This window comes from Panthera leo, chromosome E2 (assembly GCF_018350215.1).
Source record: "Panthera leo isolate Ple1 chromosome E2, P.leo_Ple1_pat1.1, whole genome shotgun sequence".
NCBI lineage: Eukaryota > Metazoa > Chordata > Mammalia > Carnivora > Felidae > Panthera > Panthera leo.
The window spans coordinates 7998577-8120472 of record NC_056693.1 but is presented as its reverse complement, the minus strand read 5'-3'; the positions used below and the strand labels follow the sequence as shown (position 1 = coordinate 8120472).

At 51.0% G+C, this 121896-nt stretch overlaps 3 protein-coding genes and 1 pseudogene across 12 annotated transcripts; 2 read left to right on the top strand and 2 right to left on the bottom strand.

The window, feature by feature from the left end:
* The first annotated feature begins 435 nt into the window (after positions 1-435).
* SIGLEC11 (sialic acid binding Ig like lectin 11) lies at positions 436-9951 on the top strand. Of its 4 annotated transcripts, none has more exons than XM_042920489.1 (9): positions 436-668; positions 755-1135; positions 1533-1817; positions 2017-2064; positions 5586-5843; positions 5934-6221; positions 6477-6558; positions 6845-6926; positions 8674-9951. In XM_042920489.1, exons 1-9 carry the CDS (start codon positions 632-634, stop codon positions 8863-8865), a joined length of 1653 nt encoding a protein of 550 aa, XP_042776423.1. In that variant the 5' UTR covers positions 436-631; the 3' UTR covers positions 8866-9951. The 4 variants fall into 4 exon arrangements, with proteins under 4 accessions (XP_042776423.1, XP_042776420.1, XP_042776421.1 ...); XM_042920486.1 differs by having other exon boundaries at positions 572-668; positions 1533-1778; XM_042920487.1 differs by having other exon boundaries at positions 572-668; positions 6482-6558; positions 8674-8778.
* Positions 9952-14432: 4481 nt separating this feature from the next.
* VRK3 (VRK serine/threonine kinase 3) lies at positions 14433-50456 on the bottom strand. 3 transcript variants are annotated; one of them, XM_042920558.1, is made up of 15 exons: positions 50264-50456; positions 49312-49374; positions 44723-44862; positions 44000-44149; positions 42621-42815; positions 36671-36735; positions 35027-35093; positions 34034-34118; positions 33652-33757; positions 32117-32209; positions 30491-30623; positions 29272-29392; positions 21664-21722; positions 17219-17367; positions 14433-14795 (listed from the first exon to the last, which is right to left on the bottom strand). In XM_042920558.1, exons 3-14 carry the CDS (start codon positions 44859-44861, stop codon positions 17219-17221), a joined length of 1362 nt encoding a protein of 453 aa, XP_042776492.1. In that variant the 5' UTR covers position 44862; positions 49312-49374; positions 50264-50456; the 3' UTR covers positions 14433-14795. The 3 variants fall into 3 exon arrangements, with proteins under 3 accessions (XP_042776492.1, XP_042776493.1, XP_042776494.1); XM_042920559.1 differs by having other exon boundaries at positions 50343-50456; XM_042920560.1 differs by lacking the exon at positions 50264-50456 and adding an exon at positions 50063-50178.
* A 9-nt stretch (positions 50457-50465) lies between these two features.
* On the top strand, positions 50466-65102 carry ZNF473 (zinc finger protein 473). Of its 5 annotated transcripts, XM_042920553.1 has the most exons (6): positions 50466-50556; positions 50810-51045; positions 54872-55079; positions 58231-58340; positions 60377-60466; positions 61742-65102. In XM_042920553.1, exons 4-6 carry the CDS (start codon positions 58241-58243, stop codon positions 64195-64197), a joined length of 2646 nt encoding a protein of 881 aa, XP_042776487.1. In that variant the 5' UTR covers positions 50466-50556; positions 50810-51045; positions 54872-55079; positions 58231-58240; the 3' UTR covers positions 64198-65102. The 5 variants fall into 5 exon arrangements, with proteins under 5 accessions (XP_042776487.1, XP_042776490.1, XP_042776486.1 ...); XM_042920556.1 differs by lacking the exon at positions 50810-51045 and having other exon boundaries at positions 50486-50556; XM_042920552.1 differs by having other exon boundaries at positions 50486-51045.
* Positions 65103-75010: 9908 nt separating this feature from the next.
* On the bottom strand, positions 75011-106183 carry LOC122209030 (annotated as a pseudogene).
* Positions 106184-121896: the final 15713 nt, after the last annotated feature.

Genomic DNA, 121896 nt, shown 5'->3' with positions numbered 1-121896 from the left:
GGAAAGAAAAGGAGAAAGAAAGAAAGAAAGAAAGAGGAAGGAAAGTGAGAAAGAAAGAAAAAGAAGGAAAGAAAGAGGAAAGAAAAGGAGAAAGAAAGAAAGAGGAAGGAAAGTGAGAAAGAAAGAAAAAGAAGGAAAGAAAGAGGAAAGAAAAGGAGAAAGAAAGAAGGAAAGAAAGAAAGAAAGAAAGAGGAAGGAAAGTGAGAAAGAAAGAAAAAGAAGGAAAGAAAGAGGAAAGAAAAGGAGAAAGAAAGAAGGAAAGAAAGAAAGAAAGGATGAATTCTGCCTCCAGTACCTCACCTGGAGCCCTTACTCACTGACTCCCCCGAGAGCCCCCACTGCCAGGACTGCCCTTCCCCCCTCCCCCGAGGCTGGAACAGGGCTCCTTCCCTGTTGAAGCCCAGCCTTGAACCCTTTCTGCCCTGTTGCTGCCTTCTGTGAAAGGAGAAGTTGCAAGAAGGGATTCTCCGGGACATTGCGGTTCCCTTCCTGCGGTTCCCCTTCTGTGGATGGTCACTATCCACTTCTTCCCCCACAAGAAGCTTCCTGTCGGAGCTTCCTTCCAGGACAGACAGGCACGCCTAGAAGCCAGACCGTTCGGTGGCGGGCCAGGCCCCCGGGGACCCCAGAGATGCTGCTGCCGTTGCTGCTGCCGCTGCTGTGGGCAGGTGAGTGGGTTGAGGGCCGGGGTGGGGGGGGGGGGGCGGGCAGGGGCTTCGCCTGTCACTGTCGCTGAGCCTCAGTGTGCCCCCAGGGTCCCTGCAGGAGAATCCCGGGTACAAGCTGCAGGTGCAGAAGTCCGTGACGGTGCAGGAGGGCCTGTGTGTCCGCGTTCCCTGCACCGTCTCCTACCCCGGGGTTCGCAGGAGCCCCTCTGCACCTGTTTACGGCTCCTGGTTCCGGAAAACCTATAACCCCAAAGGGGATGTTCTCATGGCCACAAACAAGCCTGCCAAGGGCGCAAAGAGGAAGAACAGATTTTCATTTCACCTCGCCGGAGACCCTGGGGACAGGGACTGCTCCCTGAACATCACAGACGCCCAGAAGGGAGACAGTGGAAAGTATTATTTTCAACTGGACACAGGTTCCATGAGACGCAGTTACCAAAGTGACCTGCTCACTGTGACTGTAAGAGGTATGGAGGGGCCCCGAGAGTCCATGACAGGGATGGGGGAGCACGTCTTCGAGGGCAGACACGGACCTCCTGCTGCTCACCTTTTTTTTTTTTTTTTTTTTTTTTAAGTTTATTTATTTATTTTTGAGAGAGAGAGAGAGAGAATCCCTAGCAGGCTCCGCACTGTCAGCGTGGAGCCCTGCCCAATGTGGGGCTCGAACCCACAAACCGAACCGTGAGATCACGACCTGAGCTGAAGTCAGATGCTTAACCGACTGAGCCCCCCCCCCCCCACCCAGGCGCCCCCGGTGCTCACCTTTAAGGGGGGAGCAGTGGAGCGTGGTCAATTTAGGGTTGGGGTGCCTCTTTCAGAGGCACACACAGAGGGGTCCCCTCTGGTCTCGTGTCTCCTCTCCAGCGCTGACACAGACCCCGGATATCCGTATCGAGGAGCCCCTGGCGTCTGGCTCTCCCAGCCACCTCACATGCTCTGTGCCCGGGGTCTGTGATGGGGTGACCCCCCTCACCCTCTCCTGGACGGGAGCTGCGCTCGGACCTCTGGGACTGGACCTGGAGGCCTATAACTCCTCGGAGCTCCTGCTCACCCCCCGTCCGCAGGACCACGGCACCAACCTCACCTGTCATGTGACCTTCCCCAGGGCTGGTGTGAGCACGCAAAGCACCATTACGCTCAACGTCTCCTGTGAGAGTGGGGGAGGGGGGAGGGGGGCAGGGGCAGGACTCAGTTGTCTGCAGATGCCTGCGGGGCAGGGGGCTCCGAGGGGCTGCAGGGAGGACACGGGACTTGTCTGTTTCTATTTCCATTTCTGCGTCTCCTGGGGGCGGGCGGCGGGGGAAGGGCCAGCTTTGACTCTACTCCTCTCCGTGTCTCTCTGTCCTAGATGCTCCACAGAACTTGACCATCGGCATCTCCCGAGGGAATTGCACAGGTGGGTCCAAGGGCCTCGAAGCCAACCCGGGAGGGCCAGGGCGATGCACAGCGAGAGCAGAGTCAGGAGGCTTCCCTTTCGCTGTGTGACGGATTGTTTTCGCTTACTATTCATTAGCCGCCAAGACAACTTGTCAAATACGTGCACGTTATCACGACAAAATGAACACCTCGGTGGTCAGTGACGAGGTTAAGAACTAGAACAGGGGCGCCTGGCTGGCTCAGTCGGTGGAGTGTGCAACTCTCGATCTCAGGGTCGTGAGTTCGAGCTGCACATTGGGCATAGAGGTACTTAAAAAAAAAAAAAAAAAGAACAGCAACCCCACTTTTGGAACACCCTAAATGCTCCTTCCTAATTTCAGCCCCTTTCATCCGGCCTCAGAGAAAGCCATCACACGGGATGCTGTGTTATCATTCTTTCTACTTAATTTTACTTTAAAGTTTATTTATTACAAATGTTTTATGTTTATTTATTTTTTGAGGGAGAGAGAGAGACTGAGGTTGAGCAGGGGAGGGGCAGAGAGGGAGACACAGAACCCGAAGCAGGCTCCAGGCTCTAAGCTGTCAGCACAGAGCCCAACATGGGGCTTGAACCCACCAACTGTGAGATCACGACCTGAGGCAAAGTCGGGCACGTAACTGACTGAGCCACCCAGGCGCCCCTATTTATTTATTTTGAGAGAGAGAGAGAGAGCACGAGTGAGCCAGAGTGGGGGGAGGAGCAGAGAGAGAGGGAGAGAGAGAGAATTCCAAGCAGGATCCACGAGGGGCTCGATCTCCTAAACTGTGAGATCGTGACGTAAGCCAAAATCAAGAGTCAGATGCTTAACCACTTGAGTCACCCAAATGCCTCTATTTTACTTTGTTTTTGACGAAGGTATAATTGATGAATAAATTGTATATATTTCAAGTGTACAACGTGATGATTTGATATAGGTAGATTCGATATGTGTAGGTTTGATATACGTTTACTCTGCTAAAGGATTCACACAATCTAGTTAATTAACACATCCACGTATCTTCTTTTTTTTCTTACCATTTTACCAAATATGTTGGAATCTCTACACGATGTTTGCTTGCCAGTGTTTTTGAAAGCTTATGTGACACAGGACTGAAACATACGTGTTCCTCTCTGACGTCTGAGTTATCTTTTTAAGTTGAAATTCAGCTCCCGTCCCATAAAATCAGCCCTTTCAAAGTGAGCAAGTTCGGTGACATTTAGGACATTTGCGATGTTGTGAAACCACCGCTGTATGTAGCTGCAAGGCATTCTCGTCACCCCCCCTAAAAAGCCCTGTACCCATTAGCAATAACTCCCTATTTCCCGCTCCCTGCAGCCCCTGGCCACTAATCAACTTTCTTTGGCCGTGAACTTGCCTCTTCCGGATATTTTATATAAATGGAATCTTACAGCATGTGGTCTTTTGGTCTGGCTTCTTCCACTTAGCGTGATGTTTTCTTTTATATATCCGTCTATCTCTATCTCTATCTCTATATACAGTTTATCTCACAGTTTATTTTTGAGGGGGAGGGCAGAGAGAGAGAGAGAGAGAGAGGATCCCAAGCAGGCTCCACACCATCAATTTGTGGAGCTGGACTCAGGGCTTAAACCCACGAACCATGAGATCATGACCTGAGCTGAAGTCGGACGTTCAACCGACTGAGCCCCCCAGGCGCCCCTCACGTTCCATTTCCAACAGGCACTTGAGTTGTCCACGGTTTTCAGTTTTCATGATAATGCCGCTTGGAACATTCCCCTTGTCAGCAGAAGAGCCTTTCTTTAAGGCACGTAGATTTCTCAGGGATCTTGCGACGATGCAGATGTGACTCAGGAGGCGTGTGTGGCCTCTGGTTCTGCATTCTTTTTTTTGTTTTTTATGTTTACTTTTGAGAGAGAGAACACTCAGGTAGGTGCGCATGAGCGTGAGCAGGGGAGGAGCAGAGAGAGAGGAGGAAAGAGGATCTGAAGCCGGTTCTGTGCTGACAGCAGGGAGCCTGACAGGGGGCCTGAACTCATGACCATGAGATCATAACTTGAGCCGAAGTTGGAGGCTTAAGCGACAGAGCCATCCAGGCGCCCCATGGTTCTGCCTTTCTAACCAGCTCCTGGAGGGTGCCAGGGTACCCCGGGGGGATGGGACTGTGAATTTCATGCCCAGGAACAAAACTGTGGGATTTTAGGGACGTGTATTTCAATGTTACTAGATAAGGCTACTATGGAATAGCTCTGGAAGGCCACACAAGAAACTGGCAATAAGTGTTGCCTTTGACGAGAGGAATTTGTTGCCTGCAGCGTTAGTTACCATGGAAGGGAGACTTCTCTCAGAACACCCCTTCCTCCTTTGTGACTTTTAGAATGCAAAATGTGGACATCCCACTCATCCTGAGACATCGGGGGGGGGGGGGGGGGGGTGAAAGGAGGTGAAGAGGTAGAGGTCAAGTCCTGAAGAGCCTTGAAGGGTTTGGTATTCGAAGTTTGGGCACTTGAGCCAGGGGTGTTCAGCAGCTGGGGAAAGAGAGAGAAGTGTAGCGAAGGGCGTGTGCCTTGAAGAAGCCAGTGTCCATCGGTGGATGGACAGATAGACACAACGTGGCCCATCCATGCAATGAACATGATTCTGCCATAGAAATGAGTCCAGCACTGGGGCGCCTGGGTGGCTCAGTCAGTTAAGCATCCAACTGTAGATTTCTGTTCAGCTCATGACCTCACAGTTCGTGGGACCGAGCCCTGCGACGGGTTCTGTGCCGACAGCACGGGGATTGGGATTCTCTCTCTCCTTCTCTCTCCGCTCCTTGCCCGCTCTCACATGGTTGCTGGATTGCGCGTGCTCATTCTCTCTCAAAATAAATAAATTTTTAAAAAAGAAGGAAAGAAAGAAAGGGAGTGTAGCGCTGACAGGTGCTACAAGGCGGTGAACCTTGGAAACATCATACCGCAAGGCACACAAAAGCCCACAGTGGTATATGATTCTATTTGGATACAATGTCCAGAATAGACAGATCTGTGGAGACAGAAAGTAGGTTAGGGGTTGCCAGGGGCTGGGGGACGGGAGCAACGGAGGAGGCAGCCGAGGGGTGCCTTTTTTGGGGGTGATGAAAAAGTTCTGAAACTGATTGTGGTAATGGTCACCGCAGGACTCCTTTTTAAGTGGTATATACACGGAATTGCATGGTATGTGAATTATATCACAATAAAGCTGCTTAAAAACTACTTGTGGTTGGCGCGCCTGGGTGGTTCAGGTCATGAGCACGCGGTTCGTGAGTTCGAGACCCGCGTCGGGCTCTGTGCTGACAGCTCAGAGGCTGCTTTGGATTCTGTCTCCCTCTCTCTCTGCCCTCCCCTACTTGCACTCTCTCTCTCTCTCTCAAAAATAAATAAACATTAAAAAAAAACCACACACACACAAAAAACCCACCCGTGGAGATCCCTTCCCAACTTATGGAAAATGGAGAGGAGAGAGAAATAGGCCTCGGCCCTGGGCTGGGGGTGCTCACCCTCGCTCTTTCTCTCTCTTCCTCCAGAACTGAAATACCCGGGGAATGGCTCATCTCTTCCAGTCCTGGAAGGGGAATCTGTGCTCCTGGTCTGTGTCGCCGACAGCAACCCTCCGGCCACACTGAGCTGGGCCCAGGGGAGCCAGACTCTGAGCCCGTCCCAGCCTTGGAAGCCCGGGGTCCTGGAGCTGCCCCGAGTGGAGTTGGGCCACGAAGGCGAATTCACCTGCCGAGCTCAGCACGCTCTGGGCTCGCAGCACGTCTCCCTGCGTCTCTCTGTGGTCTGTGAGTGTGGGGACCCCCGGGGGGGGGGCGGGACGCCCGGGGCCTGGGGAGCAGAGGCGTCGCTGACCCTGCCCCTCCCACCCCCTGCAGGCCCCCCGCGGCTGCTCGGCCCCTCCTGCTCCTGGGAGGGCGAGGGGCTGGGCTGCACCTGCTCCGCCCGTGCCCGGCCGGCCCCCACCCTGCGCTGGAGGCTGGGGGAGGGGCTGTTGGAGGGGAACCACAGCGACGCCTCCTGGACCGTCACCTCCAGCTCCGAGGGGCCCTGGGCCAACAGCTCCCTGAGCCTCAGGGGGCCGCTGCGCTCTGACCTCAGACTCGCCTGCGAGGCCCGGAATGAGCACGGGGCCCAGAGCACCGCCGTCCTGGTGTTGCTGCCAGGTCTGGGGGCTGTGGGGGAAGGGTGGGCAGAGACGGGGGAGAAAGGAGTCTGCATCCTAGAGAAGACGGTCTGGGTGGGCGTGGGGCCGTGGTCTGGATGGGAAGGGGTGAGAGAGAGGAGGAAGGAGGGGGGCAGAGTCCGGGTTTTCTGCAGGTTGGGGGATGAAGAGCATGAGAGCCCAAGTTTGCGGGAGGCAGGGGCACAAGCGGCCTGGGGCTTGGAGGGGACTCACCGGAAACCTCACTCCTCTGCAGCGCAGCCTCTGCTTGGGAGAGGATTCGTTCTGGGGGCTGCCGGGGGCCTGCTCTGTCTCTGTCCTTGCCTCATCTTCTTCATGTGAGTGTTGTCCCTGGGAGAGAGGGCGGGTGCGCGGGTTGGAAGGGGTCCGCGTCCTACGGTCCCAGGCGGCCCCAGCGGGAGGAGCCCTGGTGGTGCCGAGGCTTCGAGATTGGGGCACTGGGGCAGAGAATCAAAGGAGGGCTGATGCCGCCCTGATCACTCCTGTTTGCGCGGGCCGGCGGGCTCCGTGCGTCCCCTCCTCCGGCCGCGCTCAGCCTTGCCAGCCTCTTAAGCAGGGGGCAGTGGCTCACTCCAGGCTGACAGGTCCCGGCCTCCCCCGCAGAGTGAAGACCCGCAGGAAGCAGGCCCCAGAGACAGCAGCTGGTGGCAAGGAAGCCGCCTGCATGTTGGGTCCCATCTCCTGGGTGAGTGCTGAGCCCTCTGTCCGTCGGGGTCCCATGTGGCCACCACCCTGGGATGGCCACGGCCACACCCTAGAAGACTTAGATGGTCATCGCGCTCGGACAGGCTTTTGGTCTGGGGTCCCCATCAACTCAGTCACCCAATCCAGCCACATGGGAGTCGCTTGCCCCTCTGCTCTCCGACTCACCTTGTGGAGCCTGTCCACCTTGCACAGCCTGTCCAGCTTCCTGTGGACCCTGCACCCTCCCCACCCCCACCTCCTCAGGTCTCTCTGGACCCCGGACCCACTTTCCCTTCCTTCCCCTCTCTCCTCCCTAACACAGGATGCCAGGGAGATCCCACCCCGCAAATAATTATTGCCAACTACAAAGTTCAGGGGTCCCCAAGACGCTCTCAGCTTCAATAGTTCACCAGAAGGACTCCGAACTCACTGAAATCTGTTAGATGCCCACCAGGGAAGCTCACCCTGGCCACGTGTCCAGGTTTCTATCGGAGGGTTGGTGACATAGGCATGGAGCCCCTGTATGGCTCATCTTTGTTGTTGGTGTCCAGCCCCTCTAGAGGTCAAGCCGATACTGTGTGGCCCGAGGCCTCACCAGAAATCACGTTATTAACATAAGCTGTTTGGGGCGTGGTGAGCGCTTGACCGCACAATATCCTTTGATTGAAAAAATATATATATTTATTTTGAGAGAGAGAGAGACAAGAGTGCAAGCGGGGGAGGGGCAGAGAGAGAGAGAGAGAGAGAGAGAGAATATGCCAAGCAGGTTCTGCACGGTCAGTGCAGAACCAGACGCAGGGTCGATCCCACAAACCGTGAGATCATCATGACCTGAGCCGAAATCAAGAGTCAGATGCTGGGTGGCTCAGTCAGTTAAGCATGTGACTTCGGCTCAGGTCATGATCTCCCTGTCCATGAGTTCGAGTCCTGCATCGGGCTCTGTGCTGACAGCCTGGAGCCTGCTTCGGATTCTGTGCCTCCCTCTCGGTGCCCCCCCCCTCTCAAAAACGAATAAACATTAAAAAAAAAAAAAAAGAGTCGGACACTAAACTGACTGAGCCACTCAGGTGCCCCAACATTGGTTTTAATTGATTTTAATGTCTGTGCTACAATTTTGTTATAGAGTTTGCCTAAATTTCTGAGATGTGGAGTGGTCCCTGAGGGCAGTTCGGTTCTTCGCAAATCCCTGTCCTTTTCCCACCACCCGCCCCATTTCTGTGCATCCTATCTCAATTTGCTATTAGATAGTAGTATAATTGACTACTACCTTAATGTCAGTGCCCCCGACTGCAAGCTAGTGGGAGGTAATGGATGAGGTCTACTTTGTTCCCCATTGAGTAGCCAGGGTCTGACACGGGACAGCTCTTCCATAAGGGGGCAGGAACTGGGGCCAGAGAGACCTGGGCATTGGTCTTGGCCCTACCAACAACTGAATGTGTGATTTGGGAATATTTACCTAGACTCGGTTTCTTCACCTGATGAATGGGGCTAATAGTGCCTCCCTGATGGCTTGTGGTGAGGCATCTAGGAGCCTGGCAATTGATTGCCAAGGACGAGACATTCTTACTCTCACGTATTTATTGAATGAGTGAGTGAGTGAATGAATGAATGGGGGCTCAGCCAATGCTTGTGGAATGAATGATGAAAGACTAAGTGGTTTCCAGCTTCCAGGTTTGCTCGTGGGTCCCCCTCGCTATCTGCCAGCTCCTGTTATCCTAATTTGACCCCCTTCTTTCCCCTCCATTCAGGGTTACCAGCATGAGGATCGGTCAAGCACCCCCCTAGACCACCCGCCCCCAGCCATGGCCGCTCCCTCCTCGGAGGAGGAAAAGGAGCCCTACTACGCTTCTCTCACCTTCCATGGGCTGAAGCCCTGGAACCTTCCGGACCCGGAGGCCACCAGCACCACCGAGTATTCAGAGATCAAGATCTGCAAGTGACGCCTCCAGCCAGCTCCTGCAACCGCTGGCTAGAGGGCTCAGGGCTTCTCAGGAAGGGACACCTCCGGGACAATTCCTGAGTGAATAGTTTTCCACAGAAACGGGTCGCCAACCGGTGTGGTGTGTTGGCATCCACCTGTGTGGGGATGGGCACAGCTGGGCTCACATTTCAGCCAGTCACCGATAAATTACAAGCCGGTGCAGAGAGAGCATTTTGCCCGAGGTCACGGGCTCTTCCCAGGGTAACTGACCTGGTCAGGAGGATTCCTGACCCGCCCCCCGCCCCGCCCCACTCTGAGCCTGCTTTCTGGAAACCCAACTTGTGTATTGTCACCACACGGAAAACCATTCCCGGATTTTCTGCAATAAATGACAGGTTATCTAAATTATATACCCTCCTTCTTTGTACGTCCCGGATGTTTTTGGTTCTCCTTAACAGTTGTTTCTTCTTCTTGTAGAATTCGCTTATGGGATTCCTTGCGGTTAGGATCTGTGTTTCATTTACATTGTAAAATGTGTTAACCTTAAAAGAAAAACTGCCAGCTTCGTTACCAGCAAAAATGGGTTCGTTGGGGAAGAAAAGAGAATTGCAGTTGTGGGCACACAACTTGCAACAAAACCGTAGGCAAGTCTAGGGAAGGGAGAGGAACACGTTTAATGGAGAAAAGGGGCCAATGGGGGAAGGCTTGGAAGTATGCTGGCTTCCCATTGGCTGAACTTTGGGGGCAGGGGTGGGGATAAGAAAAGCCTCTCCGCTTCCCGCTGGGTTCGTAGAGCAGTAGCCCCACGCAAGGCCCACCCCGCGCAAGGTCAAGTCGGCCTCTTCCGGTTGGGTCTGCAATTGATTATGCGTGGCAGTGCGTTAGCGCTCTCGCGGCCAAATCCTCCCGACTGCACTGTAGCGCAGTTTCTTGCTATTAATTTTCACTATAGTTTTTACAGTGGTCACATCCAATTTATTTTTTTCCATTGAATGTCCGTTTAATTTCTTCTACTGTGTCCATTAATGAGAAAACGCGCTCAATCTTAGCATTAGACTTCGGCTCAGGTCATGATGTCGCGGTTCGTGAGTTCGAGCCCCGCGTCGGGCTCTGTGCTGACAGCTCAGAGCCTGGAGCCTGCTTCGGATTCTGCATCTCCCTCTCTCTCTCCCCTCCCCCGTTCATGCTCTGTCTCTGTCTAAAAAAATAAACATTAAAGAAAAAATTAAAAAAATTTTTTTGATGTGTCAATGGGCACCTGGCCGGTTCAGTCAGTGGAGCATGTGACTCTTGATCTCAGAGTCGTGGGTTCGAGCCCCATGGTGTAGAGATTACTTAAAAATAAAAATCTAAAAAAAAAAAAAAAAAGAAAGTGCTGTGTCGAATTGTATCTTTCACAGCACAATTTGCTTAGCTGCATCTCTTGATCAATAACTTTTAAAAATGGTGTCTCCTGAGAAAATAAGTGCATTTATTCTCATGTCATACCCCTTCTTCAACACTATATAGGAGGATTCCATTTGTCCTCATGCTGGGGGTTAGTGACATTAATGTAAAAGAATAAAATCCTTCAGGGATAAAATCGTTTTGAAAAGGGCATCGTGGAAATGCAGGAACTATCCACTTCAAGTCAGAAATTCTCTTCCTGTTCTAAGTAGTATCTCCTTTAAGAATAGCATTGACACAGGGTGCCTGGGTGGCTCAGTCGGTTAAGTGACCGACTTTGGATCAAGTCATGATGTCAAGGTTCCTGAGTTTGAGCCCCGTGTGGGGCTCTGTGCTGACAGCTCAGAGCCTGAAGCCTGCTTCGGATTCTGTGTCCCCTCTCTCTTGGCACCTCCCCTGCTTGCACTCTGTCTCTGTCTCTCTCAAAAACAAACATTAAACAAAAAATTTAAAAAAAAAAAGTGTTGGCACGTAAAGAGATAAATTTTTCATCAATTCTTTCAACACATTCAAGATATTCTTGTAAACATGGAAAAAACACTTGGGACACGTGGGTGAGTCAGTTGGTTAAGTGTCAGACTCCTGATTTTGGCTCAGGTTCATGAGTTTCAGCCCTGCACTGGGCTCCTTGATGACAGCATGGATCCTGCTTGGGATTCATCGCCCCCCCACCCCAGCCCCACCTTGTGCTGCCCCTCCCCCACTGGCTCTCCCTGTCTCAAAATAAATAAATAAACTTAAGGAAAAAAAAAAACCCACAGAGAACTTAACATCATTTTCTGTTCTTTCAATTGGCATAATCCTATTGCTAACCAGATATCGGGTATAATTCTTTTAAAAAATATTTTTTCAATGTCTGTTTTTGAGAGAGAGACAGAGCATGAGCAGGGGAGGGGCAGAGAGAGAGGGAGACACAGAATCCGAAGCAGGCTCCAGGCTCCGAGCTGTCAGCACAGAGCCGGACGCGGGGCTCGAACTCACAAACTGTGAGATCACCACCTGAGTTGAAGTCGGACGTTTAACCGACTGAGCCACCCAGGCACCTCAAGAAAAATATTTAAGCAAAGAGAAATGATTTGTCGTCAGATGCCTACTGGGGCCGTTCTTATAGACATACTACATACCTGCGTGTATTGAAGGCTCAGAGGTGTCCTGCAGTAAAAGTGATTTTAAAAAAAACCCCACCACCAACACCTGTACCACAAACATCTAACTCTGGGCCAGGGTCTAGTTTGGGGGCAGAGGCGAGGCATAGAGGACAAAGGGTGGGCTTCAGCCACCATCAACCACATGGTGGCATGTGATTTCTACTCCCCTGGGCCATGTGATTCTCATCTAATGCCGATGACAGCACCCTCCTCTTTCAGAGGTTGGGGGACAAGCTGCCAAAACACACAAGGTCAAGGACAGGGCTCTGCAGACAGACAAAGGCAGGATCAGAGACAATGTGGACAGTATCCTAGATGAGAAATCCTCTCGCTGCCTGAGCAGCACCGGGTCCTGGCTGGCTTTTCTCGCTCAGATACGAGGGCAGAGGACAGAGGGGCTGCCGGAACTGGGCAAGTGCGCTGAGTGGCCAGAGGATGGGAGGGTCAGGTGCTGACATTGAGACCGTCCTGTTACCTGATTTGGGGCCCTGAAGGGCAGCTGATGTCCCTGTAATGTTGCGGACTCATGAACAAAGAGAGGTTTTGAGCAGGAGATTTTCAGACGAGTTTTCTTTCTCGTTGAGGAACATCCCCTTCTGGAAAGTGCTACACACGCCTGCTTTCACCCAGGAAGTGATCATCAGTCTGCCAATCTCCCCTGCCTGCCTTGGTCAGGCAAGAATCAGGGTGAATTAGAGCAGGCTCCTCCCCGACCCAGCCTCTGACCTCCCCATTCCAAAGTAATGGTGGACGATTCCAGATCTTTAAGACTGAGTCTGGGAGGTGAGCGTACCCTCCCTGTTCTGAATCCCTTCCAGTCTACCCACTGGCCGGGCTGCCTCTGAAATCTCTCCCCAGGCCCTCTCTTCCTCCAGCTACAGCCATTGCCTGGGCCTCACCGTCCCAGGGGGGCGGCTGCGCCAGCCTCCTCCACGCTCTCTGTCCGGACTCTCTGTAAAGGTACCCCTGTCCCTGGTCCCCTTGGTCTCCATCACAGCACCATGCCTTTTCTCCAGCATGTGGAGCACAACTCAGTCATCTCATTCAATGCCTTCCCCTTCCACTGGCCTGGAGGTTCCACCAACTCAAAGACCTCGGTGTGTCTTGTTCATCAGGATCCTCTGTGCAGCATGATGTGTGTCACACAGCACAAATTCAAGAAATACCTGCTGAATATTTGTTGAATAAGAGGAAGGATCAATGTATGGATGGGAGAATGAGGGGATGGAGGAATGGATGAAAGGTGGGTGGGAGGGTGGATGATGGAACAGTATATGGAAGGATGGATGGAGAGATGGAAGAATGACTGGGTGCATCAACAGATGGAGGGATTGGCAGGTGGATGGCTGGATGGCTGGATGAATAAATGGACAGGTGGATGGCTGATTACATGGAAGGATGGATGGATAAGTGGATGGATGAATAAATGGATAGGTGGATGGCTTGATTCAATGGATGGATGGATAGATGGATGGATGGATGGATGGATGGATGGATGGATGGATGGATAAATGGATGGATGAATAAATGGATAGGTGGATGGTTGGTTAAATGGATGGATGGATGGATGGATAAGCGGATGGATGAATAGATGGATAGGTGGATGGCTGATTAAATGGATGGATGGATGGATGGATGGATGAATAGATGGATAGGTGGATGGTTGGTTAAATGGGTGGATGGATGGATAAGCGGATGGATGAATAGATGGATAGGTGGATGGCTGATTACATGGAAGGATGGATGGATAAGTGGATGGATGAATAAATGGATAGGTGGATGGCTGATTCAATGGATGGATGGATAGATGGATGGATGGATGGATGGATGGATGGATGGATGGATAAATGGATGGATGAATAAATGGATAGGTGGATGGCTGGCTAAATGGCTGAATAAGTGGATGGATGAATAGATGGATAGGTGGATGGCTGATTACATGGATGGATGGATGGATGGATGGATGGATGGATGGATAAATGGATGGATGAATAAATGGATAGGTGGATGGTTGGTTAAATGGACGGATGGATGGATAAGCGGATGGATGAATAGATGGATAGGTGGATGGCTGATTAAATGGATGGATGGATGGATGGATGGATGATGGATGGATGAATAGATGGATAGGTGGATGGTTGGCTAAATGGATGGCTGGATAAGTGGATGGATGAATAAATGGATAGGTGGATGGCTGATTAAATGGATGGATGGATAGATGGATGGATGGATGGATGGATGGATGGATGGATGGATGGATAAATGGATGGATGAATAGATGGATAGGTGGATGGCTGATTAAATGGATGGATGGATGGATGGATGGATAAATGGATGGATGGATGGATGAATAAATGGATAGGTGGATGGTTGGCTAAATGGATGGATGGATAGATGAATGGATGGATGGATGAATAAATGGATAGGTGGATGGTTGGCTAAATGGATGGATGGATGGATGAATAAATGGATAGGTGGATGGTTGGCTAAATGGATGGATGGATAGATGAATGGATGGACGGATGAATAAATGGATAGGTGGATGGTTGGCTAAATGGATGGATGGATGGATGAATAAATGGATAGGTGGATGGTTGGCTAAATGGATGGATGGATGGATGGGTGGATGGATGGATTGATGGATAAATGGATGGATGAATAAATGGATAGCAGGATGGTTATAAATGGGTGGGTGGGTGGGTGGATGGATGTAAGAATGGTTGGCTGGCTAAATGGATGGGTGGATGGATGGATGGATGGATGGATGGATGGATGGATGGAAGAATGGGTGGCTGGCTAAATGGATGGATGAATAAATGGCTGTGTGAATGGGTGGATGGGTGGATGGATGGATGGGCATCTACATGAAACTTTGGACAGATGGATAGAAGCGTGGATAGATGGATGAAAGATGAAAGGGATGGATAGATGGAGAAAAAAGAAGCCAACTTTTCCAAAAGGAGCTTCTTTTGTAGACACTTATTATCCAAGCTCCAGTGAAACAATTTATTACCAAATCATAGCAGTGCCAATAGTAGCGGGAAGGGTGCCGACTGAGGGGGCTGGCTCACCCCCGACCATGAGCTGGGGGTCTTCTCTGTCCACAACCCCAGAGGCTGGTAGGTGACGATGGCTGAAAGGATGAGACAATCGAAAGGAGGAATTCACATTATCTGGAGTCTAACTGCTGGGTTCCCTGATGCTAATCAAGACTGATTCATAGTGATGCTTAAAGAAGCAGCAGGCATGCACATTCAAGGGATCTTTCTAGAAGCGTATCTGTGATACTACAGCAGGCCTTGAGTCACATTTCTTGTTTGGGTTTTTTTCTATTTCAAACCATGAGTTGAAAGATCTGGAAGACAATAAAAATGGCTTGTTAGTGTCCTAGTCATTTAAGGAGCACCCATTAAGCCCCTACGGGCACTTTCTAGAGACTGGAAATACTACCATGAACAAGACCTTTGTTGGACTTATGATTTGAGAGAGTGGGTAAAGATGTTACAAATTAACTTCCCTCAAGAAGGGGACAGCGCTGTGCAGAAAACAGGTGAGGTGGTGACAGCGGGTGGGGAAGTGCCTCACTGGGGCAGTGAGGGAAGGCCCAGGTCTGAGCTCCTAGGATGAGAAGGAACCAGTCATTGAAAAATGAAGCGGGGTGGAGAACACCTGGGTGGCTCAATCGGCTAAGTGTCCGACTTCGGCTCAGGCCATGATCTCATGGTTTGTGAGTTCAAGCCCCATGTTGGGCTTTGCACTGATAGTGCAGAGCCTGCTTCGGATTCTCTGTCTCCCTGCCCCTCTGCCCCCCAAAGTAAACATTAAAGACGAAGGGAAAGTGTGTTCCAGACTGTGAGAATGGCAAGTACAAAGGTCCTGAGGTGGGATCAAGCTTGGCCTGGTTTAGAATCTGAGGGGAGGACAGTGGGGCTGGCACAGAGTGGACTTGGGGTGTCAGCCATGCAGGCCAAGGCAAGGAGCTGTCATAAAGCAAGAGGTGAGATGATCTTCAAATTATTCCAAGGTCACCAGGCTCTTTGATTAGCATCCCCTTATTAAGTCCCTAAGTAAGGGACAAACCTGCTACTTACTCAGTTTCAGACCCAAAACATGATGACCCCGAAAGGGGCTGTTGGGTTTCCAGTTTTTGTGGGTTTTTTTTGATGTTTCATTTATTTTTGAGAGACAGAGAGAGAGAGAGGGAGAGAGAGAGAGAGAGAGACAGAGTGCAAGTGGGGGAGGGGCAGAGAGAGAGGGAGACCCAGAATCCGAAGCGGGCTCCAGGCTCTGAGCTGCGAGCACACAGCCCAACGCCGGAGACCGGCAACCGCCTGGAGGGACAGGGTGGGTGGGCGAGGGGTGCGGGGGGGTAGAGGGGCCACGGGGACAGCTAGGGGTATGGCGCATCTGTGTAATGAGCTGGAGTGACAGGCAGCGGGCAAGCTCCGTGGGTGGTCAAGGTCATGCCTTTGCTTTCGCAGGGACTCTGTGGTGGGGGCCGGCTGTGCCTCGTGGGGTGCTGCGTGGTACCCCCAGCCTCTACCCACTCGATGCTGGGGGTACCCTTTCCCCAGTTGTGACAACCAAAAGTGTCCCCAGATACCCCCTACGGGCAACATGGCCTCCCTCTGAGGACCGCTGACTTAGACACACACTGAACTTTGATTTCGGGCAGCCACGAAGACAGACGTTACAGCTCCACGGACAGACCACGGCCTCGGGGAAGCCTCTCTTCAGAACACGTCCATACGGCCTTGCCAGAATTAACTGTCGGGTGAACTTAGTTTCATTTTGACCTTCCCCGAAGTTCTGTGCACTCCCGCCCAGGGCTAATGGGAGTGTAGACAGGTACAGCCCCGCTAGAGAGGATCCAGTTCTCGCAAAAGAAGAACCCCATGCACAGACACGCGTGCACACCCCAGCGAGGCCTGTGCACGCAGGTGTTCAAGGCAACGTGGCTTGTAAAACAGAAACCAAGCAAATGCCAGCCACTGGTCATAAAGAGTATCCTTCTGGGGCGCCTGGGTGACTCGGTTGGTTGAGCGTCTGACTCTTGATTTCGGCTCAGGTCATGATCTCACGGTTCATGAGTTTGAGCCCCAAGTTGGGCTCTGCGCTGACAGCACGGAACCTGCCTGGGATTCTTTCTCTCTCTCCCTGCCCCTCCCCCACTTATTCTCTCTCTTTCTCTCAAAATAAATAAATAAGCTTAAAAAAAAAAAAGAGCATCCTTGCAATCCACAACGGAATATGGTGGCTCCATAAACAAGGTCATGGGTGTTCTGTGCTGACAGAGAAGGGCCGTGAGACAGACCGAGAAGCACAGGGCAAAGTGCATCACTGGGAACAGAACCAGCGAGGTTTGTGATGGGGGCGGGGGGGGGGGACAGGTGGCGCCGACCCACAGGACAGCAGAGGCTACAGGTGGATGGAGAGAGGGATAGAGAAACAGAGGGATGAAGAGACAGAAAGATGGAGAGATGAGGACGTGTTGACTCTGTTTTCCCGGCCTTGAATCCAGTCATGCCTACGGCTTCCCCCTTGGAACTTTCTAGCCACAAGCGCCAATCAATTGGCCCTTTTCCTTCGAGCCAATTTGAGCCAGGTTTCTGCTATGTGCGATTCCCCGAGGGCTGGATGGTTCAAGAACCCTGTGGAAAAATCCAGCATTTAACTGGGAGGTCGGCCCTGATGGAAACCTTAAATGGCATCTGGGGAGCAGGGCTGGCGGAGGTGAGGGAGGGGGAAGACTCACAAACTGCTCCTACCGGAACCCACCTATGGTACCATCTGGAGGTCCAGGGGGTCGTAGGCTGACAGCCGCAGATCCCGCAGCAGGGCTTCTAGATTGTTCCTCAGCATGGTGTAGGGCGGCTTCTCGTCGTACTTCAGGGCCATCACCACCTTCAGGTACTCCTGCAGGGTCTCTGCGGTCAAGACACCCCCCCACCATAGGAGAGACCTGAGAGGGGCCTCCAACTCAGAGCCGGGGGGGCTGTGCCCAGTCTCCACCACGGTGCCCATTTGCTCAGTGCTTCCTCTGTGCCTGCAACCGCCTTAGGCACTTAGATTAAAAAAGATTTTTTTGGGGGGGGAAGAGCGCCTGGGTGGCTCAGTCAGTTGGGCATCCACTTCGGCTCAGGTCATGATCTCGCAGATCATGAGTTCGAGCCCCGCGTTGGAGGCTGCTTCCCATTCTATGTCTCCCTCTCTCTCTGCCCTTCCCTTGTTCATGCTCTGTCTCTCTCTCAAAAATGAACATTAAAAAAAAAATTTTTTTTTAAGATTTTATTATTGGGGCGCCTGGGTGGCTCAGTCGGTTAAGCGGCCGACTTCGGCTCAGGTCATGATCTCACAGTCTGTGAGTTCAAGCCCCGCGTCGGGCTCTGTGCTGACAGCTCAGAGCCTGGAGCCTGTTTCAGATTCTGTGTCTCCCTCTCTCTGACCCTCCCCTGTTTATGCTCTGTCTCTCCCTGTCTCAAAAATAAAAATAAAATGTAAAAAAAAAAAAGTAAAGATTTTATTTTATTTTTTTTGGTAAAACATCAAATGTATGCAACGGGAGAATGGCATCCCCAACACCAGCCTACCCAGTTTGAATGATCAGCTCACAGCCGACCTGGTTCATCAAGACCCCTACCACTTCCTTCCGGTATTTTTTTTTTTTTTTTTATATTTATTTTTGAGATCGAGAGACAGAGTGTGAGCAGGGGACGGGCAGAGAGAGAGGGGCAGAGCTGTCAGCACAGAGCCCGACGCGGGGCTCGAACCCACAAACCGCGAGGTCATGGCCTGAGTCGAAGTCAGGGGCTTAACCGATGGAGCCACCCCGGCGCCCCGCCCCAGTAATGTTTGAAAGCAAATCCCAGCTAACGATATCATTTTACCTCTAAATGTTTAGTGTGTATCTCTAAAACAAGGGTGGGCAAGCTTTTGCCAGGATAAACAGGTGCAGCCTTGTAGGTGGGGCGGGGGTCTATGCAACATGACATGTAAGCCGGTAGGCACGGCGATGAGCCAAGACAGGTTTGCTACCGGGCGCGGCAGCCTGAATTTTAGATAAGTTTCACGTACCATGAAATGTTCTTTTGATTTTTTTCCCCAGCTGTTTCCTAAGAGGATTTTTAAAAAGAGTTTCATTCATTTCTTTATTTTTTGAGAGAAGGAGAGAGAGAATTCTAAATAGACTCTGCACCGTCAGTGTGGAGCCCGATGCGGGGCTTGAAGTCATGAACTGTTGAGATCATGACCTGAGCTGAAATCAAGAGTCAGTCGCTCAATGGACTGAGCCACCCAGGGGCCCTGAGGATTTTTTTCTAATGTTTGTTCATTTTTGAGAAAGAAAGCGTGAGTGGGGGAGGGGCAGAGAGATTGGGGTCAGAGGATCCAAAACAGGCTCTGTGCTGACAGCGGAGAGCCCGACGTGGGGCCTGAACTCACGAACTGTGAGATCATGACCTGAGCCGAAGTCAGAGGCTCAACCGAGATGAGCCACCCGGGTGCACCCACAGCTATTTCAAAACGTGAAACAATTCTTAGTTCACTGGTTTACAGAAAACAGGCAGCGAAGGGGGGCCAGGTCTGGCTCGGGCAGTCGGTGGAGCATGTGGGCTCTCGATCTCGGGGTCCACGTGGTTAGTTCAAGCCCCACGAGTGGCACAGAGTTTACATAAAATAAAAAAACAACAAGCCCCCCGACAGGTAGCGGGCCCAGGGACGCAGTTTAAAAGGGCTACTTTGGGGGCGCCTGGGTAGCCCAGTCGGTTGAGTGGCTGACTTCGGCTCAGGTCATGATCTCACGGTTCACGAGTTTGAGCCCCACATTGGGCTCTGTGCTGACAGCTCGGAGCCTGAGGCCTGCTTCGGATTCTGTGTCTCTCTCTCTCTCTGCCCCTCCCCTGCTTCAGTTCTCTCTTCTCTCTCTCAAAAATAAATAAACAAAAAAAGTGCCAATCATGATATCAATAATAACATTCATAATAGCCCCCGCTTGGGGACCGCCCATAGCAGGCTGCGCTCTGAGCTGAAGTGCATGCACATTTAATTAGGGTTGCAGCAGAAGTTGAGGCAGCGCCTGAGCCTCCGGACAGAGGGTTCTGCATGGAGTGCTCGGGGCAACTTGGGAGGTGGGGGGCTATTATTAACCTTATTTTACTCAATGCGGAGGCTGAGGCTTAGAGGGGCACATTTACCCTCTGCTGGTCCCCTGGCTGGTAGCACAGGTCTGCCTGAATGCAGGACTGGGTGGCGGGGTGGCGAAATTCCTTCTCCAGCAGGGCCGCCCCGCCCCAAATGGCGTCTCTCAAGCCCCTCCCAGCTGCACCCCAGGGGGACAGGCTCAGGGAGGCTGAGCTGCAGTGAACTAACGGGGTGGGGGGGCCTTATTCTTCCTGGGGCGAGAACTCAAGGCTGGAGGGGAAAGTGACTTGAGCAGCACAGCCATGTGATCCCAGGATTTCAGGTAATTAACAAATGAGCCCTGGGCACGTGGGGGGCTCCCTCTGTTGAACGTCCGACTTTGGCTCAGGTCATGACAGGGTTCGTGGGTTCCAGACCCGGGTCGGGCTCTGTGCTGACAGCTCAGAGCCTGCAGCCTGCGTCGGATTCTGTGTCTCTCTCTGTCTCTTCCCCTCCCCTGCTTGTGCTCTGTCTCTCTCCCTCAAAAATAAATAAAAACATAAAAAAAAAAAATTTTTTTTTAAATGAGCCCTTACAGAGCTGGAGGGGACAAGTTATCCATTTCTTTCAGCCTCATGTTTAAATTTTTTTTTTTTTTAACGTGTATTTATTTTTGAGACAGAGAGAGACAGAGCATGAACGGGGGAGGGTCAGAGATAGAGGGAGACACAGAATCTGAAACAGGCCCCAGGCTCTGGGCTGTCAGCACAGAGCCCAACGCGGGGCTCGAACCCACGAACCATGAGATCATGACCTGAGCTGAAGTCAGTGCTTAACCGACTGAGCCACCCAGGCGCCCCTCGGCCTCATGTTCAGAGAGCAATGCAGAAGTTCTACAGAGGCAACACTAGGAAAAAAAAGAAAAACAAAGACACAGCCTAAAACTCCAGTAATGGGGACTGGCCATGAAAATGATGGTGTAGGGGCGACTGGCTGGCTCAGTGGGTTGAGAGTCAGACTCTGGATTTTGGCTCAGGTCATGATCCCAGCCAGAGTCTTGGGATTGAGCTCTGTGTTGGGCTTTGCGCTGGGCACGGAGTCTACTTAAGGTTCTCTCTCCCTGTCCCTCTGCCCCTCTCCCCTACTGGCGTGCTCTCTCTCTCTCAAAATAAAAAAATAAATAAAAATAAAAAACAAAAAACAAAACGAGGTTGTAGTGGATCTAGGAATAAGAACACAAAAGCCAATGTTAATTAATGAAAAAAACAAGATGTTGGGGACGTGGGAGGCTTGGTTCATTAAGCTTCTGACTCTTGGTTTTGGCTCAGGTCACGATCTCATCGTTCGTGCGATCGAGCCCCATGTCGTGCTCTGCACTGACAGCCTGCTTGGGATTTTTCTCTCTCTCTTTCTCTCTCAAAACAAATAAATAAACTTAAAAAAAAATGCAAATTGACCAAAATGTACGTAAGGCAAGCTTATTTTCATTTTGTACGTGTCCCTCTGCCATGTCCGCTGCCTCTCCCATCCTGAAGTGGAGATACCTGGCCACCCACTGAGTCTGGGTTGGCCTCGGGATTTGCTTGAATGTGGCCGAGTGCCGTCCAGGGACCCCCATGCTTTGTAGCTTCCGTCCCTGCCCTCTTGGAAAGCTGCCTGAACAGTGCCTCGGGAAGCAGCCCGGAGCTGAGGCCTCCCAGCGTCAGCGCCAATCGCCAGACAGGAGAGAGGTGCACTTGAACGAGCCCGCCCCAGTCGAGCCGCCGGCTGGCAGCAGCAACGTGAATTCCCCTCCCCCACTCCCCCATAAGACCGGGAGAAGGTTCACCCGGCTGAACCCGGCCCCCACTCCAATCCTTAACAAATTTTCAGAGAAATACAATACTGTGTGTGTGGTTGTGTATGTGAGTGTGTGTTATTCTTATTCGGAGATGCTTCTGAATTTTGGGGGGAAGGTTTTTTGTTTTTCTAGAACAGGCATGTATGCACATGCAGCTTGGAAAACTCAAAGAAAGAAAGGTGTGTGAGGGGACAACAGCCGGATGGACCCAGGCCACCTGGTCCCGCTATGGCCCCCAACTGTTCCTTCCCTCTTCAGGACATACCTGAGGGACTGATCCGGCGACTGCACTGTCCCACGAGGGCCTCCGGGTTGTCAAGAAACCTGACAGGACAGAGGTGTATGCAAGAGGTCTTTTAGGGAGGCGAGAGCAAACTTTTTTTTTTCTTTAAGTTTATTTATTTTGAGAGAGAGAGAGAGAGAGAGAGAGAGAGAGAAGAAGAAGTGGGGGAGGGGCAGAAAGAGGGAGAGAGAATCCCAGGCAGGCTCTGTGATGTCAGCGCAGAGGCCCGATGCGGGCCTCGAACTCACAGACCACGACATCATGATCTGAGCTGAGATCGAGAGTCGGATGCTCCACTGACTGAGCCACCGGGGCTCCCCAGGAGAGCCAATTTTTAAAACAGAAAGTCTAGGGGCACCTGGGTGGCTCAGTCGGTTAAGCGTCCAACCCCAGATTTTGGCTCAGGTCATGATCTTGTGGTTTATGAGTTCAAGCCCCACACCGGGCTCCACGCTGGCATCATGGAGCCTGCTTGGGATTCTCTCTCTCTCTCTCTCTCTCTCTCTCTCTCTGCCCCTCCCCAGCTCACTCTCTAAGTAAATAAACTTTAAAAAAATAAAAAATAAGTAAAACAGAATGTCTACCAGATGTACAGTAGACTCTTGTTAATTGTGGTAGTTATGCCCTGTAGCGTGGTCTCAAATACGTAATTAGTGAATTCTAAACCATGCTTCTAGGGGAAACGTAGCATCACGTTCCTGCAAGGTTCTGGTTACAATGTTTTTATAAACTGATCACTACTTAATTTTGTCTTAGGTGTGTCTGTGCTTAAAGATACTGTGTTTGGGGCACCTGGGTGGCTCAGTCGGTTAAGCGACCAACTTCAGCTCAGGTCACGATCTCACAGTTGGTGGGTTCGAGCCCCGCGTCGGGCTCTGTGCTGACAGCTCAGAGCTTGGAGCCTGCTTGGGATTCTGTGTCTCCCTCTCTCTCTGCCCCTCCCCTGCTCGTGCTCTGTCTCTCTCTCTCTCTCAAAAGTAAATAAACATTAAAAAACCTTTTTTTAAAAAAAGATAGCATGTTTACTATAATGTTTACTTAATCACATTGAGCTCACAGCCAACTATTTTCTCTGTAAGGCACATCCCAGCCTTCTTGCACCTAGGAACACTAGACAGCTCTTTAGCACCATGCATGGGGCTATTTTTTTTTTTTTTTTTTTTTTTTTGAGAGAGAAACAAGAGTACAAACAGGGGAGGGACAGAGAGAGAGGGAGACACAGAATTCAAAGAAAGCTCCAGGCTTTGGGCTGTCAGCACAGAGCCCGATGCAGGGCTCGAACTCATGAACTGCAAGATCATGACCCGAACAGAAGTCAGACGCTTAGCCATCATTTTAAACCGCAAAATCGTAGGGGGCGCCTGGGTGGCTCAGTCTGTTGAGCATCCAACTTCGGCTCAGGTCATGATCTCACAGTTTGTGAGTTCAAGCCCCGCATCAGGCTGGCTGCTATCAGCACAGAGCCTGCTTTGGATCCTCTGTCCCTCTCTCTCTCTGCCCCTCCCCCAGCTTGCACTCTCTCTCAAAAATGATTAAACCTTAAAAAAAGTAATAGCAAAATCATCAACAAGAACATCTGGAAAATGGGCATTAAACAGACTCCATGAAGGACCCCTGTTTATCCTGAGATCTGAAATGAGAAGGCAGAGCATCACCTCGTTTGAGCTCAGCTGGGCCTGTGTGCATTAGACAACTCAAAATTGTCTCCACTCTGTGTGTCTGAGGAGGCCTGGGAAGCACTGCGAGTGCTGATTCTGGGGTGACACATGCATTTTAGTGAGCAGGTGAATTCACAAATATGGAATCTGTGACTAACGAGGACTACCTTTCTTTCTATAAACGCACACGTGTACTTGCAAACACACACACACACACACACACACACACACACACACACACCCTCTTGGACTACTCCAGGAAAACAAATTCATCCAATTCCAGGGTGCCTGGGTGGCTTAGTCGGTTAAGCATCTGACTCCTGGTTTAGGTTCAGGTCAGGATCTCACAGTTTGTGAGATCGAGCCCCGTGTCGGGCTCTGTTTGGTTCTCTCTCTGCCCCTCTCCTGCTTGTGTGCGCATGCACTCCTGCTCTCCCAAAACAAGTAAATACGCATTAAAAAAAAAAAAAAAAAAAAGAAAGAAAGAAATTCATCTACCTTCTTTGCTCCATTCTCACTTGGAATCTCCACTATCCACCCAGTGCCTGGGGGTGCTGTCTTTGCCTCCCCCAACTGCAGGCCGAAGTCCCCAAGCTCCACCCTCTTGCTCCCCAACCCTCTCTGTCCCATCCCCTTTCTGGTCCAGTTCAGGCCTTATCCTACCTCCTTGGACCTCAACTTCCTCCCCAGCTTCCTGCACATTCCCCACATGGCCCTGCAGAGTTTCTCTGCCCAGAACGGACTCTGTCCCTTCCTACTCACAGCCCTCAGGGGACTCCCCGGGGCCCTGGGGGAAAACCCCTGGCACACAAGGCTGCCAGCCCCTGTGGCCTTGTCTCTCTGGCTTCCTTCCTCCCTCCCATCTCACACTCCAGCAGCACCAAACGCCTTCTAGTCCCCTAACTAGGTCAAGCATCCGTGCCCATCTCCTGGCCTCAGCATGTTGCTTCCTCTGCCCTGGACAGCTTTCTCCTAGTTTGACCCCTGGCCGTGGCTGCTCTCCCTTCAGGACACTGCTTGAGGGCTGGTCTCTGGAAGTCTCCCATGACCCCTCCAGGCAGAGAAAACAGATCCCGCCCGATGGCCTGTGTGCTCTGTGCATAGTCCACGGACACCCCAAGGCACTGTCAGGACACAGGAAGGGCTGGGTCTGACCTTCGTGTCTCCTGGCATCCTCAGGACGTGTGCGGCGAATGGCTGAGTGATGGCACCAAAGTCTGTACCCCTAGGATGTTGTAAATTGTATAAGCGACTCTACCACTGGCTGTCGGTGTCCGTAGGACGTCCTTGCCCAGACAGAACCCTTAAGAGCAGGGAACGAATTCGACCAGCACCTGTGCTTTCCCAGAAAGGGACTTGAACACCAGAAAGCCTTGAGGAATTAAAACGTCTCTTTTTCTTTCCCTCATTCATTCCATCCTGAACTTGAATGTACAAAAACTGAATAAATGTTGAACGAACGGAAAAAGGCCATGCACACCAGTAGGGCGCCCTAGAGGCCGTTAGGTTCCAAAAATGTGCATGTGGCAATACCGCCCCCTCGCGGTCCTTTTTGTCACTGCCTCGAATCACGGGACAGGGGCTGGGTGGAGCGTCTATAATGAGCACATCACCACCATCACCACCCCCTGCTGAGATTCTTGATGTTTCAGACCTTCCCTCTGTGGTTGTGGTCAGGCTCCGGGGCTCGGGAATGAACTCATACTTAAATCACGGGATGTTAAAATTATTACTAGGACCTATTTTATTTAAAAATGTTTATTTATTTTGAGAACAAGAGAGAGTGTGCACGAGCACACGAGCAGGGGAGGAGCAGAGAGAGATACGGAGAGAGAGAATCCCAAGTTTGCAGAGCCCGACACGGGGCTCGCTCCCATGAACTGTGAGATTGTGACCCGAGCCGAAATCAAGAGTCAGATGCTCAACCAACTGAGCCATCCAGGTGCCCCTCGGGCCTATTTTCTTTACTCTGGACCAATTTGGCAAGTGTACAGCCTTCTAGAGAAGCATATCCCGTTCACTGATTATCTCTTGTGAAGGGGAAGGTGGCAGAGATGTGAAAAGGGGGATAGGGCTGTTCTGGGGAGTTAGAGGAAGTAGTGGCCGGAGCCTCAATGGGTGATTTCACTGGCGACAAGCAGTGCCCTCAGCTGATTCACATCTGGGTCTCCAGCATTTCCCTGGCACAAAAATGCCGCCAGGAGACAAGTTCTGAATGAATGAATAGGTCATGTATGAGCTCTCCTATCTGTCGAGAAATCTCGCCTCCCCTTGCCTGCCTGGGAAAGCCCTCTGCTCTATACAGACTGGGTCATGAATCTCTTGGGTAAAGGCAGCCAGTGGCCTGAGGCCGGGTAACGTGCCTCCCCTCTGCTCCCACAATGCTCCTGGGGCTGCCTCCACCTCCTTCCTGCCCGTGTCTCCTCCCAGCCTGGGAATCCCCCCACGGCTGGGGCCGCGTCTGCCTGACATGTCTGTCCACGCTGAAGCCCAGGCCTGTGAATGAAGGCTCATGTGTTCTTTCCTTATTCATTCATTCCACAACTATTTCATGAGCGCCCACGATGTGTCAGGGGCCATTCTGTGAGCAACACAGTGACAGAGAGCTGGTGTGGCCCCTGCCCTCACAGAAACGGGACTAAAGGTGGCACCGTGGAGGAGTCTCCGGCTGCCGTCCACTGTCCCTTCTCCCTTCAAGGGCAGGACCCCAAGGGTCAGCAGCCCTAGGCTACAGACGTTTTCCAGCCCCCACTGCAGCTTGGGTGGCTATGCGACCAAGGGATGCATGCCACTCCCAGGCCTGCCCTGTAAGAGCAGCGAGAGACAGTGACCAGCAGAGTTAGCGCCAGAAAAGGATATGTGGACGTTGAAGGGCGCCAAGGTGCCGTTACTGAGAGGGAAGTAATTTTCCTCGTCCGAACCATCGTGTTTTGGGATCTCCTGGTAAGAGCAGCTCAGCCTTGTCTTTAACACGACAGAAACGCGCAAAGGAGCTGTTCACAGGCCTCAGGCACACGTAACGCCTTGGCAGTTGGGCCGTATGCTCCTCTAGCCGTGTTCCTAAATTCTGCGACTCGTTTCCCCTGGCTTCATTTCAAGAATGGAAAGCTACTAGAAAACTAGAGAGTAAGGGCAAAAATACACTCCAAGAAAATAGGGCAAGGGGCTCATGTTCTGGAGGGTTCTGAGGCTGCCTTCTGATGCAGAGATTGCCTGTGAAAGCCTGGGAGCCAGGGGCCTCTCTTTCCCTGTCTCTCCCTCCTCCTGCAGAGACGTCAAGGGCACATAAGCGCCCTTATATGCCAAAATGAGACATCCTCCTTGCCTCACTACCCTTCCAGAGGCGACTCACCTGTCACCACTGTCATGAGACCTGCCTGGACATTAAATCTAAAGGAGCAGTGAGTGCCCACAGCCACACTCAGGGCTCCAACCTGATGGCCCCAACCAGTCTGGCCTGTGACATGCTCTGTGCTTTACTCATTTATCTCTTTACTGTTTTGTCTCCCCCACTAGGGTGTGAGTTCCCTGAAGGCAGGGACGTTTGGCTCAGTTATTCCTGTATCCCCAGGGACTAGAGCAGAGTGTGGTGCGTAGACGGTGCTCAGTAAGTCTCTGTTGAGGGGCACCTGGGTGACTCAATCGGTTAAGTGTCCAACTTCAGCTCAGGTCATGATCTCACAGTTCGTGGGTTCAAGCTCTGCATCGGGTTCTGTGCTCTCAGTGCGGAGCCTGCTTCGGTTCCTGTCTCCCTCTCTCTCTGCCCCTCCCTCACTTGCTCTCTCTCTCAAAAAGAAATAGACATTAAAACAAATTATAATAAATATCTGTCGAGTGAAGAAAGGCTGCATCCCCGTGCCAACATTCCATCCTCCCACACGGCTTTGAGGTGAAAGAAACTTCTCTGGAGTCGAATGGCCTGGGTGTGAGTCTAAGCACCTCTACTTAGTAGCTGTGACCAGGGCTGATTACCTAAGCTCTCTGTGTCTCAATCATAAGACAGCTTATCTCAGAGTTGTTCTGAGGATGACACAGGGAAACAATGGGCGCAGAGCCTGGCACAGACAAGTGTTATGATAAATGTCCGCCTCGAATAGAGGTCATCAGGTAGGAGCGGGCCAACGTGACAGGGGCAGATCCCTTCCTCTGGGCATGCACAAGCAGGAAGCCTGATGCAGTGGGGGTGAGAGAAGCCCCCCACCCCCAGGGGGGGGAGTGTTTAAGTAGAAACCTGAGGGAATATAAGATTCAGGGCACGGTACCATTTGTGCCAATTAAATGCACACCCAACAGTGACATCACGTATTTTTCAAGGATACATATACATCCAGACAAATTCACGAGTAGTATTTGGAGGCAGTGAATTAGCAACATAGCTCAAGTTAAAAAACACAGCAGTAAGTGAAAGAAAGCAAGAAACAGAATGAAATTCAGAGCTCGGTACCATTTATGCAAATTAAATACGGTCGTCATACATCGTTCAAGGCTGCAGACCTATCTACACAAACATATTGAGAAGCAGTAGTCAGAAACAGTCAACTCAGTGCACATGTGACAATGCGGTTAAAATTGAAGAACACAGTGCTGAGTGAAAAATGCCAAAAACAGATGAGATTTAGAGCAGAATACCATTTATGCAAGTCAAACACACACACAATACCACCACCATCATGCAAGTTTTAGGAAACAAATACAGTTAAGCAAACATCTGTAGAACATATAGTAAGTACGGATGAGTGGGTGTCCATGGTTGAAAAAGATAGTGGGGGATATAAAAGGGAAAAAATAGAACGAGAGAGAGTCTCAACATGAACCAGTAACACAGCACATTAAGAACTGAGGAGCACAAAAGGACTCAGTGCTGTTCCCTAGAGTTTTCCCTCTTTCCACTAGGCACACTTCCCCTGGGCAATCTTTCTCTCCCAGGGTTTCTAGTGACAACTTCTGAGATACCAGTGAGGTCTGAATCTCTGTTTACACCTCACTCCTGCCCTTCAGACGTGGATGGCCAAACCATCTTCTAGGTGGGCCCTCCAGGATGACTCCTAGGCAACTCTCACCACCCCCAGTCTATCTATACCAGGGCTTGAATCCTAACCTCTGGACTTTCAGGGCTTTCCTGTGTCCAGCTGTCTACTGTCCTTGGTGCTGAGGATCAAAGTGCTCCCTTCCCTCGGAGCCCAAACGCCGGCTGTCCATGGTACTGAATCTCACACAGCCACGCTTCCCAGCTAGTCTCCCGCTGTCCTTGGTGCTGAAGACCAAAGTGCCAGGGCTCACTTCCCTTCGAGCCCAGCTGCCGGCAGCTGCCTGCGGTCCTCGGTACTGAACCTCACATGGCCTCACTTCCCTCTGCATCCAGCGACTCCACCCCCTTCACCGCTGCCCTTGGTGCTGAATGCCTAAACCAGAACACGCAGGATCTGGGGGTTTTACAAGCAGAGGGTGGGGAGAGGAGGTATGGACACCGGTGGCCGGTGTAGCCAGACGCTGAGGCAGAGTCCAGGCCTAACTGCTCAGCTTTTCCATTTGTCTGTGAAGGTATGAATGAGTCATGGTGCCCTGTGCATAGTGGGCATTTTCTACAGGTCGGGCTCTGTGCTGAGCGCTGTGTAGCTGACTCCCCTGAATCCTTCCACAGACCCTGCTAAGATCTCATCCCACGGAGGATACTGAGGCTTGTGAAGGTTAGGCTGCCCACCCTACACCCTGCAGTGGGGAGGCTGGCGTCTCACCACAGGCAACATGGCTCCAGAGCCCACGCTCCTGTCTGCTGGAATGAATGCTAGAGGACACCCCTGAGAGCTGCAGAGGCCTTGACTCTGTGGGACACTGCTTCCCCCTCCTTTTTGTTCCCTGGTGGGTTCTGAGCTTCTGCCCCACCTGTGGGGGTGCCAGGCCAGTGCTGGCTTCTGCTGACCCCTAGACTCACTTCTGTTTCAGCTTCACGATCTTTTCGGTGTTGGGAAGGCAGTTTGTCCACGGCAGGATCCCGTACAGCCACTTCAGCAAACAGTAGCCCAGGGTCTGGAGGTCGCTGCGGCGGAAGGGCCCTGGGAAGGGAGGGCAAGAGGCGGCAGCTCAGTCCAAATGTTCTACTCCCTGACAGATCCACCCGCTTCCTTTCTCTCTCTGACTGAACCTTGCCCTCATGGACTCAACCATCTAAGCACACGAGCTTTAGTCTGTTCATTCACTTTTCATTTGCCTGCTCTCGCACTGTGATGAGTCTCTTACTCTCGTTCACTCTCTCAGCCATCCTTACCATCGCCGCTCTCACTAGCTTACTCCCTCATCTCTTGTCTTTCATTCATTCACTGAGTCCTCGGCTCTGTGTACCAGGCCCCATTACACCTTCTTAAATCCCAGACAAGAGTTTGGTTGGGTCCCAGCCCTTGACAGTCTACTGGGGACACAGTACAGTGTGGGATTACCTGAGTTGCAGGGGAAGCAGGACAGGGTGAGAGGGAGCCCAGAAGGATGGGCAATGAACCCAGCCTCAATAGAGGAGGTAACGGAGACTGTCTGATTTATTTTTATTATGTTTCAGACAACAATTTTTGTAAACACTGAGAGTTGACTGTACCAGACCTTCCGATATTGGAGGCACAGGGACCACCCCTTTCTTGGGGGAGGTCAGTCTGGTGGGAGGACACAGGCAGGTACGTGGATGGCCATGACATCAAGGGATTTGGGAAAGAGAGGCTGAGACCTCCTCAAGGAATCTTCTCCTCAAAGTACTTTCTTCTTACTTATTCTGTACATTTTCCTTGGATAATCTCATTCCTCTCCCAGGGCTTCAGCTGACAGCTCCTGAGATACTGCTGATATCTGGGTCTCTGTCCAGACTTACTCCTGAGCTCCAGACTCTTGGGCAACTCTCATGTTCTAAGCCGAAACCAGATCTCGAACCTGAACCTCTGAAACTCTGGGGCCTCCTTGTGTCCAGCTACTCGCTGCTGTCATTGGTGCTGAACGGCTGCCCTACAACTCCCTGATACATCCCATCCATGGTTCCGAATCCCCATTATGGCTTCCTTAGTGTGACTCCTGTGTCTGGCCACCTGCTGTCCGTGGCTGTGAAAACCCAGAGCTGCCCTTATATGAGAAGTGTACCTCCATGGTCCCGAACCCCTTCTCCAGACCCTTACCACATCCCTTGTGCAGGTCAAGGCTAATGAACTCAAGGTCCCCTTCATGTGGGCTCCTGCTGCCTTCCACATTGGCCACGTGTTTGCCACCGGGGGCATAGCGGAAGGTGAAACCATAGCCTCCCAGCATCACCTGGGTGGACATGGAGAGAAGCCATTCAGTTTGGAAGTTACGAGCTTGGATTCTCGAGTCAGAGATTTCAATCACGGGTGCAATTTGAAACAAGTGAATGCCGAACAGTACAGACGGGTGTGAAATGTAAAGAACCCAAACTGACCATCCCCAGCTTCCAACCCACTCCCAGAAGGAACGACTAATAATCGTCTCTTATGCATGGTTTCAAATAGCTTTCTTTGAGTAGCTGGTAAACACACGGATGCAGAAGGGGCTCTAGTTTTCCACAAAGGGAAATTATACCTCTTGTTGACATCATTATACCTCTTGTTGGACACCTGGTTTTTGCATGTTTTTAAAGTGGGCTGCACACCTAGTACAGAGCCCAATGCGGTGCTTGAACTCACCACCCTGAGATCAAGACCTGAACTGAGATCAACAGTCAGACGCTTAACTGACTGAACCACCCAGGCGTTCCCCTGCAACAGCTTTTTGCATTTTAATGTTTATTTATTTTTGAGAGAGAGAGACACACACAGAGTGCGATTGGGAGAAGGGCAGAGAGGGAGACACAGAATCCGAAGCACGCTCCAGGCTCTGAGCTGTCAGCACAGACCCCGATGCAGGGCTTGAACTCATGAACTGCGAGATCACGACCTGAGCCAAAGTCAGATACTTAACGGACTGAGCCACCCAGGCGCCCTGTTTTTGGCATTTTAGTAGTAGTTCCGGGCATTAAAATCTGGAGCCAGATAGACCCCATTCAGCCGTGCCTGAAGCCAGCGAGGTTCTGGCTTTTTCCACTCAATGGGCCACAATTTGCAACACCCCTTAAACATTTTCTTTTTAAAGCCTTGTTAAATCAGGTTTCTGTCATTTGCAACTGAAAAAGTAATTAGAATTTACTTCAAAAGGTTTTTTAATCAGCACCCCTACGAGGAGTGTATACTTAAGGTTCTTCCTCTTTACTATCACAATCAGTGCTGTCAGAAACATTTTGTACATATATCTTCGCAGAGGCCTGTGAGTATACATATAGGACACATTCGTAACTGGTGGATCAGAAAAACATACCCATTTAAAATTCTGACTATATCCAAACTGCCTTCCAGAAAGGTTGGCCAATTCCCACTTCCAGCAGTATATAAAGAATTTGTTTCCTTACATCCTTATCAGCAACAGATAACCATTCTTTTAAGTTTTGTCTACTCTTAAAATAGGATGTTTTAATTTTCATTTCTATGACTACTGACATCATTTAGGGAGGTTGAGCATCTTTTCACATACTTAACCAACCTGTGGGTTTCTTTTTCTATGAACTGCTTTTCCTATCCGTTTTTCCTTGTTCTACTAAGTTGCTCATCTCTTCTTATTTATTCAAAGGAGCCCTTTACATATGATAGACAACAATTCTTTACCTGCAATAAGCATGGTGAAATACACGGATGTTTTGAGACAGATGAGACACTGAGCCCAGAGAGCCCCTAGGGTGGAGGGGACCTAGCTATTACCTGGCTCAGGTCCTCTGGATTAACAAAGACGTTCTCAGCTGTCACATTTCCATGGACGTATTCATTCTCATGGAGGAACTCCAGGGCATCCAGCTGGGGGAAGAAAGACAGCCTCTCCATGAGTAGCTTGACTAACACAAAGAGGTTCTGAGGCAAAGCCCAGTGAAGGAATCTCCACTTAGGCCTAAGGTCAGAGGCGCTACTTGTGGTCGGAAGGGGAAAGACTGTTAAAGCCTAATTCTGAGTGAAGCATTAGGAAGCCCCATCTGCCAACACACCCAAGCATGTCTTGTTTTTTTGTTTTTTTTTAAGTTCTTAAAATTTTTTAGTAATCTCTATACCCAGAATGGGGCTCAAACTTACAACCCTGAGATCAAGGGTTTTGTGCTCCACTGATTGAGCCAGCCCAGGTGCCCCACAATTTGTATTTCTTATGTCCAGCTCTGACTTCTCTACTGAACTCTAGACCCATACACTGAACTGCCTGGGTGGTAGCTACATCCTGAATATATCCCCAAGCCCACCTTGACCCCAAGCCTTACCTTTCCACTAGGTTCTGCTTGTTCTACAAACTCTCTGTCCCTACAGCCCATCTTCTTCTCAGGCCCTGTCCGCTCGTGCCAACCTCGCCCGGTCTCCATCTCGCCCCACCAGTCCATCCCCACACGGACCACAGGGCTTTTCTGCACGCAGAGCTGATCCTGCTCCTCCCTTGCTCCCGATCCTCCTATGGCTCCCTAGTGCCCTCAGGAAAGAGTCCCAGGTCCTCAGCTTGGTGTTCTGAATGATCTGGTTGCTACCGACCTCTCCACATCAAGCCCGCCTTGTCTACCCCTTCCCCCTCTACATGTCACACTGGAGACACACTGAGCATGCAGACCTTCAGGACTCTTAATATGTCACTCCCTGGCCACTTCCACCTCTCCGGCAATTTAAATTGGGTCCTCTTATCCTCCATCATAGCAGAGGGACATTTCTATTCAGAGGACATTTGCGGCTTGTGAAACTGTTTACTTTAAGATCATCCTCCCCCACTAGACATAACAACCATGTCTGTGCTACTCCCAGCCCCTGGGACGGTGTCGGACACCCAGCAGGGACCTGATAAATATTTAATGCAAGGATGGATGGATGAGGGAATGAGTGAATGAATGAATGAATGAAGAAACAAATGCCTTATGCTCTCTCCTATACAAGCCTGTGCCCAAGCTGTATCCTTGGCCTGGAATATTCTCTTCACGAATCTCCACTCCCACTCCACCTGGCACCCTGCTATTTCCCACTCGTGGCTTCTACTAGGAAGCCCAGCTGAGCCCCTCTTTTTAAGGCTGGGGCCCCTTCTTCCACCTCTCACCTGGGAATGCTCGTCACTCTGGTTCTAATGGCCTAGTGCCCACCTGTGCCTGTCAAGCACTAGCCCCCGGTGTCTAGCAGAGGGAGACACGGGTTGAATGTGTCAATGAACAGGCCAACTGGTAATCTAGGACCTAGTGCGCCATCCCCTGGATGGGAGCCAGCAACTTCTAGGTACATACCAGCCGGCAGGCCATCTGGAACACAGACCTCACCGACATTATATGCTTTGGGTTGTCATCCAGGACCGACTGAAGGCTCCTCCCCAGGGTGGGAAACACCAAGAACCTGGAAGATATGAGTATCCCAGGAGGTGGGAGAGATGACCGGGGCAGGGGGGCAGAATCCAAGCCACCAAGGAGGGACCGTGGCTGGGTGGCCACAAGGTCCCGGTCCTGGGCAAGATCAAGGGTTCCTGACTGGTAGGGGATCAGCGTGGCTCAAGGCTGTGGAGAGAGAAGCAACTGGCTGGCCAATGGCTCCGGGGTCCCAGCCATGCCTGGTCACGTGACGGGGAGAGAAAGAACGGGACCAGTGAGGTGGCTGGCACGTGAAGTGACTCACCTGTACCTGTCCTGGTGAATGCCAAAACCGACACAGGTGGGGATGGCCAGGAGGGGGGTCGAGTTCAGCTTCTTCCACTTGTGCACTGTGGGAGGCAGGGAACTGAGAAGTTAGAGTCCACCTGGTCCCGGGCCCACAGCCCGTTCTCAGAGCGGAAGCAGAGACTGCCTGAGCCCAGGCAGGACCCTCGCTACTCCCAGTCAGAGACACCACCTCTGCGAGTGGGTGACAGCAGGGTGGGGACAGGGTGGGCATCGCTGACCTCGGGCTGTCATCTGTTTCTGCGGGTGACAGGGGATGAACGAGGCGGAAAGCACATACAAATCTGGAGCGGGAGGCCTCAGAACAACAGAGTAACCTCTGGATTCACACGTGTGACTAGTAAGATCAGGAAACGTCTCCGCTGGTCCTGGCATCATTGGATGCCTGCCCACCTTCCAGCATCTCAGTTGGGTGATACAGATCCAATGGTGTGCTGGCCAGGGGGGGACAGCCCTGAACTGCAGTGTTTGTCAACTTTCGTGGTGTAAACACTTCCCACCGTGGCCGATTTCGGGCCACCGATCTGTTGTGACAGAATGTGTGGCTGGAAGAGATGCCAGCCCGCCATCGCGCGGTGTTTTCGCCAAGCAGCCACAATGGCTGTAAACAACCCCGAGAGTATAGGTCATAGACAATGTAGACAAGTAATTAGGAAGTGATGAGTTTTGAGTATTTGAATATTTACTACTGTTCTTAATACAATTTAGTTGATTGTAGGCCGATGTGATCGATTTTAAGTAATGACTACGTTGAGCAACTGGCCGTGGTACTTCTGATAATTCAACACTAGGCTCTCCAGGCCCACGGTGTCTGTCCTCTGAGGTCCAAGGCCCAAGGCCCAAGGGGTGATGGGGCGCAACCGGGCCCTTTCCCACACCTTCAGGGGGAAGTTAGTTGCCCTGACCAAGAATTCACAGTTCTCTCCCCCTTGTCCATTTCCCTGCAGAATACCTTGCAAAGGCTTGGCCGCCCGCTGGAAGAAGTTCTGCTCAATGAACAAGCGCCCATCCTTGGCATCCTAGTCGGGAACGGCAGGGGGAAAGGTGTCACAATGCAAGCTCTTAGACAAGGGCTTCAAGGACATTACTGGCCAGGTATCACCCCAGGTTAGTGCCAGCACAACCATCACCAAGTCCCCCACTTCAGAACCAAATCCCCTAGGGTGCTGCATGTGAACATGTTATTTCCATTGCCCAGATTTCTTTTATGATAGGATCCACAAGTTTCCCTAGACATGTGGCCTTCAGCTAAAAACAACATTTCCCAGCCTCCCTGGCAGTGAGGAATGACCATGTGACCAAGTTCTGGCCAACGGAGATGTAAGCAGAAGAGATGTGGGCAACTTTCAGGTTATGCCCTCAAAGGGCTGGGCAGGCTCTCCCTTTTCGCTTCTGTTCCAGTTGGCTGGAATGCAGAGGAGATGGTGGGAGCTGAGGCAGCCATCTCAGCCCATGTGGAGCCGCCCATGTTGGAGCAACGAGAGAGAAAGTGGGCTCCCCTGTTCATGGAACCACAGTGATAGCCCTGGACTACTGCCCCAGACTTTTACGTGAATAAAGTAAAATATTACTTTTGCTGAAGCCATTAATAATATCTGATCATTTTTTCTACAATGCAAACTGAGTATTTTAATTAAACACAACCAGTACAGCTGGGTTCTTAAGAGCACAGGGCTAAAGAGCTAGGTTCAAAGCTCAGCTCTGCCATTCATTCATTCTTTCTACAGAGCACCTATTACGTGCTGAGTACTCTACTGGCATTGGAGATACAGCAGTGAAGAAAGCCACTTGCATGCTGGTTGCCCCTGGGCCAGTGATGAGTCCCCATTTTCTCACCTATTAAATGGGGAAACAGAGTAACCAGCTCACAGGCTTGCTTGTGAGACTCTTAACCCAGGGTCAGGCATGGAACAGGCTCTCGACGAACAGGGGCTATTACTCATCTGTGAGCCTGGCTCCGGAGTCCTCGCTCTGAACCACTCACACAGCCTCTGTCTAGGGCCAGGGGAAGGCACCCGGACTGGCTGCCACAGTATTCTGGGGTGGGGGTGGGGGGGTTAAGGGTGAGAAAATCTGAATAAATGAAGGGAAGACAATAAAAGTTACCTACAATCCCAGCTTTCAGAGATGACGAGGTTACTAACCAAGACGATACCCTTTTATCAGATTTCACGGACTCCTCAGTGTAAGGACCCCATCAGATTGCTTCTCTGATGGACTCCAACATCCGGCACAGTGAAAGACAGTGGGTGCTCAACAAATACATGCTATGAGGCAGACAGGTAGTGGGCAAGTGGGCCACACAATGTGGGTACTAGTGGCTTCATTGCAAGGGTGAGGACACTCAGCCCCTCCAGACTGCACAGCCCAACGGCACCGGAACCAGGGCTCAGGGAGAACTTGACTGCAGCTTCCCAGGTCTCCTGTGATAAAGAACCTGAGGCTGGAGGGAGATGTGCCCCACCCAAGGTCCCACTGCCCCCTGCAGGCTAAGGTGGAGCTCTCCTGCCTGTGTCAGCCCTCAGAGGGGGCTTGGAGGTCAGTGGTACCCAAGCCCCAGGCCCTCCCCTTGTGACTGCCCCCCAGGGACACTCACCAGTTTAAGCGAGAATCTTTGTTTCTGGGGACTTGACTTGCAGGTGAAGGTGGAGACAGGCTCGGCTGTGGGTGGACAAAACGAACAAGGTTATGATCACCAGGGAAAGTGAAAGTCATGGTCCTGAAACTTCTCAGTGAAGAGCAAGCAACGCTTCCGCTTGTCAAGTGCATTCTTGGCTTTCAAGACCTGTTCCTTCCTAGGTCTTGGAAAAGTTCTGTTTTTTCCTCCTTTCTCTCTGCTAATATTCAGCTACACAAAAAGGGTTATTACCAAGCAGGCCTGACTTCTGTCCTTGGAAAGCCTTGCTTGCAAGGGTGGTCCATGGCTGGTGTCTGGGTACTTGGAATTTCAGGAGGGCTCCAGCATCACTGAACCAAGCAGAGGGGCCCCCTGTGCCCAAACTATTATGCTGAACACCTGCTTTCCTTCTGGGAGTCTAGAACGTTGGTACGTTCCAGGCAGAGTGTGCCTAAGTGACCAGCTACCAATAAAAACCTGGGGTATGAGATGCCTGGGTGGCTCAGTTGGTTGAGCGTCTGAGTTTAGCTCAGGTCATGATCCGTGGTTTGTGAGTTCAAGCCCCCACATCAGGCTCACTGCTGTCAGCGCAGAGCCCGCTTCAGATCCTCTGTCTCTCTGTCCCTCCCTTGCTCATGCTCTCTATCAAAAATAAATACATATGAAGAAAAAAAAAACTGGGTGCTGGGTCTCTCAGGAGCGTCCCTGGTAGACAACACTTCACGTGTGTTGTCACACTTCCTTGTGCATCCTCCGGGAGCCCCTGGGGAAGGGACTCTCGGAAGATTGTACTGGTCTCCCCTCAGATGTCACTCCGTGGGCCTTTTCCCTCCCTTGACTGTGCTCTGCGTTCTTTTGCTGAAATGCATTGTGGCCCAACTATGTGCTGAGGCCTGTGGGTCCTCCTTGTGAATACCTGAGCCTGGGGGGTGGTCCTGGGGATCCCCAATACACCAGATACTTGCATTTGTCTACACATGTGGGTGGGTACCATGGGACGGATGAAGCCTTGTCCCAGCCCCAGCCCCACCCGGGGAAGTGCCGTCACAGGTTGACTTCTGCTCCTCGGGGTCCTCTGAGCTACAATCCCGGGGCTGCCCAGATCCAATGGCTGATCCAGCCCTGCCGGCTCAACACGGAACCATGCTGAACGACCACTTCCGTTCCTGAGTCCCCATGGGGCCATCTGAGCCTATCGCCGGGTGGGGGGGGGCACCATCCACATCCTTCCTCCTCTCTTCCTCATAAACACCCTGCCTGCTTGTCCCATGCTGCTCAAGGATAAACCCGGTGCTAATGTCGGCTTTACACGCATGGTCTCCCTTTAATGGTCTCAGGACAACCCCGGAAGGTCTACTATGTTATGATTACTGCTGCTGCTGCCATTGTTGTTAGTGCCACCTGCCGGAGGAGAGGAGAACTGCGGGTCAGAGAGGCCAAGAGAGGCTGCTTGCAGGGAAATCAACTCTCTGTGTGAGTCTACACGAGGTGCTAGACCTCTCTGGGCCTCCACTCCCATGCCTGTGAAATAGGAGTGATGAAGCCCGTCCCCAGGATTGGATACAAGGGCTCAGGTGGCCCAGCAGGAATGAGCACGGCAGTAGCTGAGCACATACCGTACATTTGAAGCTAGCTGCATCCTTCACATGCACCGCTCAGAGAGCCCACTCAGCCCCGGAGCCCGGCACCAAGCCAGGCTCATCACGAGTGCTCAACATCATCCGGGGCCCATAAACCGACACACTGTTGTCCATTCCCGAGGCTCTCTGTGCCCTCCTCCACCCTTTCAAATCCTTGCTGCCCCTTGCTCAGCCAGATTGGCGCTGTCCAAGGTGTGGAAATAAGGGAGGTGACAGTTACCCAGAAGCCATCCTTGCCCTCATGAAGCTCCAGCCAGAGCAGGGTGGGAGTCCAGGGTTTACAGAACCCAGGACCGAGGGTGACCCGAGCCAAGCCTAAGAGAGGGAAATGTGTGTGTGTGTGTGGGGGGGGGGCTCAGATCTCAGGGGAAAGGGGGGTCCTTTGCACCTGTGAGAAGGGGACTTGGGGAGATCACCAACAGGTGTCTGGAGCTGGCTGTGGCACCTCTCAGGCATGCTAACAGTACCCAGCTCACAGAGTCCCCACACAGGCGGGTGACACATATGCTCCTGACGCTCAAAAGCAGGCGGGGACAGTTGGCAATTTCAGTGCGATCCCAGGCACTACTCTGCAGATTATGAGGGGCTTTTTCTCTTGAGCTCCTTCCTCTATGTGGCCCTCATGCCAATAGCCCGCAGAGCCAGCTGGGCGATTCCCATTATAGAGGGGAGCCCACAGGGGCCCAGGAAGGGCAATGAGCTTGGTCACTGGCCCCTGCGGAGCCAGGCTATCAATCCAGGGCTCCAGACTCTGGGACGTGGGGAGACCCCTGCCTGATGCGGACCTGATACATGGAGAGCATGCAGACAAGAGCATGGCAGGCAAACAGGTGGAAGCTCCCAGCTGCCAGACGTTGCAAGAAAGCTGGTCTGGGATCCAGCGTAACCAGAGCGAACCGACTGAGCCACCCAGGTGCCCCACAAGAGTTCCTGCAAAGAAGGGGGCTAGAGAAGGTATAACTAGAGAAAGGGGGGAAGGCATGGGCGTGATGGAAGCAGAGAGGAGCTCGATACACCTTGAAGCTGAAGGAAGGGCTATGAGCCCAGGAACACGGGCGCCTCTAGAAGCCCGAGAATGCGAGGAAACAGGCCCCTCCCCACCCCCAGAGCCTCCAAAAGACTTGTGAGACTGATTTTGGACTTCTGACCTCCACGCCTGTAAGAGAACAAATGAGTGCTGTCTCAAGCCACTGAGTCTGTGGTAATTTGTTACGGTGGCCACAGAAAACTGACACAAGCCCCCAATCTCCGTCCACAAGGGCACAGACCCAGAGGGTAGTCCTGAACTTGAGCCCAGGCTACTTTTCACAAGCACAGCGCCGTGAGCAGCTGCGGGGATTTATGTGGTGACCCGATACTGGTTCTCCCAAATTGTTCCAGGGAGATGGGGAGGGTGACGTTAGAACTCAGGAACTGACAAAGGAAAAGGGTGCCCACTCATAGGGCTGTATGAATAAGGGAATAAGATGGGGGGGGTGCCTAGGCGGCTCAGTCAGTTGTGCGTCTGACTTTGGCTCAGGTCATGATCTCATGGTTCATGAGTTCGAACCCCACATTGGGCTCTCTGCTGTCAGTGCAGAGCCCGCTTCAGATCCTCTTTCCGCCTCTCTCTTTGCCCCTCCATCATTCTCTGTCTCTCAAAAAAAAAAAAAAGGGGGGGGGGCGTGCAAGCTGGTGCAGCTTCTCTGGAAAAGAGTATGAAGTTTCCTCAAAAAACTAAAAATAGAACTACCCTACGACCCAGCAATTGCACTACTAGGCATTTATCCACGGGATACAGGTGTGCCGTTTCGAAGGGACACATGCACCCCCACGTTTATAGCAGCACTATCCACAATAGCCAAAGTATGGGAAGAGCCCTAATGTCCATCGATGGATGAATGGATAAAGAAGATGTGGTATATATATACACAATGGAGTATACTCGGCAATCAAAAAGAATGAAATCTTGCCATTTGCAACTACGTGGATGGAAGTGGAGGGTATGATGCTAAGTGAAATTAGTCAGAGAAAGACAAATATCGTATGACTTTACTCATAGGAGGACTTTACAAGACAAAATAGACGAACATGAGGGAAGGGAGGCAAAAATAATATAAAAACGGAGGGGGACAAAACAGAAGAGACTCATAAATATGAAGAACAAACTGAGGGTTACGGGAGGGCTTGTGGGAGGGGGGATGGGCTAAATGGGGAAGGGGCATCAAGGAACCTACTCCTGGGGCGCCTGGGTGGCTCAGTCGGTTGAGCATCCGACTTCAGCTCAGGTCATGATCTCACACTCTGTGAGTTCGAGCCCCGCGTTGGGCTCTTTGCTGACAGCTCAGAGCCTGGAGCACACTTCAGATTCTGTGTCTCCCCCTCTCTCTGCCCCTCCCCTGCTCATGCTCTGTCTCCCTCTGTCTCAAAAATAAATAAAAACATTAAAAAAAAAAAAAAAAGGAACCTACTCCTGAAATCACTGTTGCACTATATGCTAATTTGGATGTAAATTTTAAAAAATTAAAAATAAAATTAAAAAAAAAAAAAAGATGAGCTGATTGGTGTGATGAACTTAGAGCGGGGCCCAGAGTGAGCTAAGAGTGTCAGCTGCTGTACTAAAAATTGCAATTGTGGGGGTGCCTGGGGGGGCTCAGTCAGTTAAGCTTCTGACTCTTGACTTCGGCTCAGGTCCTAATCTCATGGTTCATGAGCTCAAGCCCTGCGTCAGGCTCTGTGCTGAGCATTGGAGCCTGCTTGCTCATCTAGGAAATGGGGCAGCGACCGTGCTGACATTGCTCACTGGGTGACAGTGCTCCATTATGAGTTAGCAAGTACGAAGCAAACGCACGTCCACGTGAAAGTGTGTGCGCAGATGCTCACAGCAGCACTAGTCACCAGGGCCAAGTGTGGAAACAATGCACACGTGCACCGATCCATAGCATGAAGAAACCACATGTGGTATGTGCAAGGCCATGATGTAGTGTATCACTACATTTATCAGAAATATCCAGAACAGAGAAACCCAGAAGACAGAGCAGATTAGTGGTTGCCTGAGGCTGGGAGGAGGGGTGTGGGGAGTGAGTGCTTTGGTACAGGGCTTCCATTAGGGGTGATGGGAATGTTCTGGAACTAGATACACATGATGGCTGTGCAGCATGATGAATGGACTACAACTCACTTAATAGCAGACTTTAAAGTCGTCATTTTGACGAAAGGTCAACCTCATTTGACAAAATAACAACACCCCCCACCCCCAAAATCATATAAAGCACTTGGAACACGGTGCGGCCTTGAATAGGCACTCAGTAAACATTAGGTTGATTAATACCAATCAGTGCACAGTTTTTGTTTTCTTCATTGTACCAAGGTATCTGACTCCCCCCCTTTTTTTTTTTTTTTTTTTTTTTTTTTTTTTTTTTGAGAGCGAGCAAGAGAGAGTGCATGAGCAGGGGAAAGGGGCAGAGGGAGAGAGAGAATCTTAAGCAGGCTCCTCGCCCAGAGTGGAGCCCGACACAGGGCTCAATCTCATGACTGTGCAATCATGACCTGAACTGAAATCAAGAGTCAGACGCTTAACTGACTGAGCCACCAGGGCGCCCCGGACTTCTTTTTTTAATCTTTGACTACTGCCAGCTTCCAAGCCCGGCCCTGCCTCTTCCGCTCCCCGCTCCACATCTGGGCAGGCTGATACGAAAGCCAGGGGCTCCCTTCTGTGGTGTCGGTGGGAGAGGTGAATCACATGAGGCCCCGGCCCCTGTGCGGGGAACCCTTGCCCAGGCCTCACCCTTTAACCAAACAAAAACCCCGATCAGGCACCTTTCCTTCCTGGTTCAGAGCGGTTCAGAGCCGCTCTCAAGCAATTAGCCTTTTGGATTCTCTTGGTCTGTGTCACCCTTAATAATCAAACCAAATTGTTTTTTTTGGGGGGGGGTTCCATGCTATCTCTGCAGGGTTGATAGAACACTCATCATCGTCCTCATCATTCACCCTCACTGGGCCTGCGCTCCCATATGACAGAGGTGGACATGGAACGGGAGGGGGGGTGCCTTGTTACATAGGGCACAGAATTCCCAGTTGGCCACGGTCCCCAGATGTCCCCATCACCTTTTAGCCTCCTTACTCTACCTGCCCAGCCCCTGCAGGTGGGTAGGTTTGCAATCCCAAGTCTAAGAGAAAGCTGTCTAGAGGCAGGTGGGCAGCTGGGATGTGGCTTTCATTTCCATTCTCGGAAAGGGGGTCCCGCCCCTTGCCCTGGCTCAGAGATGCCCCTGCCAGACCCAGCACCCGCCGGCCAGTGGACAGCATACCTTTATAGAGAATGCCCTGGTTGTCCCTGGTCTGGAGGGATCCCAGTTTCCAGTGTCGCCCATTCTTGTCTGTCACCACCGTCCCTGTGGGCAAAGCCTCAAGCGAGGTTGTCACCCGGCTCCGCTTCAGGGTCTGAGGGCTTTGCCTGGTCGCCTGTGGGCTGCTTTTGGGGGTTGGGGGTCTGCTCCAGGACCCTGCAGGAAGATAGTCAGAATAAGGAAAAAGCAGCAACAGGGAGAGACAAGTTGGATGGGTAATGGGACAATGCTCATCATAGGGTTCGTTTATTCATTTGTTCTTTCAACAAATGCTTCCTGGGACCTTTCATGAGTCAGGCCCTTGTGCGACAAAGCTGGGGACCCGGACACGAGTCAGACCTGGGCCCTTCCCTCAGGAGCCCCTAATTTGGTGGGGGAGTCTGATCTGGACACCGTCGGTCAGAACTGAGTCCGAAACAGGACAATACAGAGGGATAAGAGAGAGAAACTGATACCGCCTAGAGAAGTCAAGAGAGGCTTCCTGGAGGAGGGGATGTTTGAGTTGGGTCTTGTTGGATGAAGAGAAGTTTACTGAGGGGAAAAAAGACCTTCCAGACATTCGACCAAAAATATCCTGAAACAGGACCTGGCCACCCTGGGCTGAATATAAAGAGTCAGAAATTTGTTAGACAGAGGCCCTGCCCTTGAGAGGCTCCCAGACTGGCAAGAGAATGGGGGGCAATGGTGAGGAGAGAGACAACGACACAAGAAGAGATATTATCTACTCCATTCTTCCCACCCACCATCCACCCAAGGCGTAGAATGGCAAGAGGCAGAGGGGCCTGGAGATAACAAGGGACAGAGGGGAGGCACTGGGGGCTGTGACTTTAGATCCAAGGGCCCATTAGGAAGGAGAAGGTACACGGTCCTCAAGACTCCCATGCTCGTCGGCTGGCTCCAGGCCTATGCACATGAGTCTATCTGGTCCCTGCCCACACAGGACTCTCAGTCTAGCAAGTGAGGCAGAAAGGGCCATGGAGCCTGGAGGAGACATGTGCTCAAATGAGGGTGTCACTGGCACTGGGGGCTAAGAGGGCAAAGAGAGGGAGACGAGGCAGCCTTGATCTAGCCTGTGGTGCTCAGGAAAGGCTTCCTAGAGAGCTGCCCCTCGATGCCAGGATGAAGAGCTGGGGCTGGAGGGGCGATAGGAGGCAGGAGGCTATGCACAGGTGGGGACAGGGGCGGCTCTGGCTGTGTGTAGACGGACTGGAGGCTAGCGATGCTGCAATGAGGGTCTAGGCGGGGTAGGGGATGCCCGGGCAGGGGAAGGATGCCCCAAATACTGTCCGGTGACCCACCGTTTCCCCGTCTAGTCAGGCCAGGTTGACCCCAACTCTCACCTTTGGGTCTCTCACAGGGTCTCAAGGTATCTTCAGACCCAGAACTGTCACTATCAGAGAAGACGGATGACGAAGAAGAGGTGACAGTGCTGGACCATCTCACTTTCTTGGAAGAGCTTTCAGAACTGGTGTTCTTCTTTCTCCTTGAGCCTGCAGAAAGGAAGACAGGATGCAGACTGAAATTACAAAGGCCTTTTCCAGGGAACCCTAAACTGGAAAACCCTGAGGGCACATTCAACCACTCTCTTCCCGCCGATCCCCAGAGCCAAACCTCGCTTCTTCGGTCACCTAAATATCTAAGCAAACTATCCCTTCATTTTATTTTTTTCCTCCTCTCTTTTATTTGTTTGTGTTTATTTATTTTGAGAGAGAGAATGCACTGTGCACGAGCAGGGCAGGGGCAGAGAAAGAGAGGGGGAGAGAGAGTCCCAAGCAGACTCTGCCCTGTTAGCTCAGAGCTGGACGTGGGGCTTGATCCTGCTAACCATGAGCCGCAATCGAGAGCCGGATGCTCCACTGACCAAGCCAGCCAGGCACCCCCTGAGTTGTCAACTTTAAAACCCAGAGGCCGATCAGATGCCGGGAAACTGAGTGTAGACAGAGTCTGAGTCCTGGGCGGCCCCAGGATCAATGCCGGGTCAGACAGGCTGCAAAGGTTTCTGGCCTTCCTCCCCCGATGCATGCATACATGCACTCGTCACCCCTCAAAGGGCTGGTTCTTACCTCGGAAGGATGACGTAAGCGGTCTGACAAAGGTCTGGCACCCTTCATGCTCCTCCACAGGCAAAGATTTCCCACAGTAGGGGCAGAATTTGAACGTTGCTTCGATATTTTTGCCACAGTTTGGACAGAAGGTGATCATGCTAGAAAACAAAAGGTGGGGGAGGGAACAGGGAGCTGAAAGCAAACCTTCACCCACTGCCAGTGAGTAGTTCATCTGGCTCCCCATGGTGACAACATTGCAAAAGGGAGAAAAGTTACTACATTGGAATATACTCTCTTAGGAAGTGACCACTTCTTCTATTTTTTTTTAACATATTTATTTATTTAGAGAGAGAGAATGGGGAAGGGGCAGAGAGAGAGGGAGAGAGAGAATCCCAAGCAGACTCTGTGCTACCAGCGCAGAGCCTGACGCGGGGCTTGATCTCACGAACCGTGAGCAAGAAACCAAGAGCCTGAGCCGAAACCAAGAGCCGAAACCAAGAGCCGGGCGCTTCCCCAGGAAGTGGCCACTTCTAAAACAACCCCCCCCCCGCCAAGCATCCAGCTTCTAGCCACCCATCTCCCCCCTAATGGCCCCGGGCAGGTCAAAAGCAGAAAAATGCAATGCGAAACTGCAGGTTTCACAGAAGATATGGGAATTCCTTGGAGTCCATGAAAGTTACGCAGAACCGCTCAGGTCACTGAAGCACTGAGGGTCTTCTGCTGTACTTCCGATGTTTGTTTCTTGAAACACACAATCGGTTTGGGAGAGACCGTGAATGCTCACCAAATATCCACGTGCTCCCCTACCCTTCCCGGGGGTCCCCTGCGGTTACACCGGGGCCACATAACTAATGCTGGTTAATGGCGTGTGAGTGGAAGTCAATTCCCAGCTGAGACAGTTAAGAGCCAGAGGACCCCCTCCATCCACCCTTTCTCAGCACGCGTGGCCCCGGAGGCCGCATCACTCCCCTTGCATAGCTACAAGATGAAGGAGGGCTGTCAGGTTCACGCTGGAATCTCATGATCAGTGAATAAATACACGTTGCATTAAGCCCCGAGGACCATAGAATCCGCTACTGCAAACAGCCTGTCTTATCCTGACTTAGTGAGACACAGGTGTTGACATTATCCTTTAGGCTTTGTGTGTCTCTGGGATATTTCCTAACACTTGTAAAAATCAAAACCAAAGGTACACACAGAGCCTATTAAAAAGGAGGACACGGCAGGTGTATTCGTTTGCTCGGGCTGCTGTACCCAAACACCACTGCCTGGGGGGTTTGAACCACAGAATTTATTTCCTCAGAACTCTGGAGGCCAGAAGTCGGAGATCAAGGTGTGAGCAAGGCCGGTTTCTTCTGGGGCCTCTCTCCTTGGCTCACAGATGGCTGCCTTCTGTGTTCACATGGCCGTCCCCCTGACTGCGTTCCAATCTCTTCTTGTAAGGAACCAGTCACATGGGATTAGGGCCCCGCTTTGGTCTGTTTGGGCTGCGATATTGAAATAGGACAGACTGCGTGGCTTATGAAAAACAGAAACTTTATTTCTCAGAGTTCTGGAGACTAGGAGGTCCGAGGTCAAAATGCCACCATGGTTGAGTTCTGGTGAAGGCCTTTGGGGGTCCAGACTGACAATTTTTCCTCAGTCCTCACATGGTGGAAGGGGCTAGGGAGCTATCTGGGGTCTCCTTCAAAAGAATACTGATCCCATTAGTGACGGCTCTACCCTCATGACCTACCCTCCTCCCCAAAGGCTCCCCTCCCTAATACCATCACATTGGGCATTAGCATTTCAAAATATGCGTTTTGGGGGAGGGGGACACAAACATTCAGACCGCGGCTGGCCTACCCTAACAACCCCGTTTTAACTTAATTTCCTCTTAAAGGCCCTATCTCCAAATACGGCCACATTGTGAGGTACTCAGGGTCAGGGTTTCCACATGATGGAATTCTGAGGGACACAAGTCAACCCATAAAAACAGGATTAAACTAGTTAAGCGAAGAAGAGAAAATCAACAAGGATGCCAGTGCTATGGGTACTTCAAGTAGATACATTTTACTTTTTTAATTTATTGTTTTTTTTTCTTATTTTAAGTAAACCCTACACCACACGAGACTCGAACTCATGACCTCGAGATTAAGAGTTACGTGCTCTACCAACTGAGCCAGCCAGGTGCCCCTCAAGAAGATATATTTTATTTTACTTATTTTTTAAGTAGATATATTTTATTTATTTATTTATATACTTTAAACTTTTTAAAAAATGTTTAATTTTAGAGACAGAGACAGAGCACAAGCGGGGGAGGGGCAGAGAGGGAGGGAGACACAGAATCCCAAGCAGGCTCCAGGCTCTGATCTCTTAGCACAGAGCCCGAGGTGGGGCTTGAACTCATGGACCAGACCGGGAGATCATGACCTGAGCGGAAGTCGGAGGCTTAACTGACTGAGCCACCCAGGTGTCCCTATTTATAAATCTCAAATAGCAGAAGAAAGTAAGATTATTTCCTTCGCCCTTTATTCTAAGACTTGGCATACAGTACTGATTACCAACTGGCTACGGAAACACAAGCCAAAGTAAGTTTGCTCGTGACTTCACGTCACCTCGCAAGAGAAAGTTCTCTCCTCTTTTATTTTTGACAAACAAAAATTGTACATATGTGGGGCGTACCACACAATGTGCTGCAATTTGTCCATATTCTGAAATGGTTACCACAACCGCCTGATTAACATATCCGTGACCGCCTAGAGCTGCCACTATTTTCGTGTGGGTGGTGAGGACCCTTGAGATCCATTTTCTTAGCAAATTTCAGGTATTTGATACATTATTATTGACTACAGTCGCTATGGTCTCCAGAATTTGTTAATCATAACTGAGCTTGTCCCCTCCCCAACACTTTCTTTTAAAAGTAGGCCCCACGCCCAACGTGGGGCTCGAACTCACGACCCTGCGATCAAGAGTCGTCTGCTTTTCCAACTGAAGCCAGCCAGATGCCCTGAAAGTCTGTCTCCTGTGATCAATCTCTTTTTCCCCACAGCCTCTGGTAACCACCATTCTACTCTCTGTTACTAGGAGTTTGGCTTCTTTTTTTTCTTAGATTCCACCTAGAAGTGAGATCATGCCATAACTATCTTTTTGTGTCTGGGTCAGTCTGATCAAACCCCTTTTCCTGTATTCACCGTAGAGCTTGGTGTCTGTTGCACCTGTAAACAGGAGAGTCCTTAAAATCTGGCTCTGGCTCCAGGCTCCTGGATTTCGGTTCCATATCCACTACGTGCTGGGCATGTTACTTACCCTCTCTGTGCCCCAGTCTGCCCAATGGTAAAATGCGGCTTCTAACGGTACTTTTTTTGACCGCTAGAGTAGTTGCTGGGGCCTAAATGAATACATTTATATCAAGCGCTGAGAACAGGGCCTGGCCCCCGGAAAGCCTTTTATGTTAGTGGCTCTTATGACCGGATCATGCCCCGTATCCAATTTACATTCCAGTTGTTAGTCCTTCTCTTCTGCCCCTTCTCTTTCTGGAAGTTCTGCGCCTCCCAGGCTTCTCCATTTCCACTTGGTGCTGACTTATGGACTTCCAGTGCTTGCCCTTGAAAATCACAGGCCGTCCAAAGAGCTCAGGAAAGAAATCGCAGCCAGAGGAGACGAGGGTTGTGCTTCCCCTTGGTCTGCAGAAGAGCAGAAACCACACTGTGGCAGAAAACTGCCCTTCCTTCAACTCCCACCAAGGAGCCGTGTACGATGTCAGACCGCAAAGGCTGTTGCCAAGTGTCTTTTAAGGAAACCTGTGGGTTGGTTGTGGCACTTAATTTGTTGTCCTGGTTGACATCTGAATGGACAGATCTCTCTTCTCGAAGGGATAAATATGGGTGAGCATTTTTGGTAAGCTAGAGGAGTCACCTCCTCTTCTCGCTTCAGGCCACTGCCCACCTGAAGCCCTTCTGGTGACGTTGGAGCCACAAGATCAAAATGGCCTGGGGGGCGGCTACCCTGAAGAGGGGTTCCAGGCTTTGTATCCATGAGAAACTTGAATTTGGGTTCAGCCACTGAGATATGGGGGCTGCTGCTAATGCAGCATAGTCTGGCCTCATCTGACTAGCAAACTAAGACTTTAGTTTTGTTTTGTTTTTTAATTTATTTATTCTGAGAGAGACAGCATGCACGCCCACAAGCAGGGGAAGGGCAGAGAGAGAAGGAGAGAGAGAGAATCTAAGCAGGCTCCCTGCTGTCAGCACAGAGTCCGACACGGGGCACGAACTCACAAACTGTGAGATCACGACCTGAGCTGAAATCAAGAGTCAGACGCTTAACCGACTGAGCCACCCAGGCACCCCTAAGACTTGGCAGTTTTTTTGTTTTTTGGGTTTTTTCTGGCTTTACAGTGTTAAGTGGTTTTGCCTTAAGTGGAGTTTTCCCTCGGTGCCAAGTGCCCTTGGCTAAAGATGGCCTCTAGGATGGGGCAAGCACCTAATCCAGTGACCCTGTCACATCCACGATAACTTTCCTCCTGGGAGTGAAGTCTGACAGCAGCAACACAGAAGAGGCGGAACAGGAGCAGGCTGTTGGTGGGGAATAAGCTATAAGGGGGCCTATCCCTGAGGGGATGGTACCTTAATGGGGTCACAGTCTGGCCTTCAGATTCCCTGGGCTGGAAACTCCATCTTAGAAGAGTCCTGTAAGTGAATAAAAGTGGAAAGGTTGACTCGGGTCCATTTCACATATAAATGAAAGATAATGGTTAATGTTTACTGATCACTGGCTATGTAGCCCGCAAGTACTAAGTTCATTCACTCACTCAATAATCACTCACCGAACTCCTAATATGTGCTAACCACTGGGGATACAGCAGCAAAGGAAACAAACAAGGCCCTTGACCTGAGGAAGCTCACATTCTAGTGGCAGAGGATGAGATTAATAAACAAATGAGCAACTGCTGAATAGGTCAGATGGAGGTAGTGTTACAGTAAACGCTCAATAAATATGGATGGAAGAAGGCAGTGTCACAGTAAAGTCACCTGTCCAAGGTCACATGGCTAGTTCAGGACTTAAACCCAACGCTCCAACGCTCAGGCCGGTCTTTATTATCCATTCACCCATTTATTTTATTTGTTCAACCAATATTTACTGAACATTTGCTATCTGTTAAGAATTGCGTCCCTCCTAGGAGGTTCTCAGCCATTGTACAGCAAAAGAGCTAAAGGCTACTAGACTCCATCCACCTCAGGGAAGGAGGGACAGTCTTCTGGATGACCACGACTCGCCTAGGCCCCGCCCTCCCAAAAAATCGGGCTTGACATAGTGTCAAGACAGGACGGCCGACAAGCTCCCTATGAGCCCCGCCCATCTCCGTCGTAGCCACACCCGCCAAGAGCCCACAGGGGCCTGAGAAGGCTGCAAGGACAGATCAGTAATCGCGGCGACAAGAAGCTTCTTTCATAGAGACCCCCAGCCCGGGGGCCTCCGTCTCCCACAAAGGGTCGTGCTGACGTCACAGGCAGCACGACCGAACTGTGGTCACTGCATCAGGAGACCTCTCCCTTCTCCGCCTCACTTTCCCCTCACCTCTGGACTTCGTGAGCGGGGTTGGGAGCCAGGTATCTGCGGCCAGATTCTCCGACCCTTCGCGGGAAGTAGGACTCACCTTCTCAGTTGTCCCGCGTAAACTTCCGGGAGGCGGAAAGCGCTGCGCGCGCATCCTGGACCCGAGGAAGGACAGCGCCCGCGCAGGCGCTGCTGGCCTCCGGACTTCCCTCGGGCAGTGACCGGCAGGGATTATTTCCTCATCGCCCACCCCCATTCCACCCTCTTTTGGAGGGTTTCTGATTCTACTGCGCATGTGCCAACGTGACCCAATGGTAAGGAGGAGTGAACTACGAAGCATCTCTCCGCCTATCAGAGAGAGGCCTTGTAATTTTCCCGCCTCAAACTCCGCCCCTTGCTTCCAAGCGGCTTTTCAGGAATTTCCGCCTCAACGCGTTTCCATGGCAACCCGCCGTCTCCTTCAGGCCAGAGTACGCTGCTTAGCTTGTCCTTTAACTGGGTAAAAACTGGACTGCAATTCCCACATGCTACCTGGCCCCGATTTGGTTTCTATTCTCTTTCCTCCAGTGCTCAGCGGCCAGAGAAGAGGGCGGGGAAAGAAACACAGATAAGCGGAGATAGGCGTCAGCACAGCCTTCTGGGAAACCGAGTCCCGTTGGCGCGGAGGCTCCTGGGTGGAGGAGCTCGAGGACGTTCTCGCGGCGCCGGAAGTTGTTACAAGGCGCGAGTGGGAGGAGTTGGGTCTGCGTCTTCCTCGGGGCGGGAGTCGCTTCTGTTAACGCGACGGACGGCAGTCTTGAGAGGTGAGGCGACGCCGCAGGTGGGGTCACTGAGTACTCCCAAGGCTTGGGGGCTCGGTTCTTCCTGAGGGGGGACGGAATGCCCACGGGGTGACTTCGGCAAAGGGCGCGCCTTCTGGGGGCGGTGGGTGTCCAGGTGGGGTCTTGACCGCTCTCTGTTCGGAGCGTGTTCTGGGCCGGGCTGTCGCTGAAATGGTTTCCAGTCCTCACCGGCAGCCCTGAGAGGAGAGGTTACGTTTACTTTTGAGTGAGGAGATGGAAGCCGAAGGAGGGGTTCGGTTGCCCGAAGTTGATCGGGCAGATCTGGAGGGATGAATGAATGGGAGTTCTTGAGGAGGGCGAAGCATTTCACATTTGGGCACTTGCTGGGCGCCAGGCGCCGCGCTGTACTCGGATTTCCTCCTGTGATCTCCGCAGCAGCGCCAAGCGCGGCTCCTCGGTTTTACCGGCTCCCTTGGCACCGGGAGCACTTCGGGAATCACAGTTTATCAGAGTTTGGAAAATTAATAGGGTGCCTATTTCATAGTTAGGCAACGCCTCAGAGGGATCTGGGGCAGTTCTTGGAAATCGATTATTTCTGCCGGGAAAGGCGTGAATATTCACACTATATACAGCCTGTGGCAGTTCGGGTTCAGTTTTGCCGCCGATTTACGAATGAATAAGGTTCTGCTTTTCAGAGCTGTTTTGGTTTTTAGAATTAACAGCTGCGGGGCTGTGGAGCTGCTTTACTTGTCCCATTTCGTACACGTGGAAACCAAGGGTGAATGATCTGCTCTGGTCCCACACTAAGAAGCAGCAAGAGTTCTCAATTCTAGAGCGCTGGATTTGCCAGTCCTGTAATTGTTTGGCTCAAGTTCATTCTGAGAGGCTGGGTGACCTTGAGCCTCACATTAGGGCTCCAGTTTGTTCTGTCCCAGGGCTCAGAGTGTATGAGATATGGACAGAACGTGATTTGGAAACTGTAGACAGAGGTCTGAAACTCAGATGTCTATGAGGGTGAGGCAGATTAGGTAAAGGAGAGAACCGCCTGGGGGCGGGGCGGGGGGGTGCGGAGAGCTGTGGGGCATCAGGGAGCACTTGCCCCACTTAAGGCGGGTAACTTTAGGCCCCAGCTAACAGCTTTGTTAGACTTGGTGAGCCAAATCCTAGAATTTGGCAGAAACTGGAAATCAATTTTTTTTTCATTTTTATTTATTTTATTTTATTTATTTATTTATTTTTGAGACAGAAAAAGACAGAGCATGAACGGGGGAGGGGCAGAGAGAGAGGGAGACACAGAATCGGAAGCAGGCTCCAGGCTCTGAGCCATCAGCCCAGAGCCTGACGCAGGGCTCGAACTCACGGACCGCGAGATCGTGACCTGAGCCGAAGTCGGACGCCCAACTGACTGAGCCACCCAGGTGCCCCATCATTTTTATTTATTTTAGAGAGAGTAGGGGGGAGAGGGGGAGAGAGTCTTAAGCAGGCCCCATGCTCAATTTCCCAGTTTTCAAGGTTGAGACTACTTAAAATATTATTTTCTCTCAAAACCTAATATCCGCCAGCACTGTGGGCAAAAAACCACATCTGTGGACCAAATTACACCCTCAAGGCGAGACTTAACCTCTGTCATGTGAGGAAAGTCACTGTTGAGTAAACGTTAGCACTTGAACACGTCTGCCACATCACCTTACCTGCAATCAAAATCTGGAAAGCCTGGGAGATCACTTTTTCCAGAAGTTTGGTGTCCAGACCTGACCAGAACTACTGGGATTTATAACCTTTCATTATCCTACCTAGAGAGAATATCTATACTCTTCACTCTAAAAATGTTGAAGTGTTCAAGTACAAAATGCTGCCTGGCCCACACTGCACTGTGATTTTATTTTATTATTTTTTTTAATTAGGTTTTTTTTTAATCTTTATTTATTTTTGAGACACAGAGAGACAGAGCATGAGCGGGGAGGGGCAGAGAGAGAGGGAGACAGAGAATCAGAAGCAGGCTCCAGGCTCCGAGCCATCAGCCCAGAGCCTGACGCGGGGCTTGAACTCACGGACCGCGAGATTGTGACCTGAGCTGAAGTCGGACGCTTAACTGAGCCACCCGGGCACCCCCACACTGCACTGTGATTTTAATGAAATATATTTGTGTGTGTGTGTATGTGTATATATGAATATATATATATATCACCTTTTTAAAAATCAGAGAATTTCTTGGGGTGCCTGGGCGGCCCAGTCGGTTTAGTGTCCAACTTCGGCTCAGGTCATGATCTCATGTTTTGTGAGTTGGAGCCCTGTATCGGGCAGCTGACAGCTCAGAGCCTGGAGCCTGCTTTGGATTCTGTGTCTCCAGCTCTCTCTGCCCCTCCCCCATGCGTGCGCGCGTGCGCGCTCTCTCTCTGTCTCCCTCCTCTCTCAGAAATGAATAAACATTAAAAATTTTTTTAAGAAAAAATCAGAAAATTTCTGAATTTCAAAGCGCATCTGTCCCTAGAAGCTTAACAATTGTGGACCTGACGTTAAATCATCCTGCTGCTTTGTGATACGGAGTGTTTTCGTCACTCTGTAGATAATGTGCCACTTAGGAAATTCACAGTAGCTACCAACGTGTAAGAAGCCCTATGGTACAGGGCACCTGGGTGGCTCAGTTGGTTGAATGTCCGACTTCAGCTCAGGTCTTTGGAGCCCTACGTCAGGCTCTGTGCTGACAACTCAGAGCCCGCTTTGCCCCTCCCCACTCTGACGCACGCATGCTCTCTCTCTCTCAAAATAAATATTAAAAAAAAAAAAAAAAAAAAAAGGCCCCATGGTACAGTGTTTTGTATATTATGGTCATGAAAATAACTCACTGGGCAGTGGCCATAATTTTTTTAATGTTTATTTGTTTAGAGAAAGCACAAGTAGAGGAGTGGCAGGGAGGGAGGGAGGGAGATCGAGAATCCCAAGCAGGCTCCAAGTTGTCAGCACAGAGCCCAGTGCAGGACTCGATCTCACAAACTGTGAAATCATGACCTGAGCCGTAAGCAAGAGTCAGACGCTTAACCGAGTGAGCCACCCAGGTGTCCTGGCCATAATTTTTTTTTTAATGAAGTACAGTGAAAGCGACTAGAATAGAAAAGATCCTAGCACATTCTACTTTGTAAGATTCAGTATTATTTCGTGAAGTTTTGTTTTCGTTATGTGTGTGAATGGACAGTCATGGTATATGTCTTTGTTACTGTGGGTCATGGTTTAAAAAAAAAAAAAAAAGTTGGAGAAATCTTGCTACTGTTGAAAAAATAGTAAAATATTTGGAGGCCAGCTCACCTGGACTCAAATTCTAGAGCCAGTAATCAGAAATCCCAGAATCCTGGGGCGCCTGGGGTGGCTCAGTCGGCCGGTCGTCTGACTTCGGCTCAGGTCATGATCTCGCGGTTCATGAGTTCGAGCCCCACGTTGGCCTCTGCTGACAGCTTGGAGCCTGGAGCCTGCTTCGGATTCTGTGTCTCCTTCTCTTTGCCTTTTTCTCTCTCGAAAATAAATAAACGTTAAAAAAAGAAGAAAAAGAAAAAGAACCCAGAATCCTCATCCCAGGGGTTCAGTTGGAGAGATATTGTGTTCTTTCAACAAACGTTCCAAAAGCGCCTACTGTACGTCAGGGGTCGTGTCATGCTGAGACACGGTCGCGAGCAAGACCGAAGGTCCCACCCAGGTGACTGACCTTAATCGCCACCTCTCCCAAACGTGGATTTACTGACTGCAATAAGTGCCAAGAAGGGTCATGAAGTTGCCTGTGGCCCCGAAGCACAGTGGAAATGAGGGGCGTGGAGTAGTTTCGGCCGATACAGAAGTGTTGTTGTGATCCCCGCAGGGAGACTCCCATCCTGACTCATCCTCCTACTTCCGGACATTCTGGGGGCTCATCCGGCATGGCCAGGGAGCCAGCACTAGAAGGAAGGGAGACTTTCTCCCGGCTCCCTTGTGTCTCCTGCGGCTCTGCCAGCCAGGAACATGGAGGGGACGGAGAGGGATCTTAAGTGAGAACTCCGGCCACCGAGTCCCAGTCGGCTACCACCAAGGTGAGTGGAGGGCCCCTCGCCCAGTCCCCATGCCCTGAGGCTGCATGGCCGGCCGGCCTTTATTCTGGGCTCACTGACCCACGGTGACCCCCAGGTGATCCTCTTGTTATGCTGTCGCTCTCCTGCTCAGCACCCTTCCAGGCATCCTTTCTGCTTAGAAGATCAAACCCAGGTTTCCCAGCCCAGTCCTGCACGACCTGAGTCCTGCCGCCTTCCTCAGCGTCTCCTCCGGTTCCCTCCATAACCCAAACTCCCTTCCTGGCCTGGTGGTAAACTGTTACACTGTGGTTGCCGGATTCCCAGCCTTTGCTCGGGCTCCTCCCTCTGCTAGAATACCCTACCCGCCATCTCCGGCCGGTAAGTCTTACGCAGCCTTCAAGACCCAGCTCAGCCCCCACCTTGCGTGGGCAGTGAGCTCTTCCCTGCTTCGGCCTCATCATAGCACAAATCACCTGGCTGTGGTTGTCCCCTGCCCCCGTCTATCAGCCCCACCAGACGAGGTGCTCCTTGGAGACAGGTGCTGATTGGGCCTCGCCTCTGGGCCCCCGGGGACCAGCGTGGGCCCAGTACACAGCGGTCCTTGAGGTGTTTCTTGAAGAATGATGAATGAAAACCTTCCTCTACCACCGATACCTGCTTATCCTTAATGACCCAACTTGAATATCTGCCCCAACAAGGAAGCTTTTCCTGATTCCAAGGCAATGTCCTCATGCCCGTCCCTGGCCATACAGCCCTGGATACTGCCCTCTGTCACAGCCCTATCTCCTTATGCTCACTGTCAGCATCCCTGGGTGTCCCCTGTAAGCCAGGGAATGGGTTTGACACCTCTCTGCCTCCAGCACCCTCAGAGGGGTCTGGCACACAGGAAAAATGACTGTTGAACGAATACATGCTCTGGCCTTGTCACTGTCCTGTATAAAACTCTCTGTGGCTCCCCAGTGCCCCACGGATCAAGTCCAGGGTCCTCCCACACCCCCACCACTATTTCCAGCAAAATCGAGGAGTTCAGGGAAGGAAGCTTCTTGGGGCTCTCTGATCGGACTCCTGCTGACAAAGCCTCTTTGGCTGATCCCTTCTGACCGGGTATAGACAGCAACAGTTTCAGCCACAAGGAACGGAACACTTGGCTCAAACCAATTTAAACAGTCAGTGGATTATATAGAACACATAACCAGAAAGGCCAGAGCCGGCTTGATCTGCCAGCCCACTCAGTGTGATCGAGACCCAGTGTATTGTCCCCATCTCTCAGCCCCACCTCCTATTGGTTCCATCCTTGATGAACTCCTTCCCTTGTCCCAAAACAGCTGCCAGGATCACCATGTCCCCACATGCCTCCTACGTGAAGGCTTTGTTCTGGGTGCTGGGTCTACCCGCTAGGGAACCAACTGATGTGGTCCCTGCCGTCATGAGCTCTCACATTATTGGCGGGGTAACACCGTATTTGTTTGCTAGGGCTGTTGTAACTAAGTGCCTTGAATGATAGAAATTTATTATCTTGGCTCTGGAGGCTAGAAGTATGAAGCCAAGGTGTCATCTGGGCTCCTTCCTTTTGGAGGCTGCAGAGGAGAACCCCTTCCTTGCCTCTTCAGCTTCTAGAGATGCCTGTGTTCCTTGACTTGTGGCCACGTCACTCCGACCTCTGCTTCTGTCATCACATCACCTTCTCCTACCTTCGACTCCTTCTGTCTCATTTTTTTTCTAAATATTTATTTATTTTTAACGTTTATTTATTTTTGAGACAGAGAGAGACAGAGCATGAATGGGAGAGGGTCAGAGAGAGGGAGACAGAATCTGAAACAGGCTCCAGGCTCCAAGCTGTCAGCACAGAGCCCGACGCGGGGCTTGAACTCACGGACCGCGAGATCATGACCTGAGCCGAAGTTGGATGGCCGACTGAGCCACCCAGGGACCCCCCTTCTGCCTCTTATAAAGATATAAGATGGTCAAAAAAATAAAGATATGAGATTGTCATGATTGTGACGATCAGGGGCCACCGTGATCATCCAGGATCTGAGGATCCTTAACTTGTCACACCTGGGAAGTCCCTTTTGCCATACAAGGTGACATTCACAGGTTCTGGGGATTAGAATGTGGATGTCTTTGGGGAACCATGATGTCTAAGGTTTAAAAGGGTATCTCGAACTTAACCTGTACCAAACCAGACTCACACCGTGCCCCAAACCTGCTTCTCCCCTGTCTCAGGCAGCAGCAGCTCTGTCCTTCCAGTGCTCAGGCTAAAACTTACAGACGTCTGGGCTCCTCTCTGTCTTTCGCTACATTTGCTCTCTTGGGAGATGTTGTCCCCAGCAGTGTCAAAATGTCCACATCTGGGGGCACCTGGGTGGCTCAGTCGGTTGAGCGTCCAGCTTTGGCTCAGGTCATGATCTCGCGGTCTGGGAGTTCGAGCCTCACGTCAGGCTCTATGCTGACAGCTCAGAGCCTGGAGCCTGCTTGGGATTCTGTGTCTCCCTCTCTCTCTGCCCCTCCCCTACTTGTGCGCACGCGCTCTCTCTCTTTCTCTCCCTCTGTCAAAAATAAATAAACGTTTAAAAAAAAAATGGCCACATCTCACCTTTTCGCACCCCTTCCATCCCTGTTCTCCTTTCTCGCCTGAATCATGGAATTCACCTTTTTCCTCGTCTCTCTGCCTCTGCCTTTCCACCTTTTATGTTTTTCCACGTAGTGGCCAGAGGAGGATCCTGGTTAGAATATGCTTCATCAATTTGCTTACTTTTTTAGGAATATTTGTATTGTAAAATCAAGCACAAACATAGAAACCCACGGCAGGTTTCGGTTACGTGCAGATCTCTGCTGTGTGTGAAAATTTCCATAGTAAAAACTTAAAATCTTGAATGAACGCTAAAAAGCAAAAGCCAAAGTAAGTAGATTTTAGGAACAGGCCGACGTGCATTTAAGTCCTGCCTGTGTGACCCTAAGGGGAACGCACGTCCCCTCTCCGAAACCCCATATCTTGCCTACAAAATATGGGGATGCCCGGTGTCCTATGTCTCAGGGCTCCCACGAGATGATTTTTGTCAAAGACCTAGTACATGGAGGTCAGGGTGCCTCAAGTGAGCTGTCGGGTCCATCGCTGACCCCAGTCCCACGGTCACTGACAGTGTATTACATTTCAGGAATTTGTGACCCACAGGGATGTAGCCATGGACTTCACCTTGGAGGACTGGGAGCAGCTGGGGCTGGACCAGGGGGACCTGTTCTGGGACACGGCGCTGGACAACTACCAGAACCTTTTCCTGCTGAGTGAGTGTCCACTCCAGCCCCGGCGGCCCGGTCCCTGCCCTGCTTTTGGCTATTGTCACCCACAGGATAAATTCTCGGCTCCTGAACGCCTCAGAGCTGGCATGATGCAGCCCGGCAGTGCTCAGCTGGCCAATTCTGCACCCCCCAGGGGCACTGGCAGTGCCTGGTGACCTTTTTGATTGGTCCGCACTTAGGAGCAGGGGGTGCGCACCTGGCATCTCATGGGTAGAGCCCAGGGTCACCGCCACGTGTCCGGGAATGCAAGGGCAGCCCCTATAGCCGAGGATTATCCGACCCCAAGTGTCACTAGTGCCGAGGCTGAGAAACCCCATCAGCCACCCGCCTGCCGCTCTGGCCTCCTTAGCAGTTTCCTCTTCGTCCTTGTGGGGCTGACGCTCAGGGTCTTTGCGTTTGCCTTCCTGTCTCGTCCCCTCCCTGCCTCTGGGCTTTCCTTTTTTAAGACTTCTACTGCGACCTGTTAGCGAGTCCTCTGTCCCCTGCCCCACCGGCCCACCACTCCTGCGCTTTCGAACTGCCCATTTTATGCTCTGTCTCCCTCTGCTGGGACGGGCACTTCCTGAGGGCGGGGACTCGCTGAATGGTGGCTCAGTAAACGAACGAGTAGCAGGAGTCACCGGCTCAGGAGCCGGGTCTCATGCTGGGTCAGCGCTTAGAACTGGCCTTCAGTCCTGCCGTCACCCCACAAGTCCGACTCCCTGTTTTGCTGGTCCTTTTGAAAATGAGGTCCAAAGAGAAGTCACCTTCCCAGCTATGCGGGGGTTCCCGGAAGTACCCTGTGTTCAGTGACTTATGAGGAGGGGACTTGAAGGACTCAGCATGTGGTCGTACTCACGGCCGTGACATGTTACAGAGAAAGGACACAGCACGGGCGGCAGAGGGGAAACCAGAGCCGGCTTCCAGAGCCCTCTCCCTGTGTAGAGTCCCACACGATCGTAATGAGGGACAAATGGTGTGAAATGTCTACTGGAGATGCTCACTGGAGACTCAGCACCCACAGTTTTTATTGGGAGCTGGTCACACAGGCACCCTCTGCCTGGAAAGTACCAAAATTCTAGACTCCCAGCCGGAAAGCAGGTGTTCAGAGGCACAGGGGGCCCCTCTGTTCGGGAATGCTGGAACCCTCCCGAGATCCAGGTTCCCAGACACCAGCTGAGGGCCAGCCTCGCAGATTTTCTCTAAACTCTACTGAGCATGTGCGGCAGAAGCAGCTTCGGGGCGGCTCAGACCTCAGCGTCTTTTCCATTTCTAATCTACATCCCACAGTATAGGCACGTCTCCCTTGACCCCCCGCACACGCTTGTGTGTATGTCCAAGCAGCGTATTAGCTTCCTACGGCTGCTCTTAGAAATGCCACGAACAGCAGCTTAAAACAACGCGTTTATTCTCCGACGGTTGTGGAGGTCAGAAGTCTGAAACGGGTCTGACCCGGCTGCGGTCAGGCTGTTGGCAGGGCTTGTTCCCTCTGGAAGCTCCGGGGAAGAGTCTTGTGCCTTTGCCCTTTTCTGGCTTCTAGAGGCGCCTGCATTGCTTGGCTCGGGGCCCTTCCATTTTCAAGCCAAGAAGGCGCTTTTCCTCCACGGTAGCACAGTTCCCCCGGGATTAGGATTCTGCTTCCCTCCTCGAGTAGTTTGCCAAGGGCAGGGCACAGGGCCGCCTGGGCTCTGGGAACCCAGCATATTCCACAGAGGCCTTGGGCGATGTGGGCTCCGTGGGTGGATGAGAGGGTGCGTGCCTCTCCACCTGGCAGGCTGCTCATCCCTCAAGAGCTGTTGCAAGTCCTTTGTATCCCCGGCTCCGGCTTTCACAGCTCTGATCACCCTGGACTGTGACCGCCTGGGTCTCTCTCCTCCACCCTACGGGGCAGGTGTCCCCGGAGTCGCCCAGAGCGACACTTGGCTCTCGCGAGCTGTACACTGGACAAAGCACTGATGGTCAGGACAGCCAGAAGGTTCCCGCTAAGCAGTCGGCTGGCCTGCCGTGTCCCGGTTGATGACAGCGCTCTCCTCTCCCTGCAGACCCCTGCAAACCCAAACTGACCTCCTGTCCAGATGGTGGCGAAGAGCTGGAGGCCGTGGTCAGAGAAAGCCCAGAATCAGAGGGCCTTGGTGAGTGGGCGGGGCGGGGGCCGGTGGGACAGCGCCCTTTGTCTGCCCTCCGTCTTTGGAACTCCCATCCGGACCCCAAACGTCTGCCTAGACATCTTGCCCCTCTGCCACGTGCTGGCTTCTGTCCCCTCATCCCGGCAGGGTGGGGGCCCTCGTCTTGTCTACCTCAGTGTTCGGCACGTGGCTGTCCTGGTGCCCTGAGTCAGTCTCTCCACCTTCATGTCCTGTGCCCTGTGAGCACCACACGTCCCCGGTCTGTTTCACCCTGTGTTTGTACAAGTCTGTCCCGGAGGGCACAGCAGATGGCCACATCTGCTGATAACTCAAGCCCAGGCCTTAATGCAGCCAAGAGCGTTTGTTCCGTTCTCTCCTAGGCCACGGTTCCTCTAGAGGGAACAGGCTAGGCGGCGAGGGTGTCACGCTGGTTGACGTGTCCCCGGCGGGAAAAGGCAGAGGCAGGGGCCTTCCCTGGGGCGCGGGACACTTTCCTCACGGTCAGGTCATTAACACGAGAAGGGACCCTGAGTCAGAGACCACAGCGTGGTGGCTGCGCGGCTCGGTCCGGGCCTCCGCCACCCAGTCAGGATGCAGCTCCGTTCTGGGCTCACCTCTCGTGAGCTCGCGAACGTGGACCCTCCGTGGCCTCCCGACGAGCATACCAGTGTTTGCGCGCAGGTGACCAGCACGGACCCCTGCCACCTCTACAACATATGGGGGCGCCCGGGTGGCTCAGTCGGTTAAGCGTCAACTCTGGGTTTCGGCTCGGGTCACGATCTCACGGTTTGTGAGTTCGAGCCCCACACTGGGCTCAGTGCTGACAGCGTGGAGCCTGCTTGGGATTCTCTCTCTCCCTCTCTCTCTCTGTCGCTCCCCTGCTCACTCACGCTTTCTGTCTCTCAAAATAAATCAATAAATACTAAAAAAAGAAATACATGCTCTTTCCACAACCGCGTAGCCACGCCTTTACCAACCGAATCTGTCCTCCAGCAGTTATATCATTTGACCTCCTTCCCCGTTGAACAGCGCCCTTCTCCAAGAAGTGGGCCGTGGCTGATGGGGCGACGGCATCTGCTAAGAGGCTCCCCTTCCCTGTGGAGCCCCTGTGGCTGCCCAGCCCCCACTTAACCATCTTGGAAACGGGCTCTCTGTTTCCTGTGCTGCCAGTTCCAGCCGGGTCACTGCTTTGGCCCCTCCTCCTTCATCATCCCCTCGAGGGACAGGCTTCCTGAGGAGCCATCACCTGTTCTCCCTCTTGTCTGTGTTCTCACCCTGCAGCTCCTTATGTCTCGCCGCGGGGAACGGGAGACACCTGCACTTACCCTCTTTCGGACATGGCCGAGGTCAAGAACTGCCCTCTGGCACAAGACTTCTTGGAGGAAGGACTCTCCCAGGAGATCATGGAGACTTTGTCCAAGGATGGCCTCGGGAACTCCAGTCTGGGGAAAGCCTATGTAGGTGAGAGTTGGTTAGACAGTTTGCTAGGAGATCCAGAAAGCCTTCTGAAGTCTGACGTCGTTACCAACAAGGGAAGTCCCACAGAATGCAGGAGTCGCGAACTCCAGAGAGACCTCGGTCCTGAGCCCCTCCTTTCCGTGAGGGAGGATTCTGTGATGCGTGATCTTCCTGAAAAGAGCCCAGCTAAGTCTCGGGAATGTGGGAAAGACTTTGGCTGTGACTTAGACCAGAGCCCGCAGGATCCTGTCCAGGGAGGCGAGAAACTGTATAAATGTAGTGAATGCGGGGAGAGCTTCAGTCAGAGTTACCATCTCATCCAGCACTGGATTGTTCATACTAGAGAGAAACCCGCCGTGCACGAAGAGTACGAGGAAGGTTGCAGCCAGAGGTCTTGCCTCTTTGTGCCCCTGACAACTCACACAGACTACAGATCCTGTGCGCGTAACGAGGGCGGGAAAACCTGCACTCAGAGCACACACCTTCTGTGGCATCAGCAAATTCACACTGGAGAAGAACCACATAAGAATCAAGACAGCGACCCTCCGTCGGGTCTCAGCTTACAGCCTGCTGAGCACCAGGAACCCCATACAGGTGATGAGTCCTACAAAGGTAACGAGCGTGGCGAGGGTTTCAGCCAAACCTTTCACCTCACCCAGCATCAGAAGACCCACACTCAGAAACGCTATGAATGTGCCAAATGCAAGGCGACCTTCAACTTCAGCAAATACCTCCTCCAACATCAAAAAACCCATGCTACGAAAACTACCTCTGAGCGTCAGGAATGCGGGAAGGCCTTCGGGCAGAGCATGCTGCTCGCCGAACACCAGTCCATTCACACCGGAGAAAAGCCTTACGAGTGTGATCAGTGTGGGAGGCCCTTCAGGAATATCTCGACCCTAAAGGTCCACCAGAGGGTTCACAGTGGAGAGAAGCCTTACAAATGCAATGAGTGTGGGAAATCCTTCTACCGGAGCACTCACCTTAATGAACATCAGAGGATTCACACCGGCTACAGGCCCTACAAGTGTCATCAGTGCATCAAGAGTTTCAGCCGGCCCTCCCACCTGATTCGACACCAGTCTGTTCACGCCACAGGAAAGTCCTACTGCTGTGCCAGATGCAAGAAGACCTTCAGCCATAATGAATACCTTGTTCAACACCAGAAAATGCATGCTATGGAGACCCTCCACGAGTGTCAGGAGTGTGGCGAGCGCTTCTTCTGCAGCTCGACCCTAGCATGCCACCAGAGTGTCCACACCAGAGAAAAACAAGCACTTGGCGAGAGCGGGAGTATCTTGAGTCAGGACTCAGAATGGAGAGAACATCCAGGGGTTGGCGAGAAGCACTTTAAGTGTAACAAATGCGAGAAAACCTTCAGCTGCAGCAAATATCTGACTCAGCACGAGAGGGTTCACACCAGAGTGAAACCCTTTGAGTGTGACCAGTGTGGAAAAGCCTTTAGCAAAAGTACACAGCTCCTCCGCCACCAGAACATCCACTCTCGAGTGAGGCCGTATGAATGTGGGGACTGTGGGAAGGCCTTCATCCGCAGCACTTCCCTCGCCAAACATCAGTCCACCCACAAGAGTGAGCACCCCTTTACATGTAATGAATGTGGAAAGACCTTCAGCCAAAGTGCACACCTCTCAGAACATCAGTTAACTCACACTGAGGAGGAGAAACTCTGTAAATATAGCAAGTGTGACAAAGCCCTTGCCCAAGGTAACTGCCTTACTCAGCATCAGAGAACTCACGCCGGAAAGAAGTCCTTTGAGTGTGATGAATCCGGAAAATCATTCCATTTGAGTTCGTGCCTTTCTAAGCATCAGAGAGATCACACAGGTGAGAAACCCCACAAATGCAGTGACTGTGAGAAAACCTTCAGCCTGGGTGCTCAACTTCTTCAACACCGGAGAGTTCACACTGGAGAAAAGCCTTATGTTTGTCAGAAATGTGGGAAAGCTTTCAGCCAGAGCTCATGCCTTTCCGTTCACCAGCGAGTTCACACTGGAGAAAAGCCTTATGTTTGTCAGGAATGCGGGAAAGCCTTCAGCCAGAGCTCGTGCCTTTCTGTTCACCGGAGGATTCACACCGGGGAGAAGCCTTACGTGTGTGCTGAATGTGGGAAAGCCTTTTCCCAGAAAGCAAATCTGATGCAGCATGAGAGAGTTCACACTGGGGAGAAGCCTTATGCCTGCAGGGTCTGTGGGAAAGCCTTTGGCCTCAGCGCCCATCTCACTCAGCACCAGAGGGTTCACACCCAAGAGAAACCGTAGTAATGTCAATATTGTCAGAAAGCCCTCTGACGCAGGTCTCAGCAGACATCAGCAAGCTCATACTTGAAGGTCACAAGGAGTTACTTAGCAGTGACAAGTAGCAATACCACAAGGTCCCAGCAGCAGCAACAGGGTCGCAGACATCTAAACACATTCGTCTGGGCCCTAAGGTTGAAACCACCGCACTGTAAGCTCCTCCGCCACGAAATCGACACGTCTCTTTATTAATAAGGAGCAATTAGAAAATTTGCACACATGAGTCTCATGAAAACACAGTAGTGGAGAAGCTGTGTCGAATGGCAGTTCAGCGGTAGACTTGAGCCAGTCGGCTGAGTTAAATCCCGGCTCTGCCATGTGCTGTCCGCGGGGAGAGCCATGGGACTTCCTGGGGCCTCAGTGTCCTCACCTGTAAGATTGGCACAATATGGTTACCTACCTCAGAAGGCTGTTGTGAGGATAAATGCATGGAGATAAAGGTGCACTTAGAACCGAGTGCCCAGCACATAGTAAGTACTCACCAAATGTGAGCTACAAGTACTCATGAGATACAACAAATATATTAAAAAAAAAAAAGGAAGAGTTAGCAATCCTCTATTTACTGCAGTTAATGTCCTTACTAATACTATGCACGGCTTTCATTTTTAAAGTTTTTCTTCAAAATGCCTCTGGTTAAATTTGGTCCCCCAAACCCAGCACCTTGCTCTTTTCTTTAAAAAAAAAAAGGGGGGGGGCGGAGGGAGACGGGGTGCCTAGGTGGCTCAGTCGGTTGGGCGTCCGACTTTGGCGCAGGTCATGATCTCCCAAGTTCATGGGTTGAGCCTTGTGTCGGCCTCTGCTGACAGCTCAGAGCCTGGAGCCTGCTTCGGATTCTGTGTCTCGCTTTCTGTCTGCCCCTCCCCTGCTTGCACTCTGTCTCTCTCAAAAATAAATAACCATTAAAAAAATTTTTTCAGTCTAACTTTTCCTTCCCTCTGCTCTGTCGCAGTATTTTCTTGACTCACCCACAGAAGCCAACAAGAGCATGTCAACTAACACCAAATAGCTAGAACTTTCCACTCCTAACCTCCAGAACGTCTCACTCAAAAGGACGTTCTCCCACATAACACATGCCACTTCTTCCTGTAATTTTCTTCCCCCATTTAAAGTTGGATCTGTGGAATGAGACCTAGGGTGTGGTGGGAGTTCCTCGTACTAGCAACCATGGGATTCAGTTGGGAAAGCTGCACTGGCTGTTGCCACGTGGTTCCCAGATGTGCTCGATGGTGAAAACCGTGTATGGAAACTACTGGCGGAATGTTCCTCATGCACCGTTTGTCCAAGAGCCAACCACTCACCAGGTGCTCTGCCAGGCTCCGGGGTGGGGAATACCAACACGGCAAGCCCTGGTCTGGCTGTGAAACTTCTGGAATCAAAGGGAAGCGGATGGCCCCATTTCCACAGAGAAGTACTGTTCGTTGACAAGTGACATCCTGAAATGCCACATTCCCTCCTGTCACAGCAAGTTCTGGGACCGCGAAGGGTTGCTGGAGAGCCCAGGGAGGGCCCCATCCTTCCTGCTGGAGCCCTCAAGTCGACGGGTCAACCTTGGCCGGGCCTGTTCTACAGCTAAGACACCACATGGAACCATGTGCCCTCTTGAGGGCACCTCCTCAGCTCTGGGTTTTTGTGTCCCACCCACTGAGTGACCTCGTCACATGTCTGCTGAAGCACAAAGAGAACTTTATGAAGACACTGACACTTTTGATATCATTCATAGTTTTGGTGCTAAAAAAGTTTAGGAGTATGTGCTCTGAGTTCTTGAGTCTTTTGAACCTTGAAACTGGGGTGCCTGGGTGGTTCAGTCAGTTTAGCATCTGACTTTGGCTCAGGTCATGATCTCATGGTTCGTGAGTTCGAGTCTCATATCGGGTAAGCCCACACCCCACTTCTGCTGAGCTCGAGCCCCACTTTGGGTGAGCCCGGCATCTCCCCTCCCCCGTTCTGCCCTTCGCTCACTTGTGCCCACTCTCTTTCAAAAAAAAACAAAAAACCTTGCACTTTGAGTTCTGCCGGTTGGTTTTGTTGTTGAAACTGGGAACCTACAGGCTCGCCGCTGGGCCCACACCACAGCAGGGAGCATATGGGTTTTCAAAGGGCCGAAACGCTGAACTCCCTGCACCTGGTCCCTGCCCTCAGATCGCTGTGTAGTCTGGGCGAGACCCGTCCTATACCACAGGGCAGGCCAGAGGCGGGAAACGTGTTCAACGAGAGTTTTGACACCAAAGATGGAGGTCGGAGGCCCTGCGGAAAATTGGCAACGTGGCGGGCGGACTCTGTAACTACTGACCTGTGTAGCTGTGGGCCAGCGTAGAGACGGCTTTTATGTGTACGTGTTTGTTCGCCGATTAAAGTTTTGAATCTGTATGCGTTGGTTGCTTTTTTCAGCCTGGTGCCGCGTACCCGGCCAGATGCTGGGCGTGCAGAGGCTCCCATTCGGGGCAGGTGCCCGTGTTGTGGGGGAGGAGGGCTTATCCTAGTAAAAGCTGCCCCATGAGGAGGGATGGTCACGCCCATTTTCCCAAAGTGTCGGTGGGGCAGGGGCCACCGGGGAACCATACAGTTTCAGCCGGTCCTCAGATACCTCATCAGACAACACTTCATTCTAGCACGATCCTGACTGAAGAGGAAGCACGGACGGCCTGTCGTTCTCTCCTCTCTAGTTACAAAAACACAGCAGTCCTCAAGCTCAGGCGATCGTTGGAGCTAGAAATTAATCTTAACTTTCCTCTCTTGGTGTTCATTTTAGTTCCCCACCCCGCCCTTTCTGAAATGACAAGAGATGCTAGTTTCCCACTCCAGGGCAGTAGTAGAAAGCCCTCTTGAGAAATAAATTGATTTGGGGCGCCTGCCTGGCTCAGTCAGAAGAGCATGCGACTCGATCTCGGGGTTGTGAGTTTGAGCCCCATGTCAGGTGTAGGGGTTACTAAAAAAATAAAGTTACTTAAGTACAAAAGTGAGCTGATTTAAAGGGAAATGCATGGCACGCGTTTATGACAAAAAATGGACAGTGGTGTCCAACTGAATGAGGTGGGGAACGCGGATGTGACTAAGGCCTGGCATCCTGTCAGTGGATAACCATCGCCGGCATAATTGTGTCAGGACGAACCAGATTAATGCTGTGGCTGAACAGGTTTCACTCACCCGTGCTATGTGTCCACTCCCTGCACCTGGTCCCTGCCCTCAGGGATCGGTGGCGGTGGGGAGGCCGTGGGGCTGGAACTCGATCCACTAGAGAGGCCAGGCTTCCCTTTTTGAGTCTGTGCATCCTTCGGGTCACCTGAGTGAGGAAGCAGCTTCAACACCTTGCATTTCCCCGTCTCCCCCTTCAGGCAGAGCAGGACTCGGGCTCTGCCCTGGGGCCGGGGGGACGATGCAAAGTTTTTGCTGCATTTTACTTACGGCAAACTTCCATTCATGGCAAGTGATACTGGTTGTCCACTCGCAGTCGCGCTTGAAAGGCTTAAGGGGTGTTGATTGAAATAGGTGGGTGAGGAGGGTCCTGGCGCAGGCAGCTGGTGTCTCAGGCGGGCAGAAAGTGACCGCTCTGCGGAACCCAAGCCGGTGGCGGCATGCGGACACCTAACGTCGAGAAGATCCTGCTCTAGGAAAACGACCTAGGAACCCACTGTATAAAGAAAGATGAAGGTGGGGGCGCCTGGGGGGCTCCGTCGGTTCAGCGTCCGACTTCGGCTCAGGTCACAATCTCACGGTTCGTGGGTTCGAGCCCCGCGTCGGGCCCTGTGCTGACAGCCCGGAGCCTGCTTCGGATTCTGTGTCTCCCTCTCTCTGCCCCTCCCCCACTCATTCTCACACACTCTCTCTCAAAAATAAACATTAAAAAAGATGAAAGCCGATGTGCCCTGGCCGAAGGGGTATGAGGAACACCCCCCCCACCACCACCACCACAGCCACAGCCCCGGGGCACAAACCTCTCTCTGGGAGGGGCTTTCCCATGCTCCCTTGGAAAGAACACGAAGCCCTTTGACAATATCCCAGGCTGGGTTGGGTTGATCACCGAGATCTGAGCACCCGGCAGAAATCTTGTGATGCTCCCTGCCGGTGGCGGGGGGGGGGGGGGGGACTCCCCAGGAGGCTGGGAAGAGCAGTACTCCTGAAGGAAGTGGCTCTCCACCTTGTGCCACCGTGGCCCAAGTGACCAATCCCCCGTGCACCTCACGGACACCAGGGTACAAGATAAAAGCTGTTGGCGCCGCCGGTTACAGCGAACGCCTATCACTCACCTTTCTGAGATCCGCCCTTCACCTCCCCGGCAGCCCTGTCTTCTCTTGGCGACACGTGTAGTTCGGCATCCCCCCGCATTCCCTCCCCGTTCTACGCAAAGGATATATGGCCTAGTTTGGCCAGCCAGCCATTCCCTCCCTCCGCCACTGTGATTGATGCAGAGATGGGCATGACCTAAGCTGGGCCAAGCACAGTGACCCTCGGAACCTTTGCTGAGGGGCGCCTGGGTGGCTCAGTGGGTCAAGCCAATGACTGTTTTTTTTTTAATTAAAAAAGGGTTCTTTTAATGTTTATTTATTTTTGAGAGAGAGAGAGACAGACTGTGAGCGGGCAAGGGGCAGAGAGAGAGGGAGACACAGAATCCGAAGCAGGCTCCGGGCTCCGAGCTGTCAGCACAGAGCCCGACGCGGGGCTTGAACCCATGAGCTGCAAGATCATGACCTGGTCTGAAGGCAGATGCTTAACCGACTGAGCCACCAGGCACCTCTAAGTGTATGACTTCTGATTTCGGCTCACGTCATGATCCCACAGTTCGTGGGGTCGAGCCCCACGTAGGGCTCTACGCTGACAGAGCGGAGCCTGCTTAGGATTCTCTTTCTCTCTCAAAGTAAATAAAACATTTATTTTTTTTAATGGTTTTAAACTTATTTTTGAGAGAGCGGGAAAGGGGCAGAGAGAGGGGGACAGAGGATCCGAAGCAGGCTTTGTGCTGACAGCAGCAGGCCCAACGTGGGGCTCAAGTTCATGAACCTCAGGATCATGACCTGAGCTGAAGTCGGATGCTCAACCGACTTAGCCACCCAGGCATCCCAATAAATAAAACATTTTTTAAAAAGCGTCTGACTGTTGATTTCCACTTGGGTCGTGGTCTCATGGTTTTGAGATCAAGCCCCGTGTTGGGCTCTGTGCTGGGCGTGCAGCCTGCTTGGGATTCTCTCTCTCCCTCTGCCCCTCCCCCTTCCTCTCTCAGAAAAAACAAAACAAAAACCCACGAGGCAGTTGCTGGTGCAGCCACCTAGAGCTGCTGGGGATGATAGTGGACGAAATGGTGCCCAGAACTCACACGCATCTGGAAGCACAACGTGGCCTTATTTGGAAATAACGAACAAAGGGTTGAGATGAGATCATACTGGGAGTCGGGTGAGCCTGAGAACCTACTATGTTCTACGCAGTGCTCTAGGTGCTGGGGACATAGTGGTGAAAGACACACGGACCCAGCCTTCAGGGTGTCAGGGAGCAAGCAGTCAACAGGAGACCCGTCACAGGTAATTATGATACGTGCTATGAAGTAAACGGGCGAGGGGCTGAGACGGAAACAAAAGGGCAGCTCTGATCAGGAAATACAATGATTTGAGAACGTAAATATGCAATAAACACCATATAAATCTCAAGTGCACTGTAAAGAAATACAGTAAAACCTTGGTTTGCAGGCATAATTCATTCCAGAAACGCACTTGTAACACAAAGCACTTGTATAGCAAAGCGACTTTCAAGAACCATTGGCTCAGTTGTGATCATGTGACAGTCAGCATCGCACAGCTCACGTTGCAAGACCTCGCTCGTTTATCAAGTTAAAATTTATTAGAAACGTTTGCTGGCCTTGCGGAACACTCGCAGACCAGGTTTACTCGCAATCCAAGGTTTTACCGTATTAACGTATGTATAGAAGCTGAAGGTTGCCTACCTGTAGATTTATTCTTTCCAGTGTTTATGACAATCTGAGTTGGGGTTTTCTTTTACTTGGCGTTGAAGGCATCCAGAAGTGCCAGGATAAACAGGATGAATGCCTTGCTTTGGGTCCTTTTGGCTACTTGGTTAAGTATATTATCCCTATGGTTTGAGCTATTTTGAGTTTTCTGTACATGAAACCCAGGTGTCCTTGGTAATATAGTCTTAAACTATTCTGGTTTAAAAAAAAAATAAGGAAGCTGGATCAGACAACAAGACTGGCAAAGGCAAGAATAAAAATTAGCTTCGTATGGGGAGCCTGGATGGCTCAGTCGGTTAAGCGTTGGACTTCGGCTCAGGTCATGACCTCACGGTTCATGGGTTTGAGCCCCGCATTGGGCTCTGTGCTGACAGCTCAGAGCCTGGAGCCTGTTTCGGATTCTGTGTCTCCCTCTCTATCTGCCCCTCCCCTGCACGCTCTGTCTCTGTCTCAAGAATAAATAAACATTAAAAAAATTTTTTTTAATTAGCTTCGTTTAATTATGTATTGTTTTTTATTTTTGAGACAGAGCACAGGCAGGGGAGGGGCCGAGAGAGGGAGACACAGAATCCGAAGCAGGCTCCAGGCTCTGATCTGTCAGCACAGAGCCCAACGTGGGGCTCAAACTCACGAACTGTGAGATCATGACCTGAGCCAAAGTTGGACGCTTAAATGACTGAGCTACCCAGGCGCCCCAAAATTAGCTTCTTTTATACTAAAATTATACGTATTCTACATTAGTATGTTAGTTAAGGGGTGGGAGTGAGTCTTTGTGAAGGGAGTGGGCTAAATATGCTAAGAAAGGTACCTACATCGAGGAGTACATTATGAGGAGGGGCTTAAAGATGCTACCCTGCTGGCTTTGAACATGGAAGGGGCCACCAGCCAGGGAATGCAGGTGGCCTCTAGAAACTGAAAATTCGTACCATAAGAAGTGCTCAAAAATGCAGATGGAGGGGCACCTAGGTGGCTCAGTTGGTTGAGTGTCCGGCTTCGGCTTTGGTCATGATCTCATGGTTCATGAGTTCCAGTCCCACATTCGGCTGTTGTCACCACGGAACCCACTTCAGATCTTCTGTCCCTGCCTCTCCCCCTGCTGCACCTCCCCTGCTTGTGCACTCTCTCTTTCAAAACCAAATAAACATTTAAAAAAAACAAAAATTGAAATGCAGATGGAATAAAAATTTAATTGTCAAAAAGTCATAAAAGTACGAGACTAAAATATAGGATAATCTTTTTCATAATCTTGGGGGTGAGGAAGGCCTTTCTTAAGTAGGCTGATGGTAGGCCAAAAACTATAAGAGAAAATACAAATAGATTTGAATACCTAAAGATTTTTAAATTCTGTATAGCAAAATACATCCCAAGCAAAATTGAAAGAGCAACAACAAATCAGGAGAAAATATTTCGAATGTATATGCCAAAAGGTGAATATGTGCAATGCATAAAGACTTGTTCCTATAAATCAATATAAAAAAGCAGCCCAATTAAAAGTGGGCAAAATACAGAAAAAAGCAATTCAAAGGCTAAACGTCGACAAACACATAAAAGACCATTAATCTCACTATTGAGAGGACATATTTACTTATTAGAAATATTTTTAAAAGGCTAACAGTGCGTAATTTTTGAAGAAAATGGGGGAACAAGTAGGCATTTGTATACCCTTCCAGGAGTCCTGTAAATTGGTTCATCCTTTTTTGGAGGATTATTTAGCAGTAATTATCAAAATTTTAAACATGGATGTTATATGGCCCCATAAGATTCTTTCTAAGCGTTCATCTTATGGAGATATTTTGCACAAGTGTCAAACAGTAAATTCCAATGATGAAAAAGAAAAACAATCTCAATGTCAATTAATAGGGATTGGTTACATAAATTCAAGAAACCCTAGTATGAAGTATTATGCAATTGTTAAAAATGAGGAAACATACACATATATATGTACATATATACGTGTGTGTGTATATACGTATGTATATGTTTTGCATTATCATGGGAAAATACCCACATTATACCAAGTGAAAAAGTGAAAAAAGTTACTTCTAAAATCCTATGTGTGGGTGTGCCTGGCTGGCTCAGTCAATAGAGCATGCGACTCTTGATCTCGGGGTTGTGGGTTCCAGCCCCACGTTGGGTGTAGAGTTTACATAAACAACATAAAAATCTTTAAGAAAAATAATATCGTGTGTGTGTGTGTGTGTGTGTTATACCAGACACATTGTGTGCTATCTTTATGTGGATATATCTTTGGAATGAAGATTTATAGAGAGCCATAGCTTTCGTTTTTGTGTTCTATGAATTATTCACCATAAACAAGTATTTCCTCAATCACGAAAGGAGTCATACATTAAAAGAAATACATGGGAAGATTTTTTTTCCATTTTTTAATGTTTTTATTTTTGAGAGAGACACAGAGCATAAGTGGGGGTGGGGGGCAGAGAGAGAGAAGGGGGAGACCACAGAATCCGAAGCAGGCTCCAGGCTCCGAGCTGTCAGCACAGAGCCCGAAGTGGAGCTCGAACCCATGAGCCATGAGATCATGACCTGAGCTGAAGTTGGACACTTAACCGACTGCGCCACCCAGGCGCCCCTAGAAATACACGGGAAGCCTTTTAAACATGGTAATAGTTACCACGGATGACATTGGTCAGACGCAGTCCCAGCCGCCGCTAGTCAGAATGCCAGTTGCTACAGAACTTCTGGGAAGCCATTGGCACACGTGTCTGGGATCGTTGAAACATTCTTTGACCCCATGACCTCCCTGCCAGGATTTCACTTGGAAACTGGTCAGGTGCTCAGCCAAAGACTTCAGTAGAAGGGATGTTTATAATAAAGTCAAAAACTGGAAACAACTAAAATGTCCGACAGGGGATTGGCTGATTCACTGGCTGGATAAACATACGCTATGCAAATCCCCCAAATGTCTGGTTGTTAAAGATTATTTGATGACATGGGTAAATCGTGATATTTGAAGATAGGGGCCTGTGATATAAAGTTGAATACATTAGAAGTATGCTAAGTGGCATATTCAGTATACCCCAGATTTATTTTAAGCATTTTATAATATTATAAAGTTTTTAAAGTAGGAGAAGTGTATCCAAACAGTTAACAGTTATCTCTGGGGAGCACTGAACTTTGGGTGACCTCTGGATTTTCCGGATCTTCTAAATTTTCTGTAGGAAGCATGTATTGGTTTTTATAGTAATAAACATCATTTTAAGAAGGAAATGTTATACATGCAATGTGCTCAATCCCAATAGAAGGACACAGCCTCGCTTCTGAGCCTGACTACGTGGGCTTGAATCCATACTCCGTGAGCTCATAGCTGTGAGGCTCTGGCTACTTCATCTCCCTGTGCCTCAGTGTCCTCACCCGCAAAATGGGACGATACAGCCCCGAACAGGTGGGACTGTTGGAAGAATGAGGACTCATGACATACCAAGGGCTTGGGACGGAACCCGGCACACAGTTAAGTTACCGAAAACACTAGCCATTTGATATGTTTGACATAGGAAAAAATTATGGATGATCAGTGCCGGTAAAAATGGAGTGGAAATGAGTGGAAATGTGGTCCCCGTGCCCAGCTTGCCAGGTAGACAAGGTCCAGCTCACTTGGGAAGCAATCTGACAAAACGTTCCAGGAATCAGGAAAATGATTGGAATCTTGCTCCTGTTATTCCCATCCTGGGACTGCGACGTAGAGAAATAATCTTGGAGGTGCTCATTATAACATCATTCATAACTGGGAAAAGCGGTGAACAACCTGTCAATCAGGGGCTTAGAACAAAGCCTACACAGGGGAATGGATTTGTAAATCATTTTACACCCACCAATGAAACATCGTTAGCCCCAATAATGATGAGTACGAGGTGTCTGTAGTTACAAAGGACAATGTTCATGGTATAATAAGGACAAATCAGAGAAGCCAACATTGTTCCTACACTCTGATCACAATGAAATAACATTTATTTTTAAATGACATTTGAGGGCGCCTGGCTGGCTCAGTCGGTCAGGTGTCCAGCTTTTGATCAGGTCACGATCTCGCGGTTCAAGGGGGGTGTGAGCCCCGCGTCGGGCTCTGTGTGCTGACAGCTCGGAGCCCGGAGCCTGCTTCGGATTCTGTGTCTCCTCTCTCTGCCCCTCCCCTGCTCACGCACGGGTACTCTCTCTCTCTCTCAAAAATAGACATCAAAGAAAAATAAAAATGGCTGTAAATATGTGAAACGTATTCAGTATTTAAGCCAACTGCGGATTTTGCCATGAAATTTGTAGCTTAAAGTTTCAAAGGAAACTAAAATCATCTAGTGTTTACGTTCAGCTGGCTACGTAGCTTGTACTCGAAAGGGTTTATCTTTCCAGCTGTGTTTTTTTTTTTTTCCTTGAATTTTCAGGCTCCGATTTCATGAATGGTCAGTAAATTTGAAAAGTTCAAAGAGACCTTATTAAAGATATCAGATGAAGGGGCGCCTAGGCGGCTCGGTTGGTTAAGCGTCCAACTTCAGCTCAGGTCGTGATCTCGTGAGTTCGAGCCCCACGTGGGGCTCTGTGCTGACAGCTCAGGGCCCGGAGCCTGCTTCCGATTCTGTGTCTCCCTCTCTCTCTGCCCCGTCCCTGCTCACGCTCTCTCTCGCTCTCTCTCAAAAAGGTATACATTAAAAAAAAGCTATCAGATGAAGTTACATTCCATTTACACCACCCTTTGGGGACACTGTAAGGCTGAGAAACGGGAGAGAGGCTGAGATTTTACGGGGGGGGGGGGGGGGGGGGGCGCGCCAAAAACGATCAGAAGCTGTCCCAGCTGGTGACACCCTGTGTCATCTTTTTGTAGGAAACAGAGAAAGCGACTCTCACAATACGTGGTGTTAGGGTCCCTCTCCGGGAGGGAGGAGGTTCCCGATGATGAAGGCCGAACCGAACCCAGCAGCGGGACCCCCGGTCGGCTCCCTTCTCAGGCCTTCTGGCCAGCGGGCGCCCTCTGACCACCGGCAAGCTGTGTGCCCCAAGCCAAGGCTTTCTCCAAATCATCGCAGACGTAGGCGTCGCGCACGGCGTGGAGTCTCCGGTGTTCAGTCAGGCGTGGACTCCAGCCGAAGCCCTCCCCGCGTGCCTTACGCACGTGGCGACCGCCACCCGTGTGAACCTTCTGGTGTTGCATCAGGTGCGAAATCTGGGTATAGGTTTTCCCGCAGTTGTTACACTCGTAGGGCTTCTCCCCGGTGTGAATCCTCCGGTGCTGAGTGAGGTGGATGCTCTGGTTGAAGGCTTTGCCGCATTCCTTGCAGGCGTAGGGTTTCTCGCCAGTGTGAATCCTCTGGTGCTGAGTGAGGGATGAGTGGTGACCGAATGTTTTCCCACACTCTTCACACTTATAGGGCTTCTCGCCCGTGTGGATTTTCTGATGCTCGATAAGGTGGGTGCTGCGGCTGAAGGCTCTCCCGCACTCCCCGCACTCGTACGGCTTCTCCCCGGTGTGGACCCTCTGGTGCTGGATGAGGTGGGAAACCTGGGTGTAGGCCTTCCCGCACGCCCGGCACTCGTACGGCTTCTCCCCGGTGTGAATCCTCTGGTGGCGCGTCAGCGACGAGTTCTGGCCGAAGGTTTTCCCACAGTCGTGACATCTGTAGGGCTTCTCCCCGGTGTGGATCGTCTGGTGCTGGGTGAAGGACGAGGTGTGACTGAAGGCCTTCCCGCACTCGTCACATACGTAGGGTTTTTGTCCCACGTGAGTGCTCTGGTGCCTCATGAGGTGCGAGATCTGCGTGTACGCCTTCCCGCACTCGTGACACTCGTAGGGCTTCTCGCCGGTGTGAATCCTCTGATGCTGAGTCAGGGAGGAGCTGTGGCCGAAGGCTTTGCCACACGCGTGGCACTCGTAGGGCTTCTCGCCGGTGTGGACGCGCTGATGCTGGGACAGGGACGAGCCGTGGCTGAAGGTCTTCCCGCACTCGTGACACCTGTAGGGCTTCTCTCCGGTGTGGATGGTCTGGTGCTGGGTCAAGGAGGAAGCGTGACAGAAGGCCTTGCCACACTCACCGCATCTGTAGGGCCTCTCCCCGTGTGGGTTTTCTGGTGCCGGGTGAGGTGGGACACCTGCGAGTAGAGCTTCCCGCACTGGTCGCATCCGTAGGGTCTCTCCCCCGTGTGGCAGCGCCGGTGTTTGAGGAGGGAGGAGCTCTGGGTGAAGGCCTTCCCGCACTCCTCGCACCCGTAGGGCCTCTCGCCCGTGTGGATCCTCTGGTGCTCGGCAAGCGAGGAGCTCTGGGTGAAGGTCTTGCCGCACTCGCCGCACGCGTACGGCTTCTCTCCCGTGTGAACGACGTGGTGCTGGATGAAATAGGAGCTGTTGCCGAAGGCCTTCCCGCAGTCACCACACTTGTAGGGCTTCTCTCCGGTGTGAATTCTCTGGTGCAGGATGTAGTCTGAGTGGTAAGCGAAGGCCTTCCCGCATTCCGCGCAGCCGAATGGCTTCCTCTCCAGCAACGTCCTGTGGCGTCTCGGGCCCTTTGGCGGCCCGTCCCTCTGCCGGGCCCTCTCCCCGGCCGGGCCTCTTTGCTTCCGGACGCGGGCGGAGGCCCGCCTGAGGCTTCGCCCCAGCTCGTGACCGCCGAGGCCTCTCTCCCCACGGACGGCTTCCTTGGGAGTAGCCGACAAACACCTCAAATGCCTCTCCTGCCTCCCCCGGTCCTCCGACCGGAGGCCACACGCCCGGGACCCCCCCAGTCCGGCATCTCCCAGCGCGGCCCTTAAACCGCCCCCCGTCTTTCCCACTGGGGAAGCGGCCTCTGCAGAAATGCTCTTTTTTACAAGCGTCTCCTGAGTCGGTGCACACCTCGTCTCCAAGTCTGAAAGAAACAGAAAACGTGAATATTGCCCACGTCGGGACACAGGAAGCTGATTACACGGCACCGGCGCTGGAGACTTTAGAAGACGAGCTTCAGGGACGCCTGGGTGGCTCGGGTGGTGAAACATCTGACTTTGCCTCAGGTCATGATCTCACGGTCCGTGAGTTCGAGCCCCGCGTCGGACTCCGTGCTGACAGCTCGGAGCCCGGAGCCTGTTTCGGATTCTGTGTCTCCCTCTCTCTCTATCCCTCCCCTGCTGGCACCCTGTCTCTCTCTCTCTCTCTCTCAATAACAAATAAACAGAAAACAATTGACAAAAATGAAAGACAAGTTTCACGGTTTATGTTGCTGTTTCAAAAGACATGACACAGATTCTTGTCGTGGCCTCGAGATATAAAAAGGACTGAGTTGTATAGGTGTATCTACGTGTAAACGTGCGTATGCATGTGCGTGGCGGACTGGAGGGTTTTCCATTTATCATATTTGCTTTTCGATTGTGACAAAACACATACAACATAGAACACGACATCTCGGTCGTTTCTAGATGTACCGTTCAGTTGCATATATATATATATACATTCACGCTGTGGTGCAACCAGCCTCGCCATCCATCTCCAGAACTTTCTCATCTTCCCAAACTGAAACACTATACCCATTAAACACTAACTCCTGTTCCCCCTGCCCCAGCCCCTGGCAAACACCATTCCACTCTGGCTCTACGAATCTGCCCGCTCTAGGCACCTCATGTAGGTGGAATCATATGATGTGTATCCTTTTGTGTCTGGTTTATTCATGTTTTTATTATATACTTTTGTAATTAAAAAATACGGTCAAGCTTTTGGGGTAACATGTTAAAAGCGGGGGCACCTGGACGGTTCAGTCGGTTAAGCATCCGACTCTTGATTTCAGCTCACATCACGATCCGAGGGTCATGGGATCGAGCCCTCCACGATGAACGTGGAGCCTGCTTAAGATCTCTCTCTCTCCCCCCCACCTCTGCTCCCCTCCCCTACTTGCACTCTCTCTCTCAAAATAAAATAATATAATATAAAATAAAATATGAAAAAAGTAATTTTTTGAGAAGCAAGCATGATTATGGGGAGATTTCCATTTCCTGCTTTATTCCTTCCTTAGATTTTCAAAGTTGCTGAGATGAACACAAATAACTTTAATTTGATCAAAAGATACCAATAAATATTCAATGTATGTGAGGCTTTTATAGCCCAACCTCGCAACTTGGAGAAAGGGGAGTGTAGAGGAGAAACGATAAGCAGGAAGTAAAGCCATATGGAATCTGCTGAAGGGGATTGATTTTTTGATGCCAGCAGATTTGTTCATCGGATACCTCTTTCATGCAGTTTTTTTAATTTTTTCAAATTTATTTATTTTGAGAGGAAAGGAGAGAGTATGTGTGCGTGAGTGGGGGAGGAGCAGAGATAGAATCCCAAGCAGGCTCCGCGCTGCCGGCACAGAGCTTGGTGTGGGGCTCAATCCCACGGACTTCAAGATCACGACCTGAGCTGAGATCGAGAGTCAGATGCTTTAACCAACTGACCCAGGTGCCCCCATGAGCTATCTATTAATTGTACAGTTGTTACTTACTTGCTAACCACAGTGCTGGGGGGACACGCCTCTGTGCTGAATGAGACATCTGACCCTTGCCCTCAGAGAGGGGGAGGGGCTTGCACTTGGACATTTTGGACATACCCTCCTCGTCTCCATAGCATCCCTGCCCTTGAAGAACCACTGTTACTTAGATAAAATAAATAAATAAAATTTAAAAATACATAAAATAAAATAAAATAAAATAAAATAAAATAAAATGAAATGAAATGAAATAAAATAAAATAAAATAAAATAAAATTGAAAAAAGAAAAATAAACTACTCTTATAAAAAAAAAAAAAAAGAACCACTGTTCCCCTTTCCATGTAGTCTTGGTGGGGCTGTTAATCACAGTCTCCCCCACCCCATTTAGAGTAGGCATGAGACCCAGGCTCGCCAATCCGAATACCTGAATGCCCACCCAGGAGTGCCTGGGTGGCTCAGTGAGCTAAGCATCCGACTCTTGGTTTCAGCTCAGGTCATGATCTCGCGGTTCATGAGTTTGAGCCCCGCATTGGACTCTGCACTGCAGGTGCGAAGCCTGCTTGGGATTCTCTCTCTCTCTCTCTCTCTCTCTCTCTCTCTCTCTCTCTCTCAATCTCTCTGCCCCTCCCCCACTCACACTCACACATGCGCGTGTGCTCTCTCTCTCTGTCAAAATAAAACTTAAAAAATATATATTGATTAAAAAAAAAAAAAAACAACGTTCAGACAGGGACAAACAAGTGCTTCAGCGGGGTCAGGACGCGGGGTACAGCCATGGTGGACCGGGATGAGACGTGAGGCCAGAGATACCACAGGCCGGGCCACACGGGGCCTCCGGTTCTGGGCCTGAGGGGCTACGACTTGCTCTCGGGGGTCCTAGGGAGCTACGGGGTGGCTGTGCGCAGGGGCGTGGGATCAGCCCTGGGTGCAGGCAGACCCCTCTGGAGCTGTGTGAGATGCACTGGAAGGCATAAGCCTGAGGGAGGAGGCCGGGGGGAGGCTGTGGTGAGGGGTGGGGGGGGCAACCCCACCCACAACACGGTAGACAGCGACAGAAACAAAGACGCTTCGACCCCCTCCCCTCATGGAGTCCGTGGGCCAGTGGCGGCAAAAACCCAGCTTCCTGTTCCCCAGCGTGTCAGGCCGGGTCCCACCTCTGGGTCTTTATACAGATGCTCCCCAATAAACAATCACCGATAATCATCGTAGCCTGTTCTGACCAGGGGTTACCGTGTGCCAGGCGCTGGGCTACACTTTACGTGTTAATCCGTTTATCCTTTCCAACCCTGGGTACTATTATTCACCCCACTGTGCAGGCGAGGAAACTGAGGCACAGAGGGGCTAAATGACTCGCCAGAAAGTCACAGAGCCAGGAAGTGGTGTGGCTGGGATTCAAACCCAGCGCCCACGATCATGGCGTGTGCTGCCTCACTCCTGTCACTGATCACGACAGACAGGGGAGGAAGACGGCCTACACCTGCTGGACGTCCTCACCCACCTGGACAGGTCATTTGCCAGCCTTCTCTCTTCTCCATCCTGGGCTCCTCCCCTCGCTCCAGACGGGAGATCACGTCAGGTTTGAACCCTGGAGGCCCTGCCCCTAGAAAAGACACAAGATTTGGCCAGTCATAGGGAGGCCTCAGGGCTGGGTCCCAGGCCCTGGGCGTGCCGGGGAGATGCATGCATTGGGTGCCTACTGATTAGAGGCTCTACTGGTCAAAGCAAGACTCATTTGTTGAGCGCCTACTACATTCCAGAAAGAGCCTGAGCCCTGACGTCACTATTTAAGGCTCTGGCTCTGTGTTGTTCAAGTTCGATGTGAAATACGCACCGCATTTTGAAGACTTATTATGGAGAAAGATGTAAAACATCTCATTAGTAATTTGTGTGTTGGTTATGATTGCCACACATACCAAAACGTTCATATTTTGGACAGATTGGGTGCAATGAACCATATCACTGAAATTAATCTCATCGGTTTCTTTTTACTTTTTCTATGCCGCGATGTTTAAGCTCACTGATTTCTCTTGTCCTATAGGGGGCTGAACAGTGTGCCCCAGAAACCTCAGAATGTGACCTTACTTGGCAAATCGGGGCTTTGAGGATGTAATTCGTTCAGACGAGGTCCTGCGGGAGTAGGTCGGGCCTTAGGGGATGATGCACAGACACCCTTGGGCAGGGGAAAGGTCATGTGAAGACAGAGGCCGAGATCGGGGTGATGGGGATACAAGGCGAGGAACAGCAAGGGTCACCCGGGACCTCCGGAAGCTGCATCCAGGAAGGACTCCGCCCTGGAGCCTTCAGAAGGAGCAGGACCCTGCCTCCGCCTGGATTTTGCACGTCTGGCTTCTGAACCGTAAGGGAACGAATTTCTTCCGTATTAAGCCACCAGGTTTGCGGTGATCCGTTACACAGCTGTGGGAAACGAACGCATCTCCCTACTGACCGTTCCCAGGAGTGGACAAGCTCCCGCCTGAGAAGGCGAACCTTCCTCCCACTGGAGAAGTGAGGAAGGGAGAGAACGGATGGAGATGAGATCGAGGAGGCCGGCAGGGGCCAGGCCACACGAGGGTCTGAAGCCGCTGAAGGCAGGGCCCAGGACTGGTGGGCGACTGTCCCTGAGAGGGGAGGGTGGGCAGACGAGGAGGGGGTCTGTGGGGACGTCGTGAGCTCAGGGGAGGCCACTAGCTGCATCCAGTTGGAGCTCAGGGGACAGACCAATGGGACCTCGTTCTGTACACACGAGTTGTGCAGAAAAGGCTCACACGGCAGGCTGCCTGCTCTTTCTGGAAAGCCCTGCTCACAAGGCTACCCTTGGCTGGCGTTTGGGAAGCTGGATTTCAAGAGGGCTCCCAGTAGTTCCTGATCGACAGGAGAGGCTCCCGGCGCCTCAGCCGTTTGTGCAAACACTGTGGCTTCTGCCTGACACCTGCTTTCCTTCGGGGAGTCGGGAGCTTGGTCCGTGCCAGGCGGAGGCTGCTGACATGACCAGACCTCAGCGAAACCCTGGGCGCTGACCGGGTCTCTAACGAGTGTCCCCGGTGGACGACACCTCACACGTGTTGACACATCTTGTTGTAGGTCCTGTGTGACTCAACGGGGAGGGGACTCTGCCCTGGTTGCTGCTAGACTTCGCCCCGCGTGCCTTATCCCTTTGCCACCCGTGCTCTGTGTCCTCTTGCTGCAAGGAATCTTGGCTGTGAGCACAGCTACGTGTGAGGCCTGTGGGTCCTCCGAGAGAACCACCCGAACTTGGGGGCTCTCCTGGGGCCCCGACACAGGTGCTTAAGCGAGTTCTTGGTGAGTTTGTCCAGGGAACGTGTGTAAGTGAGGACGGCTGAGGAAGCGGCCTTCAAACCACCACTGCTTCCAGGGAAGAGGCAAGACAGAAGGACCAGAAAAAGAAACTGAGGGGAGACGGAGGCGGACAGAAAGACAGACCATTGAGGAGGCCAGAGAAGGGCCAGGGGAGGAGGATAAGGCCAGGTCAGGGCTGGACTGCAGGGATGGAGGGGGGGCGATGAGCAGATTGTTGGGGGGCAGAGAGGACGTGGTGGGCTGCTGGGGAGGGGGGTGGGCGGAGTGAGGACGGTCTGGGCTGGGGGATGGGGGGGCCCGGAGGATTGGAGCAGGTCTGTGTGCAGACGCTGAACTCAGGGTAACAAATGTGAGAGGGGGACTTGGAGGGGCTCAGGAGGCGGGTGGACCGACAGTGTAGGGCCAGGAAGACACATTTGGGGGACAGCATTTATGTGCTTTGGAAAGATTCTAAGATGCAGCCCGATGAACATCCAAGGAGCACTTGGAGTCCGAGATTCTGGAACAGGCATTCCAGGAAAGCGTGAGAAGAAGGTGGGGGCACAGGCTGAAGATTGTGCAGGACAGGTAGAAGACTCGGGGCCCTTGGGGACACTGGGACTCTAGGAGAAGCCAGTGGAGAGAGAGAGGGACAGCCAGAGCCCAGCCAGGAGGCACCAATTAGAGGAACAGAGAGGGAACCACATGACCTCAGCAAATGCCCCCAGTGGGTGGGCACAAAGGAGATGAAGGCAGATGGGGGCAGGGCCTCACCCAGTGAGAGAAGGTTCTGGTAGTTCTCCAACATCACGTCCCGATACAGCTCCCTCTGGCCAGGACCCAGCCAGCCCCACTCCTCCAGGGTGAAGTCCACAGCCACATCCTTGAAGGTCACTGATTCCTGCAAAGGCCAATTTTACAGGGTGGAGAGACCCATCCTTCTAGAACTCTGGGGCTGGAGAGGTCATGGGCCTAGGGCCTACCACTGCTGGTGGTTGAAACAGTTGGAACATTCTAGGCTGGAACGTACTGACTCAACTGATTTGAGACGACTGAGTAAAGATGGCCTACAGAGGGTCACCTGGTGGCTCAGTCGGTTAAGCGTCCGACTTCGGCTCAGGTCATGACTCACAGCTCGTGAGTGCGAGCCCCGCGTCGGGCTCTGTGCTGACAGCTCAGAGCCTGGAGCCTGCTTCGAATTCTGTGTCTCCCTCTCTCTCTCTGTCCCTCCTCCACTCATGCTCTGTTACTCTCTCAAAAATAAACATTAAAAAAATTTTTTTTCAATTAAAAAAAAAATGGCCTACAGAAATGCAGAAAGTCTAAGGTAGCTGCTAGCCCAAAGGCACCTTGGAAGAAGACAGACAAAAGCTCCTTTTCTGCGTGACTCTTTACTGCCATCTGTTGGAAAGTTGTTACGATATGCCAATTATTTTAATAAATGACAGTTGACTGCCATCTGCATGAAAATTGCCATAAGGGGCACCTGGGTGGCTCAGTCGGTTAAGCGTCCAACTCTTGATTTCATCTCAGGTCATGATCTCCCGGTTTGTGAGTGCGAGCCCTGCATGGAACTCTGTGCTGACAGCCCAGGGCCTGCTTGGGAGTCTCTCTCCCTCTCTCTCTGCCCCTCCCCACTCGCTTTCTCTCTCTCTCTCTCTCTTTCTCAAAAAAAAAAAAAAAAAAAATAATAATAATAATAATGATAAACACTAATAATAATAAACAAATAAATAAACTGGAAAAAAATTGCCACAATATACCAGTGTGTGAGGTGTAAGATGTGAATCTTGCCACTGAGATGAGGCACCCTTGTGCAGTGTGTAACCTGCATACCTGTATGTGACAACCCTAAGAAACGCTTTTTTTTTTTTTTTTTTAATTCTCAAGCCATTGTGTACAAGAGCGATTCCTGAGTGGCACTCCATCCCAGACTCAAGCTGGGATCCCAATTCCCATCCCCAACTCCAAGGATAAGGCTTGGGGGTGAAGCAAAACCATCCACTGCCCTCTTCATCTGGCCACCCAAAGGCTCCCAGGCTTTAGATGACTGATTTTTAGACTGTGTCCCAGCTCAGGGCATCCTGCCCCCGTGCCCTCTCCTCCCCGCACCTCCCAGCCCCAGAGTCCCTCCCACACTCGCCCCTTCCCCACGATCAGGAGGGGCGGAAGATCTTCGGGCCACAGGCAGAGATAAGTATGGCTCTCTGAGGGGGCCGTAAAATCATCTTGGGGAAGAGGAAACCCAGACTCACCTGGTCCTCAGCCATCAGGGTCCCGGTGGCCACTGCTGGGTCCTGGGCGTGTGCCTCCAGGAGAAAGGACCAGGTCTCAGTCCGCAGGGCTGGAGGAGGAGACTGGAGCAGAGAGGGGGTCAGCTGTGGCTCAGAGAGACAGACACTGTCCCAAAGATGCCTCATGACAGTGGGGGCCCTGGTCTCCTAAGAGCTGGAGCCAAGGTCAGGACAGGCTGCCTGAGGCCCCCATTCCCCACCAGCAACCACTAGCAAACGGGGTTCAGCTCACTGCACTATTTCTCAAAGAAGTAGCTAGAGGGGCGCCCGGGTGGCTGAGTTGGTTGAGCGTCCGACTTCGGCTCAGGTCACGAACTCACCGTTCGTGAGTTTGAGCCCCTCGTCAGGTTCTGTGCTGACAGCTCAGAGCCCGGAGCCTGCTTCGGATTCTGTCTCCCCGTCCCTCTCTGCCCCTCCCCAGCTCATACTCTGTCTCCCTCTCTCTCAAAAATAAATAAAATATTTTTTAAAATTAAAAAAAAAAAAAGAAGAAGTGGCTGAATTTATCCCCAGATGAGGAAATAGAGGCACAAGAGGCCAAGGCCCTTGCTCAACATCATAGAGGTGTCGAGTGTCAGAGCAGGATTCAGACCCAGAAGTCTGGCTGCAGAGGCCAAGCCCCCTTTTGATCCCGACTCCTTTCTCTTATGCTAAAATACACGTAACACACCCTGTACCATTTTAACTACTCTAAATTCTACAATTCGGTGGCATTTAGTACGTTCTCCATGTTGTGCAACATCACTACTATCTGGTTCCAGAACATTTTCATCATCACCCTAAGAGGAAACCGTGCACCGTTAATCAGTGACTCCCAAATCTCCCTGTTCTGTGCTGCCACTCCAAGGCCAGCCCCAGACAACCACTCATCTTTCTGTCATAATGCATTTGCCCATTCTGGACATTTCATAGACATGGAATCGTGTAATATGTGGCCCTTTGTGTCTGGCTTCTTTCGTTTTTTACTTAAAAACATTTTTTTTCATGTTTATTTTTGAAAGAGAGAAAGAGAGGGCACGAGCAGGGGAGGGGCAGAGAGGGAGACACAGAATCCCAAGGAGGCTCCAGACTCCGAGCTGTCAGCACAGAGCCCGACGCAGGGCTTGAACCCACGAACCTCGAGATCATGACCTGAGCCGAAGTCGGATGCTCAACCGACTGAGCCGCCCAGGCGCCCCTGGCATCTTTCATTTAGCCTGTGTTCAGGGTTCATCCATGTTGTACCACGTGATAGGGCTCATTCCTTTTTATGGCTGAGTGGTATTCCATTGTATACGGATCTGCCATTTTTTGGAAAGCTGCTACTATCTGTCTTATCAATCCTGCATAAGGATCCTGATCTCCTGCTGAAGATGTTGTTTAAAGAGGGGCGCCTGAGTGGCTCAGTCGGTTAAGCATCCAACTCTTGGTTTCGGCTCAGGTCATGATCTCTCGGTTTGTGAGATCAAGCCCCACATCTGGCTCTGTACTGAACGTGGAGCCTGTTTGGGATCTCTCTCTCTCTCTCTCTCTCTCTCTCTCTCTGTCTGCCCCTCTCCCCTCCACTCATCCCACTCATGGTCTCTCTCTCTCTCTCTCTCTCTCAAAACTGCTGAAATAAAGTTTAAAAATCCCCAGGGCACCTGGGTGGCTCAGTCGGTTAAGTGTCCGACTCTTGGTTCTGGCTCCAGTCATGATCTCATGGCTTTGCGGGTTCAGGCCCCATGTTGGGCTCCACGCTGACATTGAGGGGGGACTTGCTTTGGATTCCCTTTCCCTCTCTCTCTGCCCCTCCCCCACTTGTGCGCGCGTGCTCTCTCTCTCTCTCTCTCAAAAATTAAAATGAAATTAAGATTATAAAGCTTCAAACTGGTACAGCCACTCTGGAAAACAGTATGGAGTTTCCTCAAAAAACTAAAAATAGAACTACCCTACGACCCAGCAATTGCACTACTAGGCATTTATCCACGGGATACAGGTGTGCTGTTTCGAAGGGACACATGCACCCCATGTTTATAGCAGCTCTATCAACAATAGCCAAAGTATGGAAAGAGCCCAAACGTCCATCAATGGATGAATGGATAAAGAAGATGTGGTATATATATACAATGGAGTATTACTCAGCAATCAAAAAGAATGAAATCTTGCCATTTGCAACTGGAGGGTATTATGCTAAGTGAAATTAGTCAGAGAAAGAGAAAAATCATATGACTTCACTCATATGAGGACTTTAAGAGACAAAACAGATGAACACAGGGAAGGGAAACAAAAATAATATACAAACAGGGAGGGGGACAAAACAGAAGAGACTCATAAATCTGGAGAACAAACTGAGGGTTGCTGGAGGGGTTGTGGGAGGGGGGATGGGCTAAATGGGGAAGGGGCACTAAGGAATCTACTCCTGAAATCATTGTTGCACTAGATGCTGATTTCGATGTAAATTAAAAAAAAATTTTTTTTAAAGATTATAAAGCTTAAAAATCCCTCCCCCAAAAAATATCTCTGCCAAAGACAAGTTGGTGTTCAGACTATGGTCACCCCCGCTCATTCATCAAATACGCTCTGAGACTCATGTGAGGGTGACATACTCATCGGAGAACAGAACGATGGGTGACGTGCGGCTCTGCCCTAAAGGGGCTCCCTGCCCGGTGGGGGAGGCAGGCCTGGACATAGACCAGGTGGTGGGCTGAATAATGGCCCTAAAAAGATATCTTGTAGGATGGACCTGTGATGTGATTAAGTTAAGCACCTTTAGATAGGCAGATTATCCTGGATCATCCGGGTTGGGTCCTAGGTGCAATCCTAAGTGTCCTGATAAGAGGGAGACAGAGGGATATTTGGCTCAGAGGAGAAGGCCACGTGAGGCAAGTCAAGAGAAGCAGAGTCAGAGAGAGAAGACGCTCTGCCTCCAGCTTTGAAGCCAGAGGAAGAGGCCTTACCTAACGAACGCGGAAGCCTCTAGAAGCTGGAAAAGGCAAGGAAACGGATTGTCCGCTAGAGCCTTCAGAGGGAGCACCACTCTGACCCCCTGAACTGTAAGAGAACAGATCTGTGTTGTTGGAAGCCACCAAATTTGTGGTAACTTGTTACGGCAGCAACGGGCAACTGATACAGTCTAGAAACAAAAAGACTCAATCTCCTGTGTGTTTCCAGGCAAACGCCTCACTACACCCAGTGACACAGGGGCCAACGCAGTTCAGGCTGAAACCAGTAGGTGAAATCCTGATGCGGAACAGAGTCTTACAGGCTCTCCTGTATCTCCTCAGGAGTCACTTAATAATTACAAAAAAAGAAAGGGCTCCTGGGTGGCCCAACCAGTTAAGCCCCCAATTCTTGATTTCACCTCAAGTCATGATCTCACAGTTTGTGGGATCGAGCCCCTCGTCTGGCTCCGTGTGGACAGCATGGAGCCTGCTTGGGATTCTCTCTCTCCCTCTCTCTCAAAAATAAATAAACAAACTTAAGAAAATAATAACAAAGAGAAGGCAACTTTCGAGTGGGGCCCCCTGGCAGACACCAATGCAGCCAGGTGATCAAGGCGGTCATGACCAGTGATGGAGGAACAGACATCACAGGGCTCCTGATCTGATGAGAACACAGCATCCCGCCTAAGGTATTCCTGCCAAACCGAAATCTAATCACAGGGAAACACTGAGCAAAGCCAAACTAAAAGACATTCCAGAAGAACCTGGTCCATAATCTTCAGCATTGCCCAGATCATCAAGACCAAAGACAGACTGAAAAACTAACTGTTCCAGAGACCTAATACCTAACGCGGTGTGTGATATGGGATTTTCTTTTGCCATCGAGGACATTATTGGGACAATTAGCAGCATCGGAAGGTCTGTGGATTAGCTAATAGTTTGTACCGATGTTACTGTCCTGATGAGATCACGGTGCTGCGGTTTTGGAAGAAAATGGCCTTGTTTCTAGAAACAAACAAACAAACAAACAAAACCAAAACACAGACTCCTGAGGAAGGGGGCTGCACAAAGAGACGGGGGCTGATGGGGGTTGGGGTGGGGGGCAGGGAGATCAGAAAGTGATGAGAGACCCAGATAACACGCTCAGGATAAGGAGGACAGAGGCGGAGGGCGTGACTGTGCGGAGTACGCGGAGGCTTTCGGGTCAGACATCCCAGGGTGTGATCCCAGGCCGACCCCTGGGACCTGGGAGAAGCCGCAGAGTCTGTTTCTTGACCTGTGAAGTGAGGAAACGTACAGGATCCCTTCGGGGAGACCGCGCTCGCCTGACTTCAGGCAAACAGCAGGCGCCCAATTCCTGCGCGCTGAGATCCTCCAAGCGGCGCGGGGGCAGAGGCGCCCGGGGGCCCCCTCCAGAGTGATAGGAGGGGGCGGGACGCCGCCCACAGCGCCCACCCAGGCACACTCGGACCCGCCTCTGAGTGCCCGCCAGCCTGCCTGGCACGGCCCGCACCCACCAGCTCAGACTCCGGGCCACCAGGTCGGGACTCACCTGTGCGCCCCCGCGGGTGGCGCTGGACGGCCAGGCCTTTCCCCTCCCTCTGGCGGGCCGCGGAATGCGCCTGCGCGGTTGCGGTCTCGGAACTATTTAAACCTTGGTTCTTTAAACGCGGCTTCGCAGTTGGACTACATTTCCCAGGAACCTCTGCGGGTTCACCCTCCTCCAGACCTAAGGTCTCTACGGGCGGGGGAATGCTGGGAAATGGAGTCTGGGAGTACGATGCGGGGCCGGGGGGAACCCGGTACTGAGAAATATCTGGCTGTACTGACACCGTCAGTAATATTCCCATTTTAGCTAGAGTCTTTTAACTGCCCTCCACAGGAGGTGACGTCAAAGTCCATTTAACCCATTTAACCCAAGTTTCCCCTGTAGCTGAAGTCCACAGGACACGTGGAAGTTCACCCCATCTAAACTGATGGTGAATGAATTGAGACTGTCACTGAATTACGCAATATCCCTGGGCATCCGCTCCCTGTTTGCCTCAGTGTCACCTGTCACCTAACACCTCTATAGGAAATAGACCCCTACGGTGGGAGCTGGAAGATGTGTGTCCAGGAATGCAAGGATGGCTCGATATTGGGCTATTATATAATTTGCTAATTGATATACAAAGTAAGATATAATCATGGATATGAAAGGGGTTTTGAGAATGTTCAGTAGTTATCCATTTCTACATAAACTTAGTATATTTAAGAATGGGCCCATCTTGAACAGTAATGACAAAAATCTTAAGGAGTTTCTTGTCTCTCCCTTGTTTTTAATTATATACATATAATCAAAACCCAAAACCAGGCGTAATGCTAAAACACCAAAAGCTTCCCCATGAAAGTCAGAACAAACTGTCCGTCCAAATAGAACAAACCATCTAGCACTACCACTTTTGGAAAAACTATCGGTGCAGTTAGACAAGAGAAAGAAAGGGTATATAATTGGAACGGAGAAGTCTGGGATTTCATCCTTCTTTGAATATGATATGATTGCTATTTTGGAAATCAGAGAATCTATTGAAATGTTATGATAAACCATAAAATAATTAAGTAAAATTACTGGGTACAAAATTAATCAATAAAAACCAATAGGTTGGGGCGCCTGGTTGGCTCAGTCGGTTGAGCGCCTGACTTTGGCTCAGGTCATGATCTCGCAGTCTGTGAGATCGAGCCCCGCATCAGGCTCTGTGTTGACAGTTCAGAGCCTGGAGCCTCCTTTGGATTCTGTGTCTCCTTCTCTCTCTGCCCCCACCCCTCCACTCTCTGTCTGTCTCTCTCCCTCAAAAATAAATAAACATTTAAAAAAAAAACCACAATAGGTTTTCTCTTTTCAAACAAGAATGATGAAAAGTCTAATGGAAAAAAAGGGGGGGGTGGTATTTGGATTTTAGTGCCAATAAAATTTGCCTGATAGATTTGAATCTCTTTGTGATCTGGGGAAGTTCTCTTCCACTCTCTGCACCTAGGTTTTCTTCGCTATAATCCCTCATTAGGATAATGTGTGGCAAGTAACTCTTCCTCAAAGCCGTTTCCCTTTCTGTGCACACAGCTAGACTACATTTCCCATATGCCTTTGCAGCCGGGGGTGGTCACGTGACTAAGTTCTGGCTAATGAAATGAGAGAGGAGACACGTATGCCACGCCCAGACCTCCCACTTGTTACGTTCCCCAGTCTTTCTTCTTCTGCTGAAGTCTTATGTTGAAGATGGGAGGAGCCTAGGTCCCTGAATTGTCACTTGGAGGGGGCCATCTCCAATCAGAACCAACTAATAAAAAGTTATTTTCAGTTATATAGACTCAGGGGAGTGATGAAATAAAGGTATATCCTGCCTATGAAATGTTATCAAGCCTGAAATAATTATGATGACTGCACGGTAACAGGGGGCGACACTTGCGAATGAAGGTTAAAAGAAGAAAAACCTCAAAGTTATATATCCTTCATGTTTGTAAAGATGTAAAATATATGTGTACACACGAGTAAAAGTTAGATGAACCATGGGCAAAACGGAAGGAGACTAGCTGTCACTTACTGACAACAGGCAGTGAGTTTTATTAGCTTATTTAACTCATACAACCACCCCGTGAAGATGTGTCAAACAGCCCCAGAGAGACCTTTGCAGGCCCAACACTCAAAGACCCAACGAGTGACAGAGGGTCCAGTGAAGCCCCTCTTCCTACTGCCAGACTCCTCAGCTCTGCTGCCCTCTCCCTGCCCATGAACTTGGTCCTGGCTCAAGCCTTGTCCTCACATCCTAAAACTTCACTGCGGTCTCATCCCAATCCTCCTGGCCCCCCAGTGTCTCCCCTCCAGGCTCTTTCACACGCAGCCCCCAGAATGGTCTTTCTGCACCCAGAGCAGATCCAGCCCTTCCTCCGCCCTCTGCATCTGAAGTTCCATGAGCCTGGAGTCTGCCTTGCTTTGCTTCATGACATTCTATCTTAGTCAGCTCAGACAGCCATGACAAAATACCACAGACTGAACGACTTAACAGAAATTTATGGTTTTTCCTTGGTACAGGAGCATGTGGAGAGAGAGCTCTGGTGTCTCGTCCTCTTTTTACGTGGCCATTAGCCCTACTTCTGTCCTTAACTAGCTCTGGGCCTTGTATGGGTTACCCGAACCCTCCCTGTAGGTATCCTTGTCTCTAAAGTGGGGGAGCAATGCCTCCTTCATTGGGTGGTCATGCAAGTTAAATGAGCTCAATGACATATGTCACTTTCATCTGCATTTCATTGGCTGATGCAAGTAGCACGGTTGCAATGGAGTTCATATAGCAATCCCAGGGAAGGGTCCTGATTGGTCCTTCTTGGATCTTGGGCCCACCCCTTGGACCAATCACTCTTGCTAGGATTAGGATACAGGATAAAGACATGGTTACAGGTAGTTAGGACCTAGTGTAATAATACGTGTGCTTGATGGGAGATAGCCCAGGGCAACGTATGAACACAGAGGAGGGCCTTCAACCCAGCCTGGACAATCACGGAGGACTTTTGGAGGAGGTCACAACTTGGCTGTAACTTGGAAGACAAGAACTAATGGGCGAAGAGACATAAATGTGACCAATGAAGGCAGAGAATGAGGTGGGTTGTTCCAAGCAAAGGGAACACAGCGAACAGAAGCCTAGAGGGGAGAAAGAGATATAAATAGCTCTTTGTGGCTGGCATGCAAGGGTGGGATGTGGGAGTGTGCTATAATTGAATGCTTGTGTCCCCCCAAATTCGTATATTGAACCCTAACCCTCAATTGATTTTATTTAGAGGTAGGGCATTTGGGGAAGTAATTAAGATCAAATGAGGTCAAAAGGGTAGGGCCTTGGTCCAATAGGATTTGATGTTGTATAGAAGTCAATCAGCACAGTGCTTCGCAGGCAGTAAGGGATCAATTACTCTAGGACCCCGGGGCAAGGGACACACAGCATAATGGTTAACCCCACGTATTCGCTGTGTAACACTGAAAGTCATCAACCTCTCTATACCTCCGTTCCCCTATTGTATATGGGGAGATAATAATTACCTTCATAAATAAACGAGATTTGAATCCGTTGATATAAGTAAAGCCATTGAAACAGAATGTTACAGGGACGCCTGGGTGGTTCATTCTGTTAAATGTTGGACTCTTTATTTCAGCTAAGGGCATGATTTCACAGTTCGTGGGTTGGACCCCTGCATCAGGCTCTGCACTGACAACACGGAGCCTGCTTGGGATTCTTTCTCTCTCGCCCCCATCCCCTGTCCTTCCCCCTCCCGTTTGCTGTGTCTCTCTCTCAAAAATAAATAGGGGCGCCCGGGTGGCTCCTTGGTTAAGCGTCTGGCTCAGGTCATGACCTCGCGTTTCTTGAGTTTGAGCCCTGCAGGCATCAGGCTCTGTGCTGACTCTGCCCAGCCTGCTTTGGATCCTCGGTCTCCCTCTCTCTCTGCCCCTCCCCTGCTCTCACTCTCGCTCTCAAAAATAAACATAAACAAACACTTAAAAACCAGTATGTTACAGACACCACCACCTTCATATTTGCCATCAATATTATCAACATTAAATATTATTTTTAAAAGTTATTAATAGTTCCGACCTCTTGACCTTGGTGTGCGCTGTTCCCTCTGTCAGGAACGTTCTTTCTCTCTCTCTTGGAAAACGACGGTACCTGCAACAAGCTGTTACAGCCATTCCTACGGGAACGTTTCCCCTCTCCCCTCCCAGCCCGGCGGGAGCTCGCAACTCTGCTCGCTCCAGGGATTCCACAGGACCGTCCCAGTAAACCTAGCGCTGATATTATAATAATTTGCGTTGTTATCATTTGATAACTGTCGCCCCCGCCCCAGACTGTGCTCTCCTGGAGCATTCATCACACTATAATTTCTGCACAATTTAATTATCCGTTTATTGTGCACTGTTCCGAGGAAGGTAAGGGAGTACCTGGATTTGTAGAGTGAACAACACTGCCAACTTAAGACTCCCAGGCTAGAGCCTTCGCCGGACTGCGCTTGGGTCAGGACACCAGCTTACGAAATGAACGCGAGGTCGAGTATCTTTGACTTCTCTGCTGTAGCCCGGCTCCCCCCGCCACCTCCTCCGCCAGGGCGCTGGGTGAGGGTGACGTCATGCGTGCCCGGAGCGACGTCACCAAGGCGACCAGGATCCGTTGCCTTCAGAGAAGTGCGCCTGCGCCGGGGGGGGGGGGGGGGGCGGGGAGAGGGAGAGGAGGCCGGAAACTACCATTTCCAGAATCCTTTGGGTTGGAGCTTCTGCTCCACCTCTCCCGTTTGGGGACGTTTTCCCCCTTCCAAGCGCTCTCTACTGAGCATGTGCCAAAATTGGTATCTTGGCAACGGATTGCTGGAGTCCGGCTCTTTAAAAGCACACGCTCCTACCTTTTACTGTAGTGGATTGGTAGTATCTATGGCAACGGATGTAGTTGTGGGGGCGGAGAGGATTCTGGGAAATGTAGTTCATTAGAGTCCCACGAGCTAGTTCTACACTTAAAACTTCGTTCGCCAATCTCTAGCATAAAAATATAAGCAACACTCAGCCCCCCATGTTTCCCTGTCACCTCATAATGGTGACAAAACGTGTCTTGGGTTGGGATTCAGTTTCTGAAAAAATTAGTTGCCCACACTGCTTATGGAGTGATTTCACATTTTAAAAAATCTGAATATCTGGGTTCTCTGGAAAACTCGCAAGATCTGGGGCACCTAGGTGGTTCAGCCGGTTAAGCCTCCAACTCTTGATTTCCGCTCGGGTCATGAGATCCGCTGAAGCTTCGTGAGATTGAGCCCCATGTTGGGCTGTGCGCTGACAGCATGGAGCCTGCCTGGGATTCTCTCTCTCCTCTCTCTCTCTCTCTCTCTGACCCTCCTTTGCTCACTTGCTCTCTCAAAATAAATACTAAAAAAAAAAAATACTAAAAAATACTAAAAAAAAAAAAAAAAAAACAAACCTCTGAAGATCTGAAAACACTGAGCTGTTATTTCACAGCAGCCACAATGGAATGGAGCTCCACCCAAACAATATTTGGGGTTCCAATCCCAGAACCTGAGGAAAGCCACCAAGCTCTTTTCCCTGGCATGTAAAGGCCCTCAGTGTACAGATCAATATAGTTTTTGCTTCCTCCTTTTCCCCCTCAACACTATTCTCTTCATTTACTCAACATATATTTACTGAGAGCCTGCTCTGGGCCAAGCATTGTGCTGGGCACTGAAACTTCAACTACGTTTGGTCTTTCTGATCAACCCCTATCCCTCCCACCAAACACCCTCATTATCCAAATCCTGAATGAGATAGCAATAGTTTTCCTAGTAAGTTCAGAAACATAAGGACACTATATTATCCAAATGTCTTTGCTTCCTACTTTGGTTAGCAAAAGCAAGAGTTCGGACAGCAAAAGATTTACATGAAAATTGATCTGAATCTATTCAGGGACACAGAGGGTGAAAATTTAACAGTTCAGATAGGGAGTGGAACCTGTATTCTCTATATTGACCACTGCTGTTCCTTCGCCAGACCATCCTTGAGGGTCCCACTAGGACACATTCCTACCCAGAGTAGGAATGGTTGTCTTTTCAAGCCCTCATCATGGGCCGTCCATTCCTCTTGAAGGTCCAAATCACTCCTGCTTTGATGTAGGGCAATTGGTACCTACAGATGAGTGAGACCTGGCCCCAACCCTTGGGGAGCACCCAGTCGGTGAGTCTTCCAGAAACTGACAGAGACGTTAAGGAATTTGTCATAGACTTTATTAAACTTCTTTTCCTTTCCCCTTACAAACTCCCAAGCCACCGCCCTACTGCAGCAGGAGTTTTCGGTTTTGCCTGTAAGTAACAGCCCTGGTCGGAGAGAAAAGGCCTGGAGGTTACAAACAGAAATTGAGGTCCCTCCAGGTCAACCGTCCCCCACCCAAAAACTTCCCTCCAATCATCAGCCTTATTTGGTGACATCATGGGTATCTGGGCGGATTTCTAGGGTTCTCAGCCAATCAGTGTTGGTACAGGAGGAGGGAGGAGAGAAAATTTGGGACAGGAGGTGAGGGTAAAATGTGGAAACAGAAAGAGTGGGCAAGACCAGAGGAGACTCTGAGAAACACAGACACAGGGCGAGACTCACAGAGAAGGGAAAGACAGAAGACAATGAGGAAGAGACAGAAGCAGGTGCGCCGAGTTGAAGTGTGTCCCCGCACAAGACCTAATCCCCACGACCTGCAAATGTGACCCCATTTGAAAATAGGGTCTTTGTGGATGTAATTAAATGAAGGTAAAATGAGATCATTCTGGATTTAGGCTGGACCCTCCATTCATTCAAAGACTGGTTGTCCTCACAGGAGAAGGGGAGGGCGACACAGAAGTAGAGGAAAAAGCCATCTGAAGATGGTGGGGGGGGGGGGGGTGGAGGGAAGCCAAGGAATTACCAAGGATGCCAGAGGGGTGAAACAAAACTTGGGCAAGAGGCTGGGGCTGGGGGGGGGGGGTTGGATAAACAAGATTCAAGGCAGATTGGGAAATCCAGAGATGTGAAAAGGAAAGACACAAGACAGAAATGAAGACTGAGTGAAGACAGCGGGAGAGGTTCAAACCTGGGGGAAGGGGAGAGAGAGGTGGGGAAGGGGCTGGAGAAAGAGAGGGGAGATGGGAGGAGAAGGGAGGTGGCAACAGTGAGGGAGATTTAAAGAAGCCCGAGAGAGCTGACAGGGCGACAGTCTGCAAGGCAGATGGGATGGGAGCCAGAGACTCAGAGACAGGGAGAGACATTCAGAGACAGAGGCAGAAAGACACTGAGAGGCACAGATTCAACGTGGGGGGCCCGGGGCGGAGAAAGCCACGTGGGAGAGGCAGTGAGAGGGAGGGAGGGAGAAGGGGACACGGAACAAGGTCACAGTGAGAACTGACACTCATGACTTAACTCTCCTCGCCAGGTGCTGGGGAGAGGAGGGAGAGGGGCAGGAGGGGGAGGCAGAGACTGACAGAAGAGGTGCCGGAGAGAAGACGAGAGGGGCTGGCGGGGGCGACAGGAAGGCCAAGGTGAGGGAGTTGCTCAGAAGGGCAGAGCGGAGGGCGAGGGCCTCTTCTCCCCTGGACCCGCGGGCTCAGTGCTTGGAGCCTCTGGAAATGTTTTCATTGTAACCACTTTGCAAAGCAGGAGAAAACAAGTTAACACAACAATAAGGATAAAGAAGAATATATAATAACGAATTCAGCCTGATGACATCTGTCTTCATGCCAGCACATTCACGGAATACAATGTTTAATACATACATATATATTATATATATATATATATAATATATATATATAATGTATACATAATATATATATAGTATGTATATATAATATATATATTATGTATACATTATATATATATATTATATATATATAGATATATAATATATAATATATATATATCAGGTCATGATCTCACAGTTCGTGGGTTCGAGCCCCCACCTGTGCTGACAGCGCAGAGCCCGGAGCCTGCTTCAAGTTCTGAGTCTCCCTCTCTCTGGGCCCCTCCCCCGCTCGTGCTTTGTCTCTTTCTCTCTCTCTCAAAAATAAAACGTTAAAAAAATAATAAAGTGAGTGCACAGGGGACTCCCAAATGACAGAGTGACTGAGCCAGGGCAGTGCCGTTTTTGAGGGCCCCAGTGGGGCATTTGGAGGCCTCAGGAGACGGCCGGGATGACTTACGAAGCCACGATGACCCCAAAGGCAAGGACAGCCAGGAACACGGAGATGGTGGCCCCAAACAGCACCTGCTGCTGCCGGTATCCACTCCCCTTCTCATACTGCAGGCTCATGCGGGGCTGCCCGTCAACTGGTGGGTGGGGTGGGGAGACAACCTTGACTTCCAAGTCATCGCCCTTCCTTGGCCTTGCACCTACACCCACCTGCTCCCCCGGCAACCTGAGCCTCCCTCTCCCTCCTCCCTCCCCATCCCCTGCCCTCTCCCGGGTCCGACGCCATGGCATCCATTCCTCAAATCCTGTGCCCAGGCGCCATCCTAGGTGCTCTGGATACTGCCGCGCACCCCACCAGCAAACATCCCTGCCCTCACGGCACCGACTGTCTATACGGCACATCACAGGGACCGCGGAGAGTCTAGCGCTAAGACAGTCGTCTGCATCTTAGCTGGGGACCCTGAAGATCCTTGGGAGTCCCATTCTGCATCTTCTAATTGTCCCTTCCCCCCACCCCTCGCCTTTCATTCTGCCAGCAGAGCTTCTTGGCCTCACCTTCGGAGTGGATCCAGAGTCTGATCCACCTCCTGGGCTCCCGACCTGGTCCAGCCCCCATCAAAGCGCCTCTCCTGGTTCCCGCTTCTCCTCACCCTGCAGTTCCCCACATGGCCCCCAGAGGGCGCCCATTAACACCTAAGCCCTCTCACTCCCCTCTTCCCTCAGAGCTTTCCCTGAGGTCGCCTCTCATTCAGAATAAAAGCCCAAGTCCTCACCATGGTCCACCAGACAATCTGGTCACCATGTGACTAGCTAGCTACTACCCCCATCTTCACTCGTTAGCTTCCTTCTTGTTGCCCAACCATGTTGCTAGACCAGGATCATTGCACCTGCTGTTCCCTCCCTCATTCACACTGTTCCTTACTCCCTCACTTCCTCTAGATCTCAAACACCACTTCTTCAGAGAGGTCCTGCCACTTGCACCCTCTAAAGCAGCATCCCCCTACCCCCACCCCCACCCCCCCAGGCACTTTCTATCAAATGGTTCTGTTTTCATTAGGGCACATTTGCTATCTGAAATTAATCCGTTTATTCCTTCGTGTAATTGTCTAGCAGTGGTTCTCAGCTGGGGACAATTTTGTGCCCCAGGGGACATTTGGAAATGTATGGAGACTGGAAATGATTGTTAGGACTTTGGTGGGGCGGGGCGGGGGGGGGGGTGTACCATTGGCATCTGGCTGGGGAGAGACTAAGGGTGCTGTTGAACATCCTACATCCACAGGACAGCCCTTATAACAAGGAATTTTCCAGCCCCAACTGTCTGTAGTGCCAAGGCTGAGAAACCCTAGTTAACCCTTCACCCCATTAAAATGTGGGCAATACGAGACACTTGTCTCTGTTCTGCTGACCCTCGGTTTGGGGGCATTACAGGGTACTGGTGATATCTGTTGTAGTTAACCACCATTCTAAAGAAGCAAACGGACAAATCCCTTTCCAAATGGTCAGTGTCATGGGGGGGGGGGGTGGGGACTGACAAGAGAAACTCTTCTAAATTAAAAAAAAAAGAAGAAGTGGGGGGGGGGCATCTGGGTGTCTCAGTCGGATAACATCCAACTTGGGCTCAGGACATGATCTCAACAGTACGTGAGTTCGAGCCCTGCATCGGGCTCTGTGCTGACAGCTAGGCGCCTGGAGCCTCCTTTGGATTCTGAGTCTCCCTCTCTCTCTTTCTGCCCCCCCCCCCAAAATAATATATAAACATTTGTAAAAAATAAAATAAAATAGGGGCGCCTGGGTGGCTTAGTCGGTTAAGCAGCTGACTTCAGCTCAGGTCATGATCTCGCGGTTCGTGGGTTCGAGCCCCGCATCGGGCTCTGTGCTGACGGCTCAGAGCCTGGAGCCTGTTTCGGATTCTGTGTGTGTGTCTCTCTCTCTCTCTCTCTCTCTCTGACCCTCCCCTGTTCATGCTCTGTCTCTCTCTGTCTCAAAAATCAATAAAAGTTAAAAAAATTTTTTTTTAAAAAGAAGTGGAAAAAAACTATAATTGAACAGTATAAGAAGTCCTTTCATTGGGTCCTGGTTGGAAATAATTAGCTGTGAAAGATATTCTGGGAACAATTAGGGAGGTTGCAAAAGGGACTCAGAGTCACTTGATATTTAACAATTGTTGCTAGGTTTTTTGGGTATGAGAATGGCATTGTAGTTTCATAGGAAACGTCCTTATTTTTTAGAGGTGCTCACTATGGTTGAAATCTCACAATGCTTGAATACTTTCAAAATGCCATGGCAGCGGGGCACCTGGCTGGCTCGGTTGGCAGAGCATGTGACTCTTGATCTTGGGGACATGAGTTTGAGCCCCACGTTGGGCATAGAGATTACGTTTTTAAAAATACCACAGCTATAAATAAAGTAAGTGAAACAAATATAGAGGAATGTCCATCGTCAACATAATTTGATAGGAAGTGCTCCTTTAGAGGGTGCGATCAGGGAGTCCTGTTTGAGGTGGTGAACTTGGAGACTTTATTGAAATGAGGGAGTAAGAGGAATAGTGTGACAGAGAGGGAACAGCACGTGAAAAGTTCCAGCATGATTATTCAAGCTTGATGGGTATATAGGGGCTCACTCTACTATTCTCTCTGCCAGAAAGATACATTTTAAAAATCTCTGAATGAATGAGTGAGTGAGTGAGTAAATTCAGCAGATCCTCTGGACTCCCCAGGTATGGCACTGGCTAAGAATGTTTTTCTAGCACCTGCCATTCTGGCAGTAGAGACATTTTTTTTTAATGTTTATTTTTGAGACAGAGCGTGAATGGGGGAGGAGCAGAGAGAGAGAGGGACACACAGAATCCGAAGCTGGCTCCAGGCTCTGAGCTGTCAGCACAGAGCTCGACGCGGGGCTCGAACTCACGGACCGCGAGATCATGACCTGAGCCGAAGTCGGACGCTTAACCGACTGAGCCACCCAGGCGCCCCGAGACATTTTAAAGTTACAGGTGTCTGACTGGCCCAGTCAGTGGAGCATATGACTCTTGATCTCAGGTTGTGAGTTCAGGCCCCACGTTGGGTGTAGAGATTACTTAAAAAAAATATTTTAAAAGTCGTTTAAGAAAATAATAAATAAAAATAAAGTTACAGTGGAGTCTTCCTTATTTCACAGTGAGGGAACGCAAATTTCAGAAGGTGGAAGTGACATCTGGGCCACTGTAGGCAGGTGGTGAGTGCAGGACTGAAGGCTCCCTGTGGGAGAACTCAAAACCCATATCTGCTGGGTCACGGCTGTCTTCACCTCTCATGCATCCCTGTCTCCCCCACCACCCAGGAGCTTACCAAAACAGTACTTTTTTTGGATACAGCTGGGACTGATCTTCTGGCAATGTAAACAGTCCAAGACTTCCTCTTTTAGCAAGCCTGGGCAGGAGGGAAGGGAGAAGTGGGGTGAGGGCAGGTATCAGAGGAATGGCAAAGAGCAGGAAGGCAGAGGGGAAAGAGGGCATGATATCCCTTGGCTCTCCTGGATTTGGAGGGTCCACGTGCAGCCAAGCAAGCTGAGCACAATGCACCGATTCGCGTTAAAAATAAATTTTACATAGGGGCGCCTGGGTGGCTCAGTTGGCTGAGCATCTGGCTGGATTTCAGCTCAGGTCATGGTCCCTGGGTCGTGGGATGGAGCCCCGTGTTGGGCTCTGCACTGAGCGTGGAGCCTGCTTATGATTCTCTCTCCCTCTCCCTCTCCCTCTCCCTCTCCCTCTTTCTCTTTCTCTCTCTCTCTCTCTCTCTCTCTCTCTCTCTCTCTCTCTCTCTCCCCCCTTCTCCCCTGTTCGTGCTCTCTCTAAAGAAAAAATATATATATAATCATTGAAGAGTTGAATTGAATTGCAGTTGTCCAGTTGACCAACATTTGTAGACATTCGATTAACTAAACAAATGTTTCATTAAGTGTCTACAAATAGAACGTTTGCATTCCTACATTCTTGTTTTGCAGCCCCTGATGACATATACTGGCTAGATGCTCACTGATCGGTCTCCTACACTTCCTATCGCATGAAAAGACTACATTTCCCAGGCTCCTTTGCAGTAGGTTGCAACCATATGACCAGAGTTCTGGCCAGTCCATTAAAGTCCCTGTAGGGGTTTTCTCTATTCTCTCCCCCGCTGAAACTACCTTAGAAGCCACAACAGAGGGGCGCCTGGATGGCTCAGTTGGTTGAACATCTGACTCTCGATTTCTGGTCAGGTCACAATCCCAGGGCCATGGGATTGAGCCCCAGGGAGGGCTTTGTGCTGAGCATGGAGCCTGCTCAGGATTGTCTCTCTTTCTCCCTCTGCCCCTCTCCCCGGCTTGGGCTCTTTCTAAAATAAAACTTTTAAAAAGAAGCTGCAACATAGGTGCAGGCTGTATCCCCGAGACAGCACTTGGAGGAACCGTTCAACTCTCAATGGAATTTGGGTAAGAGAGAAATAAATCTTTCGTTAAACCATGGAGATGTGGGGTTTATTTGTTACTATGACATGGCCTATCCCATCAGACTAACGTTCCCCCCCCCCCCCAAATACTTTTTTTTGCAGGTTGCAACCACTTCCACAATCCCTCAAAAATCAGTGATCCCTGGATACTAACTAGAGCTTTGGGGAGGAGGACGAACCGCCAGATGGAGCAGGTGATGGGCTTGATTTGGGGGAGACAGGGTAAAGAGGTGCAGGAGGGTAGAGAAGGGACGATAAATCCAGGACTCACGGCAAATTTTGCGGCTGCAGGCTGCGAGAGAAAAGAGCGGAAGTGAGTGAAGTCAGGAGAGCGATCTGAGAATTTGATGGGAAGGGACCAGGGGGGAAAGAGAGCAGGGAATATTGGGGAGAGGCAGGGAAGGCTGAGTCACGGGGGGGGGGGGGGGGGGGCGGTGAGCAAAGAGGTTGGGAGAAAAAGTGGGAGAAGGGGATGGGATGATGATGGGGGAGAGGCGGGGGGCTTGGTGGAGAGAGATGCCTCACCTTTTGCTTCGTACAATTTTAAGACTTTCTTGAGTTCCTTGATTACTCGCCCCCTGAGAGCTACGAGTTCTTCCAGCAGAGGCCCATCTGAGGAGAGACAGAGAGATCCTCGTGGGGTGGAGGCACCCAGCAAGCCCGTCTGCAGCTTCAAAGAGATGAGGAAACTCCTTTTCATTCACCAGATGTAACCAAGACCGGGTATTACTCAGGTCCACTGGGCAAATCCGTGGCCCGGAAGGTCCTGCACCTAGCTCCTGATCCACGGTGGGCGCTCCGGGCCGGACCACCTTCCGTTGGCCTCAGTTTCCTCATCTGGTAAGGAGTAGGAGGGTGAACTTGGCCACCTCTCCTTTCCTTTCTTCTGATCCACTCTCCTGTCTTCTCTGTCCACACTCACTCCTTCATCCAGCTGACCTCATCCAGGCTCATGGCTTCGTATGTTACCTGCATCTTGCACCGTCCAATATGGCGGCCGCGAGCCACACGTGGCCATTGAGTACTCGAAATGGGCTGACCTGAATTGAGATATGCCGTTAGTATAAAACATGCTGTGTGGTGCCTGGGTGGCTTAGTCAGTCAAGCGTCTGACTTCCGCTCAGGTCATGATCTCACGGTTCGTGAGTTCGAGCCCCGCGTCGGGCTCTGTGCTGATGGCTCGGAGCCTGGAGCCCGCTTCGGATTCTGCGTCTCCCTCTCTCTGCCGCTCACACTCTGCCTGGTGTGAATCAAATAACTATAAAACACCTCCATAATTTTTATGCTGGTTGCACATCAAAATGGTAATTTAGGTATGGGGCTAAACAAAATAAAAGTTAATTTCCCCTGCTTCTGTTTACCCTTCTAAACACGTGGCTACCAGAGAATTTAAAATGAGGTGTGGCTCCCATGTACGCCTCCCATCATATTTGCACCGGACAGCGCTGTTCTCTACACACTGATGCCCCCCACGTTCGATCAGTAGCCTAGACCCTCATCAAAGTCCGCAGGCAGGTCGCCAAGTACCCACTTAGGATCTCCACTGGGATGTCTGATGGGTACCTTCCCCTCAGGAAGTCCCAAACGGAACCTTGATCTTCTCCTTCGAACCTCCTCCCGACCCCCAGGACTTCTCCGCCTTAGGAGACGGGAGCCACCTGATTCTAATGGCTCAGCACAAAGCCTTGGCGCTTCGGCTCCACACCCCCGCTTGTCAACATGCACGTCAACAAAGCCTGTTTGTTCGACATCCAAGACAGATCCAGGAATCCCATCACTTCCCACCCCCTCCCCTGCCACCGCCCTGGTTCCCGCCGTGATCATCTCTTTGCCTGGGCCGTCACTAAAGTTTCTTACCCCTTGCCCTGCCCAAATCTCTCCTCCACAGCCAGAGGGACACAGGGACGCAGTCAGCTCACCGCGTCCGCTCAGAGCCCTCCCATGTGACCCGGAATAGAAGCCAAAAGTCCTCACCGTGGCCTAGAAGCCTCTTCCCCATCTACCCCTCCCCGCCCCCTTACCTCTGGGGCATCTTCCCCATCTCTCCCTCTTTCCACTCCAGCCTCCCTGACTTCCTTGAGGTTCTGTGCATATGCCAAACAGAGTCCTGGCTCAGGGGTTTGTAGTAACCGCTTTCTGCCTGCGGCCTTCTACCCCTCTCCTTCAGGCCTGCTCACATGTCGACTGGTCAGTGACGCCCCCTCCCTGGGCTGCCTGGATTTACGCTGCAGCCCCCACCCTACCCCTAGCACCCCTCCTCTCCCTTTGTCCCTGCGGTATTTTCTCCATAGTACTTGTCCTCATTTGATACATTATATTGTGCAGTAAAGGGTTAACTCAGGAGGTCCGGGTCGTCCAGACCCTGTACACCCCCCAAAAAGGCTTGGCTCCTCCAGGCCTCTGGGATATCCTGGCTGTGAACAGTGTCTTTCTTGGGGTGCCTGGCTGGCTCACTTGGTAGAGCATGGGACTCGGTCTTGGGGTCATGAGTTGGAGCCCCATGTTGGGCATAGGGCCTACTGAAAAAAGTGAGTTTCTTTTTCTTTTCTTTTTTTTTTAATGTTTATTTATTTTTGGGAAAGAGAGAGAGAGACAGAGCATGAGCAGGGGAAGGGCAGAGAGAGAGGGAGACACAGAATCCCAAGCAGGCTCCAGGCTCCGAGCTGTCAGCACAGAGCTCGACGCGGGGCTCGAACTCACAAACTGTGAGATCATGACCTGAGCTGAAGTCGGACACTCAACCGACTGAGCCACCCAGGCGCCCCTTTCTTTCTTTTTTTTTTTTTTAAGTTTATTTATTTTGAGATAGAGAGTGAGCAGAGGAGGGGCAGAGAGAGAGAGAGAGAGACAGAGAGAGAGAGAATCCCAAGCAGGCTCTGCTTGGAAAGTATGGAGCCCAACGAGGGACTCAAACCCACCAACGGTGAGATCATGACCTGAGCCGAAACCAAGAGTTAGATGCTTAACCGACTGATCCACCCAAGCACCCCATATCTTTTTATTTTTCCCCCCATATTTATTTATCTATTTTGAGAGACAGAGAGAGCAGGGGAGGGGCAGAGGGAGAATCCCAAGCAGGCTCCGTGCTGTCAGCACAGAGCCCGACACAGGGCTCGATCTCATGAACCGTGAGATCATGGCCCGAGCTGAAATCAAGAGTCAGACGCCCAACTGACTGAGCCGCGCAGGTGCCCCTGGAATGTTTTAAAAGTTCTCTGGGGGATTCTAACGAGCCTTCCTGCTCCAAACCTTGTCTGTTAAGGGTCAGATAATAAATATTTCCAGCTTTGAGGGCTAGACGGTCATTGTCACAACTATTCAGTTCTGCCTGGGAGGGCAAAAGCAGCTGTAGACGATATGTAAATGAAAGGGTGTGGCTGTGTTCTAATAAAACTTTATTTACAAAAACAGGGGGCTGGCAGATCTGGCCCCCAGCTGTATTTTGCCAACCTGTGCCGTAGGCGCAGAGGCTAGGCACGGCATAAGAATCTTACTAGCTAGCATTTGTGGAGCACTTACTGTTGGCCTGGCTTTGTTCTAAATGCGGGTACACAAACTCACGTGCACGTCTCAGTGACCATGAGGGGAGCGTTGTTATTCCCATTTTACAGATGAGGAAACTGAGGCACAAAGAAGTTAAATAGCTTGCTTAAGGTTAGCCAGGCTTTCTGTTTCCGATTCTGTGTCTCCCTCTCTCTCTGCCCCTCCCCCGTTCATGCTCTGTCTCTCTCTGTCCCAAAAATAAATAAAAAACGCTGAAAAAAAAAAAAAAAAGATTTCTTAAGGTTAGCCAGGCTTTGAATCTACCCTCAGGGCCTCTGCTCTGCGGTCTACGCTTCTCTCAAAGTTATGGGAGGAGGACCTAATTCCCTGCCCACCCCCCCCCCCCCCCAGCTTAGGACAGTGTTCTGGTGTTCAGGTTCCTCTTTAAAAAAAAAAAAAAAAAAAAAAAAAAAAAAAAAAAACACCGGATGGAGGGAAAAGAAAGGAAGAGAAATGGAAAACTACAGCAGTTTGACAAGCATGGGGAAGAAAGCAAACCTCACCTTCAGCCCCTCGAATGACCAACCCCCTGGGGCCACTGACCACAAAACCGGAAAGGGGGTTAGCACTGCAGTGTCTGAGCTGTGTTCTTTGGCCAAGTCACCTAACTTCTCTGAGCCTCAGTCTCCGGCTCTGTAAAGGGCAGATCACAGCCGTGCCCACGGTGATGAACTGTCCTAGACTTTTTTGAGTAAAACACTTAGAATCCTGCCAGACACACACCGAAGGCTATATGCACGTTTTTATTTCGTTTTGTTTATATCAAGGGGAAGCGGGGTGGACCTGTGGAAAGGGAAGACGAGGAAGGGGGCTGGGATAAGGCTTTCCCCCTTAGCGCCTACCTTTTAGAGGATTAACCATTAAGTGGCTCGTTTGGTTCTTGATAAAGGACGCCACGTGTTCCAGGTGATCTATCCCTGGGGCCAAGAGGGGAGGAAATTCCAGTGGGTCCCTCAGAGAGCCAAGGGACACCCCCCCCCCATCCTCCTCCAGGACTGGTCCCACCCTCCCCTCTCGGGGACTGTGGTCCCCAAAGCGCCTGTCTCCCCACCCCAGCCTCGCTACCCCCCACGTGTCCCTTTCCCCCGCTGTGCCAGGCACCCTCCCCTCTCCAGCACGCACCCACTTTCCCCACAAACGCGTTCAGAGCGTAGTCCCGGAAGAAAGGCCCCTCCATGCCCAGCAGCAGGGCCTGGGCGCGGGCCTGCAGCCGCTCCTGATGGAAGCGTTTGGGGACGAGGGCCAAGCGCAGCTGGCTCAGGGCCTCCTGCACCGAGTGGTCACACTGCAGGCAGCCCCGGCCTCCGGGGCCGCTCAGGCCCAGCAGCAGCAGGAGGGCCAGGGCCAGAGGCATGGCAGGGCCTTTGTGACGTCCTGGAGAGAGAACCTGGCCGGCCCCACCCCCCAACCAGGGGCGGGGTCAGGGAGGAGGAGGGGGCGGGGTCATGGGGGAGGGGGAGGGGGAGGGGTCATGGAGGAGGTAGGGGCGGGGTCAGGGAGGCGGAGGGGGCGGGGTCACGGGGAGGGGAGGGGTCATGGAGGAGGTAGGGGCGGGGTCAGGGAGGAGGTGGGGGCGGGGTCAGGGAGGAGGTGGGGGGCGGGCGTGGAAATACTCTGTGCGCAGGCACCTGTTTGCTGGGCACTTGCTATGTGCCAGGCAAGGTTCTAGAAGCTAGGGAGAGAGTCTAGAAAAACAGAGAGCTCTGCCTTGCCCTTCTGGATCTTACATTCATTCACCGCAACCCGTGTTTTTTGAGCCCCTGCTATGTGCCAGGCCCTGTTCTAAGCACCCGATATGCAGCAGAGGCTAACAGTCTCTGTTCACATGGAGTTTACATTCATTTGTTCAACAAATTCCAGCGGAGCAGCCGCTGCTGGAGGTAGACTGAATAAAATGGACGCAGTCCTGGGGCGCCTGGGCGGCTCAGTTAGTTAAATGTCCAACTCTCGATTTTGGTTCAAGTCACCATCTCACAGACAGGAGCTCGAGCCCTGGTCAGGTTCTGTGCTGGGTGTAGAGCCTGCTTAAGATTCTCTCTCTCTCCCCCTCTGCCCTTCCCCCACTCACTATCTCTCTCAAAGAAAGAAAGAAAGAAAGAAAGAAAAAGAAAGAAAGAAAGAAAGAAAGAAAAATGGGCAAGGAGCTTGAACAGACATTTCTCCAAAGAAGCTAGGCGACTGACTAATAAGTGCATGAAAAGATGCTTAACATCACTGAGCAACAGGGAAATGCAAATCAAAACCACAATGAGATACCACCTCGCACTTATTAGGATGCCTACTTATCAGGAAAACGGAAAATAACAAGTGTTGGCAAGCATTTGGAGACGTTGGAACCCTTGTGCACTGTTGGTGGGAATGTAAGCAACTGCTAGGGAAAACAGTATGGAGGTTCCTCAGAAAATTAAAAAAAAAAAAAAAAGAATGTAGAGAGATCTGGAAATTTCGCTTCTGGGTATATACCCCAAAGGACTCAAAGCAGAGCTCAGGGATATTGGTCCACCCATGCTCACAGCAGCATTGTTAGCAAAAGCCAAACTGTGGAAGCGAACAAGGTGCCCATTGACTAATGAATGGGTGAACAAAATGTGGGATATACCTACAACGGGATATTATTCAGTCTCCAAAAGGAAGGACATTCTGCCAGGCTACACCATGGGTGAACCTTGAGGCCACTAGGCTAAGTGGAATAGGCCAGTCACAAAAAGACACACACTGTCTGATTCCTTTCATAGGCGGTATCTGGAATATCTAGAGTTGTAAAATTTGCACTCAGGACATTTAGCATTGATTTGATTGATTCAACCCTCCCAAATGCCTCCTAACTCCTCCACTTCCATATTACCTCCTCTGAGAAGTCCTCCCAGATTATCCCCTATAAAGCACGTCAGCCTTTGTTGTTCCCTACTTTACGGATCAGCACACTTTTTGAAGGCCAGGTTGCCATGTGGAAATGAGTGGGTGGGCTGTGTTCCAATAAAACTTTATTTATGGACACCGAAATGCACATTCCATAGAATTTTCATGTCATAAATATTACTCTTCTTTTGACTCTTTTCAACCATGTAGAAATGTAATAATAATTAGGGTGGGGGGGGGCCATAGTTTGCCACTAACTCATTATCCTGTTGGTTTCTGTCCTTACGCTAATGACAACCGATAATATTTTTTTGTCTTTCTCACGTATCATCCAACAAACCCCTTGAGGCCAGGAACTATGTGTATTTTGTCCACCATTATGTCCCTAACCCCTTGGAAGGAACCCGGCATACAATAGATGTTCAATAAGTATTTTTTGAGTGAAAGAAAAATGAAAAAAAGTCAGTTTCCCTTTCTGGGCTTCAATTTTCTCCCGTGTAAATTGGGAGTCATAACATACCTGCCTTATGTCAAGGGTGAAATGGTGTGAACCAATGTGTGTGCTTTCTAGTGTGCAAGCCACTGGTCACATGTGGCTGTCGAGCACTTGAAATGAGGTGTGATTTTTTGTTTTTGTTTTTGAGGGAGAGAGAGAGCACAAGAGCAGGGGAGGGGGAGAGAGAGAGAGAGAGAAAGAGACAGACTCCTAAGCAGTCTCCACACTCAGCTTGGCACACGGGGCTCGATCTCATGACAGTGAGATCATGACCTGAGCCGAAATCGAGAGTTGGAGGCTTAACCAACTGAGCCACGGAGAGGCCCCCTGCGAAACTGAACTTTTAAGTTTATTTAATTGTAATTGATTTAAACTTAGATTTTTAAAAATGGATACTCAGTTCAGTTACTGGGAAATCTTTCAACATGTTTGGAACAACTTGACTATGTGACTCTGCTTCCTCAGCAGTAAATATCATGAAATCTAAATAGAGATCAAGTGTTTTTAGAGAAGATTTAGTGTTCAAATTGACATGTGCTATCCCGAGAACGTGTCAAAGGCTTAGTACCAAAGGGGAAAAAAAACAAAATGTTTCAGTAATTTCTATATTGGTTGCAGGTTGAAATGATAACATCTTGGGTATGAGTTAAATAAAATATTATAATTAAGTCACCTGCCTCTTTTTGCTTTCTTAACATGGCCAGCAGAAATTTTGAAATTACATGTGGGACTCATTTCAATCGGACATCGCTGGTCTAGCCTAAAGATGGTGTCCAATAGGTACCATTTCAGTTGATGTGATTAGCGGGGGTTGGTGCGGGGGAATCACACCAGGTGTAATGGGCCATCAGACCACAAGGGGGAGCTCACACCCGAGTGCAATGCCTCTCCCCGACCTGAGTCTCACCCATGACTTCCTGCTGCTCTCCCCTACCCAGAAGGAGCCACTTAAAATCGTAGCTACTGCCGCGGAGCCCATACTTTGAGATGAGAACGGAGATACGAGCTTGTAGGTCTTCCCTCTTCTCCCATCCCCGTGCCCCATGCACGCAGCGAGTCAGGGGGCCGTCCGCCCTAAGAAGTTGTCAGAATGGGGTGGAAAACAAAGGTAGGAAAACAAAGGCTGTAAACGCCACAGCTTCTAAGCACCAAAGCCTCAGGTCCGGGGGGGTCGGAGGGAGGCGGGAAGAATCAGGAAGCAGAACCGGTTTTGTTTCTCTGATAATCCAGCCACGTTAAAGCGCAGTTTGGCAAAACTTGGTTAAATTAAACATCTGCGGATTTCACAGCCCAGCAATTCCACTCTTCTTGGTGGAGAGGCTGAAGAAGTTCTCAAACTCGCCCACCAGGCGCATGCTGTTCGTCACAGTGTTGTTTGTTCTTATTTATTTAAACAAATTTTTTTAATGTTGACCCGCAGGGGAGAGGCAGAGAGGGAAACACAGAATCCAAAGCAGGCTCCAGGCTCTGAGCTGTCAGCACAGACCCCTACATGGGGCTCGAATCCACCAACCGTGAGATCACGACCTGAGATGAAGTCTGAAGCCTGATGGAGCCACCCAGGTGCCCCAAGCACAGTGTTGTTGTTGACGATGGGACCGTCAAAGGCAACCTGGTGGCCATCACAGAGGACGTGCCCTGGAGTGTGCAGCGTGGAGGCTTCTGCAGCCACAGGAAGCAATGGACTAGGCTGTGCACGAAGCAACGAGAACGGACCCAAGTGAAAATAGTAAGGAACAGAGCAAGAACTACCCAGCCGATACTGTTGATATAAATTAAAGATTCATACATCCCTCCAAGAATGTGCAGGGTAGAAGAACACCTATAAACGAAGGGATTCACATAAACGGGACAGAATGGGAGCTCTGGCAGGGAAGGAAAAGACTGCGGGTGGGAGTGCAGAGCAGAGTTAACTAAGAAACAGATAAAACTTGAGGCGCCTGCGTGGCTCAGTCGGTTAAGTGTCCGACTCTTGATTTCGGCTCTGGTCACGACCTCACGGATCGCGGGTTTGAGACCCGCGTCGGGCTCTGCACTGACAGTGCGGAGCCTGCTTGGGATTCTCTCTCCCTCTCTCTCTCTGCCCTTCCCCGCTTGCTCGCGTGCTCCTTCTCTGAAAACAAGTAAATACAAAAATAAAAAAATACAACTAACACTGGCTTTGTGTGAACCAGGTGGTTAAGGGTACCGCTGGGGTGGGTCCGGCTGCCTGCATTTGAATGAATTAATCATTAAGCTCCTGCAGGGTGGCCTCAGGTACATTAGGTAACCTCTCTGTGCCATGGCTCCCTCATCCGTAAAACAAGTGACAAGAGTCCTTACGTTACAAGTTGGCCCAAGGATTAAATAAGGAGCATAGGGGTGCCTGGGTGGCTCAGTCGGTTAAGGGACCCGAGCCGAAGTGGGTCACTTCACTGAGCCACCCAGGCACCCCCAGGAGCAATGTCTTTTGTAACCTAGCCTCAGAAGTCACACCCCGTTATTTCTACCATGTTCTATCTGTTAGGAGCAAGCCATCGAGTCTAAGCCGTCAAGTCTGGCTCCCATTCAAGGGAAAGGGAATTAGTCTCCACCCTTCGAAGGAAAGAATTTGTGGATGTATTCCAAAACCACCACAGGCAGCCAGATGGTGGAATGATGGTGTATTTGTGTGGCCTTGGGAAGGCTCCCTAAATGTCCCATAGGCTCAGGGGCATTATGGGAAATGTGGTGGAAACTCTGCTAGTGGACAGCGAACTCTGGTCCCCCTTAGCTTGTACCAAGTGCCACACGCTATTCTAGATACTCCTGTTTAATTCAAGTAATTCTCATAACGATCCCACGAAGTAAGAAAACAACACCTTGGGGGAGCTCAGTTGGTGAAGCGGCAGACTCTCGATTCAGGCTCAGATCACGACCTCACGGTTTGTGGGTTTAAGCCCCGTGTGGGGCTCCTCGCTGACAGGGCAGAGCCTGCTTGGGAGTCTCTCTCCCTCCTTCTCGGCCCCTCCCCTGCTCGTGCTCTCTCTCTTTCAAAATAAATAAATAAACTTCCAGAAAAGATTAAAAAATTAAAACGAATAAAACAACACCTAACGTTTATTGAGCACTTACGACATGCCAGGCGCTGTCCCAACCATGCTTGACACAGCATCAAGTCATTTAGTCTCACAGCAGCTCAGTGAGACAGGTACTGTTTTGACCCCCGTGGATAAATGGGGAGACTGAGGCCCAGAGAGGTTAAGTAACTATTCTCAGGTGGCACAGCCGGTTAGTCAGAGAGCTGGGATTTGAACCCAGGTGGTCCAGATCCAGGATCCATGCTTTTACCAGCTCCACTGTGTCCCCAAATGTGTTATGCACACACTGCCGCTGCCCCCAAAGCTGCAACTGCTCCCCGAATATTTTCAGAGGGTTCACGGTGCTCCATGAACCCGGTAAAGCAACTGACATAAGATAGTGTATTGTCTAAATGAAGGCAATCTTTAGCACATGAAATCAGCAGCACACGGCTTAAAAAATCCCTATTGACAGATGTGGCAAATGAGGCTTAGCAGGGTCGAGCCACTCACGCTGGGGTGCGTTGGTAGGGACAGAAGCGGGAGTGGGGCCAGGCAGCCCAGATGAGGTCACTGGCACCCTGCTGGGCCACGCTGATGGCCTGGTTTGGCGTCGGTGTGAGGCTGGTGGGAAAGAATGCCAGGGAAACGGTTTGGAGGGATTTGGCTTTGGGCCCAGAGGAGGAGGCAGAATCAGAGGAGACAGCTCCAGGGTTGGGTGGGGGTGGGATGCGGGGTGCCGTGTTGGCGCGGTGGGGGAGGGGCAGGTGAGGCGGTTAGGGGGAGGGTGGGAGTGTGGTGGGGGAGGGGAGGTATAAGTTGGGTTGGTTGGGGAGGGTGTGGAGGCCGCGGAGGGGGGGCGGGTGGGGGTTTTGGTGGGGTGCAGGGAAGGGGGGAGGCAGTGGTGAGTGGGAGAGGTTTGGGGTGGGGGAGGGGCCGGTGGGTGGGCAGGAGCAGGGTGCGGTGGGTGGGAGAGGGTGGCAGTGCAGTGGGGGAGGGGCGGGGTGCAGTAGGGGTGCGGTGTGGCGAGGTAGGGGGCAAATGGTGGGTTTGAAAGGGTTGGGGCGCCGTGGGGGAGAGGCGGTGCGGTGGGGGGGAGGGGGGGAGTGCAGTGCGGGTGGGGTGTGGTGACGCGGGGGGGGGGGGCGAGTGGTGGGGGGGAGGGCTAGGGTGCGGTGTGGAGGGGCCGGTGGGGAGTGGTGGGCGGGAGAGGGTTTGGGTGCAGTGGGGGAGGGGCAGGTGGCGGGTTTGGTGGGGGTGCGGGGTGGGAGCGGGAGAGGTTGGGGTGCGGTGGGCGTGCTGTCCCCTCCCCCGTCGACTGCCGGGGCCCAGCCCCCTCTCCGGTCCGCAGCGCTGGGGTGCCGAAGCAGCAGCTGGTCCTCACGCGCTGGTGTGCGAGAATAAATCGGAACAACCCCTCTGGAAACGGTCTGCCAGGATCCCTCGGCAGGGCCAGGGCGCACTGGTGCCCAAGTGTGTGCGCACGTCCGCCCCGGTACACGGCCGGCGAGCGCCCGCCGCCACGCTGCGCGTCCTGATCCCCCGCCGGAAACCACCCCAGTGTCGGTCCCCGGGAGACTCCCTGGATAGACGCGCTGTGCTTTTGCAGATGAGTAAAAGCGCGTTCCTGTTCCTTAGTGTTCTAGGGACCAAGTGTAAAAATCACGTGTAGCAGCTTTACGGTTCTTAAAGTATTTCAAATATTCTTTTCTTTCTTTCTTTCTTTCTTTCTTTCTTTCTTTCTTTCTTTCTTTCTTCTTTTTTTAATGCTTATTTATTTTTGAGAGAGACAGAGACAGAGCGCGAGCAGGGGAGGGGCAGAGAGAGGGGGAGACACAGAATCCGAAGCGGGGCTCCGAGCTGTCGGCGGGGAGCCCCGCTGGGGGGGGGGGGGTGGCTGGAACTCTGGAGGGCGAGATCATGACCTAGGCCGAGGTGGGAGGCTTAACCGACTGAGCCCTCCAGGCGCCCCCAAGGTTGGGCCTTTCCACCGCTAGACCAAAACTGCTTTCATGGACAGTTGCGGAAATGTGGAGTGGTTTTTACCTTGATCTTCTGTGAACGCAATTCATTGGCGGCATGTGTTGCATATGTGGCAATAAACCCTTGGATCCTAAAAACAACACAAAATCCCACCGTGGCACATTTATCCGATTCATTCACCCCGCGCGGCACTGGAATAGCCTCCAGATGGCTCACCATCTTGGAAGCGTCTCTTAACACGCGGCCAAGCCAAAGAAGCCACAGAAAGGAGACGTGATCCGATTCCATTGACATAGCAAAGATTTTGTGTCTCCCTCTCTCTCCGCCCCTCCTCTGCTCATGCTCATGCTCTGTTTCTCTCTCTCAAAAATAAATACACATTAAAAAAAAAATGAAAAGAAACAAAATGGAGTTAAAAAAAATCAAATCAATTGTGTATTTTATTCTTAGAGGAAGGATAAGCGATTGACAGGATCTGATCTATGGTTTGCAAAATTGCGAACACACAACAGAGAATTTACCATTTTAGCCACCTTTCGGCGGCCAGTGCGGGGACATTAAATACTTTCACTCATGACGGCCACCCCCATCCGTCTCCAGACCCATCAGACACTAAATGTCCATTCCCGCCCCCCTCAGCACCTGGCCACCAATATTTTATTTTCTGACTCTATGAATTTAACTACTCTAAGTACCTCATGTAAGTGGAATCAGGCAGTGTTTGTGTCTCGGTGACTGGCTGATTTCACTCAGCATAATGTCCTCAAGGTTCATCCGTGTTAGAGCAGGTATCAGAATTTCCTTCCTTTTTTTTTTTTTTTTTAATAAGTTTTTAAAATTTATTTTGAGCTAGAGCCGAGGAGGGAGAGAGAGAGAGAGAGAGAGGGAGAGAGCGAGAATCCCAAGCAGGCTCTCCATCTCAGCACAGAGCCAGATGTGGGGCCCGAACCCAAGAACCGTGACATCATGACATAAGTCAGACACTTAACCGACTGAGCCACCCAGGCGCCCCAGAATTTCTTTCCTTTTTAAAGCTGATTAACATTCCACTGGATGATGCGGCGCCTGGGGGGCTCAGTGGGTTGAGCATCCGACTCCGACTCAGGTCATGATCTCACGGTTCACAAGTTTGAGTCCCGCCTCGGGCTCTGTGCTGACAGCTCGGAGCCTGGAGCCTGCTTCGGATTCTGTGTCTCCCTCTCTCTCTCTCTCTGCCCCTCCCCTGCTCGTGCTCTGTCTCTCAAAAGTAAATAAACATTAAAAAATACTCCACCGCATTTTGTTTATCTGTTCATCCGTCGACAGACACTTGGCTTGCTCGTACATTATGTGTTATGTAGTTTTCTGGATGTACATTATATTCGACAGTAAAAAAAAAAAAAAGCTTTAAAAATAAATACATGCATTGCTATTTGCTGGGTGAATAGCACATGTGCACCCGCGTGCAACATACACGCACCCTCACACCCCGGCCTGGGCCCGGGTGTCACTCCGAGAATGAGGTGGGGCCGGTCACCTGTCTCCTGGGTATTTCTCACACCCAGGGGTACAGCACAGTCACACCCACCCACCAGACTCTCTGCGTCCAGTCACCTGCTCTGGGGTGGGGGGAGGGGAACCATGCCATCTCTGCTAAAATTTCAGCTGCAGGTAGCCTCTGGGGCCAGGACATCCCAGGACACCCAGCACCCTCCGCAGTCCCAGCGCTTCTCTGCAAACAGCTGCTCCCTCGACCTTCTCTCCCGGCTGCATTGTTGGGTGAGGCGACCCCAGGCTGTCCACCCACCTCCAACCCCAGCTGTCCTTCCCCTTCCTCACACTTGGTCCCTCAGGTTTTTCTCTTTTTGCCTCTCCCTGCCTCTGGTCTCCGTCTCCCACCTCTGGACCTCGGTCTTTCTGTGTCTCTCCTTTTCCCTGACTTGCTTTTCCTTTATCTGCCTTCCTGCCTTTCTTTAACCTCTCTTTAATTTTTTGAATGTTTATTTAAAAAAAGAAATTCTAATCGATCAAGACTCAGCCTCCATCCCCTCCCTCTGCCCCTGGCCCCGGCCTCCTCCCTGCCTCCTTGCCTCCAGTGTCCCCGCTCCAGTCCATTTCCTCCAGGGGCCCAGAGCTGACCCTGCCCCTCCTTTTCGAGTAGCCCTGCCGTGGCTCCCTAGTGCCCCCAGGACAGAGGCTGGTCTGGCATTGGAGACAGCTGGCCATACCCTTCTTTGCATCACCTTGACCGTGTAGACTCAAGTACTCGGGGAAACCCTTACACCCCCATGCCCCTGCCCACGCAGGTTTCCTCTGTCTCGAATGCCCTCCCTAGTCTCTCCTTCCCCACCTGCCCCATGAACTTGGTTCCACGCCCAAGTCACAGCCTTGCACGTGCCCTTTGACCTAGTGACTTCAAGTCTAGGAATTCAGCCTTCAGGTAAACTCACACACGAGCTCAGAGAAGTAGGCACAGGGATGTTTGTTCACTGCAGGACTGTTAATCACGGCACCACGGGGGGAATAACTTAAACACTCATCCGGAGGGGACGGTCAGATAAATCTCCGGAGGAGAATGCTAAATAGTGAAATGTGACAGATGCACGTGGTCACAGACAGACACCTCCTCGAGATCTATTACTAAGGGAAAAACACCAGGCATAAACCCTGCAAAACCCCTCCCCACCTCACCGTGTGACCTTGGGAAAATTATTTTGCCTCTCTGAACCTCCATGTCCTCATCTATAAAATGGGATATTCAAAATCTCAGAGGTTTTAGTAAAGATTTAAGTAACAAAACATGTGGGGAGGAAACATATATATAGCAAATAGTAAGGGTTCAGAATATGTTGTTTTTTGTTTTTGTTTTTTGAGAGAGAGAGAGAGAGAGAGAGAGAGAGAAAGAGTGAGAGAGTGCAAGCAGGGGAGGGGCAGAGGGAGAGGGAGAGAGAGAATATTAAGCAGGCTCTATGCCCAGCAAGGAGCCTGACATGGGCTTGATCTGGCGGGGCTTGATCTCACGACTATGAGATCATGATCTGAGTGGAAATCAAGAGTTGGACGCTTAACCCACTGAGCCACCCAGGCGCCCTAGAAAATGTTTGCCTTTTTAAAAATTTTTTTTTAAATGTTTATTTATTTTTGAGAGAGAGACAGAGCATAAGTGGGGGAGGGGCAGAGAGAGAAGGAGACACAGAATCTGAAGCAGGTTCTAAGCTCCGAGCTGTCAGCCCAGAGCCCAACCCAGGCCTTGAACCCACAAACCACGGGATCATGACCTGAGTCAAAGTCAGGTGCTTAACCGACTGAGCCACCCAGGGGCCCTTGTTTGCTTTTAATAGGAGGGCAGAGGCTGGAAAATTTTTCTGGGAAGGGCCAGATAGTCAATATTTTTGGCATTATAGACCATATGGTCTCTGTTGCAGCCACTCAACTCTGTTATCGTAGCACAAAAGCAATCACAGAGAGCCGCATCAACAAATGCATACGGCTGTGTTCCAACCAAACTTTATCTAATAAAACAGACAGCTGGCCCATGGGCCATGGTTTGCCATCCCCTGTCTTAGAACTGAAAACGAGACTGCTATTTGTTTTTATAGGCTTTCTATGGCCCTCCAACCTTGGAACTCTTCTCCCTCGAAGTCCTTATCAGGCAGCATTGTGATATCAGTTTCTCTTTCCCTTTAGGGCTCCAGGCCCCTCCCCACCCCCACCAGACGTTGAACTCTCCCAGGGCAGGAGCCTTATCTGAGCTACATGCGTCTCTAGAACCCAGCCTCGATCCCTGTTTGGGGAGCACAGGAGAAATATTTTTTGCATGCATTCATTCATAAAGGCAGCTCACAACACCAACTGAGTCCCGGCTACCGTTCTAGACACTGCCTAGTGTCTAGACACACTAGACCGTAACACGGACACAAACTCCTGGGTCTTGCGTGGTAAAAGCAGTCAAATAAATACCTGAAATATATATAAGCCATTAGGTGGTCCTAGGCACCAGAGAGAAGTAAATAAAGCGAGAAAGGGGTAGAGAAGTAAGCGAGGCGTTGCGAATTTTCATGGTTTGGCCAGTGGAGACCTCACTGTGATGTGAGTGAGGCCAGGAAGGATGAAGGAGTGAGTCATGGCGATATCTCAGAGATGAACCTTTGGGCGGAGGCAAGAGAAAGTACAAAGGCCCTGAGGTGGGAACAAGCCTAGAATTTTCGAGACGCAGCAAGGAAGTCAGACAGCAGCTGAGTGTGTGAGGGAGAGTTGAAGATAGGAAGCAGGGTCACAGGGGTGACAGGGGCTGGGGGGGGTGCGCTATCAGGGCACTAATCCCCATCATGAAATCTCCACCCTCATGACATAATCCCTGCCAAATCTAACGTCCTAATACCTTCACTTTGGGGGTAAGGATTTCAACAGACAAATTTTAGGGGGACACAAAAATTCAGGCCGTAGCAAGACTAAACACGATCTCCAAACGTCGTCCCCTGAGAGACCCGCTTGCTCCCTGTCGACACTTATCTGATGCCTGTAGTGGTCGGAATGAAGTGGGGTATGCGGCAGTGATGGGCCAGCCCCAACTCCCAGGGGCATAAAAACGGCAAAGGTCTGCTTCTCCCTCATCATGGTCACGACCCTCCCCGGCCGCTGAGGACACCGCCTCCAAATCCCCATCGTTCTCCCTATGGAACTCAGGCCGACCAAACAGCCACTCTTGGGGACCCTGCTGCCAGTTAGAGGGAGAAGGCAGGGGCGCCTGGGTGGCTCAGTCGGTTAAGCGACCGACTTTGGCTCAGGTCATGATCTCGCGGTCCGTGGGTTCGAGCCCCGCGTCGGGCTCTGTGCTGACAGCTCAGAGCCTGGAGCCTGTTTCAGATTCTGTGTCTCCCTTTCCCTCTGTGCCCCTCTTTTGCTCATGCTCTGTCTTTGTCTCTCAAAAATGAATAAACGTAAAAAAAAATTAAAAAATAAATAAAAAGGGCACACTGTTGCATATCCAGCAACAGTATGTATATATGTTCACCAAAACCCACATGTGGAAACAGGGATGGACAGACTATAGCCTGGAGGCCAAAAATTGTCTGTGGCCTGGCCCAGAGCTAAGGATGCCTTTATATTTTGAGAGTTGTAAAGAAAAAAAAAACAAAAGAATATGTGATGAAGATCATATGTGCCTCAGAAAACCTAAAATATTTACTATCTGGTCCTGTACAGAAAACGTTTAACAACCTCTGTACTAGAATGTTCTTAGCAGCCCTATTGTAATAAACCCAAACTGGAAACTACACAAATACCCATTCACAGTTGGATGAATAAATAGATAGTGTTATATTTGTACAATGGAATGCCATCCAGCAGGGGTTGACAAACTTTTTCTCTTAAGGGCTAGATAGTAAATATTGTCAGCTTTCTAGGCCATATATGGTCTCTGCCACGGCCATTATAGCAAAGGGCTATAGACAGCAGTAAGTGAAGAGATGTGGCCATGTTCCAATAAAACTTGAATTATTCATTTAAATATTTTAATGTTTATATACTTTGGGGAGACAGAGAGAGAGCAAATAGGGGAGGGGCAGAGAGAGAGGGAGACACAGAATCTGAAGCAGACTCCTGGCTCTGAGCTGTCAGCATAGAGCCCACTGTGGGGCTTGAACCCACAACCTGTGAGATTATGACCTGAGCCAAAGTCACTCAACCGAGCCACCCAGGCGCCCCTGGACTGGTCTGCGTTTTAATCTGCTTTTAATCTGGCTTCACTGGCATGCTCACTTTGTGAGAATTCGTTGAGCTGTGCACTTGGGATGGAGGCCCCTCTCCTGTGTTTATTCCTAACAAAGTCTGGCAGGGGCATTGGCTGGGATGGTCTGAGACCTTGCCTGGCAGCCTGAGCTCATCAGAGGCGCCCCAACTTCTCCCTGCCAACAGGGATCTGACCGCTTCTCAGCCTCGCAGCTGTTGGGGCTTCTCAGAGCTGCTGATGGAATGAATTCGACGCGGCGGAAAAATTCTCAGATTCTTAATGAGAACCACGCCTCCGCGACTACTCCCTTAGTCTCGCCAGTTTCAGACCAGGAAATGAGCAGGAAAACAACAACAACAACCAATTAAATACCACCGAGATGCCAAGGGAAATGTCACCAACGGCGGCAATGAAATTCACATTCATCACTGTAAGAGAGCAGTTGTCTACTCCTCTCCTTCAGGCTGTGACTCCAGGGTCCCCTCCACAGAGAGACCTTCCCAGGCCACCCCATCTGAGGGAGCAGCCCTTACCCCACCACCTCCGGTCTGCCTTCTGTGCTTTGTGTTCTGCCTTAGCGTGTGTTAGAGGTTGAGTTTTGTGCCCCCCCCCACCGCCCCCCTGACAGGAGGGTATGTTGAGGTCCTCGGCCCCAGACCTCAAGAAGGTGAACTTCTGTGGAAATAGGGTCGTTGCACATGGAGTTAGCTAAGATGAGCTCATCCTGGGTGAGGGTGGGCCCCGAATCCAGTAAGACTGGTGTCCTTATAAAAAGAATGCTGTGGTGCCTCGGTGGCTCAGTTGGTTGAGCGTCCGACTTCGGCTGAGGTCATGATCTCGCAGTTCGTGGGTTCAAGCCCTGTGTTGGGCTCTGGGCTGACAGCTCAGAGCCTGGAGCCTGTTTCAGACTCTGTGTCTCCCTCTCTCTCTGCCCCTCCTCTGTTCACGCTCTGTTTCTATCTCAAGAATAAATAAACATTAAAAAAAAAAAAACAAAAAAAAAACACAGGCAAAAGTAACTAGACCCGTCTGCATGAAATGAATGTAGAAGAGGAGCTCTGGAGAGCCAGACAGACTGATTAGTAAGGGTTGGGCAATGAGGGAGCACTTTTAGGAGGAACAGGGATTTGAGATGAGTATTGACAGGTCGAATTATGTCGGCCCAAAAAGATATGAAATCTTGACCCCCAGGACCTACGCACGTGACCGTATTTGGAAATAAGGTCTTGGCAGACGATCGCGTTAAGATGAGATATTAGGGTGGGTCCTAATCCAATAGGACTGATGTCCTCATAAAAAGGGGGAACTTGGGTGGGGGGCGCCTGGCTGGCTCAGTTGGTAGGGCAGACGCCTCTCGATCTCGAGGTGATGAGTTCGCGCCCCCCGTTGGGGGCAGAGTTTACTTAAAAAGTGGGGGCGGGAACTTGGACACAGACACACATGCACAGAGGGAAGGCAACGTAAAGGAAGGAGAAAACGTCACCTACAAGTCAAGTAACGCCTGATGCTGAAGCTGCCAGAAGCTGGGACAGATTCTCCCTTGGAGCCTCGAGGAGAGCCAGCCCAGCCAACACCTTGGTTTTGCACCTTCTAGATTCCAGAACCGTGAGACAACACATGCCTGTTATTTAAACCACCCAGTTTGTGCAATCGGTGATGGTCCCTCCCGGGAACTGCTAGGTGGGGAAGTGAGGGCAGCCCAGGCTCAGAGGTTGAAAATTTCTGCCTCCCCTGGGCTTCCATTTCCTGTTCTCAGAATTCATCTGCTAACAGCTGTGTTCTCTCTATCCCCTGGGTCAGCATTTTAAAAGACTTATCACCTCCTGATATTATATCATATATTTTATTGCTTCCTTGTTCATTGTCCATCTACTGTCCCCGCCCCAGAAGGTGAGATCCAAAAGGAGAGAGACTCAGGACTCTGTGTTGTCTCTGGTGCTATTCCCAGTACCTAGCAGGCACTCAAAAAATTCATTTTAAGAATGCAGGCGCTAAATGGGGGCGCCTGGGTGGGTCATTTGGTTGGGCCTCCGGCTTCGGCTCAGGTCATGATCTCCTGGTGCGTGAGCTCGAGTCCCACATCGGGCTCTGTGCTGACAGCTCAGAGCCTGGAGCCTGCTTTGGATTCTGTGTCTCCCTTGCTCTCTGCCCCTCCCCTGCTCACACTCTGTCTCTCTCTCTTTCTCTCAGAAATAAATAAAAACATTTTAAAAAGTTAAAAAAATTAATTAAAGATTTCTTTCTTAACCAAAAAAAAAAAAAAAAAAAAAAAGAAGGAAGGAAGAGAGAAAGATTTCCTTCGCGGATGGCTGGCCTCAGGAGATGCGTGGTGCTTGAAGAGTTAATCCCTCTGCTATTTGGAAAAGAAAGGGCTTGGCTTGAGTGTTTTTCCCTCTTCCTCCTCCTATTTCTCTGAGAATAAACATAAGTCGGATAACTTGGTCAAGAAATTACCTGGCACTCAGTAAATGCTCATTAGCTGGCAGTTATGTGTGTACTTTTTTTTTTTTTTTAACATAATGAGTACCTACAAAGTGCCAGACAATTATTATTATGGCTGGATGTTTTTCCTCTCATTTTGCTTCTTCTTTATTTCTTCCTTTCCTCACCCCCAATGGGAAGGCAGTCGTCTGGGACAATACATCTGTGTAATCTTAGGAAACGCAGTTGTTCCTGCAAGAGACAGGTTGGTTTCCCTGTAGATACTTCTAGAACTTTCCATGATGATGGAACTATTGCACATCTGTGCTGTGGAAATGGTAGCTAGCAACCTTATGTGGCTACTGAATACTTGAAATTTGGCTAGCAAGACTGAGGAACTGAATTCTTTTTTGTAAGTAATCTCTACCCCCAATGTGGGGTTTGAACTCATGACTCTGAGATCAAGAGTCACGTGTTCTGGAGCGCCTGGGTGGCTCAGTCAGTTAAGCGTCCCAACTTCAGCCCAGGTCATGATTTTGCGCTTTGTGGGTTCGAGCCCCACGACGGGCTCT

What these genes read in the sequence shown, in the direction of transcription:
- VRK3 (XM_042920558.1), bottom strand. Translation starts at nt 44,861, where the DNA reads ATGATCACCTTCTGTCCAAACTGTGGCAAAAATATCGAAGCAACGTTC. An exon ending in ATCCAGAGGACCTGAGCCAG is followed by an intron (nt 30,624 to 32,116) that starts GTAATAGCTAGG and finishes ATGTCCACCCAG; the next exon opens with GTGATGCTGGGAGGCTATGG. An exon ending in TCGCCGGATCAGTCCCTCAG is followed by an intron (nt 17,368 to 21,663) that starts GTATGTCCTGAA and finishes TCTTGACCGCAG; the next exon opens with AGACCCTGCAGGAGTACCTG.
- SIGLEC11 (XM_042920489.1), top strand. Translation starts at nt 632, where the DNA reads ATGCTGCTGCCGTTGCTGCTGCCGCTGCTGTGGGCAG. An exon ending in CATTACGCTCAACGTCTCCT is followed by an intron (nt 1,818 to 2,016) that starts GTGAGAGTGGGG and finishes TCTCTGTCCTAG; the next exon opens with ATGCTCCACAGAACTTGACC. An exon ending in TGTTGGGTCCCATCTCCTGG is followed by an intron (nt 6,927 to 8,673) that starts GTGAGTGCTGAG and finishes CCCTCCATTCAG; the next exon opens with GGTTACCAGCATGAGGATCG.
- ZNF473 (XM_042920553.1), top strand. Translation starts at nt 58,241, where the DNA reads ATGGACTTCACCTTGGAGGACTGGGAGCAGCTGGGGCTGGACCAGGGG. An exon ending in CCAGAACCTTTTCCTGCTGA is followed by an intron (nt 58,341 to 60,376) that starts GTGAGTGTCCAC and finishes CTCTCCCTGCAG; the next exon opens with ACCCCTGCAAACCCAAACTG. An exon ending in CCCAGAATCAGAGGGCCTTG is followed by an intron (nt 60,467 to 61,741) that starts GTGAGTGGGCGG and finishes CTCACCCTGCAG; the next exon opens with CTCCTTATGTCTCGCCGCGG.